Raw genomic sequence first — 142,756 nt, 5'->3', positions numbered from 1 at the left:
TTCAGCGGAGGTAGCCATTGGATCTAGCACCCTGCCCACTCTTCCAATCCTACGCACCCGCTAGAAATGACTGCAAATCTACTGTATTCATTTGGTTTCCGTGGGAGCTGCCTCATTTTTTTACAAATCAGTCCCAGCTTGGACCCTCTCCCTTCAGCTCCCCTCCCCTCACACTCTTCCAGAGAACCTGGGTTTGATTCTCAGCAGCCCCATGGTGGTTCACAACTGTACAATCCCAGGGGATCCTAGGCCTTCTCCTGGCTTTCTCAACCATTGCACAAGTGTGGCACATGTGCGTGCATTCAGGCAAAACATTCATACACATAAAATAAAAATCTTTAAAAAGTCTGGGATGGGGTGGGGGGACTTACCAGTTATCGTCTCAACCACTGGTAAGGATGATCCAGACCATTTAGCAGGTTGATTTTTGTGCAACCAACATCTAGCACTTTTTGGTTCTGCAAAGCCCACGTTCTATGCTATTAAACAAGTCCTCTCTGCCTCTTCCCTTGGACCCTGGTAGCCATCAGGGTCCTCCTGCTTCCACACTCCAAATACCTAAAGCGGAACAGTCTCCAGTCGTCTTTTATCGGCTGTCTTATTTCCATTCGCAGCATGTAATCAAAGTCCATTTACTATGTAGCGTATGTCAATACTTCCTCTGTAGGCTAAATATTCCACCATACATATACTCCATGTTTTTGTTTATCCATTTCCGAACCCAAGGGACACTTGGGCTGCTGCCTCTCCTGGCTCTTGTGAATGCTGCTGCTATGAAAGCAGATGTATGACTAACTCTGAGACCCTGACTTGGGGTTCTGAAATACATATTTGCAGTGGAGATGCCGATCAATGGTAATTTTTTAATAATATGTATGATATTTATGTGTGGTGTATATGCATGAGGGTGTACATGCCCGTCTACCAGAGCTGGTGGTAGGGTGTCTCCCTCTAGTGCTCTCCACTTTATTGAGACGAGCTCTCTCACTGGACAGTTTGTTGTTTTGGTTAGGCTGGCCCCCAACACTGAGTCATGGGCAGATGGACCTATCCCATTTTCACTCGGGTACTGGGGGATTTTAACTCAGGTCCTTACGCTTGTACAATAAGCCTTTACCCAGTAAGCCATCTCCCCGGTCCACAATTGTTTCTAATTTCTAAAGAGAGATTTGTTTGTGTTCATGCAGATGAGTGTCTACCTGTGCGTATGCTTGCCTGGTTACTATGGAGGCCAGAAGAGTGGGTCTCCTGGAGTTGAAATTACGGACAGTTGTGAGATGTGGGTGCTGGAAAGGGGCCCTGGGGCCTCTGTGAGAGTAGCAAGTGCTTTACCCATCTCTCTAGCCCTTCTGGCTTTGACTTCTTGCACAGCAGCTGTACCGTTTCACGTCCTCACTAACAGTGTACAAGCTTCCATTTCTCCACGTCCTTGTCAACACTCCTGTTTGTCAGGACACCGGGAACCCCAACAGGTATGAGGACTCTCTGGGTACCCAGAACTGTTAAGAGGTGAAGCCTAGGTTTGTTACTAGCAAACCTGCTTCTGCCCAGTAGAAGAAGCCTGTTTGAAGAAAAAGGGTGAGCAGATGGGTGAGGACATCTCCACAGCCATGAACTGAGTAGTGCGAGTTGTGTCTGAACAAAGTTGTGACCAAGGAAAGTTGTTTTTTCCTGGCTTTGACTTTATTGTAGCAGGGAGGGTCTTGACACTGGTCTCATTCACTGGGACCCAAGCTAGCCTCAAACTTTTGTCATTCCTTCTGCCTGAGGATCTTGATCGCCAGGACTAAAGGCACGCACAACACCAGACATGTTAGTGGCCCAGGGATAAATTCACCTCCGTACCTGAGCTTGAATTGGGGCTTAATTTGTAATCATGAGTCTTAATACAGTTAGTGCTCTAGGAAATTTTGTCATTTCTTCTCTTGGTTCCTTCTTAAAAGTAGATGCAGTGTAAATGATTTGTACATTAAAAAAAAAAAACAACCCAGGAGGGGAGTGGGGGGGGCGCCCTTATAGAAGCAGGGGGAGGGGATGGGATAGGGGGTTTCCAGAGGATAACATTTGAAATGTAAAAAAAAAAAAATAAAAAAAACACCCTACAGGAACATGCTTAAAGAAGTACAGCGAAGTAGTTAGGACATGAGTTTGCCATTAGCCTATTCTGGCTTCAAATCCTAGTGCAACAAATGTTACTGGATGTTAAGTAAATGAATTAGGCATTTCGTAATATATATCTAATCATTGTTACATATCTTAAATATATAGTTTGGTCAGTAATACTCAATGAAGTTACAAAAATGTAAAGACTTGTTTAAAGCAAAAATAATTAAAAAACAAAAAACAAAACAAAACCTATCGGTGCTGGCAGCCGCCAATCATCCTAGTCCTTGGGAAGCCGAAGCAGGATCATCATGAGTTGAAGGCAGACCTCAGATGCTTGGTGAATTCTAGCCTGAAGTCACACAATTGCAGAGAGCCTCCAGCAGCAGACAGTTGTGGGGGCCTCGCCCCTAGAGCTTTTTCTAGTACCCAGCCGGTACTCTGCCAGCTTTCTCTGCTTGCTCATTCCTTTGTATGGTGGGGAACAGCACAATGGCTGGTCTGTTTAAGGGAACATTATGAAGTGCACATGTGTTTAGCCTACAACGCCTGGCACAGTGAGTGTTCAATGAAGGGTAGCCATGACTAGTGAGGCATGCCTTGCAGGATCCAGCCTGGCTATTTACTTACTGACTGACCACTACTGTTGCAGGTTGGTCTTGAGATAAGGATTCACAGCCGGGCAGAATTTCCAGTCCAGTGGGAGCAAGACAGTACAGGTGGAATGTGTCACAGTAGAACAGGGCCACTGATCAGACTGGAGATGCTCACCTCACCTCAGATCCCAGCCTGCCCTTGACTGCTTCCCTCAACTGTAAAGCCAGTAATAGCAGAGGCTCCTTGGCTCCTTAGGGCTGGTGTGAAGACTGGGTTAGTTTGTGTAAAGATATTCAGGGTGGCGCGGGTGGTGCCTGGCAGCCAGTGCTATGTCAGTCCTTCCTGGTGTGCCGTGTGCTGTCTAAGCTGCTAGCTACCACACAGTGAGGGAAGATCATGCCAACAGTCACGGGAGCTTTGCTCTGAAACCTTCTGGTGTGTGTGTGTTTGTGTGTGTGTGTGTGTGTGGTGTGTGTTTGTGTGTGGTGTGTGTATAGTGTGTATGGTGTGTGTGTGTGTATGTGGTGTGTGTGTGTTTGTGTGTGGTGTGTGTATAGTGTGTGTGTGTGTGTGGTGTGTGTATGGTATGTGTGTGGTGTGTATAGTGTGTGGTGTGTGTGGTGTGTGTAGTGTGTGGTGTGTGTAGTGTGGTGTTTGTGTGTGTGGTGTGTGTAGTGTGTGGTGTGTGTAGTGTGGTGTGTGTTTGTGGTGTGTGTGTGTGTTTGTGTGTGTGTGTGTTTGTGTGTGGTGTGTGTATAGTGTGTGTGTGTGTGGTGTGTGTATGGTGTGTGTGTGGTGTGTATAGTGTGTAGTGTGTGTGGTGTGTGTAGTGTGGTGTTTGTGTGTGTGGTGTGTGTAGTGTGTGGTGTGTGTGTGTGTGTGGTGTGTGTTTGTGGTGTGTGTGTGTGTGTGGTGTGTGTAGTGTGGTGTGTGTGTGGTGTGGTGTGTGTGTGTGTGTACATATGAGCACATGTGCCCTTAGAAACCAAGGCTGTGGGTCCCTCTGTATAGGCTATATGGAGTTATAGGCAGTTCTGAGCTGCCTGGTGTAGGTGCTGAGAACTGAACCTGGGTCGTCTGTAAGACAGCTCTTAACTGCTGAGCCATCTCCACATCCCAAAGAAGCTTTTTCTCTAAGTAGAGGACAAGATCTCAGCCTTCAAGTGTGCACAAGTGCTTACTAGGCAGAGTAGGGGGCGTGGCACATCAAGTGAAACATAGCCAGAGCCATAAGCTGAGTGAGACAGGGAAGAAAACAGACCTATTCAAACGAGCAACCTAAGACACTGACAACCAAACATGGGAGGTAAGATGGAGGCACCATTTTTGGCCTTAAAGTGTTCAGTTGGCAAGTGAAGAGTCTGCCCTGATTGGTACTGAGAACTAACGCCATTTCCTAAGTCAACGTGTTAGCAGCATTCACAGGTTTCCTCCATAAAGCAGATAGATTTAATTCATACCTACTTCTGCTGGATGCTGAAGGGACAAGTGCCTGTGCTACCCACAAAAGGACTTCACTTAATTCTTCTGGTGCACCTTGGAATAGAGATAATTCCATTGTGTATATGAAGAGGCTATGTAACAATTATATAGAGAACAGATCAGGTAAGAGTGCATTCAGTTACAAATACGGTGTGGTTCCCCACCTTAAATGAAACTTGGGGTGGTCAAACAACAGCTCGGTATCCATGCCCCCCCACATTCCCTTCAGCACTTTGGTGGTTGACCAAGAACTTCACAGTCCCAGAATGACTTCATTATTCTACCAGCCAGAGATCAGAGATCAGCTCATGGGGCCTGTAATTTGACAAGTAAGAACAAAAGAGGAATGGAGGGCGGGAAAGGAGGGAAGGGAAGGGTGGGAGGGAGGAAGGGAGGGAGAGAGAGAGAGAGAGACAGACAGACAGACAGACAGACAGACAAGAGACACAGACAGACTGGTCCCTAGCAAGTTACCAGAGCCAACTCACTGAACAAGCCTGGAGTCTAGTGCTGTGACACCGGTTTAGTGATGGCTACACACCAACTACCCAAACTTGCACTCCTCAGTTCTTGGCTTAGGACCTGGCTCATTTCTTCGGTGATTAAATGTGGCCATGAGTAAGTTCTAGCCTGTGGATAGCCGGGAGCAGCCTGGTAGGGGACCCATCTCCTGCCTCCCCTCCTCTTTTCCTTCCTCCACTGGTCTGGGACCAGTGATGACTGGCTTCAAGGACACAGATGAGGACAGTGTTCCAGAGGATACTGAAGCAACATGATACAAGGTGCCCGTGTCCCTGAATGACCATCGGGAGCAGAGCTGCTCCACTAACCTGGTCTGCACTCTTCAGAAAGGCTGCCTCAGAACCCAGAGCTGTTACATGAGAAAGAAAGAGCATGTTGTTCTTTAAGCCACTGTACTGCTAGTCTCTTTGTTACAGCAGCTTAGCCTTACCTTAACTAATACACTATGCCCCTTCCTTTGTGAGTACTTAGAATGGCTTTACAAACCACAAGTCAACATTGTAGAAAAGTTCCTGCCAGTGGCTACCACCTCAAGACTTCCTCAACTTGTATAAAGACCATTTAGTAACTGACCACTTACGTTAAGGCTTAGTCTCTATGCACCTAGCTCAATAAACATTTGACTATTTCTCCACGCTGGGGTCATAGTCACTGAATTCACAAAAGGTTAGTGTGTGTGTGTGTGTGTGTGTGTGTGTGTGTGTGTGTGTGAGAGAGAGAGAGAGAGAGAGAGAGAGAGAGAGAGAGAGAGAGAGAGAGGGAGAGAGGGAGAGGGAGAGAGAGAGAGAGAGTGTGTCTGTTGTGTTGTTGGCTTTTAACATGTTATGACCTTTTGGTTTTGTTGTGCTGTAGATCAAACCTGGGCTTCAAATACTGGGCAAGTGATTCCAGTAGCACACCAGACTCCACCCTTGTGTGGTTGTGCTGTTTAAATGGGAAATTCTTCTTTGTTAACTACAGAAGACTTGTGTAAAATAATTATTGAGCATTACCAAGGTACAAACCATGTGTATAGACCAAAAATGAACTTTTCCTGTTTAGGCTTCAAAAGAAATAATATATATCTTTTTTTTTTTAAGTATTTTTTTTCCTTTTTTTTTTTTTCCGGAGCTGGGGACCGAACCCAGGGCCTTGCGCTTCAGGGCCTTGCGCTTCAGGGCCTTGCGCTTCCTAGGCAAGTGCTCTACCACTGAGCTAAATCCCCAATCCCAATATATATCTTTTTTAAAATTACATTTTATTAAGCTAGGCAGTGGTGCACTTGGGAGACAAAGAAGGTAACCTGGTCTACAAAGTGAATTCCAGGATAGCCGGGACTACACAGGGAAACCCTGTCTTGAAAAAACATAATAAATACGTTAAATGAAATAAAATAAAATAAAATCGGGGCTGGAGGGGACCTGCTGGAGAGCCAGCTCAGTTAAGGCCATGTGTTGTTCTTACAGGGGGCCTGAGTTTGGTTCCCAGCACCCCCATGAGGTGGCTCCTGACCACCTGTAACTCCGACTCCAGAGGCCCTGACAACTCTGGTCTTCCAGGACATTTGCATCAAAGTGCGTGTGCAGACATAATTACAAGTAAACCTTAATCTTTCCCTCTTCTGCTGCGTGTGCAGGAATTCATCACCAAAGGCTCCCAGACAATATGGTTGGTAGCGAACTGAAGCGACCTGCGCCAAGCACTGCTTGTCTAAGGATTAGCTGAGGCCAGATGGTGCAGTCTGAGCAAACAGCTCCTGCCAGCCTCCACGGTCCTTCCTAGCTAGCCAGAGATTTGCTCCCTAGGTGAGGAGATACCCCAGGTTGTAGGTACATTTATTCACACAGATATTAGTCTGCAAAGAAGGGAGAAAGAAATGGGAATTGATATGTTTTCAAGGGTACATAGATAACAAATAAATCAATCCAGGCCTCTGATCTCAATACTTGGGGAACAAAAGCAGGGACAGAGAGGTTCCTTTTGAGTTCAAGGCCAACCTAATATACAGAGCAAATTCAAGTCCGTATGGGCTACATAGAGAAATCTTGTTTCAATAAATAGTTGTCTTATATTATCAAATAAAGATGGTTAGAAGTTCAATAGTTATGGTGATATGGCACATCCTCTGAGAGAGGTCAAAATAGAACAGACCTAGATAAAAGGGGGCTCTAGATTAAATCAATCAATACCTTTAATGACTTCAAACTGCTGGACGAAGGATATACTATGTTGGAAGACTCTCCCGGAATGTGAGGAGATGGACTCATTGTACCTGAGCAAAGGCAACCGGCCACATGGCAGAATGTAGGCTAGAATAAATGGGATATTTTTAGTTATATCTACTCAGAGAAGAGCCTAGCTATATGGCCAGTGTATTTTTGTAAATATATTTTGAGTGTGAGTCTTATTTCTGGGAGCATGGGGCTAGGAGGAAGATCCAGGGCCTAACTTCTACACCAGGTGTCCCGGCTTTGCTACCACTTGCTCTGTGACTCTGGTCAACCCATGTTCTGGTTTCAGCTTCATCTGCACGAAGGCCGATGAGTCTCTTGTGTCTGATGGAGACAGAAATTCTGCCCCTTCTCTGCCTGCCTTCAGCGAAGGCTGTTCAGACGGCAGCAGGGCAGTGCCTGGCTAGAGTTCAGCCAGTACTAGGGTTTTTTTTTTTTTTTTTTGGTTGGTATAGGAATTCCACCTCTGATCCTATCGTTTCTAATGTGAACAGGGCTCAACCACACTGCTTGAATTTAGCAGGCACTTGATAAAACCATTAGACACTGATTATTGGGCAAGGCAGGTGAAAACATTCTCACATTCCAACAGACACAGAAGTGAGTTTGGAGAAGTTACTTCAGATGGAAGGATTAAAGGCTTTTTGAGACAGAATTAGTAAAACTTGTTTTTCTTGATTGCTGACATTTTTAAAGCTCTAAAATATATTTAGCAACCTAAATGAAGCATTTCAGAAAACTAAGCTTCCTCTAAACACAGGCAGCTCTACACAGCACTCAACAGCTCGACGCTGCTGGCCTCGCAACCAGCCTAGCCCTGCCCCCTTGGCAGGGAGATAATGGACTGAGGTGCTTTGCACTGTTTGACTCACTGCTGTCCAGTGCACAGGCAGCCACAAATTTCGAAGGGTTCCTCTGCTTCTATTGTGTGTGTGTGTGTGCGTGTGTGTGTGTGTGTGTGGGGGGCAGGCCAGAGAGATTACCTTACGTGTCATTCCTCCTAGGGCACCATTCATCTTGCTCTGGGTATACACACATACGTGGAAGAACTTCCTGCCTTTTAAAAGACCACCACTATTGTGTGGGTGTGTACGGCGTACGTATGTACACGTGGGAGCCCGAGGGCAACTTTGGGGAGTTAGCTCTCTTTCTCCCTCATTCAGCCAGAGCATCTGTCTGTGCACACCACACACTCCAGTCTAGTTGGTCAGGACTTTGGGGTGATTCTCCTGTCCGATGCTCTCGTCTCTCGGGAGTTGTGAGTTACAGATGCTCATGCTGCACCCACTTTTTTATACAGATACTTTTACCTGATGAGCCACCTCACCAGCCCCTGCCTTGACTTTTTTTAAAGACAGGGTCTCTCAGCGAAGCTGGATCTCACAGACTGGCTGGCTGGCAGGCAGAGCCCTAGAGATCGCCTTTTGCTGTTCTTCCCTCTCTGCCTCCAAGTGCTGGGGATTAGAAATCAGGTCCTTGTGCTTCCAGGGCAAGTGCTTTACCCACTGAGTCTCTGATCCACCACACTCCCACTTTACTGACTGTGCCTCTCACTTGTCTGCTAGCAGCATGTTATACTAGGCTAGACAGAGTAGGCACGAGAGTAGCAGAAAGATAATCCTGCTTCTGCCTCAGGAGATGAGATCAGAAGCATACTTTGTGTGGCTGGAGATGGCTCACCGGTTAACAGCACTTATGCTCTTCTAGAGATCTGGGTTTGATTCCCAACACCAAGGAGCTCGTCACAATCATCTGCAACTCGTTGCAGGTGTCAGAGGACAGACATGCAAGTGGTATGCAGTAGGAATGGCAGCAGGTGCCACCATGCCAGGCCTTTTCTCTGGGTTCTGCGGATCTAACTTGGGTCCCATGCCTGAGTAACGTGTAATTTACGGAACTGACTTATTTGTGTTGTGTGGGGTTGTTTTGGTTTCAATATATAGTCAAAGCTGACCTTGAACACATGATTCTTCTTCCATGGCCTTCCAAGGTCTGGGATTCTAAAATATTAAGTCCAGCAGAGATGCTCTTTTGCTGTTGTTTTTCAGACAGGGCTTCTCTGTGTAGCCCTGGCTGTTCTGGAACTCATTCTGCAGACCAGGCTGGCCTTGAACTTAGAGATCCACCTGCCTCTGCCTCCCAAGGCCTGGGACTGAAGGCCTGCACCATCAACCTGGCTCAAAAGGCTCCTCCCCTCCCTTTACACTGAAGTCTTAGCTTCCATGTCCCTCGGACTTCTCTCTACACCGGGGGATATCAGAGGTGCTCCTCCCCATCCCCCAAAGTTCTCTAATGGACTCTGGGACTGGTGAAGAGTGTAAGTGTTCCATGTACGGCTACATCTATGGTGACTGTGGAGTTTGAGAAACAGCTATCAATTGACAGTGCAGCATGCTGTACATACACTACAGGGCTTTTACAAATCTTTATTTACATTTCAAAGGAATCTGATTGTGTCTGCCCTAGATGGCCAGCAACGACGGCCACCATGCACAGGAGCAGCTCAAGGGACACAGATTCTTTCATTAGCCTTCACGATCCAGGTCACAGCCACCTCGGCCTGACCCCCTCTGCTGCAGATTCAGAGCTGGGGCAGCTCGCTTACTCATCTCTCTGGGCCACTCCTTCCTGCCGTTCTCCTGTCCAGAACTCCTGACTGTGCCTTACAATACTTCAGTCATCTACAAAAGCATCTGGAAATGAGACTATTTTTAGCCAGTGCCAGGGACAAGAACTCTCTTTAAAGGATGTACTGAATCTTGGTATTCACCACTAAAAAAGATCCTCAAGTAGAAAATGTGCAATCTGTGCCTCTTTCTAAAATAAAACCTTTAAGGTTCAAAGAAAAAAAAAATCCTACCCTGAGCCACATCATTACCAGACACAACAGGCACACGAGGAGCTGAAAGGCCTGCTGTTTCCTGTGCAGATCATGCCAGAGAATGAAAGAAGATGGTGGGGCTTTCTGCCCAGCGTTCCTCAGTCCAGGCGTGGAAGAGAGACACTCCCCTCCCTCCTGGGCTCGATCCCCACATCTCTGCAAAGGTCACTGGGCATGTCTCTCAAACACTGGCCTTTAGCTCTTGATCACGCTGTCCTGAGGATTCCCCCTCTTTGCGTTCCAGCTCACTGTCTGGTGAATTACTTTGGCTTCCTAAGGCACTGACAGCGTCCAAGTCCAACTTTCTTCTTTTCTTCAATTGGTGCAAGTGAGATTTGGATTTTGTATGTGCTGAAAAGACAAATACCAAATAAACAAAAAGTCATCAGGGTTTTCTAGAAATAAACAAGACAAAGAGAAAACATTTAAAGATAACTATACACTCTTTTAAACTGTTCATAAATAACAGAGTAGACACCTGTTTATCACTATTTGTTGAAGACAAGGTCTTACTAGGTAGCCCAGACTGACCTCAAACTTAGGCTTTTCCAGTCTTCACCTCCCAAGTGCACGGTTCTAGGCCCGGCTAAGCACTGGCTAAGGCTCTGTTGGGCAGGTTTGCTACATGAACCAACTGTCTTCTCACTTCTACCCGCTGACACTGTCATATAGGCTCGTTTTTACTATCCTCTCTGCGAAGACACCTCCTTAGGGAATGCCTAAGGAGAGGGATGACCAGGCTGATTGTTAAGCTTATTTCTTTACTTATTTGTGTGTATATATGGGTGGGAGACTTGTGGAAGTGGGAGGTGGCTCTCCCTTTACTATGTTGGTTCCAGGCATTGAACTCAAGTCACCAGGCTAAATTCTTTTATACATATTAAAAGCATCATTAAGAAAAAAACGGTTTCGGGGTTGGGGATTTAGCTCAGTGGTAGAGCGCTTGCCTAGGAAGCGCAAGGCCCTGGGTTCGGTCCCCAGCTCCGGGAAAAAAAAAAAAAAAAGAAGAAGCAAAAAAAAAAAAAAAAAGAAAAAAACGGTTTCGAAGTATGCGTGTGGCAGAGTTTAGAAGCTAAGAGACTTTATGTGGGAAGAAGAGTCAACTTTATTCTCTAACTAGAGCTTAAGGCAAACCTGGGCTCTGGGCTGCTCTCCATGGCAGCAGGGGATGGGAGCACGGACTCGACAGATGGCACTATAGAAGGCTCACACAGCCGAGCTCACAAAGGCTCCCCCCAAAGGACATTCGACAAATCGACCACTAAGTTTCCTTTACAAAGCAATCAGACGCCCTCTCTCTTCCCCTTTCATCATTATACGCCAACAACAATCAGGGCTTCTTCTGCTGCTCGGGCACACGGCCGTCCCCGTCTCTGACAATGGGGAGCATTTTGCCAGAGATGCCAGTTAATAGACCTAATCACTGTATGGGGTGATGTGGAGAGAAACATCTACTCTGATAGCCCAGTAAAGCACACTCTAAGCAGGCTTCCTGTGGCTGGGACAGGCTAGCTCAGGCTAGCTCTCACAGCATTTCTTCCCATCTTCCATCACAGTCTGAGCCACTCACCAGTTCAACGAGTAATGCTGAAAGAGCTGTGGGCCTGAGGACCCTATGATGCCCCTGCCTCCCGGCTGTGCTTCTGTTCCCAACCAGCTTGCAGGAGTTGTCTAATGACTTCATTTCTATCTGTCCCACAACTAAGTTCCACACAGGAAAGGCCAACAGACTTCTCTCGGTAGTTTGCTCCCCTTCTAGCTGCATCTGGAGGGTGATGGTCTTCTGTGTGTCAGGCTACATCCCTAGTCTAGGCGAGGTTCTCAGGAATCTGTCCTGTTACAAAGCTGACTCAACATTCAACTGTTAAAGACTAAGTTTTAGAAAGTGTGACTCCCCCCCACCCAAATATATTTCCCCAAATCCCCCCCCCCACAGCCCCTCATCTGCACTCTACCTGCCCATTCCCGGTCCCCAATGATGATCCGGTCACAAAGGTCACACATGTGGTAACTTCTCTTGTTCTCAGTTTCACTGTATGGTATCTTCACTGGAGTGGCTGTAGGTTTGCTACCCTAAGAGAGCAACAGGGACATTCAATGCAAAGAGATCTGGGGACAAGTCTCTGATGTTAAAAGAGAAGGGATGTTCCCAAGATTCCTTTTTCATCCCCAGAGAGCAGGTGGGTTAACAGATTTTAGCAACAACCTTTCTGAAGTGAAAGCAAAACCAGCTCCAGAGATGTAACAGCAGTCAGCCCTGCTGCTCTGTCCCACTGGAAAGACACTTGGCTCACCAAAATAGCAGCGAAAGTGCCAGTAAAAGAAAGTACTTTGCAATCCCAACCGCCGGCCTCCTTAATAGTCACCTGGATGAAACTCTGGACTATACTGAGAGCAGGCTCCAGAACAAACTCCTCCCACTTGGAAACATCAGATACTTCTAAGCCATATACCGGGGGGACACTGGGACCAGGTCCTAATGATGACAAAGAAAAGTTGTGAGATGGGCTGGAGAGATGGCTCAGCGGTTAAGAGCACTGACTGCTCTTCCAGAGGTCCTGAATTCAAATCCCAGCAACCACATGGTGGCTCACATCCATCTATAATCAGGTCTGGTGCCCTCTTCTGGCCTGCAGGTGCATACATGCAGGCAGAAAGCTATATGATGTATACATAATAAATAAATAAATGTTTAAAAAAAAAAAAAAAAAAAGTTGTGAGAACCTGGCCTATAAATCCCAATCTATTCTGTTTCCAAGACCCTTAAAATCCTCAAGCAGGACACACAGGGTCAAAGGAGTGACACTGTGCCATCTATTCATTCTACTACGAACATGAGCCATAGTCTCCAAGACCCATGAGCCGGACTCCCAGGCAGTAAGTATGCATGACTGTGTAAACAGGGACTTAGGTGCAGAAGCTTTAATCCGTAAGGAAATCAAAATGGAGTAACAGCTCTGGTGACCACTACGTGGGCTGTTATGATACAAAGACAGTACTTTAAAGAGGAACTAAGCTAAGAGCTTTGAGTGAGTGCTTACTCTACTAGCCTTGGGGCTGATCTAACTGAATCTCACCCTGCCCTCCATGCTTTTGAGGAGGGGCTCAGAGACTCATGTGGCCTGCCTGGCTCAGGCTATTCTCAAACTCACTATGTGCCTGAGTTTGGTCTTAGACCCCTGATCCTCCTGCCTCTCTACTTTCCAAGTGATGGGATTACAGCCATGTAGTACAATGCCAGGTTCCTCAACACCTTCTGTAAGAACCGTATGTAACGTAAAGGACGATTCAAACCCCACTCTCTGGTAAACACTTCTGAATGGACGTGGACTGGAAGAAGGAGGAAAAGGCATGCATCTGAGCCAGCCGTGTTGGAATACTTTAGTTTCAGTTGGCCTCTGCATCCCACAGACATACTAGACTGCCTTCTACAGCCAGGTGAAGGCAGGTACCTGAAGGCAAGAAGCATTGTCACGCAGACAAAAAATATCAAAGGCATCGGGATGCCAACGGCTGGCAGGTGCTGGCCTTTTGAGTGTGCCAACCACAAATAAGATTCTCCACAGACCGAACTGGCCTACACCTGCTGACCGCCACAAGGAAAGGTGAGACTAGAAGAGTGCAGGCAGCACCCACAGCACACCTGGCCTCAGTCAAGCTCTGCACCTGTTTCTAGGCCACTCTACATTTCCCTTTCTCCTCTAAGTCCTTTGTTGGGCTTCTGTGCCCCGTCTAAGCACCTTTCAACAAGTTCTCGGCTCCCAGCTGCTATTTCTGGCATGGGTCCAAGGCCAAGCTGGGGTGGGGAAGTCCCTCTGGCTCTCTGCCAGGCCATATCCCAGCAGACTAGTCCTGGCCAATCAAATGTGGCTCTTGACTTACAGGGCAGCTGTGCCTTTCACTCTGGCACCAGGATTGAGTCTGCACAGAATGAGGTGCCATTAACCCCTCCGGCCTCAGAGACAGGAGTTACTATGGCCTTATCACAAGAGGAAGTTCTAAATCATTACAAAAAGCTTTTGTTTCAGACTTACTGTCAGACATGGGAAGGGAAGTTGTACTTGAGATCTGTGGTTCTGAACATCAAGTTCAGCTAAGACTAAGATGGGACCCATCTATTAAGATAGGAGGCAAAGGGTAAACGGAAGGAAGTGACACCATACACCAAAGTGTACATGGTCAAAGGCACTGAAGACCAGGGGCAGAGGCTTCAGCTGGCTTTACCTGTAACTGAAAGCAGAACTGGCAAAAAGTAACTGGAGATGATTCAGAAGTGTATTTTACAGTGTTCACAAGAGAAAAGTGGAGTTTCACTACACTTAAAGTAATCTCCTTTTAGCTCATCAGCATACAACTGGGGGCTTGAGGGCCAATATGAATGCCAGGTAGCCCATGGCATAGCTAAATGAAACATGACTTCAGAGTCAGGCCTGTATTGGGCTCTCTTGCCTAGAAGCCAGGGGTGAAGGGAAGGAGAGGTACTTGGCTTTCACTAGGTCTTCATGTTCTTATCTGTAGAGACAATTACCTTCACCTTGAAGCCTCAACTCAACTATATACAGCACTACATTTGTGCCAAAGACGCAGCATGAGACTTTCTTCCCTCTCCCAGTTCTGTCCAAGTCTGGAAGTGACTGCACAAGCCTTTAATCCCAGCACTTGGGATGCAGAGGCAGGGGGAATCCTGTGAGTTCAAGTTCAACCTGGTCTACAGAGCAAGTTCCAGGACAGCCAGAGATACACAGAGAAACACTGCCTTGAACCCCACTCCCCAACAAAGTTCTGTCCAATTAAAGTTTCATTTGAAGCAATTCAAGTACTATGTATATGATCACAAAAATAAAGCAAGGAGAAGCATTTTACTTTGCTCTCTTTAGTAAAGAACACCAGACCAAGATGCACTTTAACTAGGGAAGTTCCCTGAAGATTTGTCTGCCCTCCAGGGACAACACAGAGGTCAGAACCAGCCCTACCCTACTCCGCTCACTGCTCTTACACTGCTCGCTCCTGCATCCTGTTTGTAGCCACCACCATCTGCGCAAGGAAGAAGAAAACTCTTCAATGGAAACTTGTTGCTCTTTTTTCCCCCGAGACATCACCAGAACACCCCCCCCAAATAATTATCTATGCAAAAGACTTTGGGGGCCAAATTCTTAGGGCAGATCAACATTCTGTCAAAAAGGATGAGAAGAAAATTGGGACTTACTGCTCAAAAAGCGGTTTCTAACCCATCGGTTCTGTTTCCGGGCATATCTCTTAGTTACTTGTTTCAGAGCCTCAACCCCTGCAAGATACAGCAGACACAATGGCACCTGGGTAAGCACTTCTTTCTGTTAGGAGTCAACACCCTCCCAGCCCACGAACAAAAGAAATAAGCACACCATTAGACTTCACAGATAACCATCTTGATTTTTAGCCGAGACTCTTCTAGCCTCAGCTCAGACTATCACCCGAGGATGTCCAGGGCTAGGTTACACATAGGAATTCACACCTTTCTTTAGAAGCTGGTTACTAGTCTCTGGTGTGCATTTCCCCTCAGTGGTCAGGTACTCGTGAAATTCCTTGAAGCCAATTGACTGGAAGATACCATGTTGATAGTCCTGGCTGGGAACAGGAGAGTGTCAGCAGTGAGCCACAGCCTCTGGAAGCCAGCAGGGGCCTTGGAGGTTGTCACTGACTACAACAGTGAGGTCCTGATCATTTATTGACTGGTCCCCTTCCCACTCCACCAGCGGCCAGGTTACTTCCTTAAAAGTAACTTCTGGAAATGTCTAAAAAAAAAAAAAAAAAAAGCCGACTTCCACTCCAACAGGTGGAATAACCGCCTTCAACAGCTCTTGCCATCGCGAAGGCAGAGGACTAGCAAGTAGATCCGGGGCCAGTGCTAGTCTTGTCTATGCTCTTGCAACCATGGGCAAGCAAAGGGGAACAGCAGGCAAATCCTCACCTATCTTCTGAAACGTTCTTAAGATTATAGCGTCTGTGAAAATCTCTCAGCTCTTCCAAGAGTCCGGCAGCAAGCATGTCGTCCACTCTCTTATCCAGGCGCTCATCTAGAACTTGAGTCAAAACAGCCCGAGAATGAGCAGTGCATGCTGGTGCCTACTACACTCACACTGTGAACTGACCAGGCTGCCTGCCACAAGGAAGGGTTTCTATCCCAATGAAAGGATTCCTCTGATATAAAGATTCCTATTGTATTTACCTGACCTTTGGACTGTGTAAGTGGACAGCAAAAAAGAACAGAGCACACGCCTTCCTGTTATTTGAATAGCATATAATGACAGCTGGAACCAAGGGCAGGCGCTTTACCGTGGACTACACACCCACTGCTTTTCAAAGTGGCCAAGGGTCCCCTGGTTGACTTTCCTTTTCTCTTTGGTTTTCTGAGACAGTGTCTTACTCTGTAGACCAGGCTGGCCTGGAACGCACAGACTCACCTCCCTCTGCCTCTGAGTGCTGGAAGTAAAGGGCATGTGCATTACCATGTCCAGTGTTTGACTTTCCCTAACTTTTGTCATAATTTTTTTTACCCTGTGTTATTTTCATCAGCCTCCTCAGGTGACCTCCTGGTACAGCTGCATGGTACAAGCTTTAACTGCCCAGGTGAGTGGGAGGCCATCATCACATAGGTGTAGCAACCAGACACAGCACTGCCATGAGGCAACGCCGATAGTTTATTCTGAATTGTGGTGTAAAGCTGGACTGTAAAAACATTTCATTACAGAAAAGTTAGATTCTTCCATAAACTTCTAACTGAGAATGACTCAAAATGAACTCTCCTCACAATTAGGACTGCCTGCCCTATCTGTTCACTGTTGCTACCTCTTGATGGCTCAGTGGTTAAGAGCACTGACTGCTCTTCCAGAGGTCCCGAGTTCAATTCCCAGCAACCACATGGTGGCTCACAACCATCTGTAATGGAATCTGATGCCCTCTTCTAGTGTGTCTGAAGACAGCTAGTGTACTCATGTAAATAGAATGAATAAAAAAGAAAGAAGGAAAGAGAAAGAGAGAGAGAACTCGCAGAACTAGAAGACAGCAGACCAAGGGTGTAGTTGAAACAATGTTTTCAAGCCTGGGCATTCACCACTGAGTGTTCAAGGGATGTTTGCTGGATCAAACAGTTCCCAGCACAGGGCAGCAGGATATTTTAGCAACGAATGCTATCAGGTTAGCTAGTCAATCGTCACACTCAGTTCTTAGGTCTAATGAGTGACCCAACCAGCAGCCAACCATGAGATCAGACAGGAAACCTCTGGCTACAGGAAACCTTCCTTCACTCTGACCTTTCAACCTTCTCAACAGCAGTCTCTTCATTCTGCACGTCTCTTACTGCCCTGCTCTGGTATCTGAAAACCGGTACTCTTCCCTGCTTTCCAGAAACACCTAAGGGAACAACAGCATGGGGCCAAAGCAAAAGGCATGGTGGCTGAGACGATAAACTTCGCAGCTTACACTAGTGTTCACTGTCAGCCACCAGAGGTTCGAAGCGCTTGACACTAGTGTTCTTCATGTTGCCTTAGACAGACTCTAGACCGAAGCATTTACCTGCCTGGTCAGCATGAAGCCAGAGGATGCATGGGTTAGGGAACTTGAGAGGGCCTCCAAGAGGACCACCGCCTTCCTCTGCGTGTTGACGATGAAGGAATTCACTGTGAGAGACTCCTGTTTCTTCAAACACTTGCAAGCTCCTAAGTTGTTTAAAAAAAGGGGTGGGGTGGGGAACCCATTAGGAATATTCATTCTCAACTGGAATAGAGAAAGACTGTCTTGCAGAAAGCCTCATTTTTCAACTTCATGCATAAATTCCCAAACCAAGAAGCCCTGGCTTTACTCTAATCCCAGAGCTATTCAGAAAGGCACCTAAACTCTGGGTGAGAAATAACACTCTTCTTTTAAAAACACATTCTAGAATTAGTTAAACGGGATCAGAAATAACAGGTTTCTTCTGCACAAACAGAAGGAGACTCACTTTCAAGTGTGCAGTACAAGCTTGTTTGGGACACTCTGTACAAGCCAACAAGTCTGGTCTCGCTGGACAGCCTTTCCCACAGTGCCAAAGCATGCTGTACATCCAGCTCATCCACTTTCTTTTTAAATATGTCTAAAATTAATCAAGAACACTTCTGGCTAATCCAGCACACTCTCCTGGAACAAAGACTATCAAAGACGGAGCCCACACACTCCTCTCCTGTAGTCTGTTACATTACAGCACCAGGCAGCTGAGCTCCCAAAGCCACACAGTACAACCTGGACAGCTGCAACGTACAGCTGGAAAGCAATCCTTCCCCTCCTAACCTACTTCTGTTTCCTGAACACCAGAGGGACAGCCCTTGTTGTTCAATAGCTACGGCCACACAGAGACCATCTAAAGAGAAAACCTAACAGCACCTCACCTACTTAAGGGAACAGACTCCACCCAAAAGAGTGACAATAAAAGTTCCCATCTTCCCTACAGGAGAGACGCTAGAGTTCTTGCTTGGAACTTAGTGATTCTTCTTGAGACACAGTTCTCAAGCAGCATAAAAAATAAAAGTCTGGGGGCTGGGGATTTAGCTCAGTGGTAGAGCGCTTACCTAGGAAGCGCAAGGCCCTGGGTTCGGTCCCCAGCTCCGAAAAAAAAAAAAAAAGAACCAAAAAATAAATAAATAAATAAAATAAAAGTCTGAACCAGGTGTGGTGGTGACCCCTTTAATCCCAGCATTCGAGAGGCAGAGGTGGGCGGATCTGGGTACAAGGCCTGGTTACAGAATAAGTTGCAGGACAACCAAAGAAACCCTGTCTCAAAAAACCAAAAGGAAGAAAGAGAGATCTGATCAGGAAAGGAGAGAAAAGTAGAGACAGACTAAAAATCATAGCACACAGAACTGTAAATGCAATGTTCACCACAATGTTCCTGAACTGCTAAAAGTAAAAGGAAAGGGTTGGATTGAAATAAAATGTGTGGAGTCTGACATGGAGGCAAATGCCAGATTCCAAGCGCTATTGATAAGAGAGGACTAGGAGTTCAAGGCCACCCTTGACTAAGGCAGTCAGGACTACATGACATCTTGACTCAACAAGAAAAAAAGATGCCTACTGAGTAGAATAGCATTTCCCTAGACTATCATTCTCACCACGGTGATAACGTCTTCCCGAGGAAGAAAAAACAGTTGGAATGTAGCCCTCCAAGGAAACCTGTTTGGGAAAAACTGTCTTCTTTAATGTAAAATTTCATTGGAAGAGGGCACAATGGGGTGGGGGCATTCCTAAAGGGCTCTTCTAAGGCAGAATAATGGAAAAGTATTAAGAAACACAGGTATTAAAAAATCTTTTGAGTAGAATACTCTCTAAGCTCCCAACACTAATGTTACCATAGCAGGTGATGTGTGTTGGTAGCACACAGTAAACCCTTCCTTAGATCGCCTCCTGTGCCAGACACGGAGCCGAAGAAAAACAAGGCAACATATGAAGTTTCAATTCCAAAACACTCTCAGAAAGCACATGGGGAGTTTATTCACCACTTCTTTCCCTGCTACAAAGTTTCCATGTGCAGAGGTGAGCTCACTGATAAACACCACCGCCCACTGGGAAAGCTACTGGGAAAGCCACAACCCAGCATTGCACAATCAAATTATGAAACTCAAGTCCTAATGTAAAAGAACTACATGCCAGAAAAATTTTATATGAAAACTGTTATACAAGCAAAGATCAAATAGAAAATGAAGCAAGATTACATAGGCCCTGGGGAAAAACAATACAGTACTGTGCCTTTAAAATGTAACAGCAAAGCAGAGTGCAACTGGTTATTGAGGGAGATGGACTGAGGCAGACTCAGGGCCTCCAAGTCACTGAACTAGAACAACAAATCAATTTCCACTATTACCAAGCCCCTCTATCACCCAGGTCAAACAAACACTTTACTGTCTCCACGATCTATAAAGGAACTCTGGGGCAATGGACCCAGGCTTTCTTGGTTCTTTTTTTTTTTTTTTTTTTTTTTTCCGGAGCTGGGGACCGAACCCAGGGCCTTGCGCTTCCTAGGCAAGCGCTCTGCCACTGAGCCAAATCCCCAACCCCGGACCCAGGCTTTCTTACCTGGCCACTTTGCGTTTGTCATGTGGGTGTAGCTTGGCAGCCATTTCTGGATCCACCTGGCTTAGCCGTTTATGGAGTTCATGACCATCTTCCTTTTCAAGTTCTACTTTCCGATCAACCGCTTTCCCAGTGCCCATCCCCTGGGGCTAGTACATGAAAGTTTACAAATAAATGTAATCCAACATTCAATAAACATTTAGACTATATAATGGGCAGGCATCTTGCTAAGCCTTAGAAATAAAGAACAGAGATGGATCTGAAGATCGTACCATACAGTGGGAAAGAGATCATAAACTAAAGTTTCCAATATGTGGGGTAAGTACTGTAAGGCCACAGTAAGCAAAGAGTGAGGGCACTTGCCTCTTAGGGAAGGACTGGCTACTCTGCTTGTTTAACTGGGCTACCACATCTAGTTTACACATTCAGCAATCTAGTCCACATTCCCTAAGGATGACCGAAGAGTAGGCCAGAACCGCCAGCACATTGCCATTGCCAGTCTTGCTCCACACAGCAGCACCTCCACAGAAAGGGTCAGTGCTGGACGTCTCTGACACATACACTATGCCGGCAGCCGGGAAATGCTGAGTCAGACAGATGTACTGCTAATTTACAGGGATGCTAATTAATCCACAGAGCCTTTTTCCCACACACAACCCCTACCCTTAGGCCAGCTTGGAGGAGTATACTTCACATATGGAGGTGGCATTTGTTCAGAATACTAAGTAGGAAAATTACAGCTGCTGACTGTAAGAAACAGTTAAGAGTCAACCTTCCTCCCACTAAAATTATTTAGCATGAAAATGAATGGGAAGCCATTTCTGTAGTGAGTTACAAGTAAACTAGACTTACCTTGGTAGTCACAAGAACTTTCCAGAGCAGAGACTCAATGTAATAATTGGTTCCTCCCACCACAATAGGAATTTTGTCTCGAGCAAAAATATCTTCAATGTAAACATTAAGAAAGTTATTTAATATCAATAAGTGGATACTGACTTATGTGGGAAGAAGAGTTTTAACAAGAAATCACAAAGGCCAGCACATGTATGCATACCTCAGGCTTCCACCCACTTATGCTTATGTGCACATGCACTTACATGCACACACACTAACAAGTATACAACACACACACACACACCCAAAAAAATGGGAAGGAAGGAAGGAAGGACGGACGGACGGACGGACAGATGGCAGGCAGGCAGGCAGGCAGAGGGGCTGGAGAGATGGCTCAATGGTTAAAAGCACTGGCTGCTCTTCCAGAGAATTGGTTCAATTCCCATCACCCACATGTGGCTCTCAACCATCTACAATTCCAGCCCCAGGGAATCGTCTTCTTCTGCCCTCCCAGGCATCAGCCACATATGTGGTACACAGACATATGCAAGCAGTCATACGACACATAAAATACGATAGTTAATAAAATTTTTAAAAGTCATGTATGTTTAAAGGGAGGAAGCAAAAGGCAGTGCCCTGTCTTCGTGCTTCCTGTAATTTCATGGAATCATTTTCCATTAGGCCTGGAGGGACTTCCATAAACCAGACCTAGTATAGGGATGAGAGCCCTGAGCTTAATCTGAGCATCACATAAATTGAGTGTGGTGGCACATATCTGTAATCCCAGCACCCAGGAAGGGGAGGCAGGAAGATTAGAAGTTCAAGGCCAGCCTGGGATATATGAGTCCTTGTCTCAAAAAACAAAACATGAGGGGACTTGGAGATAGCTTAATGCTGAAGAGTGCTTGCTGTTCTTGCAAAGGACCCAGGTTGAATCCTTAACACCTACATGGCAACTCATAACCATCTGTAACTCCAGCTCTAAGGGATCCAATGCCCTCATCTGACCTGTACGAGTACCAGGCATGCACACAGTGCACAGACATATATGTAGGCAAAACATTTACACACATAAATATTTTTTGTTTAAAAACAGAAACAAGAAAAAAGAAAACCAGACGTAAATTCATGATCACACCTGGTTCTAGAAATGTCTAAGGTCTTGCTCTTCCCAAGGATGCTCACCAAGGTGACACACAGTGTGTGACCTGGCTTTCTGAGGTAAGACATAGGCTAGTTCTCCCACACCACAGCTGTGAGTCAGAGTCTCCAAGACCTCACCAGACTTCAATTCTCATGGCAAGCTGCTCAAACTATCTGAGCTTCAGTTTTCTCATCTGTAAGACTCCAGAGTGTTTAGGAACATTAACTGTAACTGTGTCTAAGGCCTCTACTGCAATGCCCGAAAACCAGGAAGTACTCAATTTATTGTAGTCACGTATTTCTGCTTCTTAGAATTGATTCTCTTTAGAATTTCTGTTGAGCAGATAATTACTTGCTTTACCTAGGGCTCTGCTTGTTTAAAAAGAGTTGATTTTTAATATGCAGTTAATCATTCACTTGTTCCTTCTTCCTGCCAGCCAACCTGCAGTGTAGAACTAGATGGGGATTTCCACCAGAATCCTTCTAACTGGTAGGTAAGAAAGAACATACTATCATCAGAGGATTGCAGAGGGCTGGCACCGGAATAACAGCTTATAATCTCAGCACTCAAGATGCTGAGGCAGAATAATTCTATCAGTTCATGGCCAGCCTGTGTTACATAGCAAATATAGGACCAGCCAAGACTACACAGATCTTAGCTCGAAAAACAGACAGGGGCTAACAAGATGGCTCAGTAGGTAAAGGTGCTTTCCACCAAGCCTGCCGACACAAGTATGGGCTAGCCTTGAACTCTCCATCTTCATGCACTGGGATTCTGGAGCTCACTGGAATACTTTCAGTTTGACACTGTGACTTTTATGCTCTTAAGCAAACCTCGAATCTAGCCTAGAGCTAGTCTGGTGAAGTCGTCCTCTGCTACTACTCTGCTTGGAAAACGCCAAGCCCTTCCCACACTGTGTCACTCTTTATGAACATCCTGCCTGTCTCAGAATAAGACCTCATCTTTGGTGATAGCTGTCAATCTGAAAGGGATTCATTCATATATATCCTATCTCATCTGACAACAGCCCTGCAAAGTAGGCAGACTTGAAATTATCTCCATTTTAGTCTACCCATTTGATAGGTAAAACACTATCTCGTTGTCTGGATTTGCATGCCCATGATTAGTAAGGAAGGCAAACCTTTTCCATGCTTATCATCTGTGCTTGCTCCTATGTGAATTACACAGCAGGCCTGTAAGGATCTTCACATTCACAAGAGAGTCCTTCATTTATTAAGAACATTGGTCACTTGTTCCCTATTTTATAAACATTTCCCCCAAGTTTATATATGTCTTGTTGGCTCAAAGCTGGGTTCAAATTGCTGCAGCCAATGGCCTTCTCCCACTCCTAGGTGCTGGGATTGCAGGTGTGCACCATCGTGCCAAGCTGAGTTTTGCCTTCTAACTTCTGTAGTTACAACTGTGGCAAAACCCCACATGTATCCTGTAATTCTCAACATTTATATAATTTATACAATCCTTCTATGCTGATTGATGCATGTGGATACAATTTATTCATTTTTACCGTTACAAAGAACCTCTATGAGTAAAGCAAATTTTGTACATTCTTTGAGAGTAAGCATTTGGGTGTTTATTGCTATTAATGGCAAAATTTTGATGCATACCTATGTCAAACTGCCTGAACAGGAGAGTCCTAGGGCACATGCCTAGGGGTTCTAGTTTGATACGCCTTTTATTTTTTGAGACAAGTTTTCTCCCATGGGCTTGCCTAGAATTTCTTATGCTGCTGTGACCTTGAACTTCTGACCTCTTTGCTTCTACCTCCCAAGTGATGGGATGACAGGAACACACCACCATGCCCACCCATACAGCGCTGGGGATCACACTTGGGCTTTGTGCATCTAGGAAAGCAGCCCACCTGTATCTGCTGTTCTGATGGGCACCCTTACTGACGCAAAAATCAATCAATCTTTCTTTCTTTCTTTCTTTCTTTCTTTCTTTCTTTCTTTCTTTCTTTCTTTCTTTCTTTCTTTCTTTTGTTCGTTCAGAAACAAGGTTTCTTTGTGTAGCCCTGGTTGTCCTGGAGGCTGACCTTAAATTCAGAGCAATCTGCCTGTCTCTGCCTCCCAAGTGCTAATATAAAAGGTATGTACTACCACCCAGGGCTTCCATTCATTCTTTACCATTCTGAAATACATACGATAAATATATACATCCATTTCAACATACACTGAGTTTCTCATTGTTCCGCGTGTGCGCGTACATACGCACGCACACTTTTGGAATCAATTTTCTCCTTTTCTACTCTGGGATCTGGTGATGAAACTTGGGCCCTCAGGTTTACATGGCAAGTGTTTTACCCACTGAGCCTTCTCACTGGCCCCTGTGTTACAATTTCACCTATGGTATAACTGTTATTGCCCATACACCCTCTACTTAATGGTTCAGGATTTTTTTCTGTTACTAGGGATTGAACCTGGGACCTCATTCACTTATACTGGTCAAGAGCTCTAAGACTGGACTACATTTTCCAGTAGTTATGGTTTTGAGATAGTCTCATCAGATATCCCAGACTGGCAATGTAAGCATAATCCTCCTGCCTCAGCTTCCCATAGAGTTAAAATTATAGGTGTAAACCCCCTCACCAGGTTCCTTTGTTCTCAAAAATGTCTTAGTTTTATGCAGAACCATTTTTCAAAATCCTTCCCTACTCAACAATTCCTGTGAGGTTTTCAGTGACTTCATTATCATTGTAAGTGTATAATTTCATATCCCCATTCTATAGAGCAGAGGTCTGAAGCCCCATGCTGTGGGCAGTGTTTGACCTGGTAAAAACAACATGGTCAAAAGAGGTAATTTCAGACTTACACCATAGATTTTCTACTTCCAAACCAGTATCCCTGCCATAAAATGTTTTCCCCAAATGTCCCTAATATGTAGGATGGTGAAATGACCCAATGGGTAAAGGAGGAGCTAGCAAGCCAGATGACCTGAATTTAGACCCCAGGGGACCACATAAAAAGCCAGATGTGAAGGGCTAGAAAGATGGCTCAGTAGTTAAGGGCACTGGCTTCTTTCTCTCAGGACCCAGGTTTAATTCCCAGCACCCACATGCCAGCTCACAACTGTCTGTAACTCCAGTTTCAGGGAATCTGACATTCTCATAAAACATTCATGTGGGCAAAACACCAATGCACATGAAATAAAAATTAAAGTAAATAAATAAATAAATGGATAGCTGGAGATAGTGTATATATCTATAATCCCAGCAGCCATACTGATAGGAGACAGAAACGAGAGAATCACTTAGAACATCATTATGGGTCAGAATGCCTGCAATATACAGGATGATAAACACCAAAAAGACTTTGCCTCAACAAAAAAGAGAGATCTGACTCCTGAAAGTTGTATTCTGACCTCCACACACAGGACACACACATGTGCACACATACAATAAAAATACATAAACTTTAAAAAGAAGGAACCACACAGACCTCTTGTTGTAGTGTAGACTCTAACTTAGTAGATCTGGGGTGGAGCCCAAGGGACAGCATTTCTAATGAGTTCTGAGGGAAGCTTTACTGAGTGTAAGTGCCCTCGCTTAGAGTAAACCACCACTAGGAACCCTCCAGGGGTGGGTGCTAAGTTTCCTTAAGGATATCAGGGCAGTGGCTCTGTTCCTAAAGTCTACCACGGTGTAGCTGGTCACGAGTGGATCCACAAAGCTGATCATGTGGTGCCGGCACATCTTCTGCTCCTGGGCAGAGACCTTATTGGTGATGATGTCTAGCCCTTCATAGACCTATGAGGAAGAACATAAATGAGAGAGTCATCAGCCTCCACAGAATACACACTTGATGAGCAGAAGTGACAGTCTATCTCTCCCTCCAACCAAATACTTGGCTGACCCCAAGCAATAGGTCTAGCTTTTGTCTGGAAGCAAAACCAGAAGCACAAAAATGAAGTCAGAGCAAGAAGAAAACAGTGCTGTCTTGCTTGCCACACTGTAGCCGTTCGCCTGACTTAAGAGATTAAGGAGGTATGTAAATCCCTGCCAGGAAGGAACTCTCAAGTACCAAAGACTTCTCTAGGCATTTAAACAGCTTCTCGTTCCGCTCTTCAGTCTCCAGAAAGGAAAACATTTCTGCATTGCTCACAACTGCCCCAAAGGCTCGGCAGCTCTTGGACTTAAGCAGGGCTCCTGTCAGATTGTTTCTACTTATGAGAAAGTGGCAAGTCCACGAAGACACACCGAACACACGTGGATCCTCACTACTGCCCTGCTCTACTAGCGACATCATCATCTGCCCGGTGACTGCTCAGGTCAGCACTTAAAGTCTATATACCACAGGCAATGCTACCCTCGAGCTCTTGACCTGCCAATTCTACTAAAAGTGCAAGAGCTCCCTGTCTGGATGGAAGGGCTCACTCAGATGGAGACCAGATCTGAAAATACTAGTTTGGGAACAGGGATAAATGTTCTCTCTGTAATCACTGATTCTGTAAGCACTGAACCAACAAATAGCAAGTCCCACAGAGACCCAAGGATGTTAAAGGTGTTTTCCAGCTCACATTTCCCTTTACTTACACCAGTGTCAGGTAAGTGGAGAACAGCGCTATGGTTACAAGGAAGAGCCCCGGCGCCTTGCTTCCTCAGGTAACTCCTGGTTCTGCCACTTCCTGGCTTTTATTCTGGGAGTACAAGGGTACCAACTCCTCTGAACCCAATCCCTCTTAAGTGCACAGAGGTAATAACTCCTAACTCAGAGGCTTGTGAGGGCTGAATAACTTAATCCAGATAAAATGCACTTTGTTTTTACCTGGTACTTGCTAAGCATTGTGGCTCTGTATTACACCACTTTTCTATCGGACACTCAAAGTAAACTTTCATCCTGAGATCTGCCTTTAGAAATATCTTCTAGGGCAGAGGCTCTTTCTAATGCTATATACCTTTAATATGTAAAGATGATATGTAGATGGACCCCAGTAAAAGGGTCATTCAATCTTCCCCACCACTACCACCAAAGGGGTGGTAACCTGCAGATTGAGTACCACTGTTCTAGAGGCCGGGGGGGGGGGGGGGCGCAAGTTTACACCCTGGCAGCAGAGGCAAGTAGAACTCTGAATTCTCGGCCAGCCTGGTCTACAGACAAATTCAAGGACAGCCATGTCTTTCAAGACAAGGAAGCACTGCCTTCAAAACAAAACAAAACAAACAAACAAACAAAACAAAAAAACACGTTAAGTGTAATTCTGACAGAAGGTAGTCCCAGAAGTAGGCCCAAGTTATTACACACAGAACTGCTTACCATGTGGTTTACAGTACATACAAATGCCAAGGATATCAGGAAAAACGAAATATTGACAGTTTAACTTGTATTCATGGAGTAAAGATTATAATTCACATAAAAATTAAAAAAATCAGGGCTGGAGAGATGGCTCAGAGGTTAAGAGCACTGACTGCTCTTCCAGAGGTCCTGAGTTCAATTCCCAGCAACCACATGGTGGCTCACAACCATCCGTAATGGGATCTGATGCCCTCTTCTGGTGTGTCTGAAGACAGCTACAGTGTACTCATATACAAAATAAATAAATAAATCTTTTTTAAAAAAAAATTAAAAAATCAATTACTAACGAGTTACATTAGTAAGGTTATCCTTTGTCTCCTATAGTATCAGATTAATTGGGACAAGACATAGAGGTATGGGTGAGCAGAACATGGTACACTCATTTGTAATCTCACCATTGGAGAGGCCGAAGCTGAGGACCACAAGTTCAAAGCCAGCCTGCACTGTATGGAGAGCTCCTGTCTCAAAGAAACAAAAACAAAAAAGGCATGAAATAAGGACTCCTGTCACTAGAAATCTTAGTCAGGCGGCTTCTTAATGTGGATTTCACAGAATATACGTCTACAGACTAGGTTTGCTGCAGTGTCACTGGGTCACAATCACACCGTACAGTGTTCTACGCCAAGTGTAACTATGAGAAAGATAATGAAGACCTGCAACACTGCCAGCTTCCAAACTAAAGCTAGATGACAGACCTGTCTGTCTGTCTGTCTCTTTCTGTGTGTCTTACTATGTGGCCCTGGCTGGCCTGGAACTTGCTATGTAGCTCATGCCCTGCCTCTGCCTTGCAAATGCTGAGGTTTCTGATCTGTGCCTCTGTGCTCAGCTTAGTGTTTGTTTCTTTAGGGTCTCAGGTGAGGCTGGGAGTGTGACTTAGGGGTTCACTTGTCTAGCAAGTGAGACAGGTCCTTAGCCCCACCAGAAACAAATAAAAGAACACAAAAAACAAACAAACAAACAAAAAACAAAAAACCAAATGCTGACAAGGATGTAAAGATGAGACTTTGGGGACACTAGTGTTCAGAAATTTCAAAGTGTTTACACTCCAAAGCAGGGTGGAGCGCTCAGGCTCTGGGCTAGCTCTGCAGTCCCAGCTGACATCACTGACATCACCATGGCCTCTAAACTGACCTTAATGACCTTTCTGCTGCCACTGTTGGCTGGAAACAGAGCTTACGCAGGTCCACTATCTTCCAGTGTGTGTGCAAGGGGAGAACAAAGGAAGTGTCTCAGAGAAACACATCCCAAGCAGTCTATCCCTTGACCACATCATGGATTCTTCCATCTGCACAACAAATTTGATAACCAACTTAAATCAACAAAATAGCAGCTGTACTACTGATGAAGCCACTACACAACCTTCACCCAGTGTCTAACTAACCAGCTACCCACCTCTCCAGACCCTCTCCCTCATGTCTCAACCAAGCCCTCCTGCACAGTACCTGTTACTCAGACTGGACAGTCATTCAGTGGAAGTGACCCAGGAGAGGGAGGCCTTGAAACATCGCTCCCTGAGGCTATACCACGCTTTCTAAGCAATAAGGAAGGCTGAGGTCAATATGGTCTTTTCTCTGCTCAGCATTGGCAGCTCCACCCAGGTCCACCTGCAGACGGAAAACTGCCATGCAGAGCATCCTCTCATGCTGCAAGGACTCTGCACCTGTATCTTCCAGGTCCTCTCCAAAGGCATCCATCGCTCAGTCTCTCAGCTCTTCCACAGTCCAGACGTGGCCACGAACAACACTTCTGTGAGTGCCCTCAGCCTGTACAGCAGCAGCCCAAATTCCTAGGCAATGACAGTGATGGCATCTAGGAGCTTGTGGGCACCAAACGCAAGACCAGACAGCTGCTGGACAGTTTGTCTCAGACACCTGCCTTGTCCTTCTTGGTACTGCCTATGTGCCAAGTGGAAGAAAATACTGATAACAAAAGCTGGAATTTCACATAAAATCTCCATGGGAAAAGTTCTCGTAGTAAGTAGTGAGAGATATCTTAGGCCAGGCATTTCATGCACACCTGTAATCCTAGCACTTAAGAAGTAGAAGAATATGATCACAAGTTTAGGTCAGCCTTGGCTACATAGAAAGACCCTGCCTCAAAACACAAAAATGAGCCAAGTGTGGTGGCATATGCCTTCAAACCCAGTAGTGGTAAGCAGACCTCTGTGAACTCAGGCCAGCCTGGTCTATGCAGGAGTCCCAGGCCAGCCAAAATTACATCATGAGACCCTGTCTCAAAAATTAAATGATATAAGGAGGGGAAGAGGGCAAGGAAAGAAACAGCAAACAACAAAAGGTCCCATGGCCTCTGACCTGACCTTGCAAGTCAGGATGAGGCAGCAGCTGCTGTCCTATACCTTCACTTTATGACCCCCACAGAGAAACTGAATGGCTACCAGAGACTTGCAACAGGCTCTTGGGCCATTGCCTCCAAGACCATAAAGCTGGGTGGTCCATACTCCGATCTACTTTCCTTGGTATCCCTGTATCAAAGAGAAGACCATGCAGGACACGCTGTGGTTCTCGGACTTTACTTACGACCTCACGCTGTGCAGGCTGACAGACAACCTACAGGCAACACTAGACCAAGACAGGTGCAAGGGCAGCTGTGGTCTGACATTCTGCGGCCTGCCAATGGCTGATCTCTGAGGTATAACAGTCCTTCCATTCCCTGCTCCGGGGACTAGCAACCTAAGTTTCCTGTATTTGTGAGGCTTGCATTCAATTCAGGGCCTGAGACCTACAGAGGGCGAGGTAAGGGTAAGCCCAACTTGCCCAAGCCTGGTTCTTTCAGCTACACCTCTGCTGGCTGCTGTCTCTCTAGACTTGCGTCCAGACATCTCCTGCCTCATCTGTCCTCTACCAAAGGGCTCCTTCATGGTCTAAAAAAAAAGTACTTGTTCCCATGAATCCTTCTCTCTGGGCCTGTTATACTTGCAAAACCATGTTTTTGTAGCTTTGATCATCAGCCTCTACAAATAAAACCCGATAGACAAAGACCATGAAAAAACCCAAAAGGTAGAGCCAGGGCTGGAGAGATGGCTCAGCAGTTAGAGCACTTGCTGCTCTTGCAGAGGACCTGGATTTGGTTCTCAGGAGCCATGGGGCAGCTCACAACCAACTGTGGACCCAGTTCCAGGGGATCCAATGCATTCTTTTCACTTCCTTGGGCACTTGGCACATACATGACACACACACAATCAGGGAGCTGAAGGCTCAGCTCAGTGGGGAGCAAGCACTTGTCTAGCACATCCTGGGTTCAGTCCTTAGTGCCACAGACAGAAAAAGAGGAACGAAAATAAAATAACAAAACCCAGAAACAAATTATTTTGTAAAATGCTATTTTGGCCCAGGTTTAGCATATTCATATCTCAGAAACTCTAGTCATGCTTAGAACTTTATTATTTATTTATGTCTAGGACACTTTTTTTCACCAGGTCAAATCAGACTTGTGGCTAAATGCTTTGCATACACCCTCGTGCGCAGCTTCAGTTAGTTTCACTGTGCTAATACAACAGTCAGTCTGGAAACTGAGAACTAAAAAGAAATCTTTCAAAGACAGCAAGCCTCTCTGCTCCACTTCCCTGCTCCCCTGGGAGCCTGGGATGGGAGCACACAGAACTGACTATGAGGGAGACCAGCTGATAGAGCGCTGGCCTACCATGAATGAGGTCATGAGTCAACTCCCCAGCACTACATAAGCGGAGTATGGTGGTGCAGGCCTGCTATCACAGCACTCTAAGACAGGAGAACAGAAGTTCAGAGTCATCCTAGACCACCACATAAGGAATTCAAAGCCTGCCTGGGTTAGAGACCCTATTTAAAAAAGAAAAAGAATGTGATAACTCGGTTTCTTTGTGACGTCTGGAATGTTCTTAAATTTTACAGTTTAGGGAGGAAAGATGATTCAGCAGGTGAAGGTGCTTGCTGCCTGATGGCCTGAGCTCAATCACTGGGACTACTGTGGTGAAGGAAAAAGACCCCGCAGGCCATCCTCAGACCTACACAGCCGTGCTGCATGCAAACATACGTGGTTCGCACTAATTCAAGGCTCTGAAGAATTTTTTTTTTTTTTTGGTTCTTTTTTTCGGAGCTGGGGATCGAACCCAGGGCCTTGCGCTTCCTAGGCAAGCGCTCTACCACTGAGCTAAATCCCCAACCCCTGAAGAATTTTTTAAACACTTAATTAGAGGTTTAAGTCGGTCAATTAGCTATCATAACTGACTTGTCACAACATACATTCAGTAATAAGCCCATTACATGTCAGACATGAAGGACGCAAAGAAGATTAAGAAAAGTTCCTGCTCTGATCTCAATGACTCCTGGGAAGCTGAGCAGAAGGACTACATGTTCAAGACCAGCCTGGACAACCTAAGAGGGACAGAGGTAGCAAGGAAGGAAGGAAAAGAAGAAACAGAAAAGCAAGATTGAGGATGTAATCAGTGGTTCAATGCTTACCCAACTCTTGTCTAACGCTCCCTACAAAAAAAGGGTTCCTAGTCTCATTGAAGTCAAATCTTAATTTAAAAGGGGGAGGGGGGCTGGGGTGGAGGGAGGCTATGACAGGAGGAATGTTGTGAGATCAAGACTAGCCTGACTGCACAGTGAAGTCTAAGATAGCTTGGGCTAGAGAGTAGGGCATTTTAAAAATAAAATGTTTAGGGCAGGAGAGATGGCTTACAGCAAAGAGAGCCCGCTCTGTAGCCATGAGGATCCAGCTGCAAGGAGCAGAAACACAGGGTGAGTGCGGCTCCCTCACTTGGTTCTTTTCTTCCAAGTTACTGACCCTTTAGACCTCACTTCCTTCCCACTCCACATCAGATCCTGAAGTCCTTCAACCATTCTTCCCTCCTCAGATTAGACTTAGCTAAAAGACCACAGCCTGGGTTTTACAGACCGATGCAGCCACCACCTGTCTTTTGTGATTGTTGCCCCCACTGTCCAGTACTATGTGGATGTCACTTACTGAGGTCACCTACCTGCCAAATACAACACCGCTCACTCAACTTTCAGAACCAGTTCCAGAAAGTCTAATACGCTACTGCTGAGCACTCCAGCGTGGGAACTGCTCTCCTCTGACACTCCAGTAGCACCATTTCCTCATCTCACTAGCCCTTCCTCTGTCTCAGGCAAGCCACTCATCTCTTAGCCATGCCTACCACATGAATACTGTTGACAGATGCCTGACTTTAGGCATGTGCCTGCCATTTCAGCAACCTCTGTGGATACCCTGGTGTCTACACTTATTTGTGCTGACAATTCCCAAGCCCACATCTGCAGTCTGTGTCTACCTTGTGGCACCAGACCTGTGGATGGATCTGAACATTTCCCTCTCAGTGAAAACTGTCCAGAGTACAACAAAGGCATTAACAGTACAGGGCTCTGACTGCCTGACCAAGGCTCCAGCTCTGCCACTCACTAGACATGAGCTTAGACAAGTTAACCCTACCGTGCCTCAGACTCTCCACTTACAAGTAAGGGTGATCTTACACCTACCCTCAGAATTCTTGTCACAGTGAGATGATTCACATAAACAAAAGCACAGCGACTAGGGCCATTCTTTAGAGTGCCAATAAAGCTTAGTCAGTCAACTAGCTAGGGCTATGCCTCCTTCCTCTATCACCATCATCACCCAAACAGGCCCCTGAAACCAGACATGCCGTAAACTGAGCCTGTCACCCTCTCCTGTGTCTGAGTGAACCACCCAGGTAATAAACCGAAAACTAGGATTCCTAGTCCCTGTTTCCCCTCATATTCCCTATCTACCTCAACTTTCATCCATGACCGTTTTTATTTACTTATTTACTTATCTATTTTTTGAGGCAGGGTCTCTGACTCTGACTATGTAGCCCTGGCTAGCCTGAACTAGTCTATGTAGACCAGGCTGGTCTCAAATGTTCAGAGATCCATTTGTCTCTGCCCCATAAGTGCTGAGAGTAAAGTTGTGTAAATTACCATTACACCCAATTCATACTAATTTTAAAAAATATCTCGGGGTTGGGGATTTAGCTCAGTGGTAGAACGCTTGCCTAGGAAGCGCAAGGCCCTGGGTTCGGTCCCCAGCTCTGAAAAAAAGAACCAAAAAAAAAAAAATCTCACCAGGCCAGTGAGATAGCTCAGAGGGAAAGGATATTTGCCACCAAGCCTGGTGACAGTGTGAGCTCTGGGGGATGGGAAGGGAAGGGTGGACATATGCAGATGAAAGGAAGAAAATTTCTTTAAAGAATAATTGGTACCAGAAAGAAACTGTTTGATTTTATCTATTTAGGTTTGTCAAGACGGTTTCTGTGTGTGTAGCCTTAGCTGCCCTGGAACTCACTCTGTAAAACAGGCTGGCCCTCAACTCACAGAGATCCACCTGCCTCTGCCTCCTGAGTGCTGGGATTAAAGGAGTGTGGGTGGCACTGCTGCCCGGTTTGTCTTACTGTGTAGCCTTGACTGACCGGTGCACCCGATGTGGACCATGACCTCCTCCATCTTGGCTATGCATGGGGCTCACCACTGCTGGGTTACAGATTTAGGCCAACAGTTCCACCTAGAGACCTACTTCCTTTCACCAAATTAACTAAGCAGATGCTCAACAGAGGAAGTGCTGACCCTCAGCTGACGTCACTTTCTTAAGAGGTTAACTTTTGGCATTTACAACTACTCTTGGTTAGAAAGAATGAGTGTGCTACAGAATCATGGCAATCGGGCCTCTTAGCTTTATTTAGCAGAAATTCAGCTAAAGGACTGTGCAGCAGTTAACAGCCAGCACTGCTCTAGCAGGGGACCTGAATTCAGTCCCAGCATCTACAGTAGTGGCTCACAACACCCTCTCAAGTCCAGCTCCAGGGGACCCAATACCCTCTTTCTGGCCTTCAAGGGTGCCTGTGTTCACATGCCAGTGCATGTACTCACATGGACATAAGTACACATAATTAAAAGTAAATCTCTGAGTGATCTGTGTGCAGATGAAGATGCCCAGGCCAGGCCTGCTGTCCTATCTGATGGTTTACGTGGTATCTGAGGAGCCGCATAACTTGGGAGTGAGTGTCTGTGTCTGGGACGGCAGTTCTGTACACAGTGAAAAGGGGCAGACTTTAAGTTTTGGCTTCCTTACCCAGCTGGAGCCTTCATTTGACAGGTTAAAGAGCTAATTTTTACTTTTGCCTTAAGTTTCCTCATCTGTAAAGTGAAGATAATGAAGGCATCTACATTCTTCATTGAGTATTCTGATGAGTTAATATATGTAAAGTGTTTAGAACAGTGCCAGCAGACAGTAAGTACTACATTAATTGACTGACATTATATTTAATATATTTAATTACTGGTGATTAAACATGATTTTCCTTGGCTCCTGGAGGTGAGCCCCCTGGCAAGTGTTTGAAAGGAAAGAACCACAGTGTACCCGAGCAAAAGTGTAGCTGGCCTCGGAGGGTTGGCGGTCAGAGGGTGACTTCGGAAGTTGGGTTTTCTCCTTCTACCACGTGGTTGTCTGGGGGATCAAAACTCAGGCCTTCAGGCTTGATGGCGATTCGACAGCCTGAGGAATGAAGCTATTCTAAAAGACTGCTGTGCCCTTCCTACTGGCCCAGAGTCTATACTGATCTCTGAGGAACTGGAATTTCCCCAGAAATCTCATGCTGGGAAAAGGAAAGTGTTGAACCCTAGTGACATTAGATAAGGAACTAAGGAAGACACTTCACAGAGTTCTTGTCAGACCACCCAGCATGAGAGACTGGAGCTGAGACAGTGCTGCAACTCCACACCATGACCAGGATGTTGACCTTACACACTACTTAAACCTAAACGTTAGGTCAAAACCACAAAGATGAACAGGGTTGGAGTGAGATGTTACTGGACCCTTTCTTTACCTGTTCTTCTTACCAGTGTGGCAACAGTGAACACACCTGCTTTCCACACTGTCCACCTTGCTTGCCTGCCTAGCTGGCTTATTAAAGATGGGTGGTAGTATACACCTTTGACAGAGCACTTACTCGGGAGCTAGAGGCAGGCCGATCTCTGAGTTCAAGGCCAGCCTGATTTATATAGAGTACGCTAGGCTATATAGTAAGACTCTATGAATGAATGGATGGAATGAATGAATGAATGAATGAATGGCAGGTGTCTAAACCCAACGGTGAGGGATACCATGGCTCAGGCTCTATCTGACCCTAATACCTCCAACAACAGAAAGGGCTTTAGAGCTGGAGAGATGGCTCAGAGGTTAAGAGCACTGTCTGCTCTTCCAGAGGTCCTGAGTTCAATTCCCAGCAACCACATGGTGGCTCACAACCACCTATAATCAGGTCTGGTGCCCTCTTCTGGCCTGCAGGCATACATGCAGGCAGAAAGCTGTATGATGTATACATAATAAATAAATAAATATTGGGGGGAAAAAGGGGGCTTTAAACACTGAGACAATGTAGGAACTTTAAAGCCTAAAATATTTACTAATGGCTATCAACAAAATATTGACAGCTGCTGCTCTAAGCCCAGCACATGTTCCTATTCTAACATAGCCAAAGGGGAAGATGAAACCCAAAGAATCCAGTTATAGAGTAGCAGGGCTGAAAGCCAAGTTCAGCTTTCCAAGTACACAAACATGTCTACCAGGTAAGAGGAAGACCTCGGAGTAACAACAAACTGTACATTAAAGATACTGCTTTGGAAGTTTGCTGTCAACAGTTACTCACACACTTGCTAATTGCTGTAACCCAGAGCAGTGCTTTTGACACCTTCCAATGACCTTTGTGCCCCTAATGTACAGCACAGGTTCAGAACCACATTCAAGTGGTAAGATATAAACAAGGAGACAGGAAGATCGGGGAAATGGCTCTATAAATAAAGCATACAAGCAAGAGGAACAGAGTTTCAATTTCCAGAACTCACATAAAGGCAGTGCAGAAGTGTGCAGCAAAGATGGGACTCTGAGGACTGGAGAGGTGGCTCAGAGGTTAAGAGCACTGACTGCTCTTCCAGAGGTCCTGAGTTCAAATCCCAGCAACCACATGGTGGCTCACAACCATCTGTAATGAGATCTGATGCCCTCTTCTGGTGTGTCTGAAGACAGCTACAGTGTACTCATATATGATAAATAAAAAATAAAATATTTTAAAGATGGGACTCTGAGCAAGCTAGCTACCTAGAGGAGCCAGAATGGGCAAGCTCCAGGCTCAGCAGAGGACCCTGGCTCAAGAAGTAAAAGGGATGAAAAGACCCAACATCAACTTCGGGCCTCCAAACTTAACACACATATTAACAATATACATACTGCAAACACATATACATGCAAAGAAAGGGGGGGGGAGAAAGAGGGAAAGGAAGGCAAGAGAGTTGATAAAGAAGTCCTCACGGTCACCTGCAACTGCCTACAAGAATGTTCAGAGAACCTTGTGGTGGTTTGAATAAGAATGGCTCTGTAGGCTCATATATTTTAATGTTTGGTCATTAGGGAGTGTAGATGTTCAACAGAGATTAGATGTGGCCTTGTTAAAGGAAGTGTATCACTGGGGATGGGCTTTGAGGTTTCAGATGCTAAAGCCAGGCCCCCAGTACCTGTCTGTCTCTTTCTCTTTCTCTCACTGCCTATTGATCAAGATGTAGAACTATCAGCACCTTCTCCAGCATCATGCCTGCCTGGCATGCCATCATGTTTCCTGCCTTGCTGATAATGAACTAAACTTCTGAACTAAAAGCCAGCCCCAATTAAATGCTTTCCTGTGTAAGAGTTGCCTTGGTCATGGTGTCTCTTCATACCAATAGAACACTGACCAACAAGGATGGGAAGGAAAATCGGTAGGGTAGGGGAGCCCTAGCCTTTTTTTTTTTTTTGAAGATCACTAATACAGCCTGGTCCAAATGGATCCTCCTGTGGAAGCCTCCAAATGCTGGGATTACAGATGTGAGTGAGCCCTGTAAATCCGCTAATTCAGAAGGATCTAAACATCAGTATACAATAGCTGTAAATTCTTTTTAAAAGAATATTAAACAGAGGAAGACTCCTCCATTGTTTGTGGGATTGCAGACTGGTACAACCATTCTGGAAATCAGTCTGGAGGTTCCTCAGAAAATTGGGACATTGAACTACCTGAGGACCCAGCTATACCTCTCTTGGGCATATACCTAAAAGATGCCCCAACATATAAAAAAGACACGTGCTCCACTCTGTTCATAGCAGCCTTATTTATAATAGCCAGAAGCTGGAAAGAACCCAGATGCCCTTCAACAGAGGAATGGATACAGAAAATGTGGTACATCTACACAATGGAATATTACTCAGCTATCAAAAACAATGACTGTATGAAATTCATAGGCAAATGGAGGGAACTGGAAAATATCACCCTGTGTGAGGTAACCCAATCACAGAAAAACACACATGGTATGCACTCATTGATAAGTGGCTATTAGCCCAAATGCTTGAATTACCCTAGATGCACAGAACACATGAAACTCAAGACGGATGATCAAAATGCGAATGCTTCACTCCTTCTTTAAAAGGGGAACAAGAATACCCTTGGCAGGGAATAGGGAGGCAACACATGTGGCCCATACATATACAGCCACCCAATTAGACAAGATGGATGAAGCAAAGAAGTGCAGGCCGACAGGAACCGGATGTAGATCTCTCCTGAGAGACACAGCAAGAATACAGCAAATACATAGGCGAATGCCAGCAGCAAAGCACTGAACTGAGAATGGGACTCCCGTTGAAGGAATCAGAGAAAGGACTGAAAGAGCTTGAAGGGGCTCGAGACCCCATATGAACAACAATGCCAAGCAACCAGAGCTTCCAGGGACTAAGCCACTACCCAAAGACTATACATGGACTGACCCTGGGCTCCAACCTCATAGGTAGCAATGAATAGCCTAGTAAGAGCACCAGTGGAAGGGAAAGCCCTTGGTCCTGCTAAGACTGAACCCCCAGTGAACGTGACTGTTGGGGGGAGGGCGGTAATGGGGGGAGGATGGGGAAGGGAACACCCATATAGAAGGGGAGGGGGAGGGGTTAGGGGGATGTTTGCCCGGAAACCGGGAAAGGGAATAACAATCGAAATGTAAATAAGAAATACTCAAGTTAATAAAGAAAAAAAGAAAAAAAAGAATATTAAACTACAATAATATGTAAATTATAAGTTTGTAAGACCAAAATATAAAAGAGGAAGGGGTGGGGAATGGGAGCATGTAACTAACTAAAACTCTAATGCACAAGCCAATACCAACTAGGTATATGGGAATATCTCTATGGGTTCCAGCTTTGGGGAATCAAAGTGGGATGATAAGAAGTTCAAGACGAAGCTATAGTCAGGGACGATAAGAAGTTCAAGATGTAGCTACAGTCACTTTGAGGCCTGCTTGAGTTGCATGAGACACTACCTCGAAAGCCAGAACCACAACACACTGACACACACACACACCACCAGCACCACCACCACCAGAACACCAAGCATAAGACCCAGAAAGGTTTTACAAATCAGTAAATATACAAATGAAAACCATTATATAGAGGTGAGCACAGTAAGAATAGGAAATTCATCAGGGCATAGTGGCACACACCTTTAATCCCAGCACTTGGGGGGCCCAGGCGGGCAGAGCTTTGTGAGCTGAGGCCAGCCTGGTCTACAGAGCAAGCTTCAGGGCAGCCAGGGTTATTATACAGAGAAGCAAGGCTCAAAACAAACAAACAAACAAACAAACAAACAAACACCTAACTAACAGAAAGAACAGAGAATTCAAAAGCAGAAAAACAGGAAAGGCCAATTACTCTTGAAAAGGTAACTGGTCCCATTAGAAAAAGGAGGAGGAGGAGGAAGAAGGCAGGCAGGCAATTTGTTTATGGAACTAAAAAAAGAAGAAGAAAAGAAAGAAAAAAGTTTCAAACATAGTAGTGATGTATCAGAATGTAACACTTGTAATTCACCAACAAAAAGACATATAACCATTTAAAAAATAAGCAGCCAAGGCTGCCTGGGGAGGGTCAGGCTTCTGAGTTTGGCAATAGCAAGGATGAAACAGGAGGATACCTACAACTTTGAGACCAGTCTGAGCTATTCAGTTCAAAGCTAGCCTAGGCTACCTATGAAGATCAAACAAATACAATGAAGGGCTACCTACCTCTCAGTGGGATACAGAACTTGCCTGACATGTATGAGACCGTGAGCTCCCGCACACTGGAGTTTATAGTTCAGCACTAGAGCACTCAGCTAGCATGGGTTCCACCCCCATCACTGGGGGAAAGGACAACAAAACCATCAATAGTCACTAGAGATCTAGAAATCAAAACTGAAGAACTGCATTTTAAAAATTAAACTTTACCTGGGTAGAGATCAGAAGACAATTTCCGAAGTCAGTATTCTCCTTCCATCACATGTGTCCCTGGGATCAAACTCAAGTGGTCAGGCTTCTGACCACTCACTGAGCCATCTGTTTGGACATAGTGTGCTTTAAAAAAAAATTTTTTTTTTGGAGCCAGGGTCTCACTATGTGACTGTCCTGTAAGTCACTATGTAGACCAAGCTGGCATCAAACTCAAGTGATCTGCCTCTGCCTCCCCAAGTGCTGGAATTAAAGGTCTGTATCAATACACTCAGCTTTAAATAACAGTTTTAAAAGAAAAACAACAAGTGTTAGAGACGATATGGAGAGACTGGTATCTCTTTACACTACTGGTGGGAATGTGAAATGGTGTGGTCATGTGGAAAAGCCAGAAAGTTCCTCACAGGTAAACACATAATTACCATATGACCTAGCAATGTAGGTATATACCCCAAAACTGGGAGTGCGGTGTAATTTAAAAAGGTACTCAAACTCATGTGCACACTTGTGCATGGCTTAACATAAACAGGAGAAGAGAAAGCTGACTGGAAGCTCCTGGCTGCTGGGGAAACTGCTTAATAGGGAATGGGACTTTTTTTCTAGGGTGAGAACGTTTTATAACCAGGTAAAAGTATTGGTTCACGTAACATTGAGTTATACCACAGAATTGCTCGCTTTAAAAGAATTATTTTTATGTGGAATTTAAATAACCTCAATTTTAATAAACAACCCAATAGAATTCCCCTTAGGTCTGGGGATGCAGCTCAGTGGAAAAGCGCATTCCAGGCAAATATGAACCCAGGGTGAATCCCTGGAACCACAAACAAACAACAAAAAAGAGAGCACAGCAGACACAGAACTGTACACAACAAACAATACACTTGGATCAGGAAGATGGCCAGGTGGTAAGGTGTTTGTAGCCAAATCTGACCTAAGTTCAATCTCACATGATGGAAGGATAGGAGGCTGTCATCAGAACGCACGCACACACACGCGCACACGCGCGCGCGCGCACGCACACACACACACACACACACACACACACACACACACACACACACACCCCACAACTATCTAGGAAACCCAGGAACCTAGACTGCCACAGTGAATCCATCAATTATGTCGGTCATAACTAAAACAGGATGGGGACTGGGAATTGAATGTGGTGGCGCACACCTCTAATAGTGTTTGGGGAAGCTTAGGCAGGAGGATGACAGTTCTGACCAGCATATGCACTTGCAAGCATGCTTGCCCTCTCACACACACTTTCAGGTGTGAGCAAAGGGGGCTTATTACTAACTTGTGACTAGAAATACAGCTGCATACAGCACTGCAGCTGACAATTCTGGATCTCAAAGAAGTAATCACTGAGACTACTTTTCACATGATAAGTTACACTGAAATAAATATAAACAATGAGGTGATTTGTTCCCCCTACCAACTTCCTCACTTTCTAAAATAGGGTCTCAAGTAGCCCAGGCTAGTCTCAAACTCAGTATGTAGTCAAGACTGACCTGGAACTCCTATTCTTCTATCTCCACTTCTAGAGGGGAGGGGTTACAGGCATACGCCTATAACATCTGGTTTACTGTGGTCCTGGGAATGGAACCCAGAGCTTCGTGCTCATCCTAGGCAAGCATTCTACCTGCTAATGCTGCATCCTGAGCCAAACTGTTGCTTTCAGCTTTTTGTTTATTTGGGGTTTTCGTTATTGCATGTTTGCTGGTTGGCTTGGTTTTGGTTTTTTACATATTTTTTATTATCATGAGTGTGTGTGACATGTATGTACATCTGTGTGTGGTCAGAGGAGACTACAGAGTGTGTCTGTTTTGTTTCATCCAGCTTGTCCTATATCTTACATCACTATGATACGCTGAGAACTTGTAAAGTGTCAGAGGCATGAGCCAGGTCCTGATCTGTGGATGTGGACTTTGTCCACTAATGTCACTCCTCTGGTTCAGGATCCGGTTTAGAATACCACATTGTATTTAATGATATGTGTCTGTCCTTGGTCTCCTTGAGGCAGACAGTCTTCAGTGTTTCTTTATCGTCACTTCCTTGACTCTTGTGAAGGGCACTGGTCAGTTCTTTTCTTGAACATCCTTCCATTTGAGTTTTGGTTTCTGAGAACTAAAGTGGTGATACCATCCGTTCTCACAGCATTTCATCAGGAATAATCCACACGAGTTATTACTGATGGTGTGAGCTCTGCTCAGGAAAGACTGCATTTGTTTTGTTATTCTCTTTCCACACTGCTTTGCCCTTCCACTTCAGTAACGACAGCATCTTATTCAAACTCCTTAAAAATGAGTAGCCACAACTGTCCCTCATTGAATGGGAGAGGAATTACAGCCTTACTTCCTGAATGGATGGATGTCGGCAGGGGGGCTTGCAGAAAGATGCTAAGAACAGGACAGTGGTATTGGGAATGGTAGCACGTGCCTGAAATCCCAGTACTCTGGAGACTGAAGCAAGAGCACTGTGCATTTGAGGCTATCCTGGGTGACAGAGTTAGGCTCTATCTTACAAAACCAACAAAACAGTGGGTGAGAGTGGTTACCACAGAGCCTGATGATCTGAGTTCAAGCCCTGGAACCTGCAGAAAACCAACTCCAAGTCCTCCATGGACCTCCCCATATGTGCACTGGGGCATGTTTGTAAACACAAAATACAGATACACATACACAAAATAAATACAAATTAAAATTCTAGAAAGAAAGCTCTTTCCACAGCTCTGGTTAAGATGGTGCCATAGAAAGACAAGAAGCCTAAGAGACCAACTTGGTGGTGTGATGGGAATGCTCAACAGTTTCTATGGGCAAGGCTAAAGCTGATGGCAAAACTGGAAATCTCAGGAATATTGTTCTCATTGAAGGCTTAAAGAACAAAATCACAGTTTTTTTCTGAGAAACAGCTCTAAAAGGCATCTGAAACACCTTACCAAGAAATGCTTTAGAAGAGTCTTGGCATCTGACAATGAGATCATTACCTTCATTATTTCCAGACTAGTGGAGATAAGCTGGACAAAGTCTGAGGACCATTTGGCCTTTGTCCTTTAATACAATGCAAGTATACTACATAAGGAAACCTACAAACAGATGACCAGTCTATCAGGAAATCAAAATCATTGTACTCTTAAAAAACTCTAAGAAAAAAGAAATGTTTAACTGTTTCTGCCATGCAGGCAAGTGCTGCAGAACCCAGGCGGGCCACGCCTCTGACCCGCTCTCCACTCAGCTGCCAGAGTCAGTCTCACTTCCCTGATGAAACCCCAAACCTTCATGGTGTGGCTTTTAAGGGCTGCCACAATGTGTTCCTAGGGTCTGTGTTTTTAGTTTCACCTCCTACGACTGTCCCTCAAGAATCTTTTTGTGCCAGATGGTCACCAGCCATTCCTGAAAGTATAAAAGGATATGCGCTTTTAAGGAGAGAGCTGACAATGCAAAGGCCTTCATTGCAGTATTTTCTTTTTGAAAAATAATTTTTTGAGTTTTTTATTCTATGTTGTAAGTGTTTTGTGTGCATTTATGTATGTGCACATGTGTACTGGTGCAGGAAGAGGGCATTGAGGCCTCTGGAACTGGAATCAGAGACTGTGGTGAGCCATCTCTGACACTTAACTGTCACTGAAGCATCAGGGAGTACCTCAGCTCACAGCCTGAATCTCCAGCCTCCCCTGTGCTAGCCTGTGGCTTCCTATTTAGCTAGTAGTCACTTCTGCTTTCTAACATGGAGGGGTCTCCTTGCAACAGCAAAAAGGGACCATATATGCAGAACCTACACAAAGTAAAACTATATTTAACATGGAAGGAAACCAAGTGAGCTAGAAACCATCACACACACACACACACACACACACACACACACACACACACACATACACACACACGCGCGCACAGACAACCACACACTACATGAGTCAAAAACATCTGACATTTCCTTCTTGGCCTCTTGTCACGTTCAGTCATTTTAGAGACTGTGTCTGCCAGCTGTGATAAAGAGCCTCTGGACAGGCCTGTTTCTCTCCTGGCTAACACGCCTTGTGCCTTTTATCTGAGTCCTATGAAGCCTCTATGAGGCGGCCTCCCCTCTCCTTTCATATCCTTCCCCTGTGCCTCCCGGATCTCCCTTGAGCACTATCAGACAGGCAGACCTTTAGTACAAAACACTGTTCCTAAATTATGTCCCAAAAGCAGACGAAAAGAACACAGAGTTCCACATCTATTAGCTGACACAGAGCCTGCTGACTAGTCAGTCTGCCAAAAGCCGTTTGCTCCTCTCCTATAGCTTTGAGAAAACACAGCAAGAACTGTGCTCCTATGTCTGATATTGCCTCTCCCCAGGACTCGGAGAATTAAGGCATCAGAGATATTTCCTCTCTACAAACCCAGACAGAACGCTTTCTCTCTTCTTAGCCTACACTTGGCAGTCTCTAGTCTCAGGCAAGCAGTATACGTGTTCAGCAACCGCCTTTGTGTTTCACAGTCACTGAAGGTGGTGCACTCTGCCTTGGATTTGCATGCCAGGATGACAACCCAGGCTGAAAGGAAGACCTTCAGTATCGTCTTCCCGCACTGGATCAGACTCTGCAAATGAGTTTGAAGATCCAGATCCAATTTCCAGGTGTGCAGATGTCTTGCAGTATGATCTCTAGGCAGCTCTTTAATCTTTCTGTACCTCAGTTTTTCCATCCTGGAAAGCAGGGATTGTGTTACAACTGGCCTCACCCTGAATTCTGACTCTCACTGCTGAATAAGAATATTTGTTTCTATACATTGAGAAACAGTTGGAGTTTAGAAAAACCATACTATCAGTACAAGGAGTCGCTTCTGTCAGAGCCACACAGAAATGCATGAGAACCCGGAAGTAATCTCTAGGACAGAAAGCCCTCAAAGAGTTGCTCTAATGCCCCACCTCATAAATCATATGCCTAAACTAGAAGCAAAGCAGGACCTTAGGGTGCTAGATGCTCAAGCCACTGTTTATGAGGCTTGCAAGATGAAATCACCACTTCAGACCTGTGTATGCTATCTCACCTCAGTGCTTAAACGTAGCACTCACTCCCTCCCCCTTCCTTTTTTCTGCTGGGATAGCCTCATATTCATGGGAATCCCCCACCTCAGCTCAAGTGCAAGGATTACAGGCATGAGCCTCGTCACTAAAACACTTATTCAATGCTTATCAAAAAAGTATTTCCTAGAAAAGTTAGTGCCTTGTCAAGGTTGCCATGGAATCGCTCTGTCCTAGTTAGGGTCTCTACTGCTATGATAAAGCACCATGACTAAAAATAACTTGGAGAGGAAAGGGTTTATTGCATCTTATAAATTTCATGTCAAACTCCATCACTGAGAGAAGACAGGAACTTAGAGGCAGGGATTGATGCAGACCATGGAGGAATGCTGCTTATTAGCTTGCTCCCCGTTGCTTGCTCAACCTGCTTTCTTATACCACTAAGACCTAAGCCCTCAGACAGCACTGCCCACAGTGAGTTGGGCCCTCTCTCATCAATCAAGAAAATGCACCTCAGGCTAACCTGGTAGGATTATTTTTATGAATGGAGGTTCACCCCAAATGATTCTAGCTTATGTCAAATTGACAAAAAATTACCTAGATAGACCCTATGGTGAAGTTAGGACAAAGAACAGCAGTGCAGAAAGTACAACACGCAAGACAACTGAAAACAAAGGGTTAAGGTTCCAGCTCAGACAGAGCTCTTGCCTTGTGTGTACTGGCCAAGCTCAATCCTTACCACCATCAAGGAAGGAAGGAAGGAAGGAAGGAAGGAAGGAAGGAAGGAAGGAGGGAAGGAAGGAAATGTCTAGTTAGATTTAGTAGCTCAGTGATCTCACACTTCAGACACTGGGAGTTGAAGGAAGAAAGATTAAGGGAATGAAGACAGTTTGGATTATGAGAACCTATGGAAGGAGAGAGGATGGAAGGAAGGTTGACCTAAGACAGTGTTTTACAAGGGGAAATAGATTAGTGAGTATAAGTGCTTGCTGTGCAATCATGAGGACCTAGATTCAGATCCCTGACATGCATGTAAAGGCCAATGGAACAGAACACATCGAAACCCCAGCACTGGATGGAACAGAGATAGGTAGGCTCACTGGTTAGTCCATCTAGCAAATACCAGCAAGCTACAGGTTCAGTGAAAACTATTTAAAATATAGAGGGATCTGGGGTGGTTGTTAAAAACATTTGCTGCTCTTACACAGAACTTGAGTTTGATTCCCAGCACCCACAAGGTGGCTCACAACTGTCTGCAACTCCAGTTCTAGGGGATCCAATGCCCCTCTTCTGACCTCTACAGGCACTGCATGCACAAGGTGCACTGACATAAGCAGACAAAACACTTGCACATTAAAGCAAGCAAGCAAGCAAGCAAGCAAGCAAGCAAGCAAGCAAGCAAGCAAGCAAGCAAGCAGGGTGGTGGCGGCACATACTTTTAATCCCAGCAATGGGGAGGCAGAAGCAAGAGGATCTGTGATTTTCAAGCCAACCCGATCTACAGAGCAAGTTCTAGGATAGCCAGGGCTGTTATATAAATAAACCCTACCTCAAAACAAACAAATCCTTACTACATTAATAATTAAGTGGAGGGCACATGCTATTAATTCCAGCCCTCAGGAGACAGAAGCAGGAGTATCTCTGTGAGTTTGAGTCTACAGAGTCATGCACCCCCTCCCCCATCTAATCTGTGCTCATGTGAAACAAATTTTACAATTTTGTTGAGTTATTGGCACATTTCTAAATATAAACATCCAAGAAGCACCTCTAAATGAAATATTAAAATGTAAAAATAATAGTCATAGAGTCTAGCTACTTGGGAGGCTGAGGGAGAGGATCTCTTGTGCCCATGAATTTAAAATTAGTCTCGATAATATAACCAGACTCCATCTCAAAATATAAACCAATAAAAATAAATTACCACTCATTTTGGAAACTTGAAAAGACCTTCTAATTACCATTCTCCTCTCATCTGTCTTTCATCTGTGGCTGTTAACAAGGAAGTTTCCAGCAGACTGGGCTCCCCACAAGACTGAGTTCCTCTTTTGTCTCAATAAACATCCAACCTGATGCTAAATTCTATTTCTTAGCTATACCAAGTTTCAGCCTCTAATAACACATCCAGTGCCACTAGTCTGCTCAAAACTCCATCTGACACACCTTGACACTGTGAATCTCATTTCTGGTGACTTTTTAAACTATACTTATGGGGGAGGGGAGTTCACGTATGCCACAGAATGTGTATGAAGGTCAAAGGACAACTTTCAGAAGTCAGGTCCCTCCTACCACCATGCTGGCACCAGGGATCAAACTCAGGTCCTCAAGCTTAGCGTCGGGCACTGTTCCTACTGAACCATTTCAAGGGCCCTGTTGTTTTGTTCTCTGAGAAAGGATCTCATGTAGCCCTGGCCTCAAACTCACTATATAGCTGGGAATGGCGTGAACTTCTCGTCCTTCTGCCTCTACTGCCTAAGTGTTGTTGTTAGTTGCACACTGCCAACCAGGCTTCATCTTTTGAATCTTAAAAGATACATTTTAGATCCTGATCAAAATGTAGCATATTCCCATGAGGGATGAGTGGAATATGGGTTAAGAACCACTCTCTGTGACTGAATCCTACAGCTCTTGCATCATCTAAAGAGGAAATCATGAGACATACAGAGAACTGTGCTCAATAACAGATCTACAGACCGTCGGCGTATTTCCTGACCGTTAAGCAGTATCTGCTTTATGCAACTCAGTGTGAAGATTTAGAAGGTGTATTACAAAAGACTCAAGAGGGCACATCAGTTACTCTTACTGCTACTCTAGCAGAGATGAGGGTTCAGTCCTCAGCACCCAAGTGGCAGCTCACACCTACCTTTCACTACAGCTCTGGGGAATCTGAAGCCCTTTCTTGCTTCCATGGACATCCCTACACATCAAACATTCATGCACACAATTTAAATAACGAGAAGTAGCTGAAGCAATGGCTCAGTGGTGAAGAGCACTGGCTGCTGTTCCAGAGGACCAGGCCCGATTCCCAGAGCCTACCAGCTAGTGGCTCATAACCAACTGCTACTCCAGTCCTAAGGGACCCGATGCCCTTTTCTGATTCCACAAACAGTAGACTGTAAGTGGTGCACAAACATACATGCAGGCTAGTCCCAGCACTCAGGACTGAGAGGCAGGCGATTTACGTATGTCCGAGGCCAGCCTGGTCTATAGAGAAACCCTGTCTCAAAAAACAAACTACACAATTAACAACCAAAAAAAAAAAGAAAGAAAAAGAAAGAAAAGAAAAGAAAAGGGGTTGGGGATTTAGCTCAGTGGTAGAGCGCTTGCCTAGCAAGCACAAGGCCCTGGGTTCGGTTCCCAGCTCCAAAAAAAAAAAAAAAAAAAGAAAAAAAATGCAACCAAAACACCTAAAACCGTAATAATTTTAGTTTTTAAAAAAGAGTATAAAGCTGCTAGGTGGTGGTGGCGCACACGTTTACTCCTAGCACTTGGGAGGCAGAGACAGATGGGTCTGAGTTTCAGTCCAGCCTGGTCTACAGAGGGAGTTCCAGGACATCCAGGAATACACAGAGAAACCCTGTCTTGAAAAAGTAAAAATAAAAATAAAATAAAATAAGGGGCATAAAGCTAGGTGTGGCAGCACATACCCACAACCCCAGTGTTTAGGAGGAGAAGGCAGGGAGATGAGGAATCTGGAGTTTAGCTATATACTGAGTTTGAGAGCAGCAGTTCCAGGGGATCCAATTCCCTCTTCTGGCCTCTGCAAGGCACCGCATGCGCGTGATGCACATACATACATGCATAAAATCAAAATAAATCTTTCTTTCAAAAGTAGTACCTCCATTTGAGAAGCTGAAGCAGGCAAGACTGTGAGTTGAGGGCCAGCCTGGGCTACATAGCCTGGGCTACACAGGACTCTGTTTCAAAAAACAAAGCTTCTCCTCCTCCCACTGGGTAAAAACTGAGCTCTAGCTGTAAGAGAGCACAATGGTGAGCAAAGACAGACATGAAGAACTGGATATACCTCTGCATTCAGGCAACAGGACATGGACATTTTATTGCATATTTGCACTCAAAAGTTTAAAAAAAAATCAAAGATCAAAGATCTCCAATTGGGAGCAAGAGGAAATGTTATACACATCCAATATGTTATACATGATCTAGAATTAAAAGCAGTTCAGAATGCTCAAAAATCTTCTGTTTTTCATATATTAATAATTATCAAGGATAAAAGGAATTTAATTCTCAAATTCTAGTCACAAATGTACAATTCTGTATGTGAATGCATGCACCCAAGAACCAGAAGAAGCCATGGTGGGAGTGCAGGGGTCTGAGAGAACTACAGAAGAGGACTTAGAGCCTCCCCTTCCCCACAGGCTAGATCCCAGAAAACACCGAGGCTGCAGAAACCAACAGCTGCCACTTGTCCCTCCTCTGTGCAGTACCAGAGCCTGCTAGAGCCAGAGGGTTCTGAGAACTTTATTTTTCAGCTCCGCAGCTGGGCCAGCCAATCCACTTCATAAACTAACGCAGTCTCAAGCTTGGTCAGAGACGCTTGCTTCTGCAGTGGGCACCAGTCAATGCGGGGACTCATGAGTAACTGGTCAAAGAGCTGACAATAATAGACTGTTAACTGCCCAGCTCTGAACAAGACATCTGTATCAACCCCCACAAGGCTGGGCTGGGGGTGGGGCAGAAGGACAGTTAGAAGAGACATGGCAGGGTCCAGTAGCTAAGAGCACTGGCTGTTCTTTCAGAGGATCCAAGTTCAATTCCCAGCACCCACATGGTGACTCACAACCATCTGTAACCGGTCTGATTCCCTCTTCTGGCTTCTACAGTCACTGCATACTTGTGGTGTGCAGATATACATGCAGGCAAAACACTCACACACATAAAAGAAGGAAGGGAGGGAGGGAGGGAGGGGAATATGGTGAGGTGAGGTCAGCAACTGATGGGTGCTGGGTTGTGGCCACTGCTAAGCTGCCCATCCATCCTCATGCAGGCAGTGCTAATTGGACCCAGTAGGCGTGAATGTGGGAGGTCAGTGCTGGAAGGACCAGAGTCTGTCCTTCTCAAAACAGATTCTGACTCTCAAAACCAGACAAAATGGCGAGCAGCACCTAAGCAATGACACCCAAGGTTATCCTCTGGCCTCTACCCAACATGTCCACACGTCCACAGGCACCTGCACGTACACAAGCACACAAACACAAGATGTGCTCTTTGAGACTACAAGTATGGCTAAATGGTTGCATAACTGTCCTAGCATGCCCTCAGTTTGATCCTTAGCACCAAGAGAAAAAAACAAAAGGTAGCAAATTTAATGAAATCTTCTGTAAAACATGAAAGCTTTACCACACTGTCAGCACTATACAAGTTAGAGTGTCCTAGTGTCCTCCTCTATGACAAGGAACACTAATTTACCTTACACATAGCTATGAGGAAAAACCCATTCCTGAGATTACAGTACCCACTATAGAGAACACCCAACCCTAGTTACCTGAACCAGTTTAATTACTTAAAAAGTCACGTAGGCTAAAATGATTTGCCAGCATAATGACTCATACCTATAATCCCAGCACTCCAGAGGCTGAGGCAGGTGGACTGCTACAAATCTGAAGCCTGTCTGGGCTATAGAGTAGGATCCTATCTCAAGAAAATAACAAAACAAAACAAAACAAACAAGATTACTTCAAATGTGAGTTTGACAGGGACCAGGTTTGCTCTATGAGGAATGATATCTGAGAAAGGTCTGAGCAAGAATGTGAAGCAAGCTGAGTTTAAGCAAGAGCAGGAGGACCAATCCAAAATGATCACATGTTCAGCACTCCTCAGATATCTACCAACACACTTCCCCTTGGATGCCCAGCAAGATCTTCCTGACTTGGAGTTTGGCCATTCTTCCAGGCCCCCAACTCTGAATCCTGCACCACACTTAGCTTCTTCTTTCTGCCACAACCAGAACATCTTCACTAAGCCTCACCAGCCCAGAATTATAGAACACAAGGACTGGAATGGACACTGTTAGTACAGCAACGCCTTATGAAAGCCCTGGGCAAGCGGCCTCCAAAGTCTCAGGGCAAGTGGCTATAATTACACCACACTGGAATTACATCATTTGCTTCTCCCAACCATTATGCACACTGCTTACAAATCCACGTTCCTAGCACACTGCTCTTATCCTGAATTCAGTTCCTGATCCAGAAGACTCTCTGAGACTTCCCTATTGAAGTCTCCTGACTGTCCCACACACATTCTTCACCATTCTAAGTCTGTCTTCGTGTTCCTTCCTACTGCATGCCTTTCCGTTCTTACTTTTTAACACTCCACCTTGTTTCACTTTGGTTTTCTGAGACCAGGTCTCCCTGTGTAGTCCTGGCTGACCTGGAACTTCCTATGTATACCAGGTTGACCTCCAGGACATGGCAGTTCTCTGGCCTCGGCCTCCAAAAGGATCGAGGATCACAGCGTATGCCACCTTGCCCAGCTTCAGGCTCTTCTCTTTTAAAATTCATATTGACCTGTTTGTTTTTTCAGTTTGTGTGTGTGTGTGTGTGTGTGTGTGTGTGTGTGTGTGTGTGTGTGAGTGGAGAGGCCATTGAGGTCAGTGTCAGGGTCTCCCCAGCCTCAGTATGTCTTTAGAGACTTTCCATGACCTTCACTGACTTCTCCCTTCTCAAGAATGCTATAGCATTTAATATCATGAAATCCAGCCCTTGTAGTCTCTTCTGAACCTGCCCACCTGCACAAGCTCTATAAATAGCTCTGTTCACTTATTAGCTCTGCCGTACATCAAGTTTAGCCAGACTAGCATTCCCCAATAGGAGTAGTCTTATCTGAGCGCACGTGCGCATGCACAGACACCCCCCCTACACACACACACACACAGCCACCATAGTTTTCACTGTCACCATATTTTTTTAACACTTGTCATAAGTTGTACTAAGTGCTTGACGTATCACATTTTATTTAATGATCACAAGGTTGAGGTAGTCATCCTAGTTTACCAGAGAAACAAAGGTATCTTTGTTCAAGTAGCATAAGTTGGGGGAAAAAAAAATCAGGCTGAGATTCAAGTTAAACTCTACCCCCTCAGCTGGCACAAAGCAGGCCGCACACACCCATTTGTTGCGGCATCTTACCTTTTAGTATACGCTGATGGTCTTACCATGGAAAAATAAATTACGAGGGTAGAAACCATGTCAGGAGCCTTACGAGGTAAAGTCGGGTAAAGAACTAACCTTTCAGGTTAACTGCCCCTTAGTTTAAGGTTCAGCACCTTTGAACATGCCTAACAGCTGTTGTGACCCTTCTCACATTCGCTCAAAAATGTCACCTACTGTCTAGCACGAATGCTCCTATGTCACTTCTGAGAGTCCTACCTCAAGGAGGACAAAAGGATTAAAAAACAAAAATATAACAAATGAACAAACAAAAACAAAAACCCCTCAGCTTCAGCCAATATTTACCACAATGACTGAGCTTCTGAGCCGCCTCCATGCTCTCCACTGTCACACTCCAATGTCTCACTTACTAAACACTTCTGCCTTGTGACTGTGAGGCAAATGACACTTCTTCCACTTTACAAATAAAATTTTCAAATACAGGGTACTGCTGATCTGAAGTCACGCGGTCAATGGCTGCCTCTGACTGCTCTAGTGCCCAAGAAGACACTCACAGGTGGCATCTGACTTAACTTGGTCTCACTGGGCTAGAATTAAAATTATGGCCAATTTTTGGAATAATTTACATTTATTGAAATTCACCGGATGTCAACCATATACATTCCAATATCTCTCCTCCATTTATCTGCAATGTGCCCACGCACAAGGTCGCTTCATCTCCCCAACCCCCAACATTTTTATCCATAAATGAAACTGTTGGTACTATCTACGAAAGAGTAATGGCCTGAGAAGTTACTCAAGTGATCACAGGACACATGGACATTGTCTGCTACTGGATGGGTACCTCGCAGGTGTGGGTTTCTTTCATCTGGATCCCCATATGCCTCGGGGTTCGCCCACTAAAAGGTGTCCACGAGTCCAGGGCCCGCACGCGACCTCCAGGGTTCCCAGGCCTCGGGGTCAAGCACGCTGCCTTACCTGCATGGAGTCGGCGCTGACGATCTCGCCGCCGAGCCGCTGGCCTAATTGAAGAGCCAGAGTGGACTTGCCAGTGCCAGTAGCCCCGAGAATCACTACAAGTGGCAGTGTTCGTGGCAGGCCTCGGAATCCAGAGCTCACAGGAACCGCTCGTGCTGCAGCCGCAGCCGCCATCTTGAAGGCATCTGAGCATGCGCCGAAGCAGCTGTCCCCATGGCAACAGTCAGTGCGCCGGCGCGGATCTCCGGCTCGAACGGGGGTTGGGAGGGGAGGTGCAGAGGAGGAGGAAGCTGCGGGACAAAGGTACCAAGCTTGGGAGGACCGTGACGTAAGTGCCTTCGACTAGCTGAGATTAGCCCAATGACTTGCTTTCTCAAAGGAGAGATGGCAGCCCATCTAAAATATTTCTGTTACATTGCGTCCAAGCACCCAATTCTTTTTCCTCATAGCATTAATTCAAAGATAAAACTGTATAACTGGCGTCTGGTTTATTGTCTGAGTTCTACCACAGGTTGCTAGTTTCACAAAGACAAGAGGCGCACATTCTGACTAGGTCAATAGTTTATCTCCTTTCCCTGGCACAGGGACCCAATAATGATTAAATGGACAGAAAAACGACTTGCCTGTTTAGCGTTGGCTCTAGTAAGCTCAGAGAGTGGCATTCTTCAAAATCAGGTCTATCCAATTCTCAGTCAAGGGCACGGCTCTAATGTTTTAATTCCACGGTCATTTAGACACAATTAGAAAGCAGAACAAAACTCTCCATTGGCATAAAGCAGTCAAGAGATAGGCTAAAAGCAGAACAACAAGCAAGTGAACAAACAACCCAAAAACTAGAAGAAGGAGTGGGAGAAAAAAAAAAAAAAAACGGATAAAGCAGATACAAGTGAGGGAAAGAAAAATCAGAATCAAAGAAGGCCAAAACTTAAGATTCCACACACCACTTTAAGAAATGGCTTTAGGGGTCCAGAGAGATGGCTTAGCAGGTAAAATTGCCCGCTGCCAGATCTCATGACCTGAGTTCAATCTCCAGGATCCGCATGGTGGAAGAAGAGAGCAGATGCTGACCTGACCTCTGTGTACGCATGCGCACACGCACCCACACGGCAATGACAACAGAAGTTCACACACACACACACACACACACACACACACACACACACACACACACTGAATTTAAAATTAAGAAAGAATGGTTGTGGAACCAGAAGAACCTAGATTCAAATTCCAGCTCTCAGGCTTATCAGCTAAGAGCTGATTAATTCGTATCAGAATTAATTCCATTAACATCATTTTTTTTCTCTCTTTCTGAAGATTGAACCCAGGGCCCCCTGGGGGCTGAATATACACTACGGCACCGAGCATACCTCAGACCCATCCTTCACCTCTTAGCCTCAGCGATTTTATCTTTCAATTCTTCTGAGAGTTGCCATAAGGAGAAAGTGAAATAATGTCTGGAAAGTGCTTGCTTCCAATGCACTGGCACATAACAGCCACCATTTGTTGAACAGTTTGTGTTATTATAATTGTACAATCCCATCTGCCTGCCTAAATAAGCAAGAGCAAACGCCTAAAGGCAGAGAATCTTTCAATAACGTGTAGTAAAGATACTTAAATACCCCTTCTGCTAACCTCTATCTAGTTGGGCAGTTTAAGGGGTCTGAGGATGCAGGTTTAGTGGTAGAGCGGTTGCTTAGTAAGCATGAGGCTCTGGGTTCAGTCAGCACTTGGGATGGGGGCGGGGCATAAGCGCATTTTCTCTGACATTAGTTCTGTCTAGCTCCCAGGTAAAGCCAGGACTTCTCGTGTGAGAGTAGTTTGATATGTTTTGTAATGTGGGTGGTAGCATGATGCAGGGGGAGGGGTGCCTCAGCATGGGCCCGATTAGGCACACACCTACCTCGGTACCATCCATATGATGGGTCTAGCATAAAATGAAGTTTATTTGGGGGGTGTGAGAAGGGAGCGGAGGCAAAGAAATAAAAGGGACAGAGAAGGACAGAAAGAGGGAGGAAAAAGAAGGGAAGAGGCAGGCTGGGAACGTGTGGAGGGGCAGGGGTGGGGGGACAGAGAAAGAGGCCAGAGAGAGAGAGAGAGAGGGAGGGAGGGAAGGAGAGAGAGAGAGAGAGAGAGAGAGAGAGAGAGAGAGAGAGAGAGAGAGAAAGCCTGAACAGTCTTTTATAAGTGAGCCAGACTCATACCTTGTCGTTGCTGGGTAACTGTTGGGCGGAGCCTAGGAGAAAAGCTAACAGAGTCCCCAACACACCCAGAAATCCAGAGTATATCACTGGCCTACCCAGAATGACTGCCATTATATTTTTCTTCACTTCAATCTCCTTAGGCTAAATGGCCACTCTCTCAGATCTAGGCTAAACCATGTAGCTACGTATATTGTTTGGGAGGACTCCCGTTCCTAGTCCTCGGTTCCTAAGATCTCCTTTACTCAGTGCAGGCTATTTTGATGGAAAGCCTTGTTCTCTCTAATTTGTGGTACCCGCCTGGGGCTGAGTTTAAAATGGAGATGTGTGGCCACATATCCGGCAGACACTTTCACATGATGGTTGTTAACTGTAGAGCCTTTGCCTGGAGACTTTCAGAGGGTATGGTTACCATGGCAACCACCAGAAAGATGGCAGGCTGGAGGAATGAGGTACATAAAAGAGAAAGGGGAGGCTGATTTCATGATGACAGTCTGACGATGACAGACTATGCTCACTCACAGATAGGCTCGCACTATCCAAGTCATGACCAGGTGATTGTTACTAGAGAAAGAGAGAAACAGGAGGGAGGAATTTACCACCAAGAGACCAGAAGAGGTAGAGGCTCGTTACCAAGGCAACTGGAGAGAAAGGAATGAAAAAAAAAAAAATAGGGCTTCACCACAGCAGCAGAAAATTGCTTCTAGCCAAGCAACACAGGGCTGTTACTATAGTAACAAGGAGAACAGGGATCCTGTAGACCGTGGGGAGAATTATCACTGAAATGCTGAGCTGCAAAGACTCCTAAATCAGAATGGAACCTGTGGTCCAAAACAAACGAGGAGACGGAAGGATCCTGCCGAAAGAAAATAAGGGCATCTTAAACTGCCCCCTCCTTGGTTTGTAGCTCTACTACAGTGGTCTTCTGACCTCTGAATTATACTAAAAGCAGTTCCTGAAAGATATCCTGTAATTCAGAATTCTAATCAGAGGCATCGTGTTGGAGGGAAAGCCAGGGAGTGCGTATGACCAGGAGATAAGTACGTCTGAAACAACAACAGAAGCCTTCCGACAGATTGCAGGGTAATAAGGAAATAAAAAGAAAGCACACGGGGGGGGGGGGGGGGGGGGAGGGTGTCCCAGGTATTGAGCTTGACCCCTCTCTTTCATGAGAGCAGGTGGGAAGGAACTCACTCCATTTTGAAAAGGTGCTCCAGAGAAAAAAATATGTATGTCGCTTAGAGTGTACGTACATACCCCAGGAAGAAGACTGTTTCAGAAGCCCACCTCTAACATACTTCATGCATCGTGCTCAGACTGTTGCAAACAAAGAAATCCTGGAGGGTTTTTGTTTGTTCATTTGTTTGTGTGGTGCTGGAGAAAAAACCCTGGGGGCGGGGATGACCATGTTTTCTAGGGAGGTACTCCACTACCAAACTAAACCCTCTGCCAAGAAATCCTATTTTTGGTTGTTTATTTCAGAAGCAGATTCTCCTTATTTAGCCCAGGATGGTCCAGAACTCAACATCCTCCTAGCTCTGCCTCCCAAATACTAGCATCAGCAGCATGAGCACCATAAGAGGCTTTTGGGCATTTTCGTTTTAAATTGGGGGTGGCAATAGACCCAGTCTATAGTCCCAGCATTCGGAAATCTGAGACAGAAGGATTATCACCAGTTTGAGGCCAGCCTGGACTACATAGCAGGTACCAAGCCAGCCATGTTTGCATAGTAAGACATGGTCTGAGCACCCATCCCTATCTTCCCCCTAAAAAGAGAAATCTTAGTTTCCAAGATAGGTTGAATGTGGAAGAGTACATTAAACGTTTAGGAATTAGATTCTAGGAACACCAGGTTACTTGAAAGGTAGTGATTCCCTCTTACCCTTCTGAAATCCCAAGGATAACCAACTAATTTTCACGATGTGTGTGTTTTCCTGGAGAAAGCAAGTAAGTCTGACTCTCCGTGTACCTTCCGCATCATCTTTAAAAACAAAGAATGGGGGGGCTGGGGATTTAGCTTAGTGGTAGAGCGCTTACCTAGGAAGCGCAAGGCCCTGGGTTTGGTCCCCAGCTCCGGAAAAAAAAAAAAAAAAAACAAAGAATGGTACTCGGGATTCGGTGGGCATGCAGAAATAGCAGAAAGAAGAAAAGCGGGGTAGAGAAAGAAAACGATCTGTGAGTACTCATTATGTTATCTCCAGTTCTCCTATAGATTAGAAGTGTGTGTTGCATGAAACACGTGTGTGCAAGTGTACATAAATAAGTGTGGAGGACAGAGGTTGACATAAGGTGTCTTCCTTAGTCACCCTCAAACTTTTTTTAAAGGAACCCCAGGAATCCTCTGCCTCTGTTGAGTTACAGGCACATGCCACTGTACCCAGCTTTTTATGTGGATTCTGGGGACCTGATCCCAGGTCCTCATGTTTGCACAGCGAACACCTCCTGACCAAACCATCTCCCATCCCCTAAATAATCTATTTATTTGGGGAAGGGGGAGAGATAAGAAGGCAAGAGATGAAGCCATTAGAGTAGAGGGTTCATCTAAAGCAGACCGTGTAGAAGACAGACATTTCAGATGAATTCTGGAAGAGACTGTGGTGTTCAGAGCAGAGAAATGACCAGGCCATGGGAAATGTGAATTGTTGGTCTTCAAGGTGAGAGAGCAGGCTCAAGGCAAACACACTGGGCATAGTGGCACAGGCCTGTAATGTCAGCACTTGGAAGGCAAAGACAGAGGCAGAGGCAGGCAGATCTCTGTGAGTTCAATGCCAGCCTGGTCTACAGGGTAAGTTCAGGCTAGCCAGAAATACATATGAGACTGTCTTAGGGTTTTACTGCTGTGAACAGACACCATGACCAAAGCAACTCTTTTTTTTTTTTTTTTTTGTTCTTTTTTTTTTCGGAGCTGGGGACCGAACCCAGGGCCTTGTGCTTCCTAGGCAAGCGCTCTAACACTGAGCTAAATCCCCAACCCCCCAAAGCAACTCTTAAAATGACAACATTTAATTGTGACTGGCTTACAAGTTCAGAAGCTCAGTCCATTGTCTCCAAGGTGGGAGAATGGCAGTGTCCAGGCAGGAATAGAGCAGGAGGAGCTGAGAGTTCTACATTTTTCTCCGAAGGCCATTAGGAGAAGACTGGCTCCCATGTGGTTAGGAGGAGGGTCTCATTGCCCAGCCCCACAGTGACACATTTCCTCCAACAAGGCCACACCTACTCCCACAAGGCCATACCTCCTAATAGTGCCACGCCCTGGACCAAACATATCCAGACCACCACAGAGACTCTGTCTCAAACCAAAGGTGGGGGTGGGAGGGCATTAGCTTTTTAGTACAATCTAAGATACCCTTCAGTGTAATTCAATCTTATATACCCCAAAGAAAAAGTATTTCCTGTGGGAAATATTTCATAATAAACTTAGTACCGAAATTTGCATTTAATTTCTAGAGTTCCCATAACAAATTACCATAAACTGGGTGACTTGAAATGAGAGAAATTGGGGCTGGGGATTTAGCTCAGTGGTAGAGCGCTTACCTAGGAAGCACAAGGCCCTGGGTTCGGTCCCCAGCTCCGAAAAAAAGAACCAAAAAAAAAAAAAAAAAAAGAAATGAGAGAAATTAATTTTCTTATGGTTCTAGAGGCCAAACATCTAAAGTCAAGCTATCGGAAGACCCCTTGTGTCTCAGTGGGGAAGGATATATAGTTTGTCTCTTTTTGCTTTCTGTAGTTGCCAGCAACCCTTCATGCTCCTTGGTTTATGGCCATATAACCCTAATTTCTGTCTTTTTCACATTAGCTGTTTCCCCTCTTTGTATCTGTCTGAATTGCTTTCTCCTTAAGACAGAAATGAAGCAGAATCACTCCAATTCAGTTACTTCCGAGTCTTAACTTGAGGACACCTGCAAAGTTGGACACCTTTATTTCTAAAGAAGGTAACACAGGTTCAGTCTGGTCCAGATGGGTGGAGTACTCACAGTCGTTAGATTGTTTTCTGAGTGTTGTTTGCACTAGGGATGGGCCTGTTGAAATTTGGGATGCCATAATTGCTCAAAATAAACAAAAGGAAGAAGAGAGTAGTACTCCCTTTGTTCTTGAGTACGTGTTCCACCAAGTGGAGTCTTGAGTTTGCTCCAGAGCATACCAGAATATCCTCAGAGACAGCCTGTCAGCCCTGTAGGAAATCTGTACAATCAGGGTGGTAGAGAGTCAGGAAGTACAGACCATCAGAAAGACTTTACCACTCTAAGCTCATAGGTGTTTCAAACTCTCTCTCCTTGTCACTCCTCTTTCTGTCACCCTTTCTCTTGGGTGACATTCTGGGCAGCACACATCTTTATGTCTTTGTGAGTTTCAAACCTGTGTCTTCTATTGAAATCCTTTAAAATTTCATACTATGCCTTATTTTTTCATTGTGCGTGCATGCATGTGGGTATGTGCTATGGTGTGTGTGAGGAAGGCTGAGGACAGCTTTCAAGAAAAGTTGGTTATCTCCTACCACGTGGATCCAAGGGCCTGAACTCAGTCCTCAGGTCTGGCAGTAAGCGCCACTTCACTATTGAAATCTTTTATTTTTTAATCTTTTGAGTCTTGATCTTCTTTCTATGTAGCCCTGGCTGGTCTCAAATTCATGACAACCTAACTGACTTGGCCTGCTAAATATTAGGTCAAACCCCTCCAAAAATTGTATTTTCCTATTTTCAGCTTTCTGCTGGGAGCTTCATTTCGGGTGTCCCCATCATCTCAGTCTTATTGTTCTCCAAACCACAGTCAGTTTTCAGTTTCTTCCCTTGACTTCCCTATCCCCCACCCCGTGTGTGTGTGTGTGTGTGTGTGTGTGTGTGTGTGTGTGTGTGTTATGCCAGAGCTCAGTGTGTGTGTGTGTGTGTGTGTGTGTGTGTGTGTGTATACATTCTTCTCTCCTTTAGCGTTTTCTCTCTCTCTCTCTCTCTCTCTCTCTCTCTCTCTCTCTCTCTCTCTCTCCCTGTCCCCACCCCCACCCCCCAGTGTGTATGTGTGTGGACGGCTTAGGACAGAGCTGAGAACTTGATGCTCATTAGACTCCTATTGAGCTACATCCCCGGCTTTGACTTCCCTTTCAAAGACTTTCAAGTGGATGTTTGCCTCCAACAGGATCCCCTCAGAGACCTAATGTGACTCTAATTTGTCAAAATGAGAGTGCTGAGCTGGTAAACGGTACCAGACTGCTCCTCTAAACCTAGATCTAGTGCAAACTTCCCAACTGCTTCTTGATCCTCCCTCGTCCCAGAACATGCTCCTCTCCGAGTACATTTAAACACCCACTACCCGTGCAAGGACGTTATGTGGGGGGATAACCACTGGGATCCCTTTCTCCTTCTGAGTCTGCCGGCCTTATCTGTGACCCTATGAATAGACTCTTGAACAGTGTGCCTGGCCAGTCTTTTGTCAACTTGACATCTGAGAGGAAGGAACCTCAAATGAGGAAATGCTCCTGTAAGCCTGGGCTATAGGCACGCATATAGAGCATTTTCTTATTTAGTGTTTAACAAGGAAGGGCCTGGCCCACTGTGGGTAGGACCACGGCTGGGCCAATGGTCCTGGGTTCTATAAGAAAACAGGGTGAGCAAACTATGCTGAGCAAGCCAGTAAGCAGCACTCCTCTGTGGTCTCTGCAACTGCTTCTGCCTCCAGGCTGCTGCTGGGTCTAGAGTTCCTGCCTTGGCTTCCACTCAGGGACTGTGACTCAGGAGATATGGAAGCCAAATTAACCCTTCCCTCCCCAAGTCGCTTTTGATCATAGTGTTTTGTCACAGTCATAGTAACTCTAAGACAAACTTCCAGAAGGGAGAAAACAGAGCCTGCTGCACCCATTGCTGCTACCTCATGGCAGAGGAGAGCCTAACTGCCCGGACCAATGCTCCACTATGAATCGTCTCCAGTAGCTTGCTTGCCTGTTAGCAGTACACATTCAGGATCCGACACTAACCTTCTGTGGGTGGGGAGACACACAAAGGTTTGAGAACCATTTTTTGAGCCAGGCCTGATGAGGCAGGCCTGGAATCCTAGCTTCACAGGAGGCTAAAGCAGGAGAATGATTCGCAGGTTTGAGACCTGCCTGAACAACTTGGATGGATCTATCTTGAAATAAAAGTTTTAAAGAAGAGTTGGCCAGATGGCTATCTCACACACACACACACACACACACACACACACACACACACACACACACACACACACCTTTAATCCCAACACTCAGGAAGCAGAGGCAGGCAGATCTGGCAGAGTTTGAGGCTAACCTGGTCTACAGAGAGAAGTTACAAGACAGTCAGGGATTCAAAAAGAAATCTTGTCTCCAAAAAAAAGAAAGAGAGCACCAGGCACGGCTGATCACCCACCTGTAATCCTAGCACCTTGGGAGGCTGATGCAGGAGGATCGCTGCAAATAAAATTTGATCTGATAGTTCCAGGCTAGCCCAGGTTACTGAGTGAGACCTTGCCTCAAATGGATTAAGAGTCCAGATAGATGGGGCTGGGGATTTAGCTCAGTGGTAGAGCGCTTACCTAGGAAGCGCAAGGCCCTGGGTTCGGTCCCCAGCTCCGAAAAAAAAAAAAAAAAAAAAAAAAGAGTCCAGATAGAATAAATGAATGGAGTCAGTTTGCTATGTGGGTTGAAGGCACCAAATGCTCTATGAGGGTACCATGGAGGGTATAAAACAGGCTTCTGGACATAGAGCTTCTGCCTTCTGAGGGCGCTGGATGCTGGGGGCCAGTCAGAGGCACAGGCCTTTGCTATCGCCTTTTTCCTCAGCCTATATCACTCACTCACGTTGGCACTCCTTGAGCGATGGTTCACCACCACTCAAGTGAGGCAAACTGCACTAGTGTGGGCAAACTCAGTTATGAAATCTTCAGGTGTGAGGAGGTTAGGGTGCAGGGTGTGTGTGTGTGTGTGTGTGTGTGTGTGTGTGTGTGTGTGTGTACGCACACGCGAGTTACATTAGAGACTGTGTAGAGGCCAGCGGTCAGTTTCCCTCAGACACCATCCACAGGGTCTCTCCCTGGGACCTGGGTCTTGAGGATTAGGCTAGGCTGTTTGGCCCTCCGCCTGTCTCCACCTCCCCCACTGGGATTACAAGCCACCACGAATGGCCTTTTGCTTTTAAATGGGTTCTAAAGATTGAGGCTCAGATCCCCACACTTGTGTGGTATGTGCTTTACCCACTGAGTCATCTTCCCATTCCTTGCTGGAAAGATTTCTCATTTTGCCCGTTCCTCTACCCATTGCCTTTCATATTGACTAATCTGGCCTAGTGAAGGTGGTGCTCACTTTTCATCCTAGCCCTCAGGAGGCAGAGGCTGGCAGATCCCTGAGTTCCAGTCCAGCCTGGTCTACAGAGTTACTTCCAGAACAGCCGGGGCTACATAGAGAGACCCTGACTCAAGGAGGTGGGGAAGAGACCAATTTGTTCTCTAAGTGTGGCCTGATTAAAAAAAAAAAAACTTAACATGTATGAATGTTTTGCTTGTATGTATGTATGTATGTATGTATGTATGTATGTATTTATGTATGTATGTGCACGATATGCATGCATGCCTGATGCCTGTAGAGGTCAGGAGAGTCCCCTGGGACTGGACTTACAGACATTGTGGGCTGTCATGTGGTGCTGGAAATATAATTCTGGTCCTCTGGAAGAGCAGCCAGTGCTCTTAACCTCTTGAGCCATCATCTCTCCAGTCCACTCAATTAGCTCGTTTATATGGCTTCGACAATACCAACCATTTACTGAATAGCTACCATTCTTCACAACAACCTAATTAGAAAGATACTATTATTCTTACTTTTTTCAAATTTTAATAGTTAGGAAAATTGGAGCCAGGCAACGTCAGTAACTTGCCAAAAGTCATACAGCTGGAAAACTGCAGGGCCAAGGTTTGGAATTGAGGTCCATCCGTAGGGACTGAGTGGCCTCTTAATTATACTTTCCCCATCAAGTTTAAAGACAATCCAGTATTTGCCAGGCTCCTACTAGACCCTATTAGGCCCCTGGCGCTGGGCCTAATCATTTAATAGCACACCTGATTAAAGACTTTAAGAACATATTTACATTTCCTTGCCAAGAGAATGGTAACATTAATACAGTTGATCCCTTTGGCAGAGTAGTTCTAAATAAACAGACATTAACAAAAGGCCGCCCACTGGGTTTGCAGTAGCAAGGACCATGGTAAGGGAACTTTAAACTGACAGTTTGGATACTTTGCTCGCTCCTACCTAGTCACTCAATCCTCAGTGGTTTCTAGTTATCTTATCCATAGAAGGAAACCTCTCCAGCACTCCTGATCCCGTTCCGCTTCTAATGCCAATGTTCCGGAACACGGTTTGCACCTTTGACCAATTCAAATCAAATAAGATAGTCTATCACGTCTCAATCCCTCCCACACACACCCCCATAACTGCTAGTTGGAGCAGGAGTTAAGCTTTCCCCTTAGCCTGGTATTGCTGTCTAAAGAGGATGACCCACTTCCTATGTCGAGTGCAGCTTTTCCACGGCCCCTCGATGCATACATACCAAGATGGGTGTGTAGCCCTGTAGGTATCCCGTTCAGAGGCAAATCTAATTTGTAGGAACCACTCTCTGAAATCCAGGAATAAACTCTTGGTTATTTTCAGACAAAGACAGAGGTAGGAGTTTGTAGAAAGAACTAGGAGGGAGCTTAAAATACTTCACATTCCAGAAACTCCCTCCCTTCCCCCAAGGAGGAGGCCTTATTCCCACTCCTTTCTCGGCCAATTTGACTCAGAGCTAGCAGCTGGTAGTGTGTGTGAGTTTAGATATTGACTTTGCTGCCTCGGAACGCTCCACTTTGCTTTCCAGGAAAAGGGGCAGTCACTGCCCACTGCTCTCCAGGTTACTGTAAAGACAGAGATCTGCAAAAAAGCTAGCTTCAACAACTTTCCCCTGGGCCCTCATCATTCTACCAGTGTCAAGGTGTGGTGGTGGTGGTGGTGGTCGTGTCATCCTACAAATCAGTCTCTTGACAAATGGCCTCCGAGTAGCATTTAACTCAAAGGTTTCAGGTCCTGGGTGCTAGTCCAAAATGAATAAAAAAGTCATTGGGAGTTTTAATTTTGTCTTTTCTTGTGTGCATTAGTTGCTTTGCCTGCATGAATATCTGAGAGGATGCCCGGTCCCCTGGAACTGGACAGTTGTGGGCTGCCCTATTGTTGCTGGGAACTGAACCCAGGTCCTCTGGAAGAGGACCTTCTGAGCCATCTCTCCAGTCCCAGAGAGTTTTAAGAAAAGCAGTCTTTGCCAGGTGTGAGTGCATAAGCCTGTAACCCCAGCACTCACAGATGGAGGGTGTCAGGAGTTTAAGGTCTTACTTAACTATACCGTGAATTCAAGACCAGCCTGGGCAATCGAGATCTTGTTTCAAAACAACAACAACAACAACAACAACAACAACAACAACAACAACAACAACAGTATCTTGGGGTTGGAGAGATGGCTCGATGGTTAAGAGCACTGGCTGCAGGCTGGAGAGATGGCTCAGTGGTTAAGAGCACCAACTGCTCTTCCAGAGGTTCTGAGTTCAATTCCCAGCAACAACATGGTGGCTCACAACCATCTGTAAAGAAATCCGATGCCCTCTTCTGGTGTGTCTGAAGACAGCTACAGTGTACTTATATATAATAAATGAATAAATCTTAAAAAATAAATAAATAAATAAATAAATAAAAAGAGTGCTCTTTTTCCAGAGGACCTGCAATCGGTTCCCAGTACTACATGGCCGCTCACAACTGTCTTGTGACTCCAGGCCCAGGGTGTCTGAAGCTGTCTGTGGCTTCTGTGGGCCCAGACACACATGTGGTATAAACCATACATGCAGACAAATATTCATACCTATAAAATAGAAACAATACATCCTTAAAAGTTAAAAAGAAAGAAAAGTTTTATGGTATGTCTTCTTAGGTTCTAGGTGTGTGGCACGAAGGCCCAGGGAGAGGCAGCCGGAGGGAAAGTTTATTTGATAAGAGATCAGGCTTGTGATTTTCCTCTATGACTTTGGGCAAGAAAACATACTGAGCCCTGGTGCCATACAGCAGCTACTGCTTGCTTACCAGGCTGAGGTAAAGATCACCTTGGCAAGCTGAGGAGTTAGAAGCTTTTTTGTTTGTGTTTGATGCGGCCTAGGGTTGAACTCAGAGATTTGCACATTCGAGGCAAGTGCTCCACTACTGGGCTAAGTCCCAAGGCCCAAGAGAAACTTCCAGAAGCTTCTTGACCCTGTTCAGGCTCCACAGACATCTAGGCATCAGGCAGGCAATAAGACCCCAAGTGTAAGGGAGAAATAGTGGAGACCCAAGCAGCTTTCTCTAACCATGATGCTCAAGGCCTCTGGAACAGCAACTGTTCCCTTTCCCCAGAGGGCATGTTTTAAGTAAAACTATCCAACCCAGTCCACAGATGTTGCTGTGTGACAGGCCGATCATGGAACATTTGTTCCACTTTTCCCCAGAAAGGGCCAGGCTACTTCATAACTGTAACTTTGCTACTGTTATGAATCATAATATAAATTCCTGCCTATGCAAGATACCTGACATTTGACCCCAGTGAGAGGGTCCTTCGACCCTCAAAGGAGGTCACAACCCCACCATTGTCATTTGTAGCTCTGGCAAAGTGGGGTTGGCTTAATCCACTGTGAGATAATGGGCAATGCTCCCTGAGGAAGAGTCATCGACAAATCCTCTCACCTTGCATTTACATCAAATTAATCGGAGAACCACAGATAGCCTGATTTTTTCATTAGTTGAGGGAAGCAAAAAAAACAAAAACAAAAACAAAAACAAAAACAAAAAAAACAAAAACAAAAAAAACAAAAACAAAAAAAAAACCCAAACCCCCCAAAAAAACAAACAAACAAACCCCCCAAATCATTACACTAAAAATACTCAGAGAACTGTTTTAAAAAATCATCCTACAAATGGTCTTCAGAGGCTGGGTGTCAATGTGGGACTCTTTAGTCCCAGTACTAAAAGCAGAAACAGCCAGGCTCTTCCTGAGTCCAAGACCAGCCTGGTCTATATAGGCTAACCAAGGCTATCTAATAAAACTTCGTCTCAGAAGACCAAAAAGGAGTGGGACCATGCCTTTAGTCTCAGCACACGGGAAGCAGGATCTCTGTGAGTTCGAGGCTAGCTGGGTCTATGAGATCCAGGACAGGCTATGTAGGCAGACCCTGTCTCAAAACAAACACCCCCACCCGCACGAAAAAAGACCAAAACCAAACCAAACAAGAACTACATAAGAACAGTCCCCATATTAAGGAGCTGTATGTTTAGAAGGCTACTCAAGGTCTACTACTTCACTTGAAACCTGATACAAATAAACAAACAAAACAAAACAAAACAAAAAAAAAACACGGAAAACCCTGGTGAAATAGTTACCCTCATCTCACAGATAAAGCATCGAGGATTTAGAAAGGCAGAGATAAGAGGTCACAGAAGTGGTAGAGCTGGGATTTCAAGCCTCGTAACTTACAATTCAGCACTCTGCAATTCACTAGAGAATTTTGCTCTCACAGAGTACTAAGCCGACAGGGTATTGTTTAGACATGTCTGAAAGGGCATTCAGGGACCCGGAGTGGAATGACCAGGTTAGCAACATGGTAGAAAAATGCAGCCACCCAGATCGCTTGTGGCTACTCCAAAGCAGTGTTCTCTGCTTCAGGAAGACTCAGATGGCATGTGCTACCCCCACTCGGACATTTTTGAGAAATCTTTTATTAGAAGATGTCCCAGAAGGCAACAGTTTAAAATCAAGCAATTAATGATTACAACTAAATACAAAATTTCAGGTAAACTTGCCTTTCAAAATAAACCAGACCCTTGCAACAGGAGGGTTTTTTTTTTTCTTATACAAAAACAGTTAACACCACTTTGCAAAAAAGCATACAAAAATACAGTATTAAAAAAAAAAAAAAAAAAAAAGGACGCCCACAGCATGTAACCCAGCAGCAGCTCATAAAACACAAGCCATTCAGATGAGACGTTAGCCTGTTCACCACTTGTCCTCCCAAGACAGTTCCGGGAGTTTCTTGGTGCCTAGAAGCCCTACCCCAACAGCTACAACAGCTACTTCCAAAGCCTTCTCTAGGACTCGAGGCCAGGAAGCGAGTGGAGGCCATCATGGTTGGGAGCCGATTTGGAAGTGGTAGCTGTTTTTTTTTTTTTTTTTTTTTTTGAGAGTCAAAAGTTGTATTTACTGTCTATCCCCCACACCGTTCCCTTACTTCCAAGCCCAGGGCCAGCAGGAAGCGATTTGCCTTCCTGGGTAAAGTTCTGGAAAGGCTGATCCTTCTTTTAGGCAAAGCTTAGGATCTCCCGAGGATGCTCGCCTGACTGCTGCTAGCTGGGGTGACTTTCTTAGATTGAGGGCTGTACTTAGATTCCACCTGGAGCCGCCGAAGACGGCTGGAGCAAACTCTCCTAGTTGGCGGAGTCGCACTCCTAGAGGCACCCTGACAGGCCCCAGGGAGTAAGTGCACCTTCTGGGGCATCAGGTGAATCCGAGTGGCTCCCCTCTGAATCTCTCTGTAAGGCCCAGATTCTGGGGGAAAGGATGTGACTCAGGCTGGCAGAGAACCAAGATGGTAGCCACGGAGCCAGCAAACTCCTTGAAGTTGCTGGAGAAGGACAGGTTTGCACTTTTCTGGCAGAATGTAGACAGAGTCAAGCTCTGACTTGAGAGGCAGGTGGGAAAAGAGGAAGCGATAGGGCTGATAGGGCTCGTTCTTCCGAGGCACCTTATATCCAGCCAGAGAAAAGATTCCAAGCTGGGCTTCAAATAGCCCTTCGGGAAACCTGGGCACGGAACGTTGTTCATGAGTCAGGATGCCAAGTCTTCCCCAGGTCCTGGGCTGCGACCCCATTTCCCTATGTCCCAGGGAAACATTTCTGGTCTGTGTGAAAGGGTGCTGTGGTGGCCATTGCATAACAAAGGCAGGAAGAAACAAAAAGGTCCCTTGTGAGGATAGAAAGGTCCCTCTCAGAGAAGGCCCAGAGAGCTCTGGGACAAAGACTCTACAGGCCAAGCCCTTTCAATGTTCTCAAAGTCATAGCGTTGAGAGTGGAGGGAAGGGTGTGGCCTAACATCCTAATATATCTTAAAGGTTTCCACTCCTCAGCTACTGTAAAGTGTCTGACAATGAGGTAATGGTCCACGCTGATCAAGTTGGCGAGCTTGTCTTTGCCCAGGACAGCTCGCTGGTCTCCTGGAAAACAGAGCCTGGGGGAGACAGTATCCAGGCCCAGCTGTCCTCATATCATCCCCAGAGACAGCAGTGAGAGCAGCATCCTTTCCTAGCCTAAAGCTCCAGCACAGTGTGAGATTTCATGTAGGCTGTAGCCCCGACATCGTCCACCACCTGTTGCATAGCATCTGTCAGCCTTTCGTCAGGAGCTAGTGAGCTAAGCAGACCCCAAATCTCCACAGTAGCTGCCTGCTGAGAAGCCAAAGGCGCCAGAGAAGGACAGCATTCCCATGAGTCAGAGAAGAGGGAGAATTGGGTTTCGAGGTTACCAAGAATGCAAGCCCTTATTGTGTGTGCACTGGCTGCAATGCATTCTGGGATCTACTGTCCAGACTGCCCCGCTGTAACCAAAATGTGCAAATTACTAAGAGGGGGAGAGAGGTTAAAAAATAAGCTTGTGTCTGTAAGACAGAGAAGTCAGGCTTTTTGGTCAGTTAGTAGCCACTGAGGTACGCGATTCTTTTCTGCAGTTGCTGTTGCCGACACCGGAGTTGCCTTTTCTCCGTAGCCATTTTCTTTTCAGCCCCCACCAAAGCCTGCAAGTATTCTAATGCCTTGCTTAGGATCACGACTTTGGGGGCCTTAGAGCAGCTGGCCAGGGTGGGAACCTGGTCCCGCAGGGCCAGGAACCGTGAGCGGAGGTCATTCCTCCTTTTTCGTTCTAAGAAGTTATGGTTCTTCCTCTTGGTCACGTCCTCAGTGTCAGAACTGACAGGTTTGGGGTGGCAGGACTGAGGAGCCTCATTTTCTACAGGTGGGGGACTCACTATCTCTTCCTCCTCCTCTTCCTCCTCCTCCTCCTCTTTCTCCTTGGGAGCTTCTATTTCCAGAGCCTCTTCCTGGGCACCTGGCTCAGGATCCCCCTCTTGAGAGCAGCTCTCTGGAGGAAAACGGGCAGCATAGTTGTGCTGCTGTTGGTGGATAGAGATGTGGAAGTGTTTCATGCAGGGGTCCAGGGGGTCTGCTCGCACTGTGATGGTGACTGGCTTTCGGATGTCCAGGGATCGTCTCTTCTCCACCGTCACCACGTCGATCTCCTCGCCTTCTGTCCAAGAAGAGATATGAAGAGAAGAAATGTACCCCATGAGGAACACATAGACACACACACCCTACGGCCTCAGTTCTCAACTGGGCTTGTGAGACTAGATGACACGTTCGTGTTTTACACATCACTAAACTGAAGTGAGAGGACTGCTGATTCGTTTATACCAGAGAAATGCCATAGTGAAGGGGGAAATAAACAGGGGGAATAGTCTCCAGTTTCCTTCTGCACAACAAGGCTTGGGTAAGAACAAAAGGTAGACCCAAGCCAATGGCCCCCAGTCTCTACAGGCTCTCTCCTCCCCCACTGAAGGGGATGGAGAGAAAGAGCTACTGGCCTGGGACAAAGTTTAGCTATAAAGATCTTCCCCATTCGGGCTCTTTCATGCCCAATCAGAATTGTAAATGAGGGGTCTGTGGGCAGAGTTACCCTTTGTTCCGGCCCAGCACAGCCTGCGCTTGGGGATTGTTACTTTTCACAAGTTATAAATCCTATTATTCCCCCACCTCTCTATTCTGCTATCCTTTCAGCTGAAGATACAGAGAATGGAGGGCTACAACCGGTTCTCTTCAACCACGGAGGGGAGGGGAAGGGTTTCCCTCAGGAGCATTTTGTTCCTGGGTTCAATGGGTTTCTAAAGCCATCCGTCATTTATCGGTCATCCGCCCCACCCCCACCTCTGGACCAGGAGAGGGTCGTATTTATAATCACAGGTCACCGAGAGCCTCGGGAACTTTGCAAACGTACAAGCGACCATTTCCCAATGAGCTGCACCAGAGGCGGAACAGTAGAGTGACCCAGATACAAAGGCCAAAATGCCAGGGACTTGGATACACCAAGAAGTGTCCCTACCATTCCCTAGCTGGAAGGTCTGTGAGATGAAGCCAATCTGATCAGGCAATTAGGGAAAGACCCTCCTGCTCCCCCATGTCTTGTAGTCCTCGACGCAGAAGGCCACCTTTAAAGCATTCTGGCCGGCAACAGAAGAGCTCCGTCCTCCACCTCTTTTGCATACCAGGAGGCTTGAGCCCCTTTGTCAGGAAGGTTTCCATTGTGTGGACAATCGCATTATTTCTCCATTAATAAAACCTGACCATTCAGCCCCCTGGCCTCAAAGCCTGTGATTGGTTGCCCAAGCAGTGTTTGGAATGCTGTTTTCCCCAGCCCCTAATCCCTATTGGCTGAGCTGTGCCGTCAGTCACATTCCCCACCCCACCCCCTCATTGTTTGCAATCTGTTGCATTTTGTTCTAGGCCATGTGGCCAGAGAGTGAACCAGGAGCCCACAGACAGGTTCAGGTTAAAGGGCAGGTCAGAAAACGATTCAAGTTTCTTTACATCCCAAACCTTTAATTTTCATTGTTAAATCTCACAGCGCAGAAGGCTGTATCTAAGGAAGGTATCATTTAAGACACCACTCTCCTTTGCAGAAAGTAGTGTCAGATTCTACAAGATAAGGGATGTCCTCAGCTGGACATCCAAGTTCATTCTTCCTCATTTTCAAAAGAAGAAATGGAGGCCCAGATCAGTCCCATCCCCTGTTATTTTCATGATGGTCTGGATGGCAAATCAAGATCTCTAAACTTCCAAAATGATGATCTTTCTACTCTAACAGCCCTTGTACAGCTGGACCTTCAATAGTTTCTTGATCTCAAGATTCCTTATTTGAGCCATTAGACACCATAAATTCCTGTTGCAGGTTAAAAAATGACCTTAACACAATGCGTCGAAGAAAAAGAGACTTTTAATTTTGTTCTCATTTCCCTCCATATATGAACAACTTCCACATCCAGTTCCCCAGTTCCCTCTCAAAAGCCCATTCTTTCGGTGCAGTGGCTTTTCTCTGTCGTAGTGAATGTGCCTACAGCCTCCTGCTACACCCCCAATAGCATTCTTTCCTGTATTTCTAATGGGGGTAGAGGGGCTCTCAGAGGCTGGGGAAGAGCAAGGTGGTCTGACCTCAGTGAAGTCTGCTCTTCATCAGGATGGAGAGAGGCCTGGAGTGCAACCTCAATACCAGGTCTTCTCCCAGAGATGGGACCGAGTAGGATGCGAGTAGGAATGTTGTATGTGGAAGAGCAGCTGAAGCCCACAGATGTATTGGGAGGGAGATTGGACACCTTCCCAAAGCCAAAGCAACAGGCAATCGTGTAGCTCTTCTCAAAGAAGCTATGAGGAAGACCCTCTAAACATCAAGGATCACTGGGAAAAGGGTTGGGGGGAAAAAGGCAGCTAGACAGCAGGAGGCTGGGGCTCACTTATTTCCTGTCTCAAAGCCTCAGTTTTCCCATCTGTTAGGAGGAGCGTTTATCCCCCGCCCCCCACCTGTCTCACTGGTCACAAGAGATGGAGATGTGTAAGTAGTAAGGACTGGGACTGGGGTAAGAGAAAAGAATTAGCAATTTAAAGTACAGAAGGCAGGAGATCAAGGTTTTCGAGTGGAGGAAGGCTTTTTGGTTCTGCACAAAAGGTATCTTAGTCTTTTCTCCCTTAGGGAAGTGTGAGTTTCCCAGGGAAAGAGGCAGCAACAAAAAAGCTTCAAGCTTGGAGTGACTCTTAAGGGAACCCTTTCAACCTCCCAAGGACAGAAATCCCCTACAGTCCAACCCGAGTATTGTCCTCTCGAAGCGCCAACCCTCACCAAGTCGCCCTGGTCCCCTGGGGCTCCAATCACCATCAGAGGGACGCTGGCTCCCTCCCCACTTCTCCAAACTGTTTACCAACACACCCACGTGCCAGACAGACACAGCTGGGGGCTACACCGACCGCTTCAGTCAGAAAATGGGGAGGTGATGGGAAGCTTTAAGATCTAACACCTGATCTCAAACAGCGGTAGATAGAGCTCTGGCCACCCATGGGGTGCCTCCCTCTTAGCTAGCCCGGGGTGGTCCTTACCGGAATCGCTGGGGCTCTCGGACCCGGAGCAGGCCTGAGTCTTGGGCTCGCCTAGCTGACACTGGGTGGCGGGCGCCGGGTTACTGGCTTCCAGACTAGGAGTGCCATCCGGGGTAGCGGGCGCTTTGGGCGGGTTCCCCCGGGGCACTCCTGGGGCCAGCCTGTCGCTCACCACTCTCTCCAGCCGTTCCCGGGCAGAAAAGCCGCTCCACATGCAGTCACGGCGAATGATGGAAGCATAATTCCTGCCCCAAGCTTTCGAATGGCCCCGAGATTCCGCCTCGTCCCCGGCACCCCCTCCTGGCCACGGCTCCCCGGGACTAATCCCAGAGGCAGGGTCCACGGCGCCGGGACCGGAGCCCCAGGGCGGCGACGTGGGGGGCGACGGCACCAGCTCGAATTTCTTCCAGATGTCCTCGCTGGGCGCCGTGGAGCGGTAGAAATCCTCTCCGCAGTCATAGTCGTAGAAATAGTGCTGATACGAGTCGAAGTCCATGTCCGCTCCCTGCGGGAGGGAAGGGGGAGACGTGCTGACTGCGGTGCCCGCCGAGGGAAGAGGCGGCTCCGAGTCCCTCGCTGCAGCCGGCTGCGGGGCTCTGGTCCCTCCCCAGGCCCACCAGCTTGCAGCCCGCGCCCTGGTCCCTGCTACTGGGAAGCCTGGCCTGGGGTCAGCTCGCTCAGGGCAGCTCGCAGCGGGCCGATCAGGCTGCGGGGAGCGAGTTCAAAGCAAACTTTGCCAGCACCGCCTGGAGCTCAGCTCCCGGGGCACAGCAGGGCCGGGCGGGGGCGCGCTGTCTCGAAGGCAGTCTGCAGCCTTGCAGCCCGCTGGTCCCCCGGGGACCCCAGCCCGGGCCACCCGCAGCCTCACCTCGCTCCCGCCGCCCGCCACCTGGAGCGGAGCGGCTCCCCGCCGGCTCGGGGAAGCCCGGCAGCCCGCACACACACACATGCGCGCCACCGAGCGCGCGGCCCCGCACTCACGAGCGCGCCCCCTGCGCGCGCTCCCCCCGCCTCGCTCGCACACGGCAGCCAGGACGCTCCCGGGATCGACGCGGGAGCGCGATCTGCAGGCGCATTGTTTCCCGACTGCTTTATATCTCGTCGCGTGCCCGGGGCTTGGGGACCAGGAGGGGGGGTGGTCCCTAGGAGACAAGCCCCTCCCCCTCCCGCCCCTCTCTCCGCTGGCGACAGGTGGGGCCGGCCCCACCTCCTGGCTGAACTGGTCGTTTCTATTCTATCCCTTGAAGCTCCCTAATAAATTGTACGCTGGGGAGTGCAGAGCAGAAGAGCTGATGCAGCCCCGCAGTCTCCTGTTGGAGGCGTGACTCTTCCAGAGGCTCCCGCGGTCCAGGCGACTTAACTAAAGCGGAGCTCCTCACCTACTCAGAGCCACTAGAGCTGCTCCCCGCCCCACCCTGCTAGTCTACTTCCCAGGGCGCGCCCCACTTGGTTCAGGTGCGTCCCACCCATGACAGAGGTGGTGGTGGTGTTGGTGGAGGCGGGGGGGGGGGGGGGGGGCGCACACTGCACCTCCACCGCGCCACCTGGCGGCGCTCCGCTCTGAACCCAGGCTTCTTCAACCCATCGCTTCTGCAACCGTTAGCCTATTCTTTAGCTCAGTGGCTCAAACCTGAATAGCAGCGAAGATTCCGGACTAGGAAGCCCCAGTATATAATCCCTCGGAGCCCCAGCTTCACCGGTGAAATGGAGGGATGGTAATGACTTCACAGGGTCGCCTGGGAGAATTTGTTTACTAAAAAGAGAGCGTCTTAGGAAAGGATGTGAGAGAGTTCAAACAACAGCAGCTTTGTCCCTAGGGAGGGTAGTGAGACATCCCTCCTCCCCCAGGTCATAGCTGACATTTGACCCTTCCCCTTCACTGCCCTGACTCCCAATATTCATCCTCAACATCAAACTCTCCTAAGAGCTATTTTAGAGATAGGGGTGTAGGGGTGTAGGGGTGTTGGGGTGTGGAAACTTCATTCAGGCCCTTGTTTTGTGCTTCCTAGCTGTGGGATCAAAGTGTTTGAAGTTTTGCCTGGAGTCCCTGGCCGAGATAATGGATATATAATTCCTTTGTGCTATCATAAACAGGCTACCTTCTGAGAAAGGGAAAAACTAACTATGCAGCCTGAGATTTAGGTCTAAGGAAGGTAACTTAGGATAGCAGCCAATACATCTAGAATCCTCCACCTGGCATCAAGGTCTGGTGTCTGGTTGTCTGCCATCCTTCTCTTCCTCTCACCCTTTTTGTCTAACCACTCCAAACTACATGCTGTCGCCATCCTAACAGACTGAAGCCAGAAGGATAAACACTTCCCTTTGTTTTGGGCCAGGGGACAGGAGGTGTGAGATGACCCATGAGTTGGGTGAGAAGGCAGGGTGTGTGTGTATCTCTCCATTTTCCATTTGTTGTGTCTAAGGTGTGTGTAGGACATCCTTGAAAGCAGGCACTGGCTCTCATTTGCTTTGTAGTCCCTGCACCTAGAGTGACTTCTGGCAATATTTATGCAGAGACTTCCTGAGTGACCTAGCCGACCAGATTTTATTGAGATGGCCTGCATGCCCTGCTCTGTGCTGTACTGGAAGGCCCAGAAAAGACTCCGGGTTTGTTTGCAGCCCTGGTGCAGAGGGATTAGACTGCCGTTTGGTGTCTTGTTCTGAGGCTTGCAGATGTCTGAGGTGGCTGCCGCATTGTCCGGGGTCTTGGTCACAATAGCAGAAGCCAACATAAGCAGGAGGAGGCTCTGTTGCCCAGGCTGACCTCACTATACAAGGCCAGGTACGGTGGCTCAGGTATGGTTATATTCCCAGTATAGCCTTCTATTGCTATAACACAAGGGTGTTCCAATTCTCTCGCTGGAGACTAGACCATGCCCTGCTTAAAGATTTTAATGTTCTGAGAGCACAATGGTATACATACACCTGTAATCCTAGCTCCCTGGGACGCTAACTCCAGGAGGATCATTTGAGCATTGGCCAACTCGTTGAAACCCTGTCTCAAGACTAAAATGATTTTTCTTCTGGGGCAGAAATTGAACCTAGGGTCTTTTTTTTTTTTTTTTTTTTTCCGGAGCTGGGGACCGAACTCAGGGCCTTGCACTTCCTAGGCAAGCACTCTACCACTGAGCTAAATCCCCAACCCCGAACCTAGGGTCATATATAGGCTTGGACAAAGGCCATATCCCCAAACCAAAGGTATTAATATAACTAAGAAAGTATTGGTACTAAGCCAAAGGTACTAGGCCTCAGAGAAAGCCAGAAATTATGAAAATTTGCCTCGGTAACCACCAGCAGTGATTAGCATCAAGATCTCTCTGGGTGCAAAAAGCTGGTCCAGAGATAGGGAAGATGGAGACATCATTCTCTGAAGCCACCCAGTTCATCCCCCACCTTACTTATACTCTGGCTCACCCAGCAGTTCTCTGAAAGCCATTTTGCTCCCCATGTAACTCCATCTACAGGTAAAGAATGCAGTCAGCAACAGAGGAACCCAGTGCGCGCCAAAACCTCGCTTCTTATAAATGAATGAATCGGCATCTGATTTGAAATATCAGTCTCACGTGTGTCTGTTCCGGGGAGATGCTGCAGCTTTTAGGACTCACAGCTGTGGTTTCTGAGTTACTGTCTGGACCCAGAATGCTGATAAATCCACCAAGGTCACAAATGCTACCCTACAGTCATCCAAATTATCTGATATTTTGTTGTTGTTATTGTTCTAATTCATTAAAAAATATATATATATACACACACTCACTATATATACACACACATCTTATATATATAGTATATACACACACACACACATATATATACATACATATATGTATACATATTGTGTGTGTGTCTGTATTGTGTGAGTGTGTCTGTATGTGTGTGTTGAGTGTATGTGGAGGTCAGAAGACAACTTGTGGGAGGCAGTGCTCTTCTTTTAACGTGTGGGTTCCAGGAATCGAACTCTGGTCACTGGGTTTGGCAGTTGGAGCTTTTACCCACTGAGCCACCTCACCGGCCCTGGTGTTTTGTTTTGTTTCTTTGAGACAGAGATTCATCTAGCACAGTGTGTCCTTTGAATGCACTGTGTAATTAAGACGGCCTCCAACTCCTGATCCTTTTGTCTCACCTCCCAAGTGCTGGCATTAACTGCATTTTAAAAAATGTTATTTGTCTAGGTAGGGGTTTTGCTTGTCTTTAAAATGGGGTCTTATTTAACCCAAGCTGGCCTGGAACTTCTGTCAATCCTTCTGTTCCAACTGCCCAGGTACTGGAATTTACTTGCAGTATAAGCATATAGTCAAAATAGCATGGACATTGACTATTTGTCTACCTTAAAAACTGAGGACTGGTAGGTAACTCAGAGGGGGAAAGCATTTGCCTCCAAGCCTGACAACCTAAGGACAACAGTTGATTTAATTTTATTATCGCCTTATACTTGTAGGTGTGTGTGTCTGAGGGCTGGCATGCTTGTCACTGGCTGTGAGTGTGCAGGTCAGAGGACAACTTTTGGGAGTCAGTTTTCTTCTTCCACTGTGGACTCCTGGGTATCAAATTTAGGTGATCAGGTTTGCATGGCAAGTGTTGTTACCTAATGAATTATCTTGTCCACTTGGCTCAAGTTCTCGCTCTCTCTCTGTCTCTCTGTCTCTGTCTCTGTCTGTCTCTGTCTTTCTGTCTCTCTGGGTGTCTCTGTCTCTCTGTCTCTCTCTCTTTCTGTCTGTCTGTCTCTCTCTCTCTCTCTCTCTCTCTCTGTCTCTCTCTCTTTTTCTGTGTGTGAGTGACCAGTCCAACAAGTAGTTGCCAACTACTCCTTTCTTAAACAGTTTTCAGTTGACTTGCCCCATTTTTCGTTTGTTTCTATGTACTTATAAGGAATTGGAACACGCCCCTCCCATTCGCACTAGCTACAAAGGTTAATTCAATTAGTACATCACACCAGGTTATCAATCCGTCAGTTACATTTCTCTTTTCTTAGAATCATTGTCTGGTGACGGTTTGTCTTCCTATTGAAATCTGGACTTAGTGGTTTCTTGGCAGGTCTCACTAGTCTCAGTGTAGTCTCTGATCCTGGAAATCCCCCCTGCTTCTCTCCTGTGTTGATGGCCTGTCATCTAGAGCTCATTTCTTCCTCTTTCTAGATTTACTTCCTCACTCTGGTGGAGCACATCCTCCAACATCTGCCTGAGAAAGTGCGGTTGGAAAGAAAAGACTCTGAGATCCAGCATTTCTGGGGTGGTGTTTATTTATACCCTCGGCTTTGGTTGATAGTTTGGCTTGGTATAAAATTCTAGCTTTCCCCTGAGAATTGTAAGGGTGTTGCTTTCTTGTTTCCTGCAACTGGTGGTGTGCTGAGAAGAATGACATCGTTTGCTCTCTGGTCCTCTATGTGTCACCTGTTTTTCTTAACATTTTTAGGTTGTACTCTAGCATTCTGAATTTAATCATATGTTCTTGTATGGCTCTTTTGTAATAAAAGAATTTGACTGCCCTTTGTCCCTCGTCCTTGGGAGGCAGGAAAAGAGTTTTGGAATTCCCCAAGTACCAGAAAATATCTTTCTTATTCATGGTGACCTTAATAGTTTATATTAATAAGGTGATTCATGGTGGACCCTTACATAGTTTAAGATGATTCATGCCAGAGAGAATAATCATGTGATTAAAAATTTGAGCCATCTGGTATCAGTCTAATCTCTGAGAGCGATGATATAGCGCCAGAATTGAGTTTAGTTTAGTTGTTTTGATAATGATTCCAGCAAGGACACCTGCCACATCATGACCCCACCCCCACGCCATTCAGACTTTTCTTTTTTACTGTTTTACTTTAAATTTTATTTGCTAATTGTTTTTTTATTCCCTAAATGCTCCCTTTCCTCCTTTTTCTTCCACTTCCTCTTCTCTGTTATTTTTTTCAGAGAGTATTTGACTTTATAATCCTAGTTCACAGCAAATGCACAATGTAGCCCAGGTTGGTTTTGAACTTGTGATCCTCTGTGTGCTGGATCGAACATAATGCTACACTTCTCTAAATGTTTTTCTTTGTTGCTTCCTGATCTTTTTTATCTGGTACAGTTGTTCTCCTCCTGCCGGGCTTCTAATGAGTTTTATATTAATTATAGAGCTTGACATTTTTCCTTTTTCTACTCCTTCGAGTTCTTCATTCTTGGCTATGCTCTGTAGGCTGTTTGTCTGTTGTTGTACAACTTCCTCAAATGCATGGTAAGCCTTGTTGCCCAATTTAAAAAAATATTAAAAAATTAAGCTGAGCAGTGATGGTGTACACCTTTAATCCCAGCACGTAGGAGGCAGAAGCAAGTAGATTTTTCTGAGTTCGAGGCCAGCCTGGCCTACAGAGGACAGCCATGGCTCTACAGAAAACCCCTGTCTAAAAAAATTAATTTATTTTATGTATTTTTATGAGTGTTTGCCTGTGTGCATGTGTGTGTACCACATACCTGCCTGGTTCCCAAAGGAGGTCAGAAGAGGTAGATCCCTAGAAATGGAGTTACAGATGGCTGTGAACTTCCACTTAGGAGCTGAGGATGGAACCTGGGTCCTCTGCAAGAACAACCAGCGTCCCTTACCACTGAACCATCTCTCTAGCCCCTTTGTTCACTCTCTTGATAGTGTCCTGGATTTAAAATACTTTTGTTAATTATAAAAGATTGGCTTCCTGGTTTAAATTTTCTTATTTACTTTAAAATTTTATTTTATGTATATGAGTGTTTTGCCTGCATGTCTCTCTGTGTACTATGTGTATGCGTATGCACCCTGGTTCCCTCAGAGGCCAGAAGAGTGCATCAGATCCCCTAAAACTGGAGTTACAGATGGTTGTGAGCCACCAGGTAGGCCTTGGGAATTGAACTCAGCTCCCTGGAAGAACAGCTCCTAACTGCTGAACTGTCCCTCCAGCCCCTTTTATTTTAATTGGTGGTCCTGGTCGTGGATGAACATGTGTCATGGCACATATGGCAGGTCAGAGTAGTTTCTGTCCTTCCACCTTCCTGTGGTGTAAGGGATACATTCTGGTTGTCAGGCTTGTATGGTGAGCTGCCTCTTTTTCTTGCCTATCTTTTCTTCTTTAAGATTTATTTATTTTATGTATGTGAGTACACTGTCCCTCTCTTCAGACACACCAGAAGAGAGTGTCTAAACTGCTGAGCCATCTCTCCAGCCCTCTTTTCTTATCTTTTTACTCTCTTGTTTTTTCTTTCGTTCCTTTAAATTCATTTTCATTTTATTCTTTCTTTTTCTTATCATTTTATTTTCTTTCCTCCCCCCTTCTTTATTTTAAATTTATTTTCAGGGGCTAGTGAGATGGCTCAGTGATTAAGAGCACTGACTGCTCTTCCAGAGGTCCTGAGTTCAATTCCCAGCAACCACATGGTGGCTCACAACCATCTATAATGGGATCTGATGCCCTCTTCTGGTGTGTCTGAAGACAGCTACAGTGTGTGTGTGTGTGTGTGTGTGTGTGTGTGTGTGTGTGTGTGTGATAAATCTTTAAATTTATTTTCATTTTGTGACAGGAGTTTGGCTGAAACTGGCCTTGAACTCCTAATTCTCCTGTCTCCACCTTTCTTTTTTTTTTTTAAATATTTTATTTATTTATTATATATTATGATTACACTGTCACTATCTTCAGACACACCAGAAGAGGGCATCAGATCTCATTACAGATGGTTGTGAGCCACCATGTGGTTGCTGGGATTTGAACTCAGGACCTCGGGAAGAGCAGCCGGTGCTCTTAACCACTGAGCCATCTCTCCAGCCCCTGTCTCCACCTTTCAAGTTCCAGGGTTATAGGGAGCCACCACTGCACTCTGCCTTTGTTCATCTTTTAAAAATAATAAAAATTATATATGCATATTGCTTTTAAAATATTTTTCTGATTTGTCTGTCAGTGTTTGATTTTTAAACCTATCTTATAAATGTACATACCCAGAGTCATGAAGAAATTTCTCAGGTAAAGTCAGATGTAATGGCACATGCCCTTAATCCCAGCACTCAGGAGACAAAGGCTGGCCAGCCTGGTCTACATAGCTACATAGTGAGCTCCAGGCTAGCCAGTGAGATCCTCTCTCAAAATAAAAACTCAGATAAAAGGGGTTGAGAATGGAAAGAGTTTAAGGGGCCTCAGTACAGATGTTTTTAATGTCTCCCTGTAGCCTAGGCTAGCCATCAATGCCCATGTAACCCAGGCTGATTATGAACTCAAAGTCTTTCTTCCTCAGCCTTCAGAGTGCTGGGAGTACAACTGTGAGCCACCATGCTTGCCTGAGCTTTTAACTTTGATAAGGTCTTTGAAGAATAGAGTTTTGGTTCTTACATACAGATTGGATCTCCGTGTGCATGCATTGTATGGTGCGAGCATGTGTGGTATACGCACATGCGTACATACAGATGTGCCCAGAGGCCAGAGGAAGGCATCGAGTGTCATATTCTACTGTCCCCTCACCTTTTCTTTTCTTCAGTTTGGTTTTTTGTTTTCCTTTTTTTTTTCCAGAGCTGGGGACCGAACCCAGGGCCCTGCGCTTGCTAGGCAAGTGCTCTACCACTGAGCTAAATCCCCAACCCCTCATTTTGGTTTTTTGGGATAGGGGTTCTCTGTGCAACCCTGGCTGTCCTGGAACTCGCTCTGCAGTCCAGGCTGGCCTCACAGAGATTCGTCTGTCTCTGCCCCTCGGCACTGGGATCAAAGGTGTGCACCACCCCTGGCTGCCTCTTCACCACCTCCTTTTCTTTGATACAGGGTCCCTCACTGACACTGGAACTTGTATTTTTGCACAGGCTGGCAGCTGCCCCACAAGCCCCAGCTCTCATTTTGTGTCAGCCCCTCAGTGCTGGAGCTGTGGGTTTGTGTGTGACGGCACCTGGCTGCTGGCTGGGATTTGACCTCCACTCCATGCGCTTGTGAGCAAGTGCTTTTGAACACAGGGCCATCTCTCCAGCCTCTATATTTAGATCCATTTGAATTTCCTTTTCCTCTCTTTCTTTCTTCCATCTTCTCTCTTTTCACAGGGTCTTGCAATGTAGCATAGGCTGGCTTGGAACCTTCCACTCTCCTGCCTCAGCCTCTGCGGTGCTGGGATTCCAGGTATTAGACAAACACCTAAGCATGAGTTTAGTTTTCATATGATAGGAGGTGCGTATCCAAGTTTTCAAAATCTCTCTTTCATTTTGCCCTTGTGTGTGGTGAGAAACATCTTTTTCCTGAACCACTTGTAGCATCGGAGGAACTGTCGGAGTGAATGCAGGTGATGACCTCCCACTCAGCCAGAAACCTGCTCTTCCTTTCACACTACAGCACTTCTTACTTTCATTCATCAGATTGGGTCAGGTAGTGTTGAGGGCTTTCAGGAGGAGGGAAATTCAATTTGAGCCTTGAAGATCTGTAGGGTTCCAGGGGCTGAGGGGTGTAACATGGGCAAGGCTCTGAGTCTGGGGCCCAGCACTGCTAAAACCAAGTCTCCCAGTAGAAATGAAGAGACAGGGGGCAGAGGCTGAGAAAGGAGCATTTGAAGTGTTTAACCAGATCAAGGGCTAATTTTTCATTCCATATCAGTGGTTCTTGCTATCTCTGCTTGGGTTTCACTGCAAAGCCACACTTCCCTTAGAACCTTCTAAGGAATGTGGCCTTGGTCTAAGCACAGTCGAGAAAGGGTTCTTGGGGACTGTGTGCTTATCTCTGCAGACAACCTGAGGAAGTGGCCAGCCCCACAGCGACAACAGCAGCTTTCACAAAAAGAAGCTGGTTGCGCAGAAGATGTCTCTTAACACTTAAAAGCTGCATCAAACTAGACCAGAAGGTACCAAGCCTCAGTTTCCCCACTTGGCAATGCAATGCAGAATTAAACTGCAGTCTGCTTAGTGTGGTAACCGGCCTGGCCAAGAGAACTTCCTATGTATCAGTTTTCTGCGTTTTTAAAAAAAAAATGGTGGCAATGGGGTTTGAGGCAATGATCTTGTGATTTCTTAGCTAAGGTGTAACTGTTTGCCAGAGAAGCTGGAGAGGAGAGTGATGGGGAGTCAGGTCTGGGGAGAAAGAAACCCAAGTGGATTTCCACTTTGGGAAGAACAAGTCCCAAGCTTCCAAGCACAGTGAGGGAAGGGGTATTCTGAGCTCAGTTCTGTATCTGATTTGCTCCTGTTCCTTCTCTGTGGACATCCAGCCTTGCAGCCCAAAGTGGCTCTTCCAGTTTGCCTTCTTTAAGAGAGATTGATAATTGGAAAGGGAGTATTGGCCCCCAAGCCTGAAGGACTCGTGTAGCCATCCTGAGCTGCTACATAGGGTACAAGACTGTGAACGTGTGCGTGTACACACACTCCTAGGCTACAGAGTCCCTATAGAGGTCAGGGGACAACTCATTGGGGTTGATTCTCTCCCAACATGGTAGATTCCAAACTCAGCAAGCACTTTAACCAGTTGAGGCAGTTTACATGTATGTGCTTATGTAAATACAGGTGTGTGCAGGTGCCAAAGGAGGATAGACAAGGGTGATAAATCTGAAGATGGAGTTACACTCAGCTATAGATGCTAGAAACTGGACTCTGGTCCTCTGCAAGAGCAGTATACTCTTTAAACCAACTACTGAGGCATTCCTCCAGTGTGTGTGTGTGTGTGTGTGTGTGTGTGTGTGTGTGTGTGTGTGTATGTGTATGTGTGTGTGTGTGTGTGTATGATATGTGTGTGCGTGATGTGTGTGTGTGTGGGTGTGTGATGTGTGGGTATGATGTGTGTTTGTATGTATGTGTGAGTAATGTGTATGATGTGTATGTGTGGGTATGATGTATGTGGGTACGATGTATATATGTATGCGTGTGTTTGTATGATGTTATGTGTATGATTTGTGTGTGTGTGGGGGCGGCATGGCATGTGAATGGAGGCCAGAGATGATCTTGAGTGTCAGAGTCAGCTTATTTATTATATATAAGTACCCTGTAGCTGTCTTCAGACTCACCAGAAGAAGGCATCAGATCCCATTACAGATGGTTGTGAGCCACCATGTAGTTGCTGGGATTTAAACTCAGGCCCTCTGGAAGAGCAGTCAATGGGCAGTTCCAACCTTCTGTCTTCTTTAAGACAGGGTCTCGGGGCTGGGGATTTAGCTCAGTGGTAGAGCGCTTACCTAGGAAGCGCAAGGCCCTGGGTTCGGTCCCCAGCTCCGAAAAAAAGAACCAAAAAAAAAAAAAAAAAAAAAAAGACAGGGTCTCTTCGTTGCATATCAATGTATTTAACACAGACTACCTACCTGACCTTTGTGCTTCTTTCTACCTGCCTTCTCACTGTTGGTGTTCTGGGAATACAGATAGATGCTACTTTATGTGGGTTCTAGGGATCTGAATCCTGTCCTCACAATTGTAAGGTAAAACCTTTATGCACCAAGCCATTTCTCCAGCTGAGAGATATGTTTTTTTTTTTCCTCTTTTTTTCGGAGCTGGGGACCGAACCCAGGGCCTTGCGCTTGCTAGGCAAGCGCTCTACCACTGAGCTATATCTCCAACCCCATTGTTTTGTTTTTTTAAAAAGAAATCCTGGAGATAATGCCATTCACAGGGATGGGATACCAGGTGTGTAGTACGTAAGGACAGTTGAGAAGCTATTGTTTTCCTTCCTTCCCTCCTTCCTTCCTTCCTTCCTTCCTTCCTTCTTTTTTTTCCTAGACAGAATTTCACTGTGCAGCCCTGACTGTCCTGGAACTCATTCTCTAGACCAGGCTGACCTCGAACTCACAGAGACCTGCCTGCTTCTGTCTCCCTAGTGCTAGGATTTAAGGCATGCAGCACCACTCCCAGTTCTTAAAAGGACTTTTTTGTGCTTATACATTCGCACATAGAGATGCATAAATAAGTAAATTTGTAGAAAGAAACTCTTGCCCAGGTGTCATGCAAACCTAGCGACTCTGTGCTGGGCTGTGATCTGGGCACAGGTGCAGAGTTACTTGGAAATGACTCTTCTGTCCACTAGAGGGAAACCCAGGCTCAAGAGATGGAGAATCCAATCAAGTCAGATGACGACCGCAGCTGAGGCTCTGAGTGATCGTTGTAAGCCCAGCGTTGTGTAGGAGCTGGCTCGTACCGGCTTGATGAGAGACACCACCGGTTGCATTTTCAGACCTCATGGGAACTGGTTGTTAAACATAGTCATTAAAAATTAAGCTATACAAACTTGTACTTAAATCAACTGAATGAAAAATGACTGCAGCCAGGCATGGAGCACAAGTCTACAATCTCAGCCCTTGGGAGGAAGAGGCAAGGTCAGTTGTTCAAGACTGGCCTGGACCACAAGACCCTATCTCCAAATAATTAATGACTCCAAATATAATTTTTCTTTTCTTTCTTTTTTCTTTTTTTTTTTTTTTTTTTTTTACTATGTTTACTGGTACCATCACTCTGTTATTCAGGGAGTATTATAGAGTAGTATGCTATTGTCTGTCTTTAAAACTGATAACTTGAAGTTGGCCATGAAAGAATATTTATGGCAGGGAAACCTACACATGCTAAAAACCAAGGTTCCTCACTCCTGACTCCTCTCCACTGTAGATTGCTCTAAATCCCCGGTATACTATCCATGTTTAAGTCTTTTCCACACCAGAAGCTGTGCGGAGGGGCTAGGCTTTTCCAGTTCTGACCAGATACACATTCAGAAGTAATGCTGTGGAGGGACTGGTCCATTTCATCAGGCCCCGGGGCCCCTTGAATGTGTCACCACTGTGCTATTGTCCACGCTTGACCTGATGGTGCTAGCCTTGGGCTCAGGGTCTATAACAACTGCAGTCTACTCTGAAGATTCAGCCACGCCCAGTGGCTGAGCATCACCGTCTCCCTGTCTGCAATGGAATGTGTTTTCTCATCTGACAGGGATCAGGGTTAGCTGGCTTCATCTATATCTCCCAGCTGGCTTTAGAACAGCAGTACAAGACACTGAAGTGGAAACTAAGCTTGTGTCATCGGCTAGCAGTTTGACCAGAGAAAGACACTTTAACCAACAGATCTGGTCTTCTCTTACCTTGTCAAACAAAGTGAATTCTCTCTCTCCCTTTCTCTCCTTTTGACGACCCCCCCCCCCTCTCTGTGTGTGTGTGTGTGTGTGTGTGTGTGTGTGTGTGTGTGTGTGTGTGTGACTTGTGGAAGTCTCCTGACATGTCAGATCCTGGAATTGAACTCAGGTGAACAGACTTGGAGACAGGCACCTTTTCCTGTTGAGTCATCCTCCCAACCCAGGTAAATACTTATCATCAGGTCTGGCTTCTGTGTAGGCAAAATGAGTTCATCCAAGCAAAGCTCTCATCCGGCTATTTCCATAACCAAGGTGTCCCATGACGTAAAAGGTGCTGAATTAACGGGGCGCGCCTCATTGCCCTGACAATGTTGTGTCAAGAAAGGAAGTAGGGAGGCCGTGGGCAAAAGACAAAGAGTATGTGCTCCCTTAACACCGTCCCTCTGAGCCATGACACTGCCAAGTGCTCCATGCCTGATTAGGGATTAGGGGACCTCTTCCCTATGGCCATCCCACCCACCTTTGCCTGGGCTCTGGGGCTGGGATGCAGGCAGCGGAAGTGGCAGGCCCAGGGCTGCACTGCAGGAAGCAGCGGTCGGGGCTGTCCTGAGCCTCAAAGCAACGGAAGGGAGGGAGCGGCCAGCACCTGCATTGTGCAAGCCCGGCTCCCCGCTGAGCCACTGAGGACCCCCTTGAACACATTCTTGGGTCAGGGCCGTGGTTCTCGGGCAGATATAGACTGAATGAGAAGAGGATTCTATGCTTTTGCTCATTGAGACATTTGTTTGCTTTTTCATGCATCAATTTTTGAGCAGGGGCACTAGTAAACGCGAACACCGCTCACAATCCCACAGATTTTTGGATCTTCTAAATTGGAGGCGGTTTCTGCCGAGTAGGTTGGAATCGTGGCTCCTCTATCAACTAGAGGAATGAACTTCTCTGGGTTTCTCTGTGCTGGATTTAAGGGGTACTAGGTGTTCCACTGCTCCGGAGACTGCTAGGGCCAGTGAAATCTGTATCAGGCGCATCAGCAGCTAGTAAGTAAGCAGAGGAGTTTTTTTTTTTTTTCTTTTTGTTCTTTTTTTTTTTCCGGAGCTGGGGACCGAACCCAGGGCCTTGCGCTTCCTAGGCTCTACCACTGAGCTAAATCCCCAACCCCGCGGAGGAGTTTTAAAAGCTAATTTTCATTTTTATTATGACAAAAGTGAAAGGTGGACTGGAAAAAAAAAAAAAGAAAAGAAAGAAAGGTGGACTGGAAGGAGCCCGAAGCTGCAAGCTGGAAACCTGCACAGTGGTTTTTTAAAAAACTTTTCAAATTTATTTGCAACACTGAAAGTTTGTGAAACTTCAACTCAGTGTCTAGTGTCTTTTGGAAAAAAAAAATTGACAACGTGGGAGGCTGTGTTTTATAAGCTGTTGGGTTATTCTACAGACGGGCTCTCTCTCATTGTCATGTTGTGTGCCTCTTGCAAAGTGGTGTTAATTGTTGTATAAGTTAAAAAAACACTCTTGGGCAACTGTCTGTTGCAAGGCTCTGAAAGGCAAATTTATTTTAAAACACAGACTTTTTTTTTTCTTTTTTAAATTTAGTTGGCATTCTCGATTGGCTGATCTTTTTTTTAAAAATGGACGTCTGGGACATCTAATAAAATTTTTCTAAAAATATGTCATAATGAGATAGTGTGTGTCATGAGAGTACCCCAAACCAAGGAAAAGGCCTGAGTCAGCAGAACTGGGCGGGGTGGGGGGTGGTGGGGGTGGGAGGAGTGGGGGCTGGGAGTTGGGGGTTGGTGTGGTGGTGTGGGTGGTGGTGGTGGTGGTGGTGTGGTCAGTAACTGGGAAGAGGTGGCCATTTCACGTGGGCAGAGTGGATCATTCAAGTGGCGGGTGCTTAAAAACAGGATTGACAGGACACGGAAGTGAAAAGGGACAAGGTTGATTTTTGTGTTTCTAGCCTGGAAGAATGGGTGGGAGGCAGTCTTCTTCACTGTCTTGAGGGTCCAGAGGAGGGCCTGCCTTTTGGCCCAGTTGGGTCAGTTAGTTACAAGGAGGCCGATGGGCTGCCAGAACCCTCGTGACTGGAGAGGGAGCTCGATTTAAAGTTCATCTTTGGTGAGGCAAGAGACCTGGAGAGAGGTAAGCATCAGCCCCAGTGTTGAGTGCAGTTAGGACCAGCTATGAGGATCCATTTATAGTTCCTCACCATGTTTAAGAGGACGGAGGGATGTTAAAGGAGACGAGCTACCTGAGAAACTTACCTCCAACCTGTATGAGTGGGCCTCTCCCTGGAGTCTCACCACAGAAGGACTGAGAAGGGGACTTTGGGTCCTTCTGTAGTCAGATAAAGGATGAGGTGGGGCAAAGTTCCAGGCAAGTTCCAGACTTCTGAATACCCTTCAGGTCAGCTTCCTGCCCTCCAGGGCCCCTGGAACACTGCTGGGAAAGGAGGAAGGACCCAATTTTCTGGAGAGTGAGCTAACAGGACTCCAGGCCATTCTTCTCAGCCAGCAGTGAAGGGGCTGCCATGCCAGCTCCTCAGACAGTTTCTGCCTCACTTCCTGGAGCTAACCCGGCCATCACTGAAGTCAACTAGCATCTCATGCAGGAGCCAGAGATCCGATACAACCACTGTGTATGGCTCGCCCTCAGAAATGTTTTGTCTAGCCCTTGTATATTTCCTCTGGAGGAAACAGAGCTTTTCCCATTCTGTAGAAGAAAGTCAGGCTTGGAGGGAAGAAGGCAAAGTTTTTTTAACAAACCTGTCTCTCTGGTTCCTTCTGACAGTCTTTAACCTCCCTGCCTGCTTGGTGTCTTGCTAGGCTCTACTTTCTCTCACCCCACCTCTAAAACTTTTTTTCTTAAAGACTTTATTATAGATGGTTATGAGCCACCATGTGGTTGCTGGGATTTGAACTCAGGCCCTCTGGAAGAGCAGTCAGTGCTCTTAACCACTGAGCCATCTCTCCAGCCCTCTTACCCCACTTCTAAATTGATCAACATATCCTGTAGCTCCTACCCCTCTACAGACCCAGCATCTGCCCCCCTTCCCTTTACTCACAGGTCACTGGACATGTGGTGGTGGTGCTCCTGGCCTGGCTGTGCCATTGGCTGCCTCTCTGCTCTCCCCACCTCCAACCTCTTGCTCATTATCAGCAACCAAAGGGTTCTTCTATGGCAGGAATCTGACCACGTCACCATCCTTACCTTCTGCCAATGATATCCCCTTGCCCTCTGAATAAAGTTCACATTTCTAACCAAGTCACCAGATTCTGCCAGTTCTTATCACCAGATTCAGCAGCTAACGCCGCTAGCCTGAGCCCAGCTGTGTACATCAGCCAGTCAGAAAGCGTTCCTGACTCTTCTCCACAGGCCCTGCCCTTTCTTACTTCTAGGTCTTTGCCCCCACCGCCTATTCCAACTGCCATAACTTCTTCCCATTCTGAGCTCTCTCACCCAGTTCTTCTAGTTGCAGTCTGGAGCACTCTTTAAGCCCAGCTCCATGGAGGGTCCTTTGCTAGACTTGTCTCTCCCTTGTAAACAGGTGAGCACCTACGTTCCTCCCTCTGTGCTCAGCACTGCACCTTACGTACTAGGGAAGTTCTTTGAACACATGGTGGGACTGCCTGCCTGTCCATATCCTTCCTCCTGTGTCTGGTTCAGCTCCTTGTCCTGGCCTGTATCTGTGGTAGTAACTTCAGGTCTGGTTCTTGGTTTAGTTCCAACTCTGATTCTAGCTTTGACCTGCCTCAAACTATAGCTCTTGTTCTTGGCCTGCTGCCAACTCTGACTCAATATCCCAATCTTTTTCTTTCTTTCTTCTTCTTTTTTTTTTTTTTTTTTTTTTGTATAGCTCCAGGCTGTCCAGGAACTTGCTCTGTAGACCAGGCTGGCCTAGAACTCAGGGATCTGCCTGCCTTTGCATTCCCTAGTACCTGGATTAAAGGTGTGTACCACTACCACCCAGCTCTTTGTCTATTAAGAGCTTATTAGCTTAATCAAGTGATTCCTCCACTTTCCTGATCCCCAGTTTTACTTCCCCTAGGAGAAGGTGCTTGCTTTGGCAATCCTTGTCAGAGAGGGTAGAAAGTAAGGGGCCTAAGACAGAGTCTCTCACAGCCTCCAATCATTACTCCTGGGCTGGGACCACCTAGCTGCAGGTCCTCGACAATCTCAGGACACTAGTCAGTGCTGTGAAAGCCAAGTAAGATTCAATGTAAGAAACTATCATTGCCAGTCCTGATGGTGCCTATAATCCCAGCACGCAGGAGGCAAAGGCAGGAGATCTCTGCAAGTTTGAGGCCAGCTTGGCCTATATAGTGAGTTCTAGGGCAGTCATGCTACATAGTGATACCCTGACTAAAAGTAAGAAGGAACTACCATTTACTGGCTGTGAGGCATTGAGCACTTCCTTGGGCTCCATGTCTGAAAGGATACAGGGGAGCAAGGGGTGTATTTCTAGGGTCTCACACATTCAAGGCCCTGGGTTCTATCCTTGATTCCTTAGGACAATGAGATGCAAAGGTGTCTGATGTGAGAACAGCAGGATACAAGGCTGTGGAAGGCCAGGTTCAGTGCCTGGGACATGAGGCCTCTGAGGTCTTTTACCCTTTCCTCATGTCCCCTGGGTCAACTCCTATTGCACAAGGACTTCTTCTTGCCTCCATGGCACTGGTGGGCCTGGCACAACTTGGCTTCCAGGCTGTTGGCTGGGACTGTTCTCTCCAGGGCATCTTGTGTAGTAGGTACAGAACCGAGGCATCATACCGGAACTCCTGCCAGAACTCCATGTCCCTGACGTCAGGAACACACAGTAGTTCAGAGGGTAGTAGGGGAAAGGCCAATCTCCCATCTTCTCTATGGGAGATGGAGATGTGTTTTGGTTGGAGTCATGGAGAACACTGTCATCTCTTTCCCAACCACATTTCTGAGTCTCTGTCTCCTTACAGCTCAAAGGCAAAGATTCCTATGGATATAAGAACTTGGGGGCCGGGAGTGGTAGTAAATGCCTTTAATCCCAGCACTCGGGAGGGTCTCTGTGAATTTGAGGTCAGCCCGGTCTACATGGTGAGTTCCAGGGCTACAGGCTACACAAAGAGTCCCTGTGTGAAAACATCATCATCACTGACAACAGCAGAACAAAATGAAAAGCAAAAACAAGCCAATTTGAGGATCTTGCTCCCCAAAAAAAAATAGGAATCAACATTGGTGGAGGCCTGGGCGTCGTGTGTGGTGGATGAGTAGCTACAAGTGTGTGTGTGGTATGCAGTATAGAGAACATGGATTTGTTAGAATAGCACATAAATAGTGTGTCCGTGTCTGCAATGAGGTCGGGGATCTATATGTGATGCATGCAATATGTGGCATGTGTGTAGCAGATGAGACTTGTGAGCCTAAGTACATACATGGACAACGAGAAGGACCTGGGTGTCCTCATGTATTAAGTTTATATGCGATGCACGTTTGTTGTGGAAAGGGGTCAGGGGAGCGGTGAGTTGTGAAGCCCTGTCAGGTAAGGGGCAGGTGTTATTTGGGAATTCCAGTTGAATCCTCTGAGGTGACCTGGGACGATGTCATTGCCTACTTGCTGTAGGGACAAAGCAAGGCAGTAGAGAGAGAGAGAGCTGTGGACACTGAGTTCATTCCCGCAGAGCCAGAGTCCCCATGGCCAGTTGGCTGTCCTGGCCCCATGTCTGTAGCCACATCAGAGAAATAAACACAACCTTTGGAAGGCCTGTAATTTGTCTAGGGAGGAGGCCCCAGTTGGCAGCGTGTGTGGCCACAACTTCCACACATTCCCCAGCCATTGACCAGCAGCCGAGGTGCGAGGGCCAATGGCCATTCTGCCAATGACCAGTCCTGGGTTCTTTGCTCAGTGCTTGTGCCCAGCTTCGGGCTTTCCAGGGCTTCCTTACCCAAGACACTTGTCCTAATTGGTCCATTTGTTGAAACTCAAGCCTGTGCCAGGAAACTCTAAGGACTTTTAGGGCCAAAATGTACATGGGTTCCTTTCTTCAGGAATCCAATTTTAGCTGAGGTGTCACCCTCTACTCCACTCCTAAGTGTGCCTCTTTCCTCAGCAGGGGCCATTCCTCCTCTCTCATGATGACTATAATGTGTGATTCTGGGGCTGGGGAGATAGTCCAGTAGGTAAGAGTGCTTGTTCAAATGCAAGCTCCCCCCCCTCCACCCACCCAACAAATTCCAGGAATCCATATAAAAACCTGGAGAGCTGGCTTAGTAGTTAGGAGCACTGGCTGCTCTTCTAGAGGACCAGAGTTCAATTCCAAACACACACATGGCAGCTCACAACTGTCTGTAACTCCAGTTCCTGTGGACCTGGCACACACACACACACACACACACACACACACACACACACACGTGGGCAGAATACCAATGCACATAAAAATAAATAATTGTTAAAAAACAAAAAAGCTGAGTGGCCATATGTTCTCCTTAACCCCAGCACCGTTGGGGACAGAGACAGAGATCACTGGGGCTTTTCGGATGCCAGCGTAGCTCCAGGTTTAAAGAAAGATTCTGTCAAAAGGGAATGTGGCAGAGTGAGAGATAGAACAGGACGTGTGACATCACCCCAGCACCCTAGTGTGTACGCCCCCTTCACCCCATGAACACACAAAGTGAGATCCTACGTGGATCTGCTGACACGTCTCCATTCCCACTCCGTGCTGGAGAAACTCCAAGTGCCTGCATTTTCCAAAAATGCTCTCTGAGCCTGGGCCTGTGACTCCGTGGTAGAGTTGCTTATCTGGCATGTGCACAGGCCTCGGTTCGATCCCCAGCAAAGCATAAACAGGGTGTGAGGGTATAAATCTGTAATCTCAGCTCAGGAGATAGAAGCAGGAGGATCATCAGTTCAAGGTCATCCTCAGCTACAAATCTAATCCAAGGCTAGCCTGGGATGCACGAGGCTGTCTTGAAGAAAAACAAAACACCCCAAGCCCGGTGTAGCCCAAACACCCTTTCTGCCTGGTTAACTTGGACTCTATCTCAACTTCAGGGTAAGGGTCTACTCTGCGGGGGTGGGGGGGAGGCTTTCTGAAATGGCAACTACTTCCTGTCCCTTAACACCCATCGCTCTCAGCGCTGACACTTGTTTTTTTTAATCTGTCCTCATGGCTGGCAAGGAGTAAAAATCTTTATTTTCCAGGATTCCTGGCAGTTAGGTGTAGCTGTGTGACTAAGTGCTGGCCCACAGCTTGGACAGAAGTATTTCGTGCCACTTTGGGAACTGGTGTTAAAAGGCCACTGTGCTGTCTCTCGATTCATCTTCCTTTAGGTTGCCTAGAATCTGACTGACGATATCGGGTCATGGAGGTAGAAGTACTATTGACGATGGCAGGGGTTGGGAAGCAGCGTAAGGAAAAAGCACAAGGCCTTTTACCGCCCTGGATCTACCATGTTAGCTTTGAATTAATTATTTCCAGACTTTTAACTGGTTGAAGTTTGAGAGAGTGTGTGTGTGTGTGTGTATGTGAGTTGGTTCTCTCTTTTCATGTGATTTCTGGGTAACAAACTCGTATCATCAGTCAGGCTCGTTGGCAAGCACCTTTACCCACTGAGCCAGCTCACTGGCCAAGTTTGTCACCTACAGCGAAATCTAACTGATACAAATCCATTAGATTAGCTGTTTTTCCCTTGTGTCGCTTTCCCCCGCAGACACTCATATTCTAGTTGCTTGCTCTATCTGCTTATTAGATCATAAGCATACAAGGTCAGGGTCCTCGTGCGTTATCCTCCTGTGTTCTAACAAAGGAAAGTAAGGTAATCATGTGAATAAAAATATAAAACATGCATTCAAGCATCCAGAAATAAACAAGCTATATATTTGATCTTTGAAGAAGTAGAAGAAGATGGCGAAGACAAGAGGAATAAAAAAAGAGGCCCCCCTGAATGCTATCATTTAAGGACACCTTGAGGGGTTGGGGATTTAGCTCAGTGGTAGAGCGCTTGCCTAGCAAGCACAAGGCCCTGGGTTTGGTCCCCAGCTCCGAAAAAAAGAAAAGAAAAAAAAAGTGTTGAAGACAGCTGGGCAGTGGTGGCCCAAACTTTTAACCTCAGCACTCATGGGAGACAGACACAGGCAAATCTCTTGAGTTCAAAGTCAGCCTGGTCTACAGTGTGAGTTCCAAGGACAGCCAGAGCTACACAGAGAGACCTTGTCCTAACACACCACCCTCCCCCCAAAAGAAGAAAGAAAAAAAAAAAAAGGAAAAAAATCTTGAAGACTGAGGGATAGAGTCCTGAACGGCTTGGGAAGCAGGTGGTGTGGGCGTGGGAAGGAATCACCTGAGTGAGATGAGAACTAGACTGTTTTTTCAAGCGTAATGAGGTCTGCCCATATCTAGGATTCAAAATAAGCTTGCCAAAGAGTTGTGAGTTTTGTTTTTTGGTGTTTTGTTTGTTTCTTCTGCAGGACCTGGCCTCTTTCAGATTCCTCCTCCAGAGCTCTGAGAATCCCAGGGGCAATTCCCACATACTCGGGCCCCCCCAATTCTTCTCTGCTTTTTCTCTCTACTGAAGCTCTCAATGAAGTTGAGCCTGGTCAATGCCAATACTCCTGGGGGATGGAGTGACATTGCTGCCGGGAAACCTCAAGGAGACCTAATGAGATAGCTGGTGTACCTCTGATCTGCACAGAGGCCATAACAGTCCAAAGTCAAGGTCATTAGTGTTGAATGAGGGCCAGGTTAAAGGCTTAGGGCTTTAGAGTAAGGAGACCGGGTTTTGCATCTTGACACTGTAGTCCTGTAGCTCTGTGACCTTAAACAAGTTGCTTAACCTCTCTCTCAGTTTCCCTATCTGTAAAGGTAAGGTATTAAAGAATCTATCTCATGGCGATGCTATGAATTAAAATGTAAGCCTTCACTCAGTGTTGGGCATAGAGTGAGTGGTTAACAAATATTGGCGATTATGACTTCTATTCACTAACTCATTTAGCAAGAACTCTCTGGGCATCCTCCCCTGCTGTGAGCATCAGCCAAAATGTATTTCCCGGGGTTGGGGATTTAGCTCAGTAGTAGAGCGCTTGCCTAGGAAGCGCAAGGCCCTGGGTTCGGTCCCCAGCTCCGAAAAAAAAGAACCAAAAAAAAAAATGTATTTCCCACACTTCTTGGCATAGTAATCATTCCCTCAGTCCTCTTCTGTGGCACTGTATATGTAGTTCGTCCTGTTCTGACAGCCCTTCCCTCCTCGGCCACCTGGAGAACTTGTCATGGGAGCCACAACTAATGTTTGGTCTCCTCAAGGCAATTGTTTGGACTCCCCTAGCTGAGTCAGATGGCGGCTTTGGGTTTCCACATAATGAGGGCTATCTCACTGTACAGCTGTGTGTGGTGGGGTGGCAATCATATGGACCTCCCCCCAGGGCAACTTTGTCCATATCGTTCCTGTTTCACTGTGTCATAATTTTTATTACTCTTTCTATAGTGATTTATTTACAAGTTTGCCCTCCCTCAGACTCTGAACTTAAGGACTCTGGCTGCCACAGTCATGGCTCAGCGAATGTCTTCTGAAGTGAAGGCATCCTGGACTAGCTAGTGCACAGCGGAGCCCCTATGCTAGCGAACATGTCAAGAACTAAGTGCAAAAGCAGGGTCTGTAATCCCAGCGACTGTAAAGGTAGAAACAGTGGGGGCTGAAAGTTCCAGGCCTGCCTGGGCTATAGGAGCAAGTTCAAAGTTAGCCTCGGTAACTTACTAAGATAGCATCAAAACAACAAGTGAAGAAAAAAATGGGGTGTGGGTGTGGAGATAGCTCAGCGGATAAAGCACTGCTGCACAAGGATGAGGACTAGAGTCGAACTGACCAGCATCCAATGTCACAGTAGCCCAAGTCCATGATCCAAGGGCTCAAATACAAGATGGCACGAAAAGGTGGAGAAGCCTCTGAAACACAGGAGACAACACCAGGTTATGCAGCTGTGAACAACAAAAGACACTGCAAACAAGATGGAGATACCCTTCAAATGTGCACGCGCGCACACACACACACACACACACACTTTAAAAAAAGGTCAAGATGGCTGAGATGGCTCAGTGGGTAAAGGCACTTGCTCCCAATCTTGTCAACTTGATTTCAATTCTGGAAACCCACATCAGAGAGGAGGGCCAACTCCCACAAGTTGTTGTCTGACCTAGATTGCATGAAGTGAGTGGCACGTGCACCTTCCAGGCCATAGGTAAATGAATGTAATTTAAAGAGAAGGGGCTCTGGGATATAACTCAGGGGTAGAGTTTCTGCCATAGCACGTGTGCAGCCCTGGGTTCAATCCCCAATGCTGAAAGGAAGAAAGAAAGAAAGGGAGAAAGGGAGGAAGAAGAAAAACAAGAGCAGAGGTTCACAGCCTTGAGGCCTTTAAAAGAACGCATAAACAGGCTGCCAGGACTGTGGAACCCAGTGGGGACTGGAACAGAGGCGAAAGGAAGAAAGATGTGCTTGGAAAACCAAAGGCCCGCATTTCTGGATGACCCTGCTCGGGGTGGGAAGAATTCCAGTCCTAACCCATGATTTTCACCTGGTCTGTGTTAAAGACATAATCATTTAAAGCTCTCACAGGAACACTATGCATCTGAAAGAAACAGTCATGGTTCATGCTCTTTGCCGGGTCTTTTGTTATTGCACGGTGGGCAGAGGCACAAAACTCGAACAGAAGGATGCATTGCTGTGAAAATAATCAGTCTTAACTTCACTGTAGGGAGGAGGTTCCAGACCAGAAGGCTTTTTGGAAAGTATCTCTTCTTATGTATGGATTTAGACTGCACTGCTGGGCAGAATAACCACTTTTGAAGTGTGGTATGTATGTATGTATGTATGTATGTATGTATGTATTTATGTATGTATGTATGATGTATGTGTTTATGTATATATATGTATGCATGTATTATATATATGTGTATGTGTGCCTATGTGTGTGTATGTATGTATGTGTGCTTGTGTGTGTGTAGGTATGTGTGTATGGATATGTGTGTGTATGTATGTATCTATGTGTTTATGTATGTATATATGTATGTGTGCCTATGTGTGTGTAGGTGTATATGGATATGTGTGTGTATGTATTTGTGTGTATGTGTATCTACATGCGTGCCTATGTGTGTATGTATGTGTGCCTATGTGCTGTGTATGTATGTATGTATGTGTGTATGTATGTGTGTGTATGTATGTGTGTGTCCGTGTTTAGCCATCTCACTGCCATCCTCACTTGTTCTAAAAGGTCAAATTTGAACAATGAGGAACAGGCACAGCTTGTCACTTCTCATTGGCACAAAGACTTTAAAAAGACAAAACTTTGAAGTTCAAAACTGTCACACCTTCTCCAAGCTGTCTGCTGCAACCTGTTTCCTACACAGTTCCTTCTGGGCTGAATCACAGAATTTTGGAAGTTTGCTATTGTTTCTTGTCCTGCTGAGCTTGCCCCGTGTGTCTTGGGGAGTGTGGTTTCCTATACAGAGCCTACTGGAGTCTTTGCTGATGGAGAACTGCAAGGTGCTATCTTTCTGGGAGCACAAAGATGAACTGGAACGGGGGGGTCACATTAGGAACTGAATATATCCCTAAAAAGACAGCTGTGAAAAAATACACTAGGTAATGCTGTTGTAACTCCCTTAGGGAAGAATGGCATGCACGTTTGTTTGTTTGTTTGTTTGTTTGGTTTGTTTCAAGACAGGGTCTCTACAAAGCTCTGGCTGTCCTGGAACTCACAATGTAGACCCGGCTAACCCCAAAGTCACAGAGATCTGCCTGCCTCTGCCTCTCAACTGCTGGGACTAAAGTTGAGCATCATTACGTCCGGCTGACACCTACAGTCTGAGATTTCGTATTAATATCTGCCTTTCCCTGCAGCAATTCAGTGAAGTTTGCTGCCCTAGAATTCCTAGTACTTTATGGGATAGTAAGGGTGTGGGGTAAGCAAAGAGGTCGGCCTTCCCACTTCCTGCTAACTTCTTGGAACAGAGTCCACAGGACCAGTGGGGGAAGTTTACTGGGCAGGAGGCTTTGAAGCACCTGAAAGGAGAGAGGGGACACTTAAGAATGCAAGCACAGGGGCTGGGGATTTAGCTCAGTGGTAGAGCGCTTACCTAGGAAGCGCAAGGCCCTGGGTTCGGTCCCCAGCTCCAAAAAAAAAAAAAAAAAAAAAAAAAAAACCAAAAAAAAAAAAAAAAAGAATGCAAGCACAAAGAGGGGGTAGGGGTGGTAAAGCATTGTGTGAGCATGGGGCTTGAATTAGAAACCCAGACAGAACAGATTAAAAAGCCAGGCACTGGCACTGTGACATCGCACCCCAGTACTTGTATGGTGCTATGGCTGACTGAGACTGCCCTGAAGCTCTCATATCAGCTAGCCTCACAGAACTGTGAACGGTTAAGAGATTCTGTCTCAGATGAGGCAAAAGGTGAGGACTGACACCTAAGGTTGTCCTCTGATCTTCAAGTGTGGATAAGCATATCTTCACATATAAGCATATCTTCACATATGTATGCGCGCGCGTGCGCGCGCGCGCACACACACACACACACACACACACACACACACTCACACACACACACACACAGGATGGGGTGGGGGGAGAAAGTCTGTTACAAAGAAGTGATCCAAGTTTGTGTATTACTTGGAAATGGCCTCTCGTGAAGACTGTAAGCCCCTCCCCCGCAACTTGTGGCTAGAGGGTAAGACAGGGCCAAGTCTCTGGGAAAGTAGTTAGGGAGGAGGTACCCCCAGATTCAGATTAAAGCTCTGCATACTGCCTCTTTCCCATGCTGACCCTCAAGAAGCCAGGCTGTTGGCTAGACCAGCGCTAACTCACTATTTTCTGCTTAGTACAAGCACAGGTCCTGATAACAAACAGGATGGCCTCTGGCCACCTGAGGATACAACACAAAGCTACTTGACCCACCTCACCTTCCTCTGGCAACTCAAAGAGCCTACGGGTACCTTCACTTGTCCTCCACTCCCTAGGAGAAGAAAGATGAGCTTGAGGAGTGGAATGAGAGGCCTCATTCCCCTCAGGGACACCCCATTTTAACCAACATAGGCTGCACTTCAGTCTGGAACCCTGCCCGGCACCTAAGTCCATCTAGAATTGAGACCCAGAGCTCAGATCTCAGAACCATTCCAGTGCCCATATATACCCCAGCGCCCAGAATCCAGATCCTAAGCCAGTCCCACCCCAGTCCAAAGTCTCAAACCCAGAATCCAGCTGGCAGAACTCAGGAATGACCTGGAACAGGCCCAAAGGCCAGCCAAGAGCCAGCGACCAAGGCCCAGAACTTACATTGAACTTCAGGACCTTAACCCAGCTCACAGACCCAAAGCCTAGTGCTAAGAAGTCCTAACACTCTGGAACTAGAATTCAGACCATAGTTTAAATAGAGCAGAACAAATAGGTCCATCTCAAAACACCCCCAAAAGCCTAGAACCAGGCTAGCCCTTGCCGCCCAGCTATATAAGCCAAGATAGTTGAGTCTGAGTCTTATTTTTGGGAGCATGGAGCTGAAATGAAGGACAGGACTTCACTTCAACTGATTTTTGTGAGTTTGAGGCTAGCCTGGTCTACCAAGCAAGTTCCAGGACAGCCAGGGATGTTATACAGAGAAAACCTACCTCAACAAACCAAAAAGAAAAGAAAAGAAAGGAAAGAAAAAGAAAGGTAGACTTTAAGGGAATTCAAACCTAGAACTCTACCTCCAGTTCAGAGGGTATCAGCTTCCTAACACCAGCCCCAAAGAGTCCAAGGACAGAAGTCAAGGAGGGGGGATTTCAAATCCCAATCCCAATTCCTGGCAAGAGTACCTGGGGGAGGAATGCAGAAGAGGAGGTGCTGCTCTTGGGTCTCCCTTGCCCTGGTCTGGATGATCAGTTGGGAGGATTTAGAAAGCAGAAGAAACTTTCTTTGCAAGGGCTGTTACTCAGAATCCCACAGGACAGGAAATTGCTGCTGTGCCCGCTGCTAGCTAATTTGGCTTTGGGCAAGTCCTCTTCCTCTGGTCTCTTTACTCATGGGTAATTAGCAGGTGCTTGCTGAGATCGTAAACCCAGACACAGGAGATAAGACTACTATAGAAGACCCCTCTTTCAGTTTTTCTTTTAGGGAGGGTCTGGGAGTTTTCAGACAGCTCATATGGCCCAGTGTGGTTCTGAAGTTGATGTGTAGACAAGACAACTTTGGACTGCTGATACTCTTGCCTCTTTCTAGTGCTGGAAATACAGGTGTCTGCCACCGAGGTCCACTTATTTCTTACTCATCAACATTCCTTGAATGTTTATGAAAGGTTGCTTTACATGAGTACAAAATAGATATTTTTTCCCCCTGTTTTTTGGATCAGGTCTCATGTAGCCTAGACTGGCCTTGAACTTGATGTGAACCTGAGAATGACTTCAAACTTCTGTTGCTCCTGCCTCTACATCCCAAATGTTGGGATCACTGGCTTGTACCACCAAGCCCAGATTCTGCTACACTGGGCACTGAACCTAGCATTCTGTGCATACTAGATAAGCACTCTACCAATAACTACATTTCTAGCCCAAAGTGTGTGTGTGTGTGTGTGTTATGTTTGTGAATGTGTACTCTTGTATGTATGTGTGTAGTTGCTTGTGCACATGTGTGTACATAAATTTGGAGACGAGAGGTCGATGCTAGGTGTCTTTTTCATTCTCCATCTTATTTTAGTTTTTATACTTATTTGTGTGTGTGTGTGTGTGTGTGTGTGTGTGTGTGTGTGTGCGCGCGCGCGCGCACAAATGTGTGGAAGTCAATGTACAAATGGCAGGAGTTAGTTCTCTCCTCCCATGTGGGTGGCAGAATTGAACTCAGGTCATCAGGCTGGCTGGCAAGTGCCTTCCCTCAACGGACCATCTCACTGATCCTCCACTTTAGTTTTGAGACAGGATCTCTCACTGAACTTGGAGCTCACCAGTTAGGCTAGCCTTTCCATGCCTCTCAGCACTGGCAATGAAGGAGCATGCCCAGCTTTTTCCACGAATGATCTGAACTCAAATTCTTATGTTTGTGCTGTGAGCTCTGGCGACTGAGCTGTACCCTTGTTCACTTTTTTTTCTTTTCTTTCTTTCTTTTTTTTTTTTTTTTTTTTTTTTTTTTTTGTGGCAGGGTTTCACTATGTTGCCCTGACTGGCCAGGAATTCAATAGATAATCCAGGCTGTATCATGGAGATTCTCCTACCTCTGCTTCCCAAGTTCTGGGATTAGAGCTTTGCACCCCCATATCTGCCTCAGATATTTTTCCCCCTCCAAGACAGAGTTTCTCTTTGTGGCCTTGGCTGTCCTAGAACTTGGTTTGCAGATGAGTCTGTCTATACTCAGCTCAGATTTTTTTTTAGATCCTCTATTATTAAGAATTGATGGAGCTGGAGAGATGGCTCAGAGGTTAAGAGCATTGGTTGCTCTTCCAGAGGTCCCAGCAACCACATGGTGACTCACAACCATCTGTAATGAGATCTGATGCCTCTTCTGGTGTGTCTGAAGACAGCTACAGTGTACTCACATAAATAAAGCAAATAATTTTTTTAAAAAAAAGTGTAAAATGTGATTTAGAAAAAAAGAATTATTGTGAGCATGGTGGTGCACACCTTTAATTCCAGCACTTGGAAGGCAGAGACAGGCAGATCTCTGAGTTTGAGGCCAGCCTGACCGTCATAGCGAGTTCCAGGACAGCCAGGAATACACAGAGAAACGCCATCTCAAAAAGGCAAAAAGGGAAAGGAAAAGTTGGATTAGAGGGAATGAAACGGTGCTGCTGTCACCTGGGAAGATGGGATGAGAAACTGAGAATGAGCACAGAAGTATGGGTCACCAGTCCCTCTCACCCAGCTCAGGCACCAAGCTCTGCCTGGGAAGCCTCTCTCTGTATATTCATGAGATGAGCGGGACCAATGACATCATCCCTCAGAGTTCTTCCCAGGACTCATTTCTGCCTATGGGGTAAGATGCAAAGCTCCTTCCGTGGGATCTTCGCACCACCAATTTTCATATCAGCAAGATTCCAGGCAGCACAAGTTGCTCACTGATTCTGCGCTCTCTGATCTCATCATGTCTCTGTGTCCCAGGTATTCGCTTTGTCTCACAAAGCCTCCCTCTCTCACTCTACAGTGCCTAGCTCTGGCATTTCCTCCTCTGCCAAGCTTTTCAAGACTTTAATCCCTCAAACAGAATCTTGTGTTCTCAATTCTGGGCACTCAGGGTTCTATAGGTTACATCATGTGGTCATATTCTGCCTGTATTTCCCTCCACTAGATGCGATCTGTTCAAAAAACAAGATTATCCAGACCTCGTCTATCTCTGTGTTGGTCCAAAGAAAGCTTTATGACTGCCACAAGGCCACCTTGATTTCTTTAAGTATCCTTTTGTGGACTCGTGCTCCCTCCTCTCCCAGCTCTACCCATATACCCATACCATAAGGCCACCATGCATTAAGTATTTTAAAACATGGTAAACAGTTTACTCTCCCAGTGGCTTGTCTGTCTGTCTGTATGCATGCATGCATTTGAGACAGGGTTTCACTGTGTATCTCTTGCTGTCCTGAGCTTTGTAGACCAGACTGGCCTTGAACTCACAGAAATCCACCTGCCTCTGCCTCCTGAGTGCTGTCTTTAAAGGCATGTGACACCACCACCACCACCACCACCACCACCACCACCACCACCACCACCACCACCAAGCTCTCCCAGTGTTTATTAATCAGAGGCATATATGCTGCCGACCAGGAGCAGGCTGAAGGAAAGAAAGTATCATGAGTTGTGACCTGTAAAGTTTGTTTTGAACATGCACGTTGTCTCACCAGGTTCTCAGGAAGCATTAAGTACAGACAGATAAATAAGACGAGAAGCTGTAACCTGCTCCAAACCGAATATGTAACCAGAAACAGAGCCCTGATGAATCTAAGACCCAGCTGTGATGTTATCTCTTGCCTTTAACCAATATGAATTAAGTTCAAACGTTATCATAAGGTCATGGCATGCCACAGTGGAGATGAGAAACAGCGATCCCACGGCATTGGGCTGTCCAATATGCTATCTGTTCAGATGGATAAAAAAGAACACCGAAGACAGGGTGGGACTCCAGGGACAAGGTGATCACCGTTCCTAGGCAATTAACCCAGTCTAGGCTCTTCCTGCTATGAATTGGTCAAGGCCACTGGAGCAGAGCAGGGCCTCCTTGCAGAACCATGGTGTGATCATGAGGGGGGTATGGGTCTTGGCTAGCCAGGACGGGACAGGTATTGCTCAGGCACTCATCCTATGATCTCCTCTGATGATATCTGAGATCTTGCTCAAGAAACTTTTCACTTGCTCTCATGAGCCCTCAGGGCACCTGGTGTCTTGGCCCCAATCCTGAAGTTTCCCCTGCACTGCCTGCACTGTGTCATGGTCTTAGTGTGGCCTTAGCGTGAGGTAAGGCTGACGTCTTCCAGCTCCTGCTGGTCCTTCATTTTTACATCTCCTCAGCAGTGGGAGTAGGGCTGTCTCTTTTGTCTGGGATTGGGGACCTTGAACTAGTGAGAGTTCAGAACGAGAAGAACCTGAGTTGGAGGCAGGGCCACCAGTTGTCCCAGGGAATCTCTGTGTATCCTTAGTGTTCCTCAGCTTCTCCAGGACTGGGGGTTAGAATCACCTATTGGTAGGCTCAGGAGGCTTTCCTGTGGAGTGGTCCATGGCCTCACGAGAGCAGATGCATCAGTCTTGAGACCTCTCCTGATCCAAAACTGTGCAACCAATATTCCAGGAATTAGCAGCCTAAAGTGACTTCAAGGGCTCTCAGACATTCCTCTCTAAGGAGTCTCTCCCTCTTCCTCCCCCTCTCCCTCGCTCTCTCTTTTGGGATCTTCAAAGATCCCACCTTCTAAGTCTCTGCCCTACCTCTTCTTCACAGGGCAAACAAAGGGACAAGGTCAGAAACAGGTTGAGACATCCCTATCCCAGCATCTACTGTAGGAAGCCCTTGCTCTACGACCTGTCCAGCCCCTATTTTTTTTTAAACGATTTATTTATTTCATGTATATGAGTACACTGTAGCTGTCTTCAGACACACCGGAAGAGGGCATCAATTCCTTTACGGATGATTGTGAGTCACCATGTGGGTGCTGGGAATTGAACTCAGGACCTCTGGAAGAGCAGTCAGTGCTCTTAACCACTGAGCCATCTTTCCAGCCCCTAGCCCCTATCTTTTGACCCTGGCTGTTCCCTACCCAGGATGTAAATTTGCCAGTGATGTGTTGAGCCAAGTATGGGCTTGACCCTTTTCTCCAGAAGTTTGGGTCATAGAACTGTCAGGTCAGGGCTATAGATCAATCTTATCACCCACTAACAGATTGCAGCTACTCTATCTGGCAGCAATAGTATTCAGCAACACTTTCTCTCAACAATAGTGTGCAAGCACCACCTTCCAAGTACTTCTTGCTGACAATCTGCCCCAGGAGATGAGACTCTGTGTCCCATTGGGCCAGAAGCATCATCTTCAGTTATCAGATGTAGTTTAACCATTTTTTTTTTAAGATTTCTGTTGTTGAGGCAAAATTACTCTATAAATCTGGGCTGTAACAGAATTCTCTAGGTAGACCAGGGTGGCCTCAAACTCACAGAGATCTCCCTGCCTCTGCTGGGATTAGAGACAGGCAGTTAGTTACAAGAAAATTTTATCTCTTCCGGCAAAAAGAGCTTTACCGGGTGAGGTTTTGCCCAGTATAGAAGCAATAACAACAACAAGAACGACAGTGAAGCCATTTATACAGCTCTTACAGCCGTGGTTCTCAACCTTCCTAATGCTGAAAACTCTTTAATACGATTCCTTGTGCTGTGGTGACCCACCCCCCCAACATAAAATTAATTTGTTGATACTTCACAACTGTAATTTGGCTACTGTTACGGATTGTAATGTAAATACGCAGGATATCTCATACATGACCCTCAAAGGGGTCACGGCCCCGCAGGTTGAGAACCACTGGCTTACAGTGTGTCAAGCTATTTTAAGCATTTCACTTAATCTTCATATAATTAGGCCAACTCAGTGAGAATAGGGGAGAGAGAGAGAGAGAGAGAGAGAGAGAGAGAGAGAGAGAGAGAGAGAGTGTAGTGTCATGGTGCTCACATGTGGAAGAGGAGTGAGTATACATTCACCCATGTGCACATGTGTGGAGGCCAGAGTCAACATCTTGTGTCTCACTATGGCTTTCTACCTCATTTTTTGAGACAAGACTCTCTCTTTGAAGCTGGGGCGTACTATTTCATCTAGACTGGCTGTCCAGCAAGTGCCTGGGATCTGCCTGCCTCTGCCTGACCGTCGTCCAGTGCAGATGTTACAGACATGAGTTCCCGTGCCTGGCTTTTACATGGGTTGTTGGAGTACACACTTGAGCCCTATATCTGCACAGCAAGCTCTTTCTACCTTCCGAGCCATGTCACCAGCCTCTAATTTTATTTATTTATTTATTTTTCAGTCAGGGTCTCACCAGGTAGCCTAAATTAGCTAGTCTTTTATTTGCTTGTTTGTTTGAGACAAGATTTCTCAGTGTAACAATCCTGGCTGCCCTAGAACTTGCTTTGTACACACAGCTGGACTCCCACTCAGAGATCCACCTGCCTCTGCCTCCCAAGTGCTGGGACTAAAGACGTGCACCCCAACCTGCTAGGCCAGCCAGACTTGAACAATCCTTCTGCCTCAACTCCCTAAGTGCTAGGGTAGCAGGTACGCATCACCATTTCCTGGTAACCAAACTTGGGGCTTTCTGCATGCTAGACCAGGACTCTACCAATGGAACAGTATTCCTATCCCCTCTGGGACCTTTGTGTATATTCTACTTCTCTACTTCCAGAAAGGTCAGGGGGCCCAGAAATTCTCTGGGGAGTACTGAGCAGTGTGGCCTTGCTTGAATGCAGGGAGGTGCAGAGAAACACAGAGAATGTGTGCTCATTTACCCTTAGCTGAAATCCTGGGTTAGGCCCAGAAAGCGGACTGGTGGCTAGGACAGTCCTACTACCGGACGAGTAGCTGCTTGCCCTTAGGGAGAAGTTCTTTCTCTCATGAGAAGATGCCTCTCTTCTTTTAGCCTTGGGTTTAAACATCTATAGAGTGGGGTGATGAAAACACCCCCTTTCGTTGGTGTTAGAGGAGTTCATTCGATGGTATATGCAAAGCAAAAGCTCTTAGCCCTGTACTTGCCTAGCAGATAGTGGGAATTGGATAATTGGGAACTACTGGGTTTGCGATGATTTAGTGTCTCTAGTGCTCCATTACAGAGTTCTGTCCCGGACAATAGGGATAGAAGTTGTGAGAGGAAGCTGGACCCGAATTCAGAGTGGAAGGGAATCGTGGGCAACAGCGCAGGAATTCAAAACAATTTCTACAGGCTGAAGTAAGCAAGATGACATTATTCTGCTGAGAGCTTGACAACAGCACACGAAATAGAGGATGGTGAAGAGACCTGACTTGACCCCAAGCTCTGGTGCAAAGGATCTGAATGGTTTAGTTAACCACACCTAATGGGAACTAATCGCGGGAGAGAAAGGCTCTGGAACCCAGCAGTCTTAGGCTGCATTAACAATGTGTCGTGTCCAGACTGGGGGAAATAATAGGTCTATTGTGCTGGCTTGGTCAGGCCATATCTGGAATCTTGTGTTGCTACACTGACAGACTGGAATCAGGCCAGAAGGGGAACTAGCCCAGCCTCAGCTCCTGAGCTCTTGTGAGAAATGCTTCCTGTACAACTTCTTGTCTCATCCCCCAAACAACGCTACTAGGTAGGTCCCTAGTTTGTACACAAGGAGGTTAACAAAATTGTCCAGAAAGGACTGTATAGCCAGTCCACGGAGGTCCCTGGGTTTTTTTCTGAATGGGCTGGCTCCTCTGGTGCTTGAGCTGACACTTGCTGTAATTTAGTGGGATACAAAAGTAGAAGAGATATATTTTTATTTTCAAGGAGGGCATGATCTGGCTCGATTATTCAGATCACTTATGGAATGCTGCAATTCAAAGAGTGGAGAAGGATTTAGGGCTGGAAGAGACCATACAGGACTCCTTAGATAAATCAAACCTAGAGCAGGGGAGAGAGATAGGGCAATGTCACACAGCTCACAGTGGGGACAGCACGCCTTCTTATGATCTTCACTGTTTCACTTGGCTTGTTTCTGGACAGTGATGTGCTCAGATGAGATCTGCCAGGGCACACAAGGGTGCTGTGGTCACTGTGGGGGAGTCAGATCTCACTATCTCCTCCCTGAAATTTGAAGTAAGAGGGGAAAAAAAGGGAGTCTGACACTGAGAAACACAGGTCTTGTGTAAATGGCCTGTGAGATTCTAAGCAGTAACTTTGCTGCTGAGGAGAGCTGGACTTCACCCAGACTCCCGGGGATCTGGGAAGCCTGGAGTGCTGTTAGCAGAGGTGGAAGAAAAGGCAGTAAGGGCTGTTCTTTGCTGGCAATATTCCGCCCTGTTTAGATGACGGTCCTCCCTTCTTTCAAGGACCACATTCCTCTATTCTCTTTCTCAGAGCTTTTCTTGATTTTTCTCTTTCTTTCTTTCTTTCTTTCTTTCTTTCTTTCTTTCTTTCTTTTTTTTTTTTTTTTTGACACAGAGGGCTGTTGGAGTCTTGTATCTCCCAGGGCTTCACACACACAGAGTTCAGCCTTCTGTAATTTATGCTTAACGGCAGAGTAGGAGAGTCATGAGTAAAGACTTAGGAACTGGACAAAACCTTCCTAGCCTGTCTGTGTCCTAACAGCTGCTCTTCTTGTGTCCCCCTTTCCTGGGCTGTAAAATGGGGTTAATAATAGTACCACCCTCAGATGGAGTTCATAAGCACCCAGTGAGATCATGTTAAGCCTGTTAGAAAGCTACCCATAAAAGGCTGCTCTTTATAACTTGAGAGCTCCCCTGCCGGAAAGGGCAGCCACTGGACTTACTAATTTTTCTGTTCCATTGAAAAAAGGCTCCCTAAATATCAAAGGGACGGAGACGGAATTGTCGATCTTGAGACACGAGGAGCATTGATAGTGAAGGTTATAGCCTATGGCCTCAGGTTTGGGGGAGGGGAGAAGCCACCTGACTCCGGATTTTCAAAGGGGCTGATGGGGGTTCAGAAGTCCTGGCCACAGGCTCTACTCAGGGAGAACTCACTCTGGGGGACCTCGGGCAGGTCACTTTCAGGCTGGGGCTTCAGTTTCCTCGGACGAGTCAGGTGGGTTTCTCAGCCTTGCTTAGCTGGTTGGAGCACGCGGTGCGAGTTGCCGGCTTTGAGAACGTGGCTGAGCAGCGAGGCTCTCCGCCAGACAAGAGGGGCAGGCGCGTGCAGGGATTGGCTGGAGGCGCAGGACCGAACCTTTAAGAGGCGCGGAGGGGGCGTGCAAAGGAGTTTTCCTCGCCGGCGTTGCTGGTTTGCTAAGAGCTAGCGAACAGAGAGAGTAGTAGCTGCGGCTGCGCCTAGGACCGGAGCCTTAGGAGAGTGCCGGCCGGCGGAACACTAGAGCATCCCGGCGTCCGGGTCCCAGGCGGCGTGGCCCGCGGGTCATGGCCAAAGGAGAGGGCGCCGAGAGCGGTTCCGCGGCGGGGCTGCTCCCCACCGGCATCCTCCAAGCCAGCGAACGACCAGCCCAGGTGAAGGTGAGGTCCCGAGAGGAGGGCAAGGGGTGGCGGGCCGGGGATATGGGCATAGGGGCGTCGGGGGTTAGATCTGGCCTTGGGACACTTGAAAGTAACAGGATACAGTGAAGCTTGGAAAAAGGAGAGTCCAGGGAGTGCGCCGGGACCGGGGAGTGATGGAGAAAGTCTGAAGTCCCTTTGCATACCCCTACAATGGGTTTGCGCCAAGCGCGGCGCCGGCAACTCCACACGGCGTGGGGCTCTCCCCAGCGCTCTAGGTTCTACCGTGCTGAGCCACGCTAGTTTCCCTCCCTAGATCTGAAGAGACCCCAGAAATCTGAGGGTCCTCTTGGTTCTCCATCTCTCACCACCCCCACCCTCATGCTTTAACTCTGAGGAGGGCCACTCAAGTTCATTCATAAGAACAAGGGCTCTGCTCTTAAAGGAGCCGCATACCGAAAGCGTTTGTGTGGCTGAGTGTTCACATGCACAGAGCTCCGCGTGTCTCAACACTCTCTCTCTCTCTCTCTCTCTCTCTCTCTCTCTCTCTCTCTCTCTCTCTCTCTCTCTCTCTCTCTCTCTCTCTCTCTCTCTCGGACCCGTTCTAGCTCTTTGAATCTATTTCACCACACCATTAAACCATTCCGCCCCAGGAAAGGGATCTCTGACAATGTATTTAATTGGGAGGTGCTTAACTTTTCCTTTTAGTTTTATTAACTGTTCTTGGAAGAAGCGAGTAGGCAATTATGCTGTTACCATGTATGAGTAATCTCTACTTTCCCTGGGCAACCTCAGCCTCCCCGAGTGCTCCACCCGGAGAAGGCTGAGCCCTGCACCTGGAACCCTTTTTGCCCCTCTCCAAGGTCCCCTAGGAGCTGGAAAGGGTGCGTGTTAGGCAGATGGATGGTAGGACTGCTCAAGGGTTTGCCTGGAGCTGAAGACTCCCCACAGGGGCCGGGGAACTTTGAGACAGATTGAAAGAACAGCTGTGGATGCGGCCGGCTGGGCTGGTTCCCCCGCCGCTCTGGTGCTCTCTCATCCAGTAGGCAGGTGGATCCTCGCTGCTGCGGGGCGTCAGGGAGGGATCTTGGGCTGGGCTCCGGCAATTTGGCAGCAAGAGGATTTTCAGGTTGTGACAGCTAGTGCCAGGTAGGGACAGGTCCAGTGCTACAACATGCTCTTTGTGGGTAACTTGGAAAGGAGCTGAGGGCCTAGAAGAAGATATTTATTATTTATTTGTTTGTTTGTTTACTTGAGACAGGGTTTCTCTTTGTATCCCTGGCTGTTCTGGAACTGGCTCTGTAGACCAGGCTGGCTTCAAAGTTAGGGATTCTGCCTGGCCCTGCCTCCCAAGTGCTGGTGCCACTACATCTGGCCTCGGAGATCTTTAAAGATGGAGGGTGATAGGTTTCCTCAGTCAGGGGGTGGAGGGATGAGTCTGGGTTTAAGGGCAACTTCCTTTAGGGTAGGGGAAGTGAGATTTCCCTAGGTGGGAGCTGGACAAGGTAGAACTGTTCCTCTTGGCCGAGCTGGCTGGAGAAATAAAGGTCTGTTGCCTCTGGCACCTTTTTAGGTTGGAGGCCAGAATCCTGGGCCTATTTTTCATTTTCTTTCTTTCTCGTTCCAGAAGGAACCAAAAAAGAAGCAGCAACTGTCCATTTGCAATAAGCTTTGCTATGCGGTTGGAGGGGCCCCATACCAGTTGACCGGCTGCGCGCTGGGATTCTTCCTGCAGATCTACCTGTTGGATGTGGCTAAGGTGAGTAACCGGCCATCTACCGGCTTCTCCGTTAGCCAGAGGTGAGGACTGATAGGCTCTTGGTAGGATCACTCAGTTTCCCCCAGTGGTAAAACAGGACCAGAACACATTCCTTGGCTACCACTCAGGATCACAGTGGATGGGAAAAAAGGCCTTAGGAAGTGTGCGGGAGGGGAGTCTACCTGCCCCAGGAACCATAGCTGGCAGCTCTTCCTTGCCCAGCAGGGGCAATAGAGGGAGCTTGGCGGAATAGGCAGTGGCTGTGGGACCCGTTAGTGACGCTGTTCTTAGAAGAGACTGGCACACCATGTCCCTGGCTGGAAGACAGTCAGCTGGCTTGGCTCAGGGTTTAGTGGGTGTTGCCGTTGCTAGGCTGATGGGAGCACTATATCTCACCTTCACGTGAGGAGCGGCATCTTGATGATGGGTAGGGGAAACCTGAAGGTGCAGGCAGATGTGAAAGTGTCTAGGGACTAGGGGGTCTCTGATGGAGAGGGGTAGTTTGGGTGAAGCAGAGCTCCTGTAAGTACTTTGAGAAGCCTTGGCCAGCAGCCTGGCATCCAAAGAATTCGCCCTGTCTGGATGAGAGAGTGGGAGACTGAGTAACCATGGCTCCGCCGTGCCCTCACTGGCTCTTTTCCGTGTAGCATCTCTGGGCAAGTGAGGGAGGCATATTAGTTTCCATTTGCAGGTGTGGAACACTGAGCCCCAGAAAGGACAGAAGACTCATTCAGTAGCTAGGTTTCAAACAGTTCCCATGGCTGGGTCCCAAGCGGGTTATGAATAAGAGGAACCTGCAGTTGAGTATAAAATGGGGTTACAATAAGTGGGGAGAGGACAGGGTGCAGGGTACAGTGTGGGAAGGCTGCCAGCTTTCCAGAGCAGGGTTGTGACAACTGGATACGGGGCACATGCCTGTTATCCCGGCACTTAAGAGGTCAAGACCAAAGGATTGAGATTCAAAACCAGACTGAGACTCTGTCTCAAAAACAAAGTTGAAAGAAAAAAAAAATCAAGGTTTTATGGATGATGTTGAAGCTAGATCCTAACGTGTTTGGAAAGTACGAGATGGATTGAGTAAATAGTGACAGGAACACTTTCTAAAAATCATCTAGAGGGCAGGCATAAAGCCACACATCTGTAATCATCTAGGGAGCAGGCATAAAACCACACATCTGTAATCCCAGCACTTGCAAGTTAGACCAGCTAGGCCTACTTGCCAAGTTCTAGACCAGTCAAGACTACAAATGAGTCTCCCTACACACACACACACACACACACACACACACACACACACACACACACACAGTGTCAGGGTGGAGGGAGTCACTGGAGAGATTGCTTCATGGTTAAGAGCTCACTGCTTTCTTGGGGCTGGGGATTTAGCTCAGTGGTAGAGCGCTTGCCTAGGAAGCGCAAGGCCCTGGGTTCGGTCCCCAGCTCCGGAAAAAAGAAAAAAAAAAAAAAAAAAAAAAAAAGAGCTCACTGCTTTCTTAGAGGGACTGAGTCGTGAGTAACCAAGCCAGGCCACTCACAACCACAACTGGCTGTAACTGCAGCTCTAGGGAAGCCAATGCTTCTAGTTTCCAAGGCTCCTGTACGGGTTGGAACAAACCCCAACACACTATCACATGGTTTAAAATAGTAAAATGAACTCTAAGGAAAAGAAAGATGGGAGAGAACATTTCATGTTCCTTTTTCCATACGCAGGGCAAAGCTTGGCCTCATAAAAACACGACAACCCATAACTCTCATACACATGGGGAAACTGAGGCTTACTGTGACGGCCCAGGGAACAAATACTAGCTCTGTTGTTATCAGGTGGCCAGGGGCTCAGAACTGTCAGAGAGAAGGAGTGAAATGATTCTATGGCCAGTGTTTGATGAGCTGTTTCTAAGTGCAGCAGAGGAAAGGAAAGATCTAGAAAAGCTTCCAACACAGTCCTACTCCAGGTATCAGAGAAATGCTGTGATGTGGCCACCATCCTCTTCCTCTTCCTCTTCCTCCTCCTCCTCCTCATCACCACGTTGGTTTTTTTTTTTTTTTTTTGAGACTGGGTTTCTCTATGTAGACTTGACTGTCCTGGAACTCACTATGTAGACCAGGCTGGCCTTGAACTCACGGAGATCTTGCTTCTACCACAGAGATCTTGCAAGCGCCACCACATCCAGCTACTGCTGTCATAATTGTTTATCACAGTGTGGGAGAACTGACCCAAGAGCTCATTCATTCTAGCGAGCATGCTACTACTGAGCTAAAGCCCTGCAGCCGCTATTGTTATTATTAAGAAAGGGAGTGGGGTTGGGGATTTAGCTCAGTGGTAGAGCGCTTGCCTAGGAAGCGCAAGGTCCTGGGTTCGGTCCCCAGCTCTGGGGGGAAAAAAAAAAAAGAAAGGGAGTGAAACCAAGTGGTGGCGCACACCTTGAATCCCAGTGCTCCACAGGCAGAGGCAGGCGGGTCTCTGAGTTCGAGACCAGCCTGGTCCACAGAGCGACTTCTAGGACAGCCAGGGTTCCACAGAGAAACCCTGACTCGAAAAAAAGAACTGTGTGAAAATGTTTAAGATCCAGGCGGGAGCAGTGCAAGGTCTCGGTGGCCTGGCTGTGGCCGTGAGGGATGGATGTCCCGCTAAGGCCAATGAATGAAGGCCATCTTCTGCTTCTTCCCCATGGCAGGTGGAGCCACTCCCTGCTTCCATTATCCTTTTCGTGGGCCGAGCGTGGGATGCCTTCACTGACCCTCTCGTGGGCTTCTGCATCAGCAAGTCCTCCTGGACCCGCCTGGGCCGCCTCATGCCCTGGTAAGTGGAGACCCTCCTTCCAGGTGCAGAAAGCCAGGCTTCTTGTGTTTCTTCCCTGCAGTCCTCCATCTCTCATCACAGGTTGGGATTGACAGGAAGGCATGACACAACAGCTCAAAGGTGTTGAAACCTCAACCCAAAGCTTCGGCTGCCCCAGGCATAGGCATTGGGACACCTAGACAGTTCATTTTGGGGTTGGCCAAAGTGCTAAGTTAGTTCCCTCCCCCAGCTTAGGCCTCATGCTGCCTGAGGCCCACTCACTCACCTTGGTGAGACTGGAATCCTCACTTCTGCCATTCTTTGCAAGCAGAGGTAGGTAGGTCTTCAGAAGCAATAGAGAGGCTACCTGGGTTTGAATGGCAGCTTCACCACTTAAACTGTGCAGTCTCAAGTGGGTTACTGAACATCTCTGAACCTTAGGTAAAATGGAGGTATGGTGAGGACGTTAATATGTAAAGCGTTCAGAAGACCCCCTGGCGGGTATTGATACACAAGTTGACATTCCTTCAGGGTAGTTAATGGAAGGACAAGGGAAGGGGCGATACTAAGGATGGAATTGCCGACCCATCCCAAAGCATTGAGTGAGGGACTATTTTTTCCCTTGGCTTTATTCCGCTTCGGCCTGTGGGGCAAGGTTGGGGGAAGGCAGTTGCCATAGATCAGACAGTGATGGAGACATACAAGACAGGCCAAGCCGGGGCTCTGGTTCCCTCCAGGACATCCTGCTTCAGGAGGTGGGGGGGTGTACCCCTTTCATCTCCAGCCCATCCAAGCTTAAGTGGGCGCCTTCCTGCCCCAGGGGCGCCCATACCTGGTCTCCGGCCTTCAAAGCCCTTTCAGCAGCCTCTGCACCTCCACAGTTTCCTTTCCCACGAGGCCCCCCACCCACCCCAATCCTGCCAGCCCCTGGCAAAGACCCAGCTTGGAGCCTTTGATCCAGGCTTCATGGCCAAGGGGGTGAAGGGGAGGGTAGAAGAGCCTCCTTTACCTGGGCAAGCTGCTTAGAGATTCAGCTTGTGCGACTTGGCCCTGTGCCGGCTTCTTGGCAGCTGGTGGAGGGCGGGGCCCTGCTCCCACATCGCCTCATGAGACCCAGCCAATAGGAGGCCGCGGCCTGAAGCGCAGCGGCACAGGGTTACTCCCAGTCACACTGGGTTCCTGTTCACTGTTCAGCTGCCTGTCTCTGAGGATGGAGTGTTTGAGGAAGGCTGAGGAGGAGCCCTGTTCTCTAAGGAGACAACGTGGAGGGGTGGAAGGAGGAGGAGGGCAAGCAAGGCCTCCTTGTGGGAGAGAGATCTGAGGACTCTCGATAGGTCAGTGTGACAGCTCTTCCAGGAAAGTTGCTAGGTCCTCTTAGGTTGCTTTCTGGGTGGCAAGTGCTTGGGTATGTGTCAGAATAGGCATCGGATGACTCACAGGCCAAGGGGCCATTGTGTTCATGGCATCCCAGGTTGCACCTTCTAGGCATGTAGACAAAAAAGAGTTTGGCTTTGTCAGGGTTGGCTAGTGTTAGCCCTACCCACCTCTCCTTCCAGGCATTGGGGCGTTAGGGTAGTTCCTCCTTCAAACCACAAAGATGGTGACATTCTCTCTCCCAGGAATTCCTAAGGCTTACCTGTGAGATCCTGTCAGCAGGTTCACACAGAGAGGTTGAGATGCAGGGGCACCTGAGGTTGGTTGATCACCAGGCATTATCCACGTGTGGCCCTGGCCTGTAGTAGTTCCCGAAGGAAGGCCACTTCTCCCGTTGAGCCCTCCTGCTGTGATCAGCAAACACTTAACGTCCTGAGTACTGTTCAACATTTTTCTGTCAACTCATTAAGACTCAACCCTACTTCAACCCACAGATGGGAAGTCCTTGCACTGGCTGTGAGGTCTCCCATTTTCTGCATGTTATCTCCTAATTCCATTTCTCTTGCTCACTATCCTCCAACCCACGGGGCCGGCTGTTCATCCTCCTGCCTGAGGACCTTTGCACTGACTGTTCCCCCGACTGAGGCCACACTTGCCTCAGAGATCTGCAGTGCTGACTCCCTGACCCCATCCACGTCACTTACCGTCTCTCAGCCAGCTGTGAACTGTACCCTCAGTCTCGTGTCTACTTATTCCCTTCTTTTCTCCATAGTACGCGTCGCCTGTTAACACGTTATCATGACTGTTTCCATGACAACGGCAAAACATCTATAGCATGGCATTTGCCTTATTTATGCATTTATTTGTGGTAGAACTGAAACTCGGGGCCTTGCACATGCCAAGCAAGTGTTCTATAGCCCTGAGGTTTGTTTGGTTTTGTTTTTTGAAGACAAGGTTTCATGCAGCCCGGGATAACCTCCACTTCCTGACTCTCTATTTCTTTTTTTTTTTTAATATTTTATTTATTTATTATATATGAGTACCCTGTAGCTGTCTTCAGACACACCAGAAGAGGGCATCGGATCCCATTACAGATGGTTGTGAACCACCATGTGGTTGCTGGGAATTGAACTCAGGACCTCGGGAAGAACAGTCGGTGCTCTTAACCACTGAGCCATCTCTCCAGCCCGACTCTCTATTTCTTAAGTGCCCAGATTAGAGTCATGCGCCAACACCTCCTGGGAAACCCTCGTTTGTTTTGTTATTTGGACAGGGTCTCACTATGCAGCCCTAGCTGCACTGCAGTTTCTTATGTAGAGTGGTATGGTCTTAAACTCACAGAAATTAACCCGTGTCTGCCTCTTGAGTAGAGGCAGGGAGATCCCTGAGTTTGAGGCCAGCCTGGGCTATGTGGAAAGACTCTGTCTCAAAAACAAGCAAGCAGACAAACAAAAACAAAAAACAAACCAGAAGAGATTATAGTGTGTGAATGTTTTGCTTGTGTGTATGTCTGTGCCTGGTGACTGGGGATATTAGGAGAGGGTGTTAGACCTTTTGAAATTGGAGTTATGAATGGTTGTGAAGAACCGACTAGGGCAAGTTCCTGGACCGAAATCTTGAGCAAGGAGCATGAGGTCAGACTCTGAGTCTCATGCATATCTTTCCTGGAGCAAGAATCCCAGGGAAGGGGGTGGTCCCAGCCCCTATCTCAATACTATGTCGGTACCGAGAACTGAATCTAGATCTTATGCCAGAACAAGTGCTCCTAACTGCTGAACCACCCACCCCACCAACCCCCTGTGCCCTTCATGTAGAAAACAAACAACAAACAACAAAATCGTATCTCACCATGTAGCCCAGATTGACTTTGAACTCAGGTCTTTTTGCTTAAGTCTCTCGGATGTGGGATTACAGGGCACGTCACCATGCCTACCTCTTTGTAAACTTTTAAGGTGTCCAGCAAAGTAGCATTAAGCGTAGCCACATCTTTGTGTGACCTTCTACCCCAAAACTTTTTGTTGTTGCTGTCCTTTTGAGACAGGGTCTCTCTGTATAGCTCTGGCTGTCCTGGAACTCCCTCCAGGCTAAACTTGAATTCAGAGATCTGCCTGGGGCTTGCTGAATGCTGGGATTTAACGCTTGTGCCTTCACCACCTAGCTCATCTCCATAGTATTTTCTTTTCCAACCCAAACTTTGAGTTCATTGTAAGATAATCCCTACTCCTTCCTCCCCCTGTCAACCACTATTTTTTGGGTGAGGGTGGGGTTCTGGGAGGATATATCGGGGTGCATATGTGTAGGTTAGGAGACAACTTGATTCTGTCTTATGGGTCTATGAATTTGAACTCATGTCGTTGGCCTAGCAGTTGACAAATCTTGCAGGGTCATGTCTAAAACTGGAGATTTGGCTACGCCTCTATAAAGTAACTGTGCAATATTTGTCTCTCAGGAACAGTCATAATCCACGTGGCCATGAGGCCACGTGGCCATTCTGTGTTGTAGCATGTGTCAGGATTTTTGTTTTTACGGTTGAATAACACGTAACTTTTGTTGTTTATCAGCTAGAATGTGAGTTTTACAAGAACAATGGTGTCTTCTTCACTGATGCATCTGCAACAGTCAGAATAGTTCCTAGCACATAAGCACATCTCATAAATATTTAGGTAAATGTTGAATGTAGGCAGCGTACCGTTTTTTATTTTAATTTTACACGTGAGGAAATGAGTCTCAGAGAAGTTAAATAACTCACCCAAGACTAAGTTTTTATAGTTAGTGACAGACTCAGAAAGTGTAACTCAAAGCTTCCTTCTTCTTTGAATATTTATTTTGTGTGTGTATGTGCACACACACATACATGTGGAGGCCGGAGGACAGCTTGTGGGAGTTGGTTTCCTCCTTTCTACACGCGTGTTTCAGGGATAAATCTCAGCTTGTCAGGCCAGGTAGCAAGCAGTTTACCCACTGGCCATCTTGCTAGCCTGAGGCCTTCCTTTTAACCTTTGCACTTTGCTTCCTATGCTAACGCTGGAAAGTTGATCCACCTTGAGGAGTCATTATTTCTCATGGTAGTTTGGCCAGACATTTGTCCTCTACCCTCCATGTCTGTGACTGAGTCCCATCCTCTTCCGTGGCCCCTTTCTCCTTTACCTGAAGTTGGCCCTCCCACCCACTCCAGCTTCCGTGTGTGTGTGTGTGTGTGTGTGTGTGTGTGTAAGTGACACATGGAGGGTTGAAGAAAGGCGCTGGGACCACCTCCTTACATGGGATTCTTGCTCCAGGAAAGATGAGACTCAGAGTCTGACCTCATACTCCTTGCTCAAGATTTTGGTCCAGGAATTTGCCTTAGTTGGTTCTTCAGGCATGGCCATCAACCTCTTTCTCCAAGGCTCTGGGTTGGTAGGACTCAGACTTCCTCCTCTGTTGATGGGCACCTGTAGAACAGACCTGGGCTCTTAGAATTCTCTATCGTCCACTCAGACCCCTTTCCCTCCCTCAGGATCATCTTCTCCACTCCTCTGGCCATCATTGCTTACTTTCTCATCTGGTTTGTGCCTGACTTCCCATCAGGGACGGAAAGTTCGCACGGGTTCCTTTGGTACCTGCTTTTCTATTGCCTCTTTGAGACACTGGTCACGGTGAGTGTGGGCCCCTCCCCTTGGTAACTTGGTGAGGGGCAGGGGCAAGGGTAGGCCCAAGGTGGTGGGGTGGTGGGAGTGTTTGCATGTCTCATCCATCTAACCAGCTGAGAGCTTCTCTTCCACAATAGTGCTTCCACGTTCCCTACTCAGCGCTCACCATGTTCATCAGTACCGAGCAGAGTGAGCGTGACTCCGCCACTGCCTACAGTAAGTCCCTCCCCCAGCATCCTGGCTCCTGCCTGCTCCTGCTCCCCCCCACCCCGGTCCCCACTAGACTTTGTGGGTCTAGTTCTTTGCTCTACTCCTGAGTGTGTGTGTGTGTGTGTGTGTGTGTGTGTGTGTGTGTGTGTGTGTGTCTGGGATGAACCCCTCTTCCTCTGTCCCCTTTCTCTGTGACTCTGGGGTTTCAACCCAGAGCCTTGTGCCTGCCAAGAAGTCACTTAACCATCAAGTTATATCCCTAGTCCATGAAAGCATGTTAAAAAGAACTCACTTCCTTTATCACTCAAGTGAGACCCAGAGAGGTACCGGGACTAACCTGAAGGTCACCCAGAGAAAGGCCATGAGAGCAGGCTGAAATGTCATCTGCCCTGCCCCCTAGTCCAACTTACCTGGAGCTAAGAGTGGCTTCCAGCCATCCGACCTTCCTCCCTGGGCCTATGGGCAATGAGGCCCTTCTGAAAAGACCTCTTCCCTGCCTAGGGATGACTGTGGAGGTTCTGGGCACAGTGATAGGCACAGCGATCCAAGGACAAATTGTGGGCCAAGCCAAGGCACCTTGTCTCCAGGACCAGAATGGCTCTGCAGTGGCCTCAGAAGTTGTCAATCGTACCCAGAGCACTGCCTCCCTCAAAGAAACGGTGAGACCCCTGGTAGGGCAGGGATTTGGGAAGACAACAAATGGGGTGCTTTGCATTTATTCTTCAAGCAGTAATAGTAGCTGGTGTTTATCAGCTAGTGGGCATTTGGTAAATGTAAATATTAGGCCATACATATACCCACTTTACAGATAAGGAAAGTGAGGCCTGGGAGGCCAAGTCACTTGCCCAGGGTCCCAGTGAGATGTGGGAAGACTTGGGCTGTGGGTTTACACCCTACATAGTCTGGCTGTGTAACATTTTGTATACTTGGACTTGGCCCAGCCTTGGGAAGCAGCAGCAGGTCCAGGATGACCCTCCTGGTTCACAGATGGAGACAATGAGGCCCCCACAGGAGAAAAGGCCTGGCCTGAGATCGTGGAGTGGGGCTGCTGGGATGAGATCAGACTGACCCTGTCTCTGTATGTCATAGCAAAATGCATACCTGCTGGCAGCAGGGATCATCGCCTCCATCTACGTCATCTGTGCCGTCATTCTGATTTTAGGCGTGCGGGAGCAGAGAGGTGAGAAGAAGCATGCCGGGAAGGGTTCAGTCCACAGCTCTGGGGAGCAGTAGTCCCCTTCTGCCTGCTCACCAGGCTTTGGCGGGGACATCAGCGATAATCAGGGACATTATCCTTTCTGATCCCTAGAACCCTACGAGGCCCAGCAGGCCGAGTCAATGCCCTTCTTTCAGGGCCTCCGGCTGGTTATGAGTCATGGCCCCTATGTCAAGCTCATTGCCGGCTTCCTTTTTACCTCCCTGGCTTTCATGGTGAGTGGGGGCCTGAGATGCTCATCCCAAGAGTACATCTATGGGGTGGGGGTTAGAGAAGATTGGGGCTGTGGTGAAGCTAAGGGGCAGGCAGGTTGGAGGGGGCAAATAGAGGCCTCTGGGATCCCCGAGTCACCTTTTTTTTTCATTTCCATGCCCCAGCTGGTAGAAGGTAATTTTGCCTTGTTCTGCACCTACACCTTGGGCTTCCGGAACGAGTTCCAGAACCTCCTCCTGGCCATCATGGTGAGTACAGGACATAAGGTTAGCTCATGATGTCTATGTCTAGACGGTTCCTTGAGCCCCAGAGGATACCTTCAGGGTGCTTCCTAGTCATGAAGGGATGAGGGAGGTTTCCCTGGATCTCACGCACAGTCACTTAGGGAGGGCTATGAAAGAAGAGGGTTCGAGGCTGGGTGGTTAGACACGACGGTCCATTAAAAACAAGGATGTCAACCACTGTGATCAGCTTTGCATTCAGAGTTAATGAAAAGATGGGGGGACCGCTCACTCTCTGCTCCCCTGGGAAGCCATCAGACATGCCTGGTGACTCCACAGGCCATGGCTGGCCCGGGAGCATGTTCTGGGGCCTGCAGTGGGGAGGAGGTCTCTGCCACAACGCACCCTCCTTCACCTTGTTGCTCACAGCTCTCGGCCACATTCACCATCCCCATCTGGCAATGGTTCCTAACCCGGTTTGGCAAGAAGACGGCTGTATACGTTGGGATCTCTGTAAGTGGGGCTCAAAGGGTAGAGATATCTGGGGATGGGGGAGTTACAGATGGGAACCTCCTAGGTGACCCACCTTCTTGCACTCTGTTCCAGTCTGCAGTTCCTTTTCTCATCTTGGTGGCCCTCATGAAGAGTAATCTAATCGTCACTTACGTGGTGGCCATAGCAGCTGGTGTCAGTGTAGCAGCTGCCTTCTTACTACCATGGTAGGTTATGTAGAGGCTCACCAAGTATATTCCCCAGCCAACACTCTCCAGCCGGGGCGAGCCCCTTGGTGCCTTTGCCTCCTGCCTTTCTATGGGTCTGGGATGAGGTGGGTCTGCTTGATACAGTTAGAGGTTGCAAACTACGAAACACCTAGCTTGTCTTCTCTTGGCCAAGCAGAATGTCCAAACCGGGACTCATCTTGATAGATGGGGCCTGTAGAGCTATCCCATCCCTTCAAGCTCCCGGAGGACAGTTGCTGCTCATTGGCCTGGATACCATATGGGCTGCTGGTAGCTTGGTGAGGGTGACTCGGGGCTGTCACCACCCACTCTGCATAGGTCCATGCTGCCTGATGTTATCGATGACTTCCACCTGAAACACCCTCACTCCCCTGGCACGGAGCCCATCTTCTTCTCCTTCTATGTCTTCTTCACCAAGTTTGCCTCTGGAGTCTCACTGGGTGTCTCTACCCTCAGTCTCGAGTGAGTTGCCTGTGAGTCTTGGGCAAGGCTGGGGACAGGGGTAGGGTCCAGGCACTCCATCCTCACCACCCCTTATGCACTGGGTCCCACAGCTTTGCTAAGTACCAGACGCAGGGGTGCTCCCAGCCAGAAGAGGTCAAGTTTACACTGAAGATGCTGGTGACCATGGCTCCTATCATCCTCATCCTGCTGGGCCTGCTGCTCTTCAAGCTGTACCCCATTGATGAGGAGAAGCGGCGACAGAACAAGAAAGCTCTGCAGGCTTTACGGTGAGAGGCGTGCGTGCGTGCATGCGTGCGTGCATGCGTGCGGTCAGTCAGTATAGGTTCTCAACCAGTGCTGCTGCTTAACAGACATAGATAATTCTTAGCTACATGGAACAGGCTGGTTTGTTTTGTTTTGTTTGTTTTTTGTTTTATGTTTATTTGTTTGTTTGATTGGTTTTTTGTTTTTCCACACAGTTTCTCTGTGTAGCCCTGGCTGCCCCGGAATTCAGTCTGTAGACCAGACTAGCCTCAAACTTACATAAATCTGCCTGCCTCTGCCTCCCAAGTGCTGGGATTAAGGTTATGTGCCACCACTGCCCTGCCCAAGAAACACTTTCTAAGTACCCAGCACTGTGGTAGGAAAAAGCAAGCAAGCAAACGCAAAATGGCTGGGCGTAATGGCGCACACCTTTAATCTCGTGCTCAAGGAGGCAGAGGCAGGTGGGTCTTTATGAGTTCGAGACCAGCCTGGACTACACTAGGGTAGTCGGGGTTATGTAGAAAGACCCCGTCTCTAAAGAGAAAACCAAACTTGCTGTCCTGAAGGAGCTCGTGTTTACAAGTATACCTCCAGGACCCCCTAGTATTCCACAGTCTATCCCACGGCAGCTGAGCTGTTCTGTTGTTCTATTTTTAGAGGCAGGGTCTCATTTAGCTCAGGCTGGAATCAAGCTAGCTGTTTCATCACCAACACAACTGACCTGGGTTTGCCTCCTAAGTGCGGGATGACAGCCACCCCCATGGCAAGATTCTTAGGATTCCTATCCTACACAAGTTTAGCGAGGAACCATGGATAAGGTTTAGAATTCTGCCCTGTGTTCTAGCTGCAACCTGTATTCTGTTGCCTTCCTGGCATACAGGCCCTCTGCCGTGGCCGGGGATGATAGGGCAGGGTGGAATGATTCACACCGCTTTGTCAGCCAGCTAGAGCCAGTGGCTGTCTGACGTTTTGTGGTGCCCTTCGTCCAGCGGGAACAGCAACCAGCAGTTTCTAGGCAGACGGTGGGTGTGAGTAAACTGTCCTGTGGTTTACACAAGACTGACAGCTGGCTTGGACTCCAGGGCCAAGATTCCTCAGGCAGGTGGCAGCGGAGCGGGGTGAAGATGCTTCTTCTAACCCATCTTCTCTTGCTCTTGCAGAGATGAAGCCAGCAGCTCAGGCTGCTCGGATACAGACTCCACAGAGCTGGCCAGCATTCTCTAGGACTTGCCGGGTTGCCTGAAGCCACCGCACAAAGGACCTGGGGCACCAGGTAGCATTAGGGCATGGGATCTTTTTGCCCTTGCACTGAGCAGCTGTTCTTCCTATGTCAAGACAGGGACCAAGGACTGGAGGGTGAGCAGCCCAGGACATCTGTGCTCACTGCTGGGCTGGCCGTTCTGTAAACTCCTCACTGCCCGCCCATGGGCCAAGCCCTAGGGCTGCTACTGTGAATATGCCAAGGACTGACTGGGCCTAGCTCGGAACACTAATGTAGAAACGTTTTATACAGAGACTAATTAATAACTTAATGACTATGTATATAGGGATGTGTGTATGTATATGTCTGTGAGGTATTAATGTTATTAATTTTCATAAAAACTGGAAACAAAAAGTTGCCTGCTTCTATTTGTGTTCTCAGCCATCCATGGAGCCATTTGTGATAAGACCCAGATAGTCAGTGGGCACACAAAGCCACAGGTGCCAGTGAGTGGGACAGTGTGTCTGATAAAAGCCTTGGCTAACATTCACTCTATACCAGGAGGCAGAGGCAGGCAGGTTTCTGAGTTCAAGGCCTCGTCTATACAGAGTGAGATCCAGGATAGTCAGCCATGGCTACACAGAGAAACCCTGTCTCTAAAAACTATAAAAGAAAAAAAATAAGGAAAGAGAAAGAAAACCCAAGCTAAAGAGGAAGTGGCTATAGTCGAATAGCAAAGACTGGTGTAAGTGAAACTCTATGTTAGCAGTTTAACCACCGCTCTCCACGGCCCTGTGAGTGAGAAAGGCTAAGAAAACAGCGAGCCACGGTGGTTCTGCCAGTCACTGCATGTATACCCGAGTCTGTGGGGCTAGGCGTGCTGGTTGGGGGTGTGTAGTGTCACTGGAGTCCTGTCATTATCTTTCCACAACTGTTGTCAATAATGCCGAAGGATGACACTGCCCAGCTCTGGTGGGAGAAGGCCCAGTTAAAGTGCTTGTCCCATTCAAGTTACTCTTGTTTACACCATCTTATACGCTCCTGAGAGCTTAATAGTTGGCTCTTAGAAGTTCAGAAGGCTCACCCTACTCTACCACTGCATTGCACACACCCAAGTCAGGCTCCAAAACCACAGGGAAGTAAAGCAGGAAGGACCAGGAGTGACTAGTCCAACTACCTGGGTTTGTGCACAGAAAAACAAGAACCTGAGAGAAGGGCTAGGACGATTCGGGATGACTTTGCCCTTGAGTTTGGGCCCCCTTGTCATGGATAAACTCCTTCTGGTAATTTCCATGGAGTGTTTCTAACAGGCACTGTTCTATGGATTCAAAAATACTAACTCATTTCATCAGGAGCTCCCTACAAGGAAGGTACTGTTATTATTCTCCTTTACAGATAAGGAATCCAAGGCATGGGGAAGTTAAGAGACAAGACAAAGGTCATTAATAAGTGGATGGGTTGATGTAAGTCCAAGCCATTTGGCCCAGCCCCTCTAATCACTACTTTAATCATGAATAGTTAGTTCCTACCAGACCAGTCCCATGGCCTTTATAACCGCCATCTTCAGTCAGAGGTTGCCTCGCCAGACAGGAGCCGCAGCCCAAGCTGGCTCCTGTATCTGGAGTACACAGGAACTTCCCCGCCTCTGGAATTTGATAATGTTTACAAAGGTCCACTCCTGTGTTCCCTTCCTTCAGTTCTACGTGGTAGCCACCAAGGCTTTTCTTTACTTTCCATTTTGTTTTCCGCCGTTGGCATCTGTGGGGCTCAAACCCAGGACTCTGTTCAAGCTAAGCAAATGCTTAGCCCCTAGTCTAAGGCTCGTCTTTAAAATAATAACAGTAACAGTTATTGTTGTTACTGGTATTTTTGGTATTTTTTTTTTCTTTTCTTTTTTTCGGAGCTGAGGACCGAACCCAGGGCCTTGCGCTTGCTAGGCAAGCGCTCTACCACTGAGCTAAATCCCCAACCCCTATTTTTGGTATTGTTATTATGGCTGTGCATGTAGTTGACTGGTAAAGCACTTGCCTACCACACATGAGGCGCTGTGTTTAAACCCCAGCACTGCAGAAACGAACCCCACAGAGTTAGACTTGAAAGTCTGCTCCTTTTCCAGGGTTACAGTTGTTCCTCGGATCTCTTCGCACCTGGGTCTTTATGCAGACACTCTCAGGGGCTTCCACGGCCCTGTAGCCTTCCAGGCTTGGGATCCAGGCGCAGTCCTTTCTTTAGCCCACCTCTTGATCTCTTGCTTCAGCTCTACCTACAAGTGCTCCCCCAGAAGGTCTTTGTTCGGGCGAGTGTCTAGGAGGTAGTTCTGGCCCCATGCCTCCTTAAACCAGTTCCAGAGCCTCGCCTCTCTCATCCTGGCCTCTTACACATAGCCTGTGGCTAAGCGTTCCCCTTTCCCTCACTCACTTCCTTACCCATTGGAAGAAGTGCCACTTCCACCCCTCTAGATGCAGACGTGGCAATACTGCAGCTACCTGTCTTTGCCAGGTCCTATCCCTGGCCCTCCACTAAGAACATTTCTCCCCTCAACGCCCACCACAGCAGAGGACCAGGTGTGCTTTTAGCGCCACCTACTGGGAGTAAAGACAAGACCTCCACTGTTAAAAAAAAAAAAAAAGTCCAGATTAGATTATCCCATAGTTACAACGATTCTGTCATATTTCGTGCAACTGCTAGGCTCTAAGGACATTCGTGGACAACACAAAGCTGGGATTTTGGGTGGAGACCCACAGCGAATAGGTAGGATGTAACACAAAGAATCTCACAATGTGCTGGGCAGCGGTGCTGCCTGCCTTCAATCCCAGCACTTTGGAAGCAGAAGCAGGCAGATTCTGAGTTCAAAGCCAGCCTTATATACAGAATGATTTTTCAGGACAGCCAGCGACTACACGGAGAAACCCTGTCTCAAAAAACAAAATGACAAACAAAAATCTCAGAACGTAAGGCCTACGAGATGGCTCAGCGGGTAAAGCCTCTTGCTGCTAAGCATAAAGACCTGAGTTTGAACCTCAGGACCCACAGGGTGGGTGGAGAGACATGACTGCCTCCACTTCCTCTCACTTCACATTTGGGCCGTGGTACACACATTAACAAGCAAATAGGCTGATTCATTAAGTGTAAAATAAAACAAACTGTCTGTGAGGCCTAGAGAGATGGTTTAGCAGTTAAGAGCTCTTACTGCTCTTCCAGAGGATACAAGTTTGCTCCCATCACCCACGGTTTATTTCCCTCTTCTGGACCCTTCACACACATGTGACATTCGCTCACATTGTCACACACACATAAGGGTTAATAAAAATACGTCTTCAGCTGAGCCTGGTGGTGCACACCTTTAATCCCAGCACTTGGGAGGCAGTGGCAGGTAGATCTGTGAGGTTTTTTTTGTTTTTTTTGTTTTTTTTTTTTTTCGGAGCTGGGGACCGAACCCAGGGCCTTGAGCGTGCTAGGCAAGCGCTCTAGCACTGAGCTAATTCCCCAACCCCTAGATCTGTGAGTTTAAGGCCTGCCTGTTCAACACAGCTAGTTTAAGGTCAGCCTGGTCTACACAGCTAGTTCAAGGCCAGCCAGGGGACCTTGTGTCAAGAAAATATCTTAAAACAAAACTAACGGCAACGAGAGAATTTTAGATGGTGATAAGCACATAGAAAAACGGAATGATGTGTTCGAGGGAGATCAGAATAGAATGTTCTGAAACACTGGTTGACATTTAAGTCAGGAAGGAGAAACAGCCAGATGTTCGTTCACAAGAGCTTGGAGTGAGGTAGTGTGGGGACAAGAAACAGCTACTGCAGGCCCTGAATTACAAAAAGCTTGGTGTATTTGAAGGACAGAAAACCTAAAGCTTCAGAATGGAAGGAACCAGAAGGTAGGTGGCCTAAACCAGAGGGATGTCAAAGACCCAGCCAGAATTCTCAGGACCTTGAGACTTTGAATTTAATTTTGAGAGAAGTCAAAATACCATTGATAACATTTAAGTCCGGAAAGCAATTTACATTTGAAAATAAAGTCTGCTGGACCCTGACTATTGCATTATGACTATTGCTAGGCAAGATTGCCTTGTATGTGCTTAATTCCAGCACTCTGAGTTCGAGGCCAGCCTGATCTATATAGTGAGCTCAAGGCAGCTAGGGGTTATGCAGAGAAACTCTGACAAGCCCCCCTCCCCCCAAAAAAAAGAAAGAAAGAAACCTTGAGGAGAGAGGACATATGGATGGCTGTGAATATGTGACAAATATCCCGACATCACCAACTGGCCTACATGTGGGCCGTACAGTCCTGCTCCCATCAAATCAGATGAAGACACGCTAAAAGCTGTTTGTGCCCCAGGACTTCAAGGGAAGATTGCTGTTTACTGGACACAGTGCTGAGTGAGCTCCTTTGGCCAGGCCCTGTTCTAAGAGGACGGACTGCAGCTGAATCCGGCCTTTCTTTGTGGACCTTCCCCATGTTTGGAAAAGCTGACATTAAGTTGGGTGGACATGTGTGTCGTGAATGTTACCAGGAAGAGGGAGGAACTACGGAAGCAACACAAGGAAATTAGGTAGAAGAAAAGTGAAGAGAAGAGGGGAGAACAGTGTGCTGAAGCACGGAGGCCAGAGAAATGAGCCGGAATGAGCCGGGTACGATTGGAACAGCAACACGGAGAAGGAGGCTGAGGCTGACGATGGAGGAGAGGCACATGCTGGCTGCCCAACCTCTTCTAAGAAGAGCGCAGGTGAGTCATGTGGCAGATGAGGGGTTTAGGAGGACCACATTGATTGCTCTGAAGGGGAGGTATAAGAGATAGTAAGTGTAAGTCTAACATTAAATACTATAAAACTTGTGTTTAGGACACGTAGTCAGAATCTTTTTATTTTCCCCACCTTGGAAGACTTGGATGTTCAATGTTTTAATCCCTTTCACCCCCAAAGGCTCCTCTTGCATTTGGAGGATTTGAGGGCCTGGAGCAGCGACTGCTTTCTCTGTGAAGCACTAATAATTCCTTTTCCTTCCTCCTTCCTTTCTGGTTCTTTTCAGACCAGCCAATCAGATAAAACTGTGAGGTGGATGAAAGCCAATGGGGAAGAGATATGGTCCCCACCTGAGTCAGACTGAAATACTCGTGCTCTTTCGCATTTGCCTTGACCAGATACTTCAGTAGGACTGGTGGACTCTTTCCTTTCGACCCCCAATGTATTTCCAAGAAAAGACTCAAGGAAGCAGTAGACTAGAAAGTGGGAAAACTAAAAAAAAAAAAAAAAGAAAATTTAATTTTTAAAAATGATGATAATGATGATGATGTGCATGCGAGCATGTATGTGATGTATGTATGTGCAGGTCAGAGGACAGCATGCATGCATGTGTGTGATGTGAGAAGGCACAGTGTGTATGTGCAGGTCAGAGGACAGCTTTGTGTTGTCTCTTCTTCTGCCTTTATCCAACCCAGCAAGTGCCTTTCCCTGGTCGTCCATCTTGCCAATCTAGTAGGAAGCCCTTTTTTGTTTGTTTTTCAGATGAAGAGGCTGTTTGTGTAATGTTCCCAGAATGAAGTTCTGGACATGGCGCCCGGGTGCTGGCAGTAGAGAACAGAAAGGAGGCTTGGCAGCAAGTTAGCCTGGACCAGAGGGAGATAAGGAAAAACAGAGGGGGCAGGGAAAAGCTGCTATTCGGTAGCACAGAGGGCACAGAGGAGCAAGCAAGCATGGGAGGAAGAAAAATTCATCCACCATTTCTTTCTATCACTTTCCTGTAGCCGAGAGAGAAATCACACGTAGGTACGCTACTGTCGATACCTACAGTGCATGTGACTCTGGCTTCAGTTCCTAGCACCAAAGGTGGGGTTGAAAGGGAAGGAGGGAACTCACCGGTGAGAACAGGATAAATATTGTTATAATCAGTACTGTCTGTTACAGTATAAATATGTAAATTACATTAGACAATGCTTGGTGTAATGCACGTGCTTGAAATCCCTGTACAGAGGAAGCTGGGGCTTGAAGATCATAAGGTAAAGGCCATCTTGGGCTACGCAGTAAGACCCTAGTGATGTAGCTCATTAGGTTTCTTGCTTAGCACAGACAAAGCTCTGGGCTTGATCTTTAGAACCACAAAGACAAACAAGTAAATAAATGCACTGGCCAATGCGATTGGATAAGAAAATAAAATAGACGTGAACTAGAATAGGTAAAATTACTCTCATTTGTCAAAGACATGTTTATTCCAAGAGAATCCAAGTGAATCAACTAGAAAATTACTATTATGCAACAAGAAAACTCAGGAAAAAAGGGGGGAAGGGCATAAAATGAATATAATTGGGTTTCTGGGCTCCATCATTACCACTGCAAAAGTGAATGGGTTTTTAAAAAAATGTACAAAGCCATACTCTTTCCATATGTAAAATTTAATAAGTCATAACTACATCGTGGACTATGATACCTGCTATCACCCATAGCTATTAGGTTCATTATGATTAAATACATTCAACAAGATTAAAACTTAGAGTTTATTTCTTCAGTCACACCAGACTTCTCTTCTGAGTTCTCATGCATGAGGCTGTGGTCTGTGTTGTCAGAGAACATGTACACCATTGCAGAAGGCTTTATTGCGCAGAGTCAAGCGAGAAGGAATGGTAAAATTGAAGACTTCATTTCTGGGGCAAACACACAAGCTAAGCAAAGCATTGCCTAGACACAGGAGGGAAACAGTTCTTGTTGCACCACACATCTTAGCTTTTGGTCACGGACTTCTTGCATGGACTCCCTGAGTCTTAGGAAGCAGTCCTTTTGAGAATCTTCTCTGATTCCTTTAACCTGGGTGAGAGGTTCCTCCAGCCCCCCTCTATTAGACTTGTTATCACTGCCACAAAATACTCGACACGAACAACTTGTGAGAGAAAGGCTTTGTTTTGGCTCATTGTAAAAAGAAATAATAGTTAATCTGTTTTTCCTTTCCCCACCCCAACTCCCTTCAAACTACTCTATGTTTACCGCTTGGTTAGTTACCTCTCCCTCAGTCCTGGCCTGCTTTTTCCTTCCTGTCTTTCTAAGCGGCTCACTTGAATCTCTCTCTATTCTGAGTTCAGGAACCTGCTGGTTTAGGTCCATCTCCCTGTGGCTTGCTTGAATCTCTCTTTCATACTCTCACTATTTCCCAGAATCCTTTCTCTTCCTGCCAATGTCCCACCTCCTATTTCCTGTCTCAGCTCATTGGCCATAGGCTTTTTTAATTGACAGGTGATGCTTGTATGAGATTGTCTCTATAGCTCATGCTTTTGGTCCATGGTTGTTTGCCTCTGTTTATGTCGGCCCTGGGATGTGGCAGAACACAGAGGCAGTGGGAAAGAGTGCGGGAGACTGATTACCTCTTAGGGAACAGGAAGCAGCGGGAGAGAACTGGGCACACCTTTCCACGAAGGCATACACCCCAATTCACCTACTTCCTCCAGCTAAGCACACTTCGGAAAGTTTCCACAGCTTCCCATATATTCAACATATGCATTTCACATTCAAGTCATAACACCCCTCTGAGGAGATAGACAATGATCTTCTCTACTCACAGATTGCATCTTTGTGAAACTGCCTACTTGAAAAAAACTAAAGGCAATTCCAAAATCAATACTTTTGTTTTATTTTATTTTTTCAAGACAGGGTTTCTCTATGTAGACCAGAATCAAAACGTATGATCATTCATGAACTGGCAGTGAGCAGCAAAATTTTTACATGCCAGATTACATCCCAGCTGCAACAGCGGCCATTCCTTTCTGAGATGTCTTTTGAGTTCTAACTTCCGAAGAGAAGCTGCACCAAGTAGAGCGGGATGTTCACTGCTTTGTGGTCTTTCTTCAGCTCTGCAGACTCTAGAGGAAGGACTTCAGTTAGCACCGCAACGCCTAGCAGCTCTTCTTAGTCCTCAGTTCTGTACACCACCTGACCACCTGAAAGTATTTAAAATGCTGTGCGATTTAACACGCAGGAAATGAATGTGATGGTCTAAAGAGTTACAGGAACCAGCACCAAAAGGCCAAGGGCAACTGAAATGTCCTAGCCCCCTCGTTCTCAACCTGTAGATCTCAATCCCTTTGGGGTCACGTATCAGATATATGAGATAACCTGCGTATCGGATATTTACATTATGATTCACAACAGTAGCAAGGTTAAAGTTATGAAGTAGGAACAAAATAATTTTATGGCTGGGGATCACCACCACATGAGGAACTGTATTAAAGGATCATAGGATTAGGAAGGTTGAGAACCACTGTTCTAACCAGACAAGCCCTGAATAGCAAGTATCTTACTAAACATTTAGTCTCTTGTTCCTGGTTCCCCTTTCTTTTCTATCAAAGCCTTTTCTTGCATTACTGGTCTCCAAGATGGGGTGGTGGGGGTGATAGTCCCTTGTGACGGTGCTGTGATGAAGCACCGTGACCAAAAGCAACTTGGGGAAAAGAGTTTATTCAGTTTACCCTTCCACATCACTCTTCATCATCAAAGGAAGGCAGGACAGGAACTCTAAGAAAGCAGGAACCTGGAGGCAGGAGCTGATGCAGAGGTCATGGAGGGGTGCTGCTTACTGGCCTGTTTTCCATGCCTTGCTCAGTCTCCTTTTTATAGAACCCATGACCGCCAGCCAGGGACGGCACCACCCAGAATGGGCTGGGCCCTCCACCATCAATAGCTAAGTAAGAAAAGGTTCTGTAGGCCTGCCTACAGCCTGATCTTACGGAGGCATTTTCTCAGTTGAGACTCCCTCCTCTCCCATGACTCTAGCTTTTGTCAAGTCGCTGCAAAGCTAGCCAGCACCTCCTTCTGTCTTTCAGAATTCTGACTCGCGAATAAATCTGCTTTCCTATGAAGCTCTCATTTCTCTAGTGTTGGCTTGAAGAAAACATTTTTAAAAATTAGCACATATTGTATCAACTTTCCTTCTGATATTTTCAAGCAAAAATTGTTTTGTTGGGCTGGAAAGATGACTCAGTGGTGGAGAGCATTTGCTGCTCAGGCGGAGAACAGGGGTTCGATTGTCAGCATTGTCAGCATGCTTGTGGTGGCTCACAACCAACCATCCAGTCCTGGAAGAGCCAACTCCCTCCTCTGATTTTCCTGAGGATCAGGCAGGCACACACATGTCACACACACACACACACACACACACACACACACACACACACACACACACACACACACACAAAAGACACTGGTATGCGTAAATGTTTGAAAATTTATTTTGCTGATTCTTGCCCCCATCCCCAACTCCCCTTGTCCACTTCTGTTCCACCATGGCCCCCTTTCCGTTTTCATGTTGCATCTGTTGCCTTTTCCTTCCTGGTTCCATTCTTGTTGCTATGATAAAATACCCTGACAAAGTGTAACTTAGGGAAGAAAGGGATTTACTGGCTTATAATTCCGGGTTACCTGTCTGTTGTGAGAGAGTCGAGTGAGGAGCTTCATGCAGTCATATCACATCCACAGTTAGCGAGCAAAAGTAAACGACCCAATAGATGCTCATTTGCTTGCTTGAGCTCAGTCTGATTTCTCTGCTTTTAAAAGGTTCAGGATCACCTGCCTAGGGAATGGCGCCAACCGCAGTGGGCTATGTCATCCCACATCAGTTCATTGAATGAAGATAATCCTGTACAGACATGCCCATAGGTCAACCCAAAGTAAACCATCCCACACTGAGTCTCTTCTCGGGTGACCCTAATTTGGGTCAGTTTGACAGTAAAGTTACTGCCTTGACCCCTTCTTCCTTGCTACTTTCATAGTCTGATCCTCTTTCACCCTTATTTCTATACATGCATAGAAACCATTGTAAGTCAGGATCTGCGTTATTAGGTCCCAAAGGAACTGTGGACAAATTTACCTGTGGTACCCATTGTCGTCCTAAGCACCACAGCTACCTGTGGCTCTTCTCAGCTCTTCTCACCTGTCCCCTGCCCTAAACTTCTCCCGTCCCTCCCCCTCCTACCCCCACTCCTCATACTTATGTGACCTGCACCCTCTTGATCTTCTGTTTTCCTCTTTCTTTGTCTTCCTCTCTTCCTCTCTTGCCTCCCACCCCACCCCTGTACGGCCCAGTCCATTCTGCTTGCCTTGTTTGGTTCCTGCTCTGGACTCTTCCAGCTGCCTCTGGCTATCGTCTCCCACATCTACGATAAAATTCATCCTGTCAGCCATACCTTGGAGCGGCCATGTCGTCACTTTATACACACATATGAGAAAGAGTGTGGCATTTCTGAGTACTGGCTTTTGAGTGGCAACTAGACAGACCTGACCTTAGTAAAAAGCTACAATAGAAGAAGGCCATTTAGGGTTGGGGATTTAGCTCAGTGGTAGAGCGCTTGCCTAGGAAGCTCAAGGCCCTGGGTTCGGTCTCCAGCTCCGAAAAAAAGAACCAAAAAAAGAAGAAAAGAAAAAGGCCATTATCTCAGCTTCTTTCCTTCTGATTCGTCATGTTGACAAATGTCCTATGTGTGGTCGATTTAGTGCGGTGGTGTGATTTGCATCTTCATGCCCTCCTTGGTGACTTCACTGTTTAAAATGGACCTCAAGGGGTTGGGGATTTGGCTCAGTGGTAGAGCGCTTGCCTAGCAAGCGCAAGGCCCTGGGTTTGGTCCCCAGGTCCGAAAAAAAGAAAAGAAAAAAAAAATGGACCTCAAGTATAGTGTTAAAGGTGGGCAATAAGAAGCGTGTGATGACGTTATACAGAAGAACACATATCAAAGTGAGTTTCAGTTAGGCCTAAAATCAATGTGAATGGGTCAACAATACAATGGGTCAACAAAGTGTCTTTAAATAGAAGTTATGTATTGATCAGTTGACAGTAATGCTGTAATCAGAGGCTTTCAGCAATCTAACCTCGCGTTTTCCCAGAGATCAATAGTCTAGTATTAGCTTATTTATTATTTGTGGAGACTTTAGGATATAGCTAGGATGAGTAATAAAAACCAATTGTACAGGTCCGTCTCCCTAGCTGGAGTGTGTGGTCCTTAGGGCAAGGTCTAGGGGTTTGTGTCCTTAGGATAGAAATCAGTGCTGGGCAGTAGAAGTCAGGAAAAAAGAAACAGAGAAGCAACGGTATGGGAGAAGAGGTAGGAAGTTAGGGCTCTGTGGATCATATCGAGACTCCAGATTCTAGAGTCCAGCTCCTTATCCTCCATGGCAGACAGGATAGGGCCCATATCTCCACAGCAATCAGAGAAGTCCCTGATTGCTGTGACCTAAGGCTGCTTCCTGGGAGAGGCCTGGGCTCTAAAGAGGCCTAGCCCTGGGCAAGCCCTGATTGTTCACCATTCAGGGAAGTTGCCCTTCCTCTGACAGAAATCCTTTTGAAACTGAAGTGGGGTGGGCGTGCCAGGTCCTCTCCATCTAGGTGATCCACTGTGGCCAAGTGGCTTGAGAAGAATCTTAAGTGTTCTAAAGTAACCTGGGGTCCGAGAAGCAGACAGGGAGAGAAGCATCTGCCCTCCTAGTGGTTTCCTAAGACATACGAAACTCAGCTCCTCTGTGACCCCCATCTTGGTCAGTCACCACAACCTCTGTACCTTCCCTTCTGGAGCTCCCACATAGCTCGAAAGACAGGGACTACCTGTCTCAGGTCCGGAGAGGGGATGGGGACAGAAGCAGCATAGAATGTCAGTTGGGGGCAGAGTAGAATGGCAGGGGTGCTGTTCCTGTTCAAATTTAATCTACTTATTTTCACCAGAAATTTGTGTTTTCTCATGATATCTGTTATTTTCTTTATCCTGTGTCTACCTGTAAGAATGTGGTATTGCAATAGAGTCTGTATATAAACTGACCGCACGGGGATAGGGGAAGGTTTTTATTGTACACATGAGAGCAAGAACAACCAGAGGCATCCGGAAGAATCCTGAGCAGACATTAAAAAAGTAGACTGAACATGGCCAGCAGACTGGGCACAGCCAGGGCTACCTGTGAGAGAACAGAGGGTAGTGGGGGATAGAGAAAACCATAACGAGAGAAGCAGGCACGGCATAGAGAAAGCATAGCAAGAATAGCAGGGTTATAAAGAGAACGAGTAGGGGTGGTGGTGGAGGAGGGTAGGGTGGGCAGTGGGGCTGGGGGAGAGGTTTAGAGTGGGGCAGAGGTGAGAAGGGCTGGGATGCTAGCATGGATTCTGAAATGTTTAACAGGAGCTTGTGATACTGAGGCCAGCATGAGCTTTGCTAATGTTGATAGGTGCCACAGTTGGCCACACATCCCTTCTGCCAGAGGTCAGGGAAATGGCTCCTTTTGGTAGACAAGAACAAGCTTTTCAAATTCCTGAGGTACACTGGCTTTTATCTAACCACTAAAAATCCTCCTACAGCCGGGGTTGAGCTCATTTCGGGATATTTGGACTGTGTTTGGAGTCTAGGGAACTGGAGTTTCCTTTGGACCCGACAGGCTGTGCTTAGACAGACCACAGCATATGCAGCAGCTTCCTCTGCCCCTTTCAGAGATACCTACAGGCCGAGACTGCCTGTGAGAGGATCCTGGTGCCAGATTTCTCACCTGGGAAGTGAGCTAGCATTGTAAGAAACATTAAATATTGGCCTTTTCTGTCAAACACTGTAAAACTCAAATCTTTTTTTTTTTAAATCTCCTCTAACTTATAAAACTTACATTACACAGAGTCCCTGCTGCATTCTCAGAATTCAAGTTCTGAGTACTTAACACTTAATGTCCTAAATTTCCTTTGCTCAGATTCTTTTAAAATGAGTCAATTTTGAAGGACTGTGAGGTCAGGCCCCAGGCCCAGCCGAAGCAGACGAGACACAGTTATACAGTTACTACCTGCCTTAGAGTAAAAGCCAAGGGCATTTCCTGCCTCTGTGTGTGCTTCCTCTTCCTCTGTTCTAAGTCATGCATTTTTTTTTTCCGGAGACAGGGTTTCTTTACACAGCCATGACTGGTCTGGAACTTACCAGGTAGACCAGGCTAGCCTCAAACACACAGAGATCTTACCTCTGCCTCCCGAGTCCTGAGATTAAAGACCATTATTTATTTTTTTAATTTTATGTATATAGGCATCTGTCTGTCTGTCTGTCTGTGTACCATATGTGTGCCTGGTGCCCATGAAGGTCAGAAAAGGGCATTGGATGCCCTGGAACCGGACCTACAGTCAGCTGCAAGCCACTATGTGCTGGGAACAGAACCTGAGTCCTCTGGAAGAGGAAACCTGTGCTCTTAGTAGCTGAGCCGTTTCTCCCGCCCTCCACTCACCCCTCCCCCATCCATTTATCCCTGGCATTGCTAACCCTTCTAATAAACTCCTTATTCTTCAGTAATCCTTCTTAGTGTTGCCTTGACTCCTGCCCCAACCCCACTTCCAAAACCCACTCTTTACCCCTTCACTTCCTCCTTCCCCGCAGTCTAATTTCTGACAAATGGGCTTGGTCATTGGGAGGAAGCTGAACCTGCTTTATAGTTCTCTAAATGGATCCAGTGGCCAAGGAAGAGCCCCAGCCTTTACCTGGTCAAGCCTTGCTTCCTGGTAGCTGATTGTCTCTGTTTGCATATGCCTTCGGCAGACAGCTCATCACAGTCTGAGGCTGACTTTCATTTCTAGAGTGGTGTGAAAAGGATCTTCCTGTCATGAATTTTATATCTCTGTTACTGGAAAATTTGGGGGAAATCCCATCAGAGTTACTAGTGCTCAGGAAATCAGAGTCCCCTCTTGGGCTCTTTAGTCTCATTAGTAAGAGAATTTAAAAGCAGACTCAAATGGGAGCTCAGGGACAACTTTATTAGAAAGAAAAAACCTATATAGTGTGACAAAGGCTAGGAGGAGGAAGACCGAGAAGAAAAAAAGCTAAGTCATTTGAGTTGAGCCAGCACGAAAGTGAAGAAAGTCAGCTACGAGGCGCAAGGCCCTGGGTTCGGTCCCCAGCTCCGAAAAAAAAAAAAAAAAAAAGAACCAAAAAGAAAGTCAGCTACGTCATGGCAGACAGGGAGGGAGACCGCAGAGGAAGAGTAAGGAGCCCGAGGGCCCAGAGGAACCATTCTTAGACTCCGGCCAGCACCCGAAACAGATGGCTTAGAGGTTAGGAGCACCAACTGCTCTTTCAGAGGACCCAGGTTTGATATCGGCAAACAGATCACATCTCGAAACTGCTTGTAACTCATGCGTATGGTACGCAGATGAATATGCAGACGGGAACACCAGGAAACATACAATACAGGAGTAAGAACGAAGCTTGGTGTTTTGGTTTCCGGTTTACTTATCCCTTCTGCTCTGAATCCTCCTCTGCAGTCGCCTTCAGGAGCACCTGTCACCAGTTGAACTTAAGCTCCACACAGCAATGAGTTTGTTATCATGAGAAGGCCCTTGCCTGACCAGTCCTGAGATAACAGCCAGGCAGACAATATTGACGTGATGATGCATGTTTTTGGTCCCTCCCTTGATGTCCCTTGTTTATATAACCTGAGAGATCGGGTTGGTTCCTCAAGAAGGCCGGCCCACAACCCCTGATTGCCTAGATCTCCCTAGCATAGTGACACTGATTAAAATGCCTTCCTGAAGCCCGAGATGGCTTTGTTTGATGATGAGTACTTGTTGCTCTCACAGAGAGTGTGAATTCAGTTCTCCGTATCTATTAGGTAAGTGACAACTGCCTGTAACTCAAGATCCAGGGTACCCTTTAGGTATCACACACATGTAACATACACACAGACACAGACATGCACGCTGAGCCATTTCTCCAACCCCTAATTTTGTTTTTAAAAATCATTTAAAAAAGGTATTTAGATGGGATGGGGGGTCGGTGGAGGAGATAACTGGGAAGTGGGATATCACTTGAGATGTAAACGGATGGAATGATTAATAATAATAATAACAACAACAACAACAACAACAATAATAATAAATATTTAGGATCCTTTGATTATACATTTGAGAATGAGCTTGTCATCTTATACACACACACACACACACACACACACGCGCGCGCGCACACACAGGTAAAGTGTCTGCTGGGAGTTTGATTGAATATTGCATTGGATGCATAGACCATTTTGGAAACAAATTGATATCTAACTACTGATGAGTCTTCAAACTCATGAATGTGTAAAATCCATTCCTTTACTTAGGCCATGTTGAATTTAGTCAAGATGTTTTGTTAAGAGATGAGACCTGCCTCAGAAGTTAGAAATGGTGGCTCACAGTGTCCCCAGCTCCAGCTCTAGGGCATCTGGTGCCTTCTTCTGACTTCCCTGGGCACCAAGCAGGCAAGTCGTGCACAGATACATACATACATGGAAAACACTCATACACATAAAATAAGAAATTTAAGAAAAGAAAGAGTATTTTATTGTTTTCAGCACTGAGGTAGAGAAAAAACAAGGCAGGTTTCCCACACTTTAACAGGCAACAACTCCTTTTTGTAATATGTTTATTTTATGTTATGATGTCTTATAAACTATAATGTGATGTTGTCTTATGATTTTTTACATAGAAAAATGAAGTGTAACTCAGTGACCAATCTCAAGAAAAGTTCGTGCTATTAGATTTATGATTTCATAAGACTGAGATGTCCGTGTGTCTACCCAGACACAATTGTGTCCTCCACTGCATCTCCCCACAAGTGCCTCATGCTGATAAAACCAAGTCACTTCCCCTTTAAAAGTCACAAATGACCTTCCACTCCTGTCAGGGGCAAGACCTCTTGTTTGGGAACTCACCTGCTACATTCCTGCACTGTATTTCAGTTCATTCTGCTTTTTTTTTTTTTTTTTTTTGTGCCTTTGGTAAACTCAAGGCCTTCTGTGTATCACACGCTTATCAATGTATTTATTCCTAAATATTTGTCATCCACCCCCCCCCCCCATAGCTAGGCTGGAGATCAAACCTAGGGGCTTATTCCTGGTCATGGTAGACAAAAACTTTGCTGTGAATTTGCACCTGGCCAGCCTTTGATATTCATACATACATGTAAATACATACAATTTTTGATGTTTTTGAAGCAACTTCCTTGCTATTCTATTGCTGTGACATCGTGGTCGTGGAAACTCTTAAAAGGAAAGCCTTTAATTGGGGCTGGCTTACAGTTTCAGGGGTTGAGTTCATTGTCATCATGGCGGGAAGCATTGCAGCATGCAGACAGACAGAAGACTGAGACATTGGGACTTGGGCTTTTGAAACTTTGAAGCACACCCCCAGGGACATACTTCACTTCCTTCAACAAGGCCACACCTCCTAATCCTTTCAAATAGTACCACTTCCTGATGACCAAGCATTCAAATCTATGAGCCTATGGGGAGTCATTCTTTTTTCTTTTTTTCGGAGCTGGGGACCGAACCCAGGGCCTTGCGCTTGCTAGGCAAGCGCTCTACCACTGAGCTAAATCCCCAACCCCATGGGGAGTCATTCTTACTAGCATTCAAACCACTATGTCTTATATACCACACGTGTGTCTTGAACTCTTCATGATCTTCCTGCTTCAACCTCCCAAGTGCTGTGATTACAAGTAAGCACCACCATGCCCAACTATGCTACTGTTTTGTAAACTTTCATTTTCCAACTACTCATAGTTTCTACATAGAAATATATTTGCTTGATTGCATATCCAGTAGACTTCAAGAATTCACTTTGCGATTCTATGAAACCTCCACATTTTTAAAATAAAAAAAAAAAAACTTCTGTCGATCTTACAGCTTAAGTCTATATTTTGATACCCTAATACTTGAATTCAAATCTTGGAGTCAATATGATTCTCTTAGTTCTCTAAGATTGTCATACACAGAGTGCCATAAACATGGTGACTTAGATAAGAGCTGTTTGTGTCTCAAGGCTCTAAAGACAAAAGGAGAAGATGTGGTGCCTGGTGAGGACCTGCTGCCTGGCCTGCAGATGGCTACCTTTTCCTGTGTGTCCACATAAGGGGGGACAGAGAAAGGGGGAAGGAGAGAGAGAGAGAGAGAGAGAGAGAGAGAGAGAGAGAGAGAGAGAGAGAGAGAGAGAGATCCTCATCTCTCTTCTACTTGCTGTAAGAGCACAGATTATATCATAGAGACCCACATTCATAGCCTCCCTAAAATCTCACTACCTCCTGGTTTCACCTCCCATCTTTCCAAGGTCTACCTGGAGTTTCTAGGACCCAGTCTTTATGTGTTTTTTGGGACCCTGTCTTTGTCTTTCCTCATTCATGTTCCTTTCATGGGTTTGTTGGTAACTCTCAATTCTATCACACCAAAGTACCCTATAATCCACGTTCTTTTATTTTGTAAGCCATTTTTTTCCTTTCCCTTTTTAGAAAATCTTTTTCAAAATTACTTCATGTACATGAGGAATTTGCCAGTATACATGTATGTATGTGTGCCACACATGTGCCTGGTGTTTCCAGAGGCCAGAAGAAGGCAACAGATCCTTTGGAACTGTAGTTACAGATAGAAGTGAGTCACCATGTGGGTTCTGGGTTCCAGATCCTCTGTAAGAGCAAAGTATGCTCTCAACCACTGGGTCGTCTCTCCAACTCCTGTCTTTAGGGTATCTTTTATTTATTCAGGAATAATTTAGAATATGTATACACCCAGCTTTCCCCTCCCAGGACCCCCCCTCAAGAACACCCCCTTTCATACTCATATTTTCTCCTTTGCTTTAAAATAACTCACCCAGTCCCACAGAGCTGCCTGCTGGAATGTTGACTGACCTTGTAAGCTTGAGCTTATACAGATGTTGGTAGGGAGGTGCTGTGAGTGCCACAGGCTGTCATTTTACAGTCCTCCTTCCCAACTTGGACTCCTACATGGTTTCTACACCACCTCTTCCTCCTTGTTCCTTGATCCTGGGGGAGTTGTTGATACAGATACTCCATTTAGGACCGACTATCCAAAGATACTTGTTCTCTGCACTTTGACCTAAACGTGTGCATTGATGTCCACTGCAGTGATGCTTCTCTGGCACCACCATCCACAGGAATGTGGTGGTTTGAATAGGAATGGCCCCCATAGGCTCATAGGTTTGAGTGTGGTGTGGCCTTGTTGGAAGAAGTGTGCCACTGGGGGTGGGCTTTGAAGTAAATGCTCAAGCTAGGTCCAGTGTCTCTTCTCTTCTTGCTGCCTGCAGAGCCAGACGTAGAATTCTTGGCTCCTTCTTGAGCGCCATGTCTGCCTGTGTGCTGCCATGCTTCCTGCCATGATGGTAATAGACCAAACCTCTGAACCTGTAAGCCAGCCTCAATTAAATGCTTTTCTTATAAGGGTTGCTGTGGTCATGGTGTCAGTTCATAGCAATAGAAACCCTACCTAATAAACAAACATAAATATTTAGAAGGTAGTTTGATAACATGTCTGTCTAGTAATACAATAGCGGTAGGTACCTCCATGTCCTCAGAACCTTCCCAGCCATGAACTTTTTAACTAGGTTTGTAGACACAGATATGAATTACCTCTGATTCAATCAAAGGGTAGTTGGTTCATATTTTTTCATGGCATATACAAAGCTATAGGAAATAGTACAATGTTTATACATACAGATATAAGAAATCAATAGTTCCACCTGTAAAGGTTTGAATAAGATTTCCCCAATAGGCTCATCTATTTGAATGTTTGGTCTCCAGTTAGTGGAACTGTTTGGGAAGGATTAGGAGGTGTGGCCTTGTTGGAGGAGGTGAGCCACTGGGGATAGGGTGGGGGCTTTGAGGTTCCAAAACCCATGCATTTCCAGTTAACTTTCTCTCTGCCTTGCCCTTGTGGATCAAGATGTAAGCTCTCAGCTACCACTTGAACACCATTGCCTGTTTGCCTGCTGCCTTGCTCCTCACCATGATGGCCATGGACTCTGATACTCTGAAACTGCGAGTCCCAAACAAACTGTTTTCTTTTATAATTTGCCTTGGTCCTGGGGTTTTAATCCCAGCAATAGAAAAGTAACTAAGATAACACCCGTTTCCATTATTTCTATTTCTTACAATATTGTAAAGCAAATCCTGGGTGCTGTGTTATTTCAGGCTGCGTAGCTCTGTGCAGATTTCTTTTTTTTTTTTTTTTCTTTTTTTCGGAGCTGGGGACCGAACCCAGGGCCTTGCGCGGCAAGCGCTCTACCACTGAGCTAAATCCCCAACCCCTCTGTGTAGATTTCTTAAAGCCATGGACAATTTTCTTGCCTATCTCTGGTGTCACTGTCAAACTTAACAGAACTTATGTTAGTTATCTGGTGTCATTGAATGGCCAGTCAGTTATTACTGGATGTCTCGGGTACCCATACAGCTGGGTTTGCTCACGTTTAAATGTGAGAAAGATCTATAGCGCGTTGAACCCTTCGGTCTGTTTAATCTGTAGTCCTTTTTCCCCTTGCTATTTTTAAACCACTGGCCTACTATAGATCCGCTGCAACCGTCCTGTAAAATGTTCCACATTCCGGACCAACTCCCCCTTTTATGACCCGTCTTTCGCAATTTGGCTCAGCACTGCTCTGAAATGAAATGCAAAGATAATAAATATGTCTGCTGTGTGAGTTAGGGCCCGTCAGGAAATGGATGGTACACTCAAACCCAGTCTGATTGAGACCTGTGTAATAAAAGGAATATTGTCAAAAATACGGGCAAAGTTATGGAAATCAACAAGGACGAGGAAGCGCCAGAGAGTCTGCTCCCCGGAAGAGACAAGATAGGGAGTAGGAACTGCTTTTGGCTGAGCTCAGCTGCAAGCCACTGCACGAGCGAGCTGGGTGATGCTATTCTTAAATCTGTTTTCTACACGATCTTCATAGAGACCATTTCTCTTCAAGACCCTCATGATCTTGTCAAGACCGGTTTTCTCTTTGTAGCCCTGGCTGTCTTGGAACTTGCTCTTTAGACCAGGCTGGCCTCGAACTCACAGAGATTTGCCTGCTTCTGCCTCCTGAGTGCTGGGATTAAAGGTGTGCACCACCACCGCCTGGCTGAGAGACTTTTTTTTTTTTAAACACAGATATGACTACGAGATTCTCCCCTCTTTAAAACGGTCATCAGTTCCCATTTCCAGAGGACTCTACCCATGTATTCTACCCATTGTGCATGCCCCAAGCCAAGCACAATCTCTCTACTTATACGCTGGGATCGCTTTCCCCGTCCCTAGTCAAGGTCATTGCTTTTAAAATTACTACTTTTCTGCAGCATTATTTTACCCTACAGCAAGAAAAAAAATGTGGACACATCTCTCTTATTAACAAAAAGAAAACCCTTCCTTTAGAGACTGTTTTGTTTCTCTGCTGCCTCTCACAGCTTTCCTAATGGCTGGGTCAATAGGTCTTTGGCCCTTAAGTGTCCTTGGCTGAAAGTAAAGGGAACTCAGGATGGGATGGAGAGGAACTACGTTATACAGTCTAACTATGGCCACGTGACTTCATATGGAAATTGAGACTACTACTTAGAGCTCTTCCTCTTCCTTAATTACATAAGCACAGAGGCCTGCAGGCCAGGGCTGCTTGTCCCAGTTCTCCAGTCCACAGCAGAGGCATGGAGTTACGATAGACCTTCTAGTACTTTACCACAGCTGGAATGTTTCCTGAAAGGTCGTGTTTTGGAAACTCAATTCATAATGTGTCCACGTTTATGTGGGACCTTTAAGGGGCTGGCAAGATGTGTCAGTGGGGAAAGGCACTTGTGTAAGTCTGATGACCTGAGTTTGATTCCCAGGAGTTCTTGTAAAGGTGGAGGGAGAAGACCAAGTCCATTATGTTATCCCTAATCTGCACATGCACCCTCTCAAAACATACCACGAACCCCACACACAATGATAATGAGTAAACATTTAACTGGACACCTCAAGGACAGAACTGTCATGAATGGATTAAGATTGACACTATTATGAGAGCGGGTATACGGTCAAAGCAAGTTTCCTCGTGTTTTCTAACTGAGTGGTACCTTTCGCCACAGTCAACCACATTGCATGTGGTCCTGGGATCCTGGATTTCCCATAGGCTGAATCAATTTTGATTCATAATGAGTTATCCAGTCTTAGGCGCTCTGTTACTGCAGCACAAAACAAAGTAGGACAAGTCTCAGGACTTCAGTTCCAACCACTACCCAGGAAATGCTAGGTAGCTAGTAGGTTGCAGGGCATGGACAGGGATGGTCCAAGTTAAGTGGTTGGTTGTAGGACATGAACAGGAATGAATCTCGTTTAGACTTTAGTAGCTGGGGCTGTGACTCAGT

The 142,756-nt window shown here is 46.6% G+C and overlaps 3 protein-coding genes and 1 long non-coding RNA gene across 20 annotated transcripts; 1 reads left to right on the top strand and 3 right to left on the bottom strand.

Annotated features, from left to right (window-relative positions):
• Positions 1 to 9,315: 9,315 nt before the first annotated feature.
• On the bottom strand, positions 9,316 to 52,754 carry Trit1 (tRNA isopentenyltransferase 1). 10 transcript variants are annotated; one of them, XR_015619875.1, is made up of 12 exons: positions 52,568 to 52,754; positions 25,473 to 25,613; positions 20,725 to 20,823; positions 19,876 to 20,021; positions 17,347 to 17,489; positions 15,743 to 15,854; positions 15,177 to 15,399; positions 15,002 to 15,079; positions 14,792 to 14,829; positions 12,162 to 12,271; positions 11,751 to 11,868; positions 9,316 to 10,146 (listed from the first exon to the last, which is right to left on the bottom strand). XR_015619875.1 is itself a non-coding variant. In NM_001437036.1 (11 exon segments), coding segments are annotated over 11 exon segments (1,404 nt in total). In that variant the 5' UTR covers positions 52,742 to 52,754; the 3' UTR covers positions 9,319 to 9,976.
• A 13,756-nt stretch (positions 52,755 to 66,510) lies between these two features.
• Positions 66,511 to 73,446, bottom strand: Mycl (MYCL proto-oncogene, bHLH transcription factor). Of its 5 annotated transcripts, none has more exons than XM_087548319.1 (3): positions 73,199 to 73,446; positions 71,992 to 72,496; positions 66,511 to 69,100 (listed from the first exon to the last, which is right to left on the bottom strand). In XM_087548319.1, exons 2-3 carry the CDS (start codon positions 72,485 to 72,487, stop codon positions 68,490 to 68,492), a joined length of 1,107 nt encoding a protein of 368 aa, XP_087404445.1. In that variant the 5' UTR covers positions 72,488 to 72,496; positions 73,199 to 73,446; the 3' UTR covers positions 66,511 to 68,489.
• Positions 73,447 to 107,359: 33,913 nt separating this feature from the next.
• Mfsd2a (MFSD2 lysolipid transporter A, lysophospholipid) lies at positions 107,360 to 122,052 on the top strand. Of its 4 annotated transcripts, none has more exons than XR_015619552.1 (14): positions 107,360 to 107,609; positions 109,216 to 109,347; positions 112,023 to 112,147; positions 116,997 to 117,135; positions 117,267 to 117,345; positions 117,841 to 117,998; positions 118,327 to 118,519; positions 118,649 to 118,770; positions 118,933 to 119,016; positions 119,419 to 119,502; positions 119,596 to 119,708; positions 120,048 to 120,191; positions 120,284 to 120,460; positions 121,598 to 122,052. XR_015619552.1 is itself a non-coding variant. In XM_087548316.1 (14 exons), exons 1-14 carry the CDS (start codon positions 107,517 to 107,519, stop codon positions 121,659 to 121,661), a joined length of 1,599 nt encoding a protein of 532 aa, XP_087404442.1. In that variant the 5' UTR covers positions 107,360 to 107,516; the 3' UTR covers positions 121,662 to 122,052.
• Positions 108,264 to 113,167, bottom strand: LOC100909490 (uncharacterized). The gene is made up of 3 exons (XR_015621107.1): positions 113,136 to 113,167; positions 112,413 to 112,562; positions 108,264 to 108,799 (listed from the first exon to the last, which is right to left on the bottom strand). It is a non-coding gene; the product is annotated as an uncharacterized LOC100909490 (long non-coding RNA).
• Positions 122,053 to 142,756: the final 20,704 nt, after the last annotated feature.

The sequence above is a fragment of the Rattus norvegicus genome, chromosome 5 (genome assembly GCF_021556685.1).
Source record: "Rattus norvegicus strain SHRSP/BbbUtx chromosome 5, alternate assembly SHRSP_T2T, whole genome shotgun sequence".
NCBI classification, from domain to species: Eukaryota; Metazoa; Chordata; class Mammalia; order Rodentia; family Muridae; genus Rattus; species Rattus norvegicus.
This window is presented reverse-complemented; position numbering and strand designations above follow the sequence as displayed.

Coding starts and splice junctions, on each gene's coding strand:
- Trit1 (XM_087549938.1), bottom strand. CDS start 19,897: ATGACAAACGCAAAGTGGCCAG. Junction 11,869..12,161: donor TAGTCCAGAGTTTCATCCAG/GTGACTATTAAG, acceptor TTGCTCTCTTAG/GGTAGCAAACCTACAGCCAC. Junction 10,147..11,750: donor TGGGGACCGGGAATGGGCAG/GTAGAGTGCAGA, acceptor TTGTCTTTTCAG/CACATACAAAATCCAAATCT.
- Mfsd2a (XM_087548315.1), top strand. CDS start 107,517: ATGGCCAAAGGAGAGGGCGCCGAGAGCGGTTCCGCGGCGGGGCTGCTC. Junction 119,709..120,047: donor GCTGCCTTCTTACTACCATG/GTAGGTTATGTA, acceptor CACTCTGCATAG/GTCCATGCTGCCTGATGTTA. Junction 120,461..121,597: donor AAAGCTCTGCAGGCTTTACG/GTGAGAGGCGTG, acceptor TTGCTCTTGCAG/AGATGAAGCCAGCAGCTCAG.
- Mycl (XM_087548318.1), bottom strand. CDS start 72,940: ATGTGTGTGTGTGCGGGCTGCCGGGCTTCCCCGAGCCGGCGGGGAGCC. Junction 72,497..72,859: donor TGGCGGGCGGCGGGAGCGAG/GTGAGGCTGCGG, acceptor TCCCTCCCGCAG/GGAGCGGACATGGACTTCGA. Junction 69,098..71,991: donor CGAGAGCCCCAGCGATTCCG/GTAAGGACCACC, acceptor CTTGGACAGAAG/GCGAGGAGATCGACGTGGTG.